General features: G+C 38.1%; 2 protein-coding genes and 1 pseudogene across 2 annotated transcripts; 2 read left to right on the top strand and 1 right to left on the bottom strand.

Annotated features, from left to right (window-relative positions):
- Positions 1-12,303: 12,303 nt before the first annotated feature.
- On the top strand, positions 12,304-45,248 carry pxdc1b (PX domain containing 1b). Its single transcript, XM_051682335.1, has 5 exons — positions 12,304-13,188; positions 38,405-38,496; positions 39,203-39,320; positions 42,008-42,119; positions 44,348-45,248. The coding sequence occupies exons 1-5, from the start codon at positions 12,939-12,941 to the stop codon at positions 44,475-44,477; spliced, it is 702 nt and encodes a 233-aa protein (XP_051538295.1). The 5' UTR covers positions 12,304-12,938; the 3' UTR covers positions 44,478-45,248.
- A 6,992-nt stretch (positions 45,249-52,240) lies between these two features.
- On the top strand, positions 52,241-129,468 carry LOC127431717 (acyl-CoA dehydrogenase family member 11-like; annotated as a pseudogene).
- On the bottom strand, positions 90,611-100,950 carry LOC127431777 (atypical chemokine receptor 4-like). Its single transcript, XM_051682319.1, has 2 exons — positions 100,825-100,950; positions 90,611-94,224 (listed from the first exon to the last, which is right to left on the bottom strand). Exon 2 carries the CDS (start codon positions 94,216-94,218, stop codon positions 93,067-93,069), a length of 1,152 nt encoding a protein of 383 aa, XP_051538279.1. The 5' UTR covers positions 94,219-94,224; positions 100,825-100,950; the 3' UTR covers positions 90,611-93,066.
- Positions 129,469-132,725: the final 3,257 nt, after the last annotated feature.

Genomic DNA, 132,725 nt, shown 5'->3' with positions numbered 1-132,725 from the left:
TGTTTATTACAATGAGTCATGTTTTCATTAAAAAGGAAAGAGATTGTCTAAATATAATTATATCAATACTCTTTAGGTGCATCTGTGGCAATTGTGCCATCATGCCAACAGAACAAGAAAATACATGCTGCTTAGAGATCCCTGTGCATTAAAACTAATACACGAGCATCTAAAATCACTAGGATCAAATCAAATACTCAGTACACATCTAACAGTCTGTAACATATGAAGCAAAACAATTAACATGGATACCCACACTTGTTTGTTGCGACATCACTGTCAGGTCCAATATAGTTGGCAATGCATCAACTTTTAATTTAAGTCTCTCTGCAAAGCCTGCTTCGAACTGTGTCTTATTTATGAAAGAATCATCTGTAAAATGAAGTGAGCAAACAAACACGTTCTTACTGATGCGATCCGGAAACTTCATTAAAAATAAACGTCAGTCACTCTTTCTTAATGTTGGAGAAATCTAGTTTCCCACAACCTGGCACTGCACAACGTCTTGACATCTTCGTGGCCATCATGACACCTCCTGTTGCTCCAAAAATAATCTCACTGCTCTACTCTAACCGCAAGACTGGTGGGTGGGCCTAAGCAGTGTCGACCATAAAGTAGGCGTTGATCTGTTTATGCAGAGGCTGGCCTGTGTTGATGTAATACCTCACTATGACGTATTAGTGAGGAGGAAGTAGAGAACAAGCCATTTTGGCACCTTGGTTTCAATAAAGCCCTTTTTTTTTGGACAAACGAAGAAGTTTTCGTTTCTGAAATTTACAATATGTTTTTATAGTGCTATGAACTCTTATATTTAAAGATATCATGGTAAGTTTGATTTTCCAATTCAGGACCCCTTTAAAACTCTGACAGAAACTGGCTGTGTTTGAAAGCTGGAAATTGCTGCCTTTAGAGGCTGTATACAGCGATAGGAAGGCATCAAAGCATGTCCAAATTCAATATTTGCTTTAAATTCTATCAACTGTGATATTGTCATCTGGTCACTTTTTGAAGGCAGCGATATCTCAAAATCCTGGTTGGTTGGAAGAATAAAATTGGCATCTGATGGAGCAGGGGAAAGCAGTAATTAGTTTATAAATAAATTACATGCTGAGATAAACTTTTACCAGAAAAAGAAAAAAAATTGCATAATTTCGCTGCCTACCTTGTGAAATAGCGTTTGTGTCAGGAACAAGTGTATGATGCTTTAAAATGCTGTCTAGTGCTGTTAAAACACATTTCAGGGAGCAATACAATAATCCACATGCAGTACAATACAGATGCTGAGAACAATTGCATGAAACCGCATGTTATTGGTGCAAAATACAAATGCATTATCTTGTGATGCTATTCAGTTCATGAAATAACTGTTCTTGTGCGACATCATTACTTCTGAGGTGAGATGAGGTGATATGTTGATAATATCATCAGCGGTGCTTCTTAAAGCATGGTGGAATAAGACACACTAAAGTTTCCTCTAAATAGCTCACTTTAGAGAGGAGGTGCAGAATTGTTCATTATAGAGTCCACCACCAACTCCAACACCTTGCTGATGTTCAGCTGCAGGTGGTCTCCCTGCCCCACAAAATGAGAACTACCATTACCATCCAGTGCTTGCTTTGATTATCAATGCAGATGCTGGAGTAATCCTTCATGTGCCAAGAGCTTGTTTTGCATTGGAAGTCCATTGCCTACAGGAATACAGTAGCTCTCACAAAAATGAAAATTCTGTCATCATTTACTCAAGACACACTTATTTATTTTGTAAAACACAAAATGTTTATGTTGCTCTTTTTATTTTAACCTCATATCTGCTTTCTCAGAAGTCCTCGTAAACTAATATTTATCAGTAAAACCACAGTATATGTATATGCACAGACAAATGTGTAAAACAGTATTCATCCAGGTTTCATCGCCTGCATCCAGACTGGGTGGTAGAAACACCTTTAGCGTGACCTCACCAAAAAGGCATGTGACTACCAGTTCATTGTGGTTTCCAAGACTGCTCAAATGCTTTTGAAGGAGCCCAGGCGAGGGATTAGAGAAGCCTATTCAAGTTTCAAGACCTTTCTCTCTTCTTTAATATCCTTCCCAAGCACCTCCTTTTATCAGAAGTTTATTTGTTAATCGTGGCCAAAGTCAAATGCTAATGTGTACTATGTTGACTCCAAGAGCTGTAGATATCAATCACATTTTATTTTTCAAAGGAATGATGCCAATATGAGCAGTTCTCTGCTGTGCTTGCAGAATGTCTTCGACCACATTGTGTGATCCTTCTCCAAACAGAGTGTTCCCATTAAAGAGAGATGAGGGGATTTCCACGATAATGACTTTCTTGGTTAACTCTGCAGTATCAAACATCACACTTGGTGATGTTTTAGTTACTTCTGGTTAGCAGACGCTTGTTCTAATGTTTTTTAAAGAAACAGAACACACTTTCACTGTTTGAAGGTCAGTGACCTTAAGCTAAGCAAATCTTTACCATATGATGATGTGTTAGCATATTAAGACCAGTTTTTAGCCTTTGGAAAGGCCTCTGTGTGTACTGTTTTTAAAATTTTCACATTTTTACTGGAACTATTATCAAGTTAAAAGTTTAGTAGGTTGTATTGTTTTTATAGACTTCCTCCTCATTTCCAAATAACACTACTTTGCATACTGATAGTAAGAATGTATTTTTATCTTAAACTTGTATGTGAAAAAAAGAGCTGCACTTTATCTTAAAAATTAAGTGTCCTGTGCTCAGAAAAACAGCAATGTTGATAGTAAGAAAATTACACACTTCAGCTTCAAGTTTCGTAGATGTTATTTACGTTTAAGTAAGTATTATAAAAAAAAAAATACTTTTCGCAAAAACACAAAAGAGTGAAACGCAAAATAAGTGTGATCCAACAGAAAGTCAAATGCCAATCAATCAAATCCAGGCCTAGATAAAAGTGACAGGAGTACTGTATGTATTTTAATCAGTACTATCAATAAAATTGGTAAATTGAAATATGTGATGGCACTGCTGCTTGGCTGGCATATCTCAAAATGTCACATTTCTCTAAAAGGGATAGTTCACCCAAAAATGAAAATTCTCTCATAATTTACTCACCCTCATGCCATCCCAGATGTGTATGACATTCTTTCTTATGCAGAACACAAACAAAGATTTTTAGAAGAATATCTCAGCTCTGAAGGGCCATACAATCCAAGTGAATGGTGACCAGAACTTTGAAGCTACAAAAAAAAAAAAAAAAAAAAAAAAAATCACATAAAGGTCACATAAATGTAATCCATAAGACTCCAGTGGTTAAATCCATATCTTCAGAACCAAAATTATTGGTGTGGGTGAGAAAAAGTTAAGAATTTAAGTCCTTTTTTTACTATAAATCTCCAGTTTCACTTTCACATTCTATCACATTATGGTAAAAAAAAAAAAAAAAAGAAAAAGAAAAGGACTTAAATATTAAGGGTGTAAATTGGACGTTTCATCATGATACAATCTTGAATCGATTCTCTTGACCAGCGATCCGATATTTGCCAATACTTCAAAGTCTGCCAAGATACGATATGATTCAATTCAATTCAGAGGCCTGCGAGACATATTCCGATTAGTGCCTGACCGATATATCGGTCGATATTAGCCTTTCACCAATATATCGGTATCTGGGTATATTTACCGATATGAAAACTTTTTTTCAGAACATATAATGCAGAAAACAATGCTTTAGAATTGGTGTCATAGCGTAGTTTGTCCAGCAGAGCGCGCTCCGACTCCATTGTTTACAGAGCTGACGGTGTCTCCGTAAGTTAACTAGTTTGTGAAATACATACTGGAAACTTAAACAATGACCCCATCATTTTCCCTTTTCAATATAACTAATATAACGTTAACCTTGTCCCTGACAACCATGTCACTCATGTCTGTTTGCTGTTAGCCAGCTATAGTTTGTCAGTGCAGTCAGTAATGTAGCAGATTGAAAGGTAAACATCAGAGCATCTTTTTGCAGCTCAGCAGACAACGGTGCAGTGGTGGATTGTGTCTGATGTGTGCTGATTTCATGCTATGTTGTTACCTAGTTGGTGAGACACAATGCTGGAAAGTAAATAAACAACAACCGTCTTTTACTCTCCGTGACAACGAGCTTATAGCTAACTAGCTAATCACGTAGCTACTTTCATTGTTGTCAGCTGAGTGGAAGCTAATGTGTAAACATATATTCACCAAACTGTTTTGTTCAGGATTCACAGTTTGGTACCCCTTTCAACCGAACAATTCCAGTCATTGCATTTACAAAATGTAATATTTAAAAGTCTGGTTTTCCACCGTTGAAAGTTTCCTCTGAACTTGTATAGCAGAACACGGTGTAACACGGCTGCTTATCTGTTTATCTTGACTCGGCAGTATTAATATAGTCAGCATCTGACTGATACTAAACAGTACTGATGTTTATTTAGCTGTTTATTTTATTTATTCTTTATTTTAATGGTAAGCATTTGACTGAAACTAAACAGAACTGATGTTTATTTAGCTATTTATTTTAGTTTTATTTATTCTTTATTTTAATGGTCAGCATTTGACTGATACTAAACAGTACTGATGTTTATTTAGCTATTTATTTTAGTTTTATTTAATCTTTATTTTAATGGTCAGCATTTGACTGATACTAAACAGTACTGATGTTTATTTAGCTATTTATTTTAGTTTTATTTAATCTTTATTTTAATGGTCAGCATTTGACTGATACTAAACAGTACTGATGTTTATTTAGCTATTTATTTTAGTTTTATTTAATCTTTATTTTAATGGTAAGCATTTGACTGATACTAAACAGAACTGATGTTTATTTAGCTATTTTATTTTTATTTATTCTTTATTTTAATGGTCAGCATTTGACTGATACTAAACAGTACTGATGTTTATTTAGCTATTTATTTCATTTTAATTTATTCTTTATTTTAATGGTCAGCATTTGACTGATACTAAACAGTACTGATGTTTATTTAGCTATTTATTTTATTTTTATTTATTCTTTATTTTCTCAGTGTTCATTTCTAGATTTTTTTTGACAATGTATAATAATAATGTCAAATATTCTTTGATAAAAATATTTAAGATTGCAGCATTCTGAGTATCTTTTCATAGTCATATCGGTGCAAAATTGGTGAAAAATCCACATAGAAAAGGCCTGTTTTAATTCCAGCTCAAAAATGAAATATATCAGCCACCATATTGGTAATCTAAAATTGGTATCGGTATCTGTCTCAAAAATCCCTTATCGGTTGGGCTCTAATTCCGATATTATGTGCCTATTTTCCCACAATCAATTACATTTTTATTTATTTTTTTGCCCTCAAATGCAACCAAAATATGATTTGATTATTTTATTCAGCTTTCTGTATACACATTGGGATGTTGAAAAAAATTATACAGATAATAATATAAAAAATAACGTCACACACAAGTGATACAGCTAATTTTACAGTCTAATTCAAAGTACTTACATACCCATGACTTGTTTCCAATTATCCGTGCTATCCGTGGTTTTCTTGGCTACAGCTTCCACAGTTGTAATGAAAAATTCTGTTACAGTTAACTGGGATAAATGTTAGTAAGGGTGTTGATGTGTAGATGTGTTAAGTCTTATAACTGATGCTGGAGTTGAGCAGATGTTTCTCTTTCCCTCATTAGTGCTGTTCGGAATGTCAGTGTTGTCAAGATGTTTCACATGTTTGAACTTCTCCATGGTACTTTAAAATAGCAAATTCTCATGTAAAATTCAAATGGGTCACATGCGCAACGATATCGATGGAAGCCCGAATTAATCACGCATGTGTGCCGCTCTGCGTTTGTCACGAGAGTTCACATTTTAAGGAGCTCCCGGTTGACATGCTTGCATGGATTCTGTCAATGGAGCTGGCATTTCGCGGGAAGCCCGGTTGACGCATGCGCACGCCTCACGGATAACAGAGCACAATTTGGCTTCAAAGACCCCGCGCACATCCGTGTCCCACAATGAAGGCATATTTAGAGCTCATAAAGTGAAATGAATGTAATAAGGTTGCTTCATCGGGCCTAAGCAGTGTCGACCATAAAGTAACGGAAATGCGTATGGATGTGGCTGACATGAGAGTATTAAAATAAAGTTACATCTTAAAAAAATGTCTACATAAATATTTACGCGTTGTATAGATAACATTGGATCGTTGGACATTGAATCGTTGCATCGATCCAGATCTATGGATCGTTACACCCCTATTAAATGTAGATCTGTTTCTCACTCACACTTATCATATCGCTTCTGAAGACATGGGGTGCATCTCAGTCGGCTCCTTAGCCACCTATGTCGTGAATCAGTATGTCGTGAACACAAATTCTGGTACTGGCAAGTGTGTTCATCCACTGAACATTGGGACACCTATGGCTCAATTACCTGTGAGCTGTGACAAGCTAACAAGCTTGCACATTCAAGCACAGCTATTATTTATCAGCACCCTCGCTGTATAAATGACACTATCGTTCATTTTCGTTGAAGATATTCAAAGATAAATGACATTAAATAAAGAAATAAAAATATAAAGGAGTGTATTTTAAACCTACTTTTAACAACTCTAATATTTATAAGAATGTTTCCCTTTCATGGTCATTATGGATGAAAGACATTACAAACAACATTACTTTTAAAAAGAAAATAAGCTTTGACAATATATATTTACACTTGTGCTCGTCTTCTAACAGCTTGAGAGACTTCAGAAGACATTTCACGACATTTCCATTAAGGGAACACAGTGAACAACGATGCTCCCTGGATTTTATGGTGCATTGTGGGATTTTTTTTAGGGGCCGAATGCTTCAGTGTACTGGAACGATTTTGCAATTGAGACCCCCTTATAATGGCCGACTCCCTGATCAGTTTCCTGACTATTGAACTCGGGAAGCTGATTGAGACGCACCCGTTGATTTAACCACTGGAGTCATACGGATTGCTTTCATGCTGCCTTTTATGTGCTTTTTTGAGCTTCAAAGTTCTGGTCACCATTTTCTTGTATGGACCTACAGAGCTGAGATATCCTTCTAAAATTCTTTGTTTGTGTTCTGCAGAAGAAAGTCATACTCATCTGGGATGTCATGAGGGTGAGTAAATGATGAGAGAATTTTCATTTTTGCGTGAACTATCCCTATAAACTGAAAATTTAAGACAATTGTGCTCATTAAGATGTGGCTCATTCTCTGTTCTTTAGACTCTAAAGCTCATTTGTACTTGATGGAAGAAAGACATTCATCCTCTTTTCCAGCATCAGTTCCCTGAAATCATCTGCCTCCTATTTTAGAATGAACAGTACATCCAAGTGCAGTGCATGTGTCTTAGATTGCCTCTCTGCTCTCCACACACCCAAAACTGCATGAACACAAATAGGGACGATAAGTATTCTGCTGCTGTGAGCAGTTTGGAAAGTGTGCTCCACCAGGACTTTTTACAGAGTTATTTCATCTCCCATGGCATTACGGATGAGCTTGGGATCTGCCTACCCAGAAAATATTTCTGCTTTGGATTACTCATGTGCAGCATGTTTAGTATTCTTTGAATGCATCCCTGACCATATAATTCATCACACTTGGGCTGGAGTTAAGGATTTATAAGGGGTGTTTATTGCACATTTTTATGCATAATTTATCACGCTTCTTATGAGGGAATCTATCAAACTCAAATTGGGAGAGCATTTTTGCAATAGTCGATTAGTCTTAACTCATGCTGGGAGATGATGGGAATTTCATGGCTGCTGATTATGCACCTATAATATTAAAATGTTTTTAAGGAGACGAAGATGACACGGTTGCTATTAAGAATGAAGATAGCACATTTAAGGCTGCATGGATATTGAAGTTGACAGGCTGCTGAGTAGTGTTTTTTAATTTAATTATTATGAAAAAAAATCATATTTTTTGAATGCCACATCACATAAACACTGAATAGAATAATAGAATGGAAGTATCATATTATTATGTAAATGCACTCCATTAATTAATTAAACATAATGGGCTAATCTACTTAAATTAATACGTAATATATCTGCCTGAACAGCTATTGCTTAGTTATATTATATTGATATTAATCAACAATGTTTTGATCAATTTACAATAAGCTTTTTACAGGTGCTCTTATAGTTTTATAATGTTTTTAACAAAGAAAAAAGTAAACTTTGTTTAAAAAAATATGTCTTTCTTGTTGTTTATTCAAATGTGCATGCTTTTCAACTAGTTTTTATAATAAAGGGTGTAGATGAATTATTTATTTTAAATATGTTATGTGCATAAAAGAATAAAGGAAATTAAACACATGCCATTTGTTTCCTGAAACCTTTTTTTTCTCCCACTTGCAAGTCTCTTGTAACCTCCACACAATACTATGAAATATGGATAATAGTTGAGCAAGGACTAGAGTGTAAAGTCAATATATGGTGTACGTGCCTACGTAGATGTGAATGAGTGTCACCATGTCAGCCTTACATTTCTATGTCTCAGTAGACATTGAGAAACATTAAGTGCACAGGAAGAGACAGGTAGGTCTCTATATCCATGACAACTGTGTAATAGCTATGGGAGTGTTTATTAATACACATAAATGCAAGCATTTCTTTTAAAGCCATAGATTTGTTCACATGGATGTGGCTGGTTTAGAAACAGAATAAACATTTTTAAGTCTTTGCTTTGTAGCATCTTTTTCGTCTTATTGAAATCAACAATAGCATGACACTTATAGCCTATTATATTTTGTATGTTTGTGTTTGTACTGTTTTCAGTACTGTCATTCCCCTTTTAAGGTATATAGTTTCATGTAGGCTATCAAAGTTATGTCGTAGCCTGTGCTACATTCAAATTCCAAAATAAAATGTATCATAATGTATGCCCATACCATCTTATTTAAAGAAATAATTCAACACTAAAATAAAAAAATAAAAATTCTGTTATCATTTACCCACCCTCATGTTGTTCCGAACTCGACTTTCTTCAGTGGAACACAGGGGAACATTTTCAGTGAATAACGGTCTGTTTGACACACAAAGCTTTTGTATGACCAATGGGCATTTATAATACTTTTCGGATGCTTTTTTGGACATTTTGGAGCTCGAGAGCCTCATTCCCCTTTTACTATTTTTATATGGAAAAGATTGGCCAGGATATTCTTCAGAAATACTCCTTTTTTGTTCCATGGAAAAAAGAAAGTCATATGGGTCTGGAACGTGACTCACATGAGGGTGAGTAAATGATGACTGAGGAACTATTTCTTTGAGCTTATAAATAGCTTGTAACACTCAGTGTGGCTGGTCTGTCAGATCTATTCAGAGACTTCATGTCCAGTAGGTGTGACCATTGCTATGAATGGACTCAGAGAATACATCAGTAATAATTTCTCTGGTGAGGTTCTTACTGAATCTGAAACTTGAAAGGAAATTACCAGGGCATTGTTCGCTATCACATTCTGTTCCTCCTACAGAGATTGTCAACTGACAGAGTTCATTTGACCAAAGATTTGTACTGCTTCCAACCAGTTACGAATGAGCTAAAATTATATTTATTTACTGTCAGTGCATGAAGACTTGTGTAATTTAAAATGAAAATGACTTAGACAAGGCTTCATTTGCATCTCTCTGTAATTGAAACTGTCTGACAACATTAGATGTTGAATTTCATCTCTTCAGGAGGACGTGAGCAATATTTCAATTACTGGGAACTTAGTTTGAATTTTACACTCTTCTGTGAGTATGTTCTAGAATAGCTTCACCTTTATAAATCACCATATTCAGTAAACCATTCAATGGGTCTTAAATTTCTGAGACCACTGAAAATGCTTCTATTTTTTGCTTGCAATTTTTTAATTGAATGCAACATTTTTCATTACAAATTCTGCAAAACAATCTGAGTGAAAAGTTTAATTGAAAACTGTGCATGGATTTTAGAATTTCTGAGTATTTGGTATGTCCTGGTTTTGCTTTTATGAAAGCATGCACATGCACAGCTGACATGGAAAGCACAAATTTGTGCAAAACCTGATGATCCATGTTATCCAGCATGATTTGAGATTTTTCCAAAGGGCATCTTGCATGATTAAATGGAAGCAAGGACATTTGACCTTTGGTAACTTTGAGTTAACATAGTCAATATCACAAACTTGCTTATTTGATAAGTAACCTAGAAATAGCATACAATCTTAAATAACCCATCTTTGTTTACAATTTATCAAAATCCTATCAAGCACTGTATATATGGCAAATCTTCTACATGATGTCATATTTCACTTTATTACATAATACATTCCCCTTTCTTAGACTAGGCAATGCATTTCTTCTACATTGACTGTTATGACACCTTTTCACCCTTTCTTACACTCATTCTAATTAAAGGTAATTGCTTTAATAATTCAGAACTTAATGTGTAGCATATGAAGCCATGTGTGTGTGAGTGAAATATGAATAATTTGACAATAATCTGTTCTCGCTTTCAATTACCCCCAGCTTTTAAATAGCAGTAATTAGCAGTGTCTTCCCTCTGCCTTTGATTAAAGATGGCCCTTAATTATGGCTGACTTTACAGGATTTTATATGAGGCCATTATGATTCTCTGAGAGATCTGTCTCAGACTGGGCTGAGGATACAATTATACTGGAAGCACTCATAACACCATCAGAAATACATTACAGCGCTCTCATGCCAAATAGGCCATGAAAGAAGAAAAATAACGCTTCCTCTCTCCGTCTGTCTCTTCACCTTCCCTTAAGGATTGATGGGATCCCTAAAGACCTGAAAGGATTGTTAAGTTTTTGTGTAAATGTATAAACAGTTTGACAGCTGAAGAGTTTATATTTATCTCAGATGTGATTTTTGCACATTAAGCCCTGAAGATTTCTCAATGCGGAAATTGCACTACCAATCAGACATAGTCCTCATTATTTTTTACTCAGTCCTTATCACAGCTGATATGTTGTGATTAGCAGCACTGTTCAGAAAAGAAATCTGTTTAAAAAAAGACTATATAAGCACATTTTTAAGCAAAAGTATTTTACAAGACGTTTGTTATTGCCTACTTTCAAAATGAAGATATAGCCTTTATTTAACAAATATACAATATAAGCCGCAATAAACAGAGTGCAAATACACTGTAAAAAGTGGTAACCTGCAACTGCTACCTTAGAGGGATAGTTCACCCAAAAACGAAATTCTCTCATCATTTACTCATCCTCATGTCATCCCAGATGTGTATGGATTTTCAGTCTTCTGCTGAACACAAATGAAGATTTTTAGAGGAAAATTTCAGCTCTGTAGGTCCATACAATGCAAGTGAATGGATACCAAAATTTTGAAGCTCCAAAAATCACATAAAGGCAGCATAAAAGTAATCCAGACTCCAGTGGTTAAATCCATATCTTCAGAAGCTATATGACAGATCAATATTTAAGTCCTTTTTTACTATAAATTCTCCTCCCTGCCCAGTAGGGGCGGTATGCACAAAGAATGCGAATCACCAAAAACAAAAGAAGAAGAAAGTGAAAGTGGAGATTTATAGTAAAAATGGACTTAAATGTCTATTTTTCACTCACATTTATCACATCTCTTCTAAAGACATTGACTAAACCACTGGAGTCATATAGATTACTTTTATGCTGCATTTATGTGCTTTTTGAACCTTCAAAGTTCTGGTCACCATTCACTTGCATTGTATGGACCTACAGAGCTGAAATATTCTTCTAAAAATCTTCGTTTGTGTTCTGCAGAATAAAGTCATACACATCTGGGATGGCATGAGGGTGAGTAAATGATGAGAGAATGTTCATTTTTGGGTGAGCTATTCCTTTAAGGAGCTATTTCTAGCTGATCTAACACTTAAAATTAGTTTTCTTGGTGTAACAATGTATTCAGGTTGATTTAGTGATATTAAATTAATTTAGATATTTCCACATAAACACATCCCTTTCAGTGTTGGCTACATAGAATAACGGATAGGCCTATTGTTTGTATTTCATTTAGCGTTTAAAAGGTTTTAAAGCAACGTGCAAATTGCCCACACATGTAAAATTATTAGACTTGCCAAATATAGCGGACATGTTCTCAGTGTGTACGTTCCACTGATCAGCCTCTGTGAAAGTCCAGCTCTGCTCTGCTCTGCTCTGCTCTGCTCTCTCTCTCTCTCTCTCTCTCTCTCTCTCTCTCTCTCTCTCTCTCTCTCTCTCTCTCTCTCTCTCTCTCTCTCTCTGCTGAGACGTGCATTCTTCGCATAGCGTTCTGTGTGGAAGAGAATGAGAGGGAAGGAGGGGTGGAGAAGACTCAACTTCTGCCAATAGAAAGAAACGTTGACATTTTTTTTTTTTTTAAATCTGAGTAACAAAACTCTCGGCCTGTTTTCTGCGCCAGTTATTCACTCTGCACAGCTGATGGACTTTATCTGGTGATTAACAGCATCTAATGGGATTAAAGAGACTCGAGGCGTCTAAAAACACGGTCAATAGTTCAAACGTCCGCCAAGTGCATTTTTACAAATGACAAATGAAAACCGCGCCGGCGGATGCAAAAACGTTTTTTGTGTGAACGGTCCCTTAGACATTTGAGAAAACGACACAAGTTTTTTGGCGCATAGTTGAGCTTAATTCTGGATAAAAAAATAAAAATAAAAAAATACTTGTGGAGTTGTTGTTTGGAGATGTGCGATTGCCTCTTCGTCTGCCACGTTTGAAGACGCAAACAAGGCGAAACTGTCAAGTTCCTCTAAACAAAGGCATCATAGATTACAACACATGATTGTTTATGATTAGTATGATGTTTTATGAACCTTTGCACGAATGCATTTTTCTTTAAACTAGACCATGAGTCATCTTGAGTGACTTTCACTGCTTTAATGCTATTGAACTTAAGCAGAAGGATAAAAACACTCCTTACAGAATGCTGGACTAAGGGTACGGAAGATGGCATCTGCGATTTTTGAGGGCACATCCCTGGTCAACATGTTCGTGAAGGATTGCTGGGTTAACGGGATCCGCAGACTCATTATAAGGGGAGAGGAAGAGGAGTTCTTTGAGATAAGGACCGAATGGTCGGACAGAAATATTCTATACCTGCACAGAAGCTATTCGGACTTGGGAAGACTTTTAAAAAGACTTGTAGAGTGTTTCCCGGAAGATAGAAGTGATTTATCCAAGTCTCCTCTGATAGAAGGTGGGTGCCAAATTTCTATTGGACTGTACTATTATAATCTAATCTCCTACATTCTGTTCTGTTCTATTCTATTCAATTCTAATCTATTCAACTCTGCTCTTCTCTGCTTTATTTTACACTGCTCTGTTCTAATCCACTTAACTTTACCATACCATTATCTAATCTCCTCTATTCTATTCTATTCTATTCTATTCTATTCTATTCTATTAAACTCTGCTCTTCTCTGCTTTATTTTAGCCTACTTTACCTGACACGGCATCCACATTACTCAACTCTACTATACCCTACTCTAATGTCCTCTATTCAATTCTATTCTATTCATCTCTGCTCTTCTGTGCTTTATTTTACACTACTCTGTTCTAATCCACTTAACTTTACCATACCTTAATCTAATCTCCTCTATCCTATTCTATTCAATTCCATTCTATTCAACTCTGCTCTACTCTGCTTTATTTTACACTACTCTGTTCTGATCCACTTAACTTTACCATACCTTAATCTAATCTCCTCTATTCTATTCTATTCTATTCTATTCTATTCTATTCAACTCTGCTCTTCTCTGCTTTATTTTACACTACTCTGTTCTAATCCATTTAACTTTACTATACCTTAATCTAATCTAATATCCTCTATTCTGTTCTGTTCTATTCTATTCTATTAAACTCTGCTCTTCTCTGCTTTATTTTAGCCTACTTTACCTGACACGGCATCCACGTTACTCAACTCTAAATCAAATCAAATCAAATCACTTTATTGTCACACAGCCATATACACAAGTGCAATGGTGTGTGAAATTCTTGGGTGCAGTTCCGATCAACATAACAGTCGTGACAGTGATGAGACATATACCAATTTAAAATAACATCAAATAAACACAACACAATTTAAACATCTGATATACACATAATTACACTCAACAATATACAAATAATAACATACACTGTACAGTATACAATACACCGTTTTTCTTTTTTTTTTTTTACTATATAGATACACATTATTCAATAAAAATTAGTGATTAGTCACAAATTTTTAGTGATTAGTCTACTATACCCTACTCTAATGTCCTCTATTCTATTCTGTTCTATTCTATTCTATTCTATTCTATTCTATTTAACCCTACTTTTACCTGACACTGCGTCCTCTTTACTCAACTCTGCTTTTCTCTTCTTTAATGTACTTTATTCTTTTCTATTCTATTATGTATATTCTGTTCTATTCAACTCTGCTTTTTACCCTTCTCTGTTCTAATACACTTACCTCTAATGTACCTTCATCTTATTTCCTCTATTCTATTCTGTTCTGTTCTATTCTATTTAACCCTCCCCTTTTCTGCTTTATTTTACGCTACTTTTACCTGATACGGCATCCACTTTACTCAGTCCTGTATATTCTATTCTAATGTCCTCTATTGTATTCACACTCAAAAATATGTTCAAGATTTAGGCATTTCAATTTCTTAACAAATTTCCATCAAATTGAATTGAGTAATCTTTAACAAAATTAAATGTAAAGATCTTAAATTTTGTTTTAGATTGCACAATTCAAATTAATTTCAATTTGTTATGAAATTAAAAATTTGTAAATCTTAAAAATAGACATCATTTTTTTGGTATTCTATTCTGTTTTATTAATTATATTTATTCAAATATAATTAAATTTGATTCTATCCTATCATACCCTACTCTGCATCACCCTACTCTACTCAAGCCTACTCTGTTTTAGTCCAACTATTTCAGAAGCCAGGTGTTTACCAGTGTTTTTAATGAAATGACCGGAAATGATGAGCCACCCGGAAGCAAACGTGTTTTTCATGTTGTATGGGAACAAGGTTCAAAAAGTCTGCTTAATAATTCACACTGAACTAGATACAGTGACACACAAACCAGACCTATCACGTGGCTCCTGTCTTTTGACATAGATGAGTCAATGACCAGAGCTTTCTGAATATAGATCAGCCACTTTTAGACTTTACAATTTAGAACATGTTTAAATGGTTAAAGCTACACTATGTAACTTTTTTTTTTTGTTACAAAATAACAAAATGTTAATGAGAGAGTGCAACAAAAATCCATCTTCCAAACCATGTATTTACTTTACCCAAATACACTTTGATAAACCTATAATAATGATATTATATTATAAATATTTTAGAGCTATCGGGACGGATTTCTCGGGAAATTGCATACATACGTCATTCGCCCGTGCGTGTTGACATCATATCCATACACAGAGAAAATAAGATCTGGCTACTGTAGCGTGTGTATGGTGTGGGAGTAGCATGAAGCTGAAAGTTTGATGTCACAACAAATGAGAAAAATTGACCATGGATCATTCAAAACGGCAAACCTCCAGGAAATCACTTGTAAAAACAAAGAAACCCCAAACAAAGCAGAGTCTACAAGCAAAAAGGGAAAGTGACAGAGTTCGTAATAATACCCGAATCAACAGCGGCTTGGATTTTCAGAGGTGGCGACAACTCGGAGATCTGAAAGGATTTAAAAGTGACCCAGAGATGGCTTTTTTCTTACTCAACAGGTAAGATATTTTATTGATTTGGTTTATGTATAGTTGTGTAATCACACACACATCTGTGTGTGTGTGTGTGTGTGTGTGTGTGTGTAGTGAAATACAAAAATTATACTGTAATTGGTGCTGAACATTTCACTTGCTAGCACACATGTATATTTCTCTTTATAATGGCAATAATTTATATAAATAAATCCTTTAGACCTAGGCTTGCCAAGGACATGTGAGTCTTGAAATGATGTTGTCCACTGGTTGGTAACAATGGCAAGCTATAAATGAGTTACTACAGTGGTCTGTTTGGCCAGAATAAAATGAGATGCTATCTGATAAGATGTCCTGTATACTTGTGTACACCGGTGCCTCGAACCACATTTATCCACACAGAGGAGCAAAGCTGAACCACAACCAAAACAATGTCCTTCCGCAAGACACATGCAGTTTTATTTTTTTAACCACTAGAGGGCCAAAAGTTACAAAGTGTAGCTTTACAATACACTACAATGGTTTCTTTCCTCAGCAAAAGTGACATCAAACAAGTTAGTGAGACCAGTAAGATAATGTAAAAAAAATTATGCTTTATAACTAAATTGGTAAAAACTGGTTTAAATATGTGTGTGTGTGTGTGTGTGTGTGTGTGTGTGTGTGTGTGTATATGTATATATATATATATATATATATATACACACACACACACACACACACATGCTTCAGCATCTTGATTCCCCGCAGCGCTTCGCCAGGAGTTGTGTATCCTTATAAGCAATTGTATATTGTTATATATTGTGTGTATTTATATATAAATAAAAGAGTCACTTACATGTTCAAGTCTTTTTAAAGATGTCGTCCTGTAAGTGTTCCTTGTGCGAGAGGCACATCCCGCCGTCAGATCAGCATGAGAGCTGCATTCTCTGTCTGGGTCGTGCCCACGCAGAGTGAGCTCTCATGGAGACAGACTACCCTTACTGCGAGAGCATGAGTCTAAAGATGCTTCACTCGCGAATCGCCCTTGTTCTGAGGGACAATTCAGCCTCCCGCGCCCTCCCAACCGCCTCGCCTGTGACACCCGAGGGATCACACGAGGAGGCACGGCGGGGCCACGAGGTCGAGCAGGATGAACTTGAGGTGGACCTCATGCCGGCACATGCCCCGTGAGGCCCTCAATCTCCATGTAACGTGTCTGTTCCGATATATTAGGTCTTGTCTTGTTCTGTGTTATCATCCCTAGCATCAGAACCAATGTAATGTCTCTTGCTGCATCAGGTGAGTGGTCGGTGGATGACGCTACCGCCCCTTCCCCCAGGGAGGAGTGTGTACACGCCACAAGGAGATGCTTCGCGTCCTTTCAGGGGCAGTCGAAGAGCTTGATAACGAGTGGTCTCCAGAGGAACCTACACAATCTCACCTTGATGAATGGTTCCTGCAATCCGGATGCTGTCAAGCGACCGCGTCCAATAGATCTGCCCCATTCTTCCCTGAAGTTCATAATGAACTGTCAAAATCCTTGTGCATCCTATTCAGCTCACCCACACAGTGATTACATCCTCTCTAATGTGGATCATGAGGAACAAAACGGTTATGCCCAACTACTCCCCCTGAAATAGACAGTATTGGCACACCTCTGCCCGGCGAGTAGCGGGGCGTGGAACTCATGCCCCATTCATCTTTCTAAGACATATCGACTAACGTCCTCACTGGCTGAAAGAGCATACTCAGCTGCGGGCCAAACTGGTTCAGCCCTCCACGCGATGGCAGTACTCCAGGTCTTTCAAGCTAAGCTCCTCAAACAAATGGACGAGCAAGGCTATGATCCAGAGATGTTCAAAGAGCTCCACCACTACAGACTTATTGCTGTGAGCCACGAAAGTCACTGCACAGGCCATTGGCAAGTCAATGAGCAACCTGGTGTTTTGGGATCGTCACATCTGGCTGACCCTCACGGAAATGTGTGATGCTGGAAAAGCTGCTCTATTTGATGCTCCGGTATCTCTAGCCGGCCTTTTCAGAGGCTCTGTGAATAGAATTGCTGAGCGCTACATCACGACTCAGCAACAATCACAGGCTGTGAGACATTTTATGCAAAACGGAGCAGTACTTCATCACAACCGGCCCGCTCCTGCTCTGTCACGGGCCAGTGCCCGGCTAAAAACCCCACACCAGCTACCTCCACACCGCCAAATGTCGCCACCAAGGTGCTGGTAAAGCCACGCAAGCCGTGTCCCAAACGAAGGCAGCCGGCTCAACGCAAGCTCCGCACAGATGGGAAAAACCCCCCTGAGCAGCAAAAGCGCTCCTGACACACAATACTATTCCCCTTTTCCCCACTGCTGTTTGTCGTGAAAGGAATATTGTTATTCAAAATGTTGTTCAATATGTTGTTTTCTGTGTCTCACATTAATCAAATGCAATAAAGTTTGCACATTATGCACAACCGCTTCCCAATGGTGAGCGGCACCTTATATCATGTATGAACATACAAAGATTAAAAAAAGAGTACAGCGCTTGCACGAGACACACACTTTTTCAATATGGGCTTTTCACTCCAAAGCAACCGCTTCCCAATGGTGAGCAGTGCATTATATCTTGTAATGAATTACAAAGATTGCAAAAAGATTACAGGGCACGTTGCACATGCACGAGATGCTCACACTTTTTCAATAAAGAGCTTTCCCTCTTCAAAGCCTCACATTATGCGCAACTGCTTCCCAATAGTGAGCGGCGCATTATATTATGTTATGAACATACCAAATTGCCCTCTGTCCCATTACGTGGACGCGTGGCGAGCTCTTACTGGCATGCTGACTGGGTGCTAAAAAAACAATCCAACATGGTTATACGATCCAACTTGCACATCGGCCACCCTGTTTCAACGGTGTTCTGTCTTTCACGGTTCCGTCCGAAGACGCACCAGTGTTATGAGCTGAAATACACAATCTTCTCGCATTCATATGAATTAATAAGCCTGCTGTCCTGCTGCGCAAATGCGTGGCAAGTCCTCACGGGCATGTCAGTGCTGGTGTTTACAACGATCGAGCACAATCTGTGGTCCAACCACACAAAATCCTGGTGTTGCATGCACAGATTGTGACACACACAGCAGCATTTACAGCTGTTATTTCCTCATTCTGGAGATGGACGGCCAGAGCGCCGTCCACGAGATGTCTCTACGCGCTAAAATGGAATGTGTTTACTGATTGGTGTATTTCACATGGCAAAGACCCAAATAAACTGCCCCATACATGAAATTCTCATATTTCACCCCATCAATGCTCAAAGTTTATGTGGCGACTATGTCTGTGTATCACGCACCTGAAGCCGGCGCCACTATAGGCAAATATGATTTAATCATAAAGTTCCTTAGAGGAGCAAGACAATTAAATCCACCTAGCCAGCTATAGTCCCGACTTGGGACCTAACTTTGGTCCTATAAGCACTCGCAAGGCCCCCCTTCGAGCCTTTGGACGTTGATTTGCGCATGCTCTCTATTAAGACTGCACTACTGCGGGCTCTGGCCTCAGTAAATCAGGTCGGTGACTTACATGCACAATCAATTGACAATTCATGTCTGGAGTTTGGCCCCGGTCTTTCAAAAGCCACTGTCAAATCCAGAAAAGGCTATGTGGCTAAGGTTCTAACCATGCCCTTCTGAGCGCAGGTGGTTCACCTTCAAGCCTTCTTCTTCCCTCCTCCATTTAATTCGGATGAGGAACAATCCTTGCATTTGTTATGCCCTGTGTAGGCGCTACATGCATACGTTGAGCGCACCCGCCAGTTCAGACTGTCTGATCAGTTCATTGTGTGCTATGGAGGATGCACGAAAGGAATGTCCATCTCCAAGCAAAGACTTTCTCATTGTATCGTTGATGCGATTACCCTGGCTTACGTGTCACAGGGTAAGATTTGCCCAATTGGTGTTAAAGCACACTCAACTAGAGGCTTGGCCTCCTCATGGACATGGACGAACGGTGTGTCTTTATAAAATATGTTATGCAGCAGGATGGTCTTCTCAAAACACATTTGCAAGGTTTACGGTTAGATGTAACGTCTCTCTCTTCACAAGTCCTCTATTTTTTTTGCCAAAACATACTTATGCCCCTGCCTTTAAGTACGGGCTCCCCATCATTTTACACAACTGCCTGCATTCAGGCCATTGTAATTTACCATAAGTCACAAGCACTTTAATTATAAATAAACTCCCTTCCTGACTGGGTTCGTGAAGGGGTTCATTAATACTATATGACTATAGTTCATATATTAATTCTGAGTGCTTCCCTCCTGGCCCAACATGAGGGTCACTCACTTGTGGCATGCTCATGTCAGTCGCTGTCCTGTGGGACTGCAGCGTCAAGTTTCCTCTCTGGAAGGTTATGTCGTGTAGTGCTGCCTGATAGGATTCTGTCCCTCATATGCATTAGCAAAACGCAATGTCAAGTGTAATCGTCTCGGTTACGTACAAAACCTCAATTCCCTGAAACATTGCAAACGCTGGCCACACTACAAGACTTCTTTTGAGGTGCGAGCGATGTGCTCCTTGTCCCTCAGTCAGAAAATTCTGAGGAATGGCATTTGCATGCCTGCTTTTATAGCAGACTGCTTCACGCCTAAAAAGGTGGGCTCAAACACCATAGCCAATATTAGAATATTGGCGTTATTGTAGAGAGGTTTCAACTAGGTCTTGTGGAAGGACACTCCCCATATGCATGTAACGTTGTTGGCTGCTGACAATGACTGTGACGAAGACGATGATGAGATGAAGAACCCAAGTGCAGTTTATTTACAAAGTGAGAACCAATAACCCTGACTACACGTGAACTAAACATAAACATGAACATGACTTGACTTGATTTAAACGTGGCTTGACTTAAACATCTACGATCACATCCAATACTTGACCACCAGACAATGAAAACATGAGGGCTTAAATACAAGACATGGGAGAACATAAACCAATGAACAAACAGAACTGATAACAAGATAATTAAACAATAAACCAATGAAAACATGACACATGAACATGGAGGGAAAACAAGACATCACATGACTAGGGAACAGGAACTAAACTTTTCAAAATAAAAGACATGAATCAACAAAATACACCTGACATATCCCCCCCACTAAGGGGTGGCTCCTGACACCCCAACACATAAACAAAACACGTAAAACATGACATAAATTCAAAGTTCTGTAGGGAGCTGGGGGGGGGGGTGTCTTGAGGTGTGGGGCGTAACATGGCGAGAAAGGGCGAGGGGCATGGGACCAAGGCAAAGTCCGTGAGGGGTGGAGCCATGAGAGGCTCGAGGGGCGGAGCCATGGAAGGCGGAGCTGTGAGAGGCTCGAGGGGCGGAGCCATGGAAGTTGGTGCCCGGAGAGTAGCCGAAGACTCGAAGGGCCAGGGTGGAGCCGATAGCAGGGAGGACCAAGGCGGTGCTGGAGGCTCGGAGGAGCAAAGCGGAGCTGGGGGATCGGAAGACTGAGGTGGAGACGATGGGACTGAGGACCAAGGTGGAGCCGTAGGGAAGGAGGTCCTCGGTGAAGCTGACAGATCGGAGGGATGAGGCGCAGCCAGAGGATCGGAGAGCCAAAGCGGAGCCAGGTGACCAACAGACCAAGGAGGAGCCGGAGGGACGAGGGACCCCAGCAAAGCCGACAGGCTGAAGGACCGCAGTGGAGCCGAGGGAATGCAGAGCTGAGGCAATGTCGAGGGGCTGACAGGCCAAGGCGAAGTCCAGGGCTCAGAGGGTCCAGGCGGGGTCGGAGGGCCGAAAGTTCCCCTTGCCTGCTCAGGTGAACTAAGGGTGGGTATAAGGGTGGGAACCATCTCCAGGTCCCATTGCTCAGGTGTGGCTGTGACGTGGCATGGAGCAGGCTGAGGCGTTGCTGTGGCGTGGAGCAGGCTGCGGCATTGCTTTGACGTGGCATGGAGCAGGCTGAGGCGTTGCTGTGACGTGACATGGAGCAGGCTGAGGCGTTGCTGTGACGTGACATGGAGCAGGCTGAGGCGTTGCTGTGACGTGACATGGAGCAGGCTGAGGCGTTGCTGTGACGTGACATGGAGCAGGCTGAGGCGTTGCTGTGACGTGACATGGAGCAGGCTGAGGCGTTGCTGTGACGTGACATGGAGCAGGCTGAGGCGTTGCTGTGACGTGACATGGAGCAAAAGATGGCGCTAGCTCAGCGACCATGACTAGAAACTCTGGCTTGGTGGCCATGTCGTGGACCTCTGGCTCGGCGGCGGCCATGTCGTGGACCTCTGGCTCGGCGGCGGCCATGTCGTGGACCTCTGGCTCGGCGGCGGCCATGACGTGGACCTCTGGCTCGGCGGCGGCCATGACGTGGACCTCTGGCTCGGCGGCGGCCATGACGTGGACCTCTGGCTCGGCGGCGGCCATGACGTGGACCTCTGGCTCGGCATCCGCCTCCCCCACAGTGAACGGGGAACCAATGAACCGTAGGGCGAGGTCGATATATTGAGCCAGGCTGAGGGAACTGCGACCGCCAGGCATCAAAAAAGAAATGGACTCATTCATTCCAAATCGGAAACAGTCCTTGAGTGCAACCTCATTAAAGTCCACCTGGAAAGCCAGATCGCAAAAGTCTTCCACATAGTCCTCCAGGGGACGATTCCCCTGACTTAGGCACAGAAGCCGAACTGCTGGGTTCGTGGTTGGGTCAAGTATTCTGTAACGTTGTTGGCTGCTGGCAATGACTATGACGAAGACAATGATGAGATGAAGAACCCAAGTGCAGTTTATTTACAAAGTGAGAACCAATAACCCTGACTACACGTGACCTAAACTAAACATAAACCTGAACATGAACATGACTTGACTCGATTTAAACATGGCTTGACATAAACGTGGCTTGACATAAACATCTACGATCACATCCAATACTTGACCACCAGACAATGAAAACATGAGGGCTTAAATACAAGACATGGGAGAACATAAACCAATGAACAAACAGAACTGATAACAAGATAATTAAACAATAAACCAATGAAAACATGACACATGAACATGGAGGGAAAACAAGACATCACATGACTAGGGAACAGGAACTAAACTTTTCAAAATAAAAGACATGAATCAACAAAATACACCTGACAATGCATTAGCACAACGCAAAGTTTCATTCCCTTCATCACAGGGAACCAAGGCGTTATGTTGTATAAATTGGTCTGTGATAAATATTGAGCTAAATATTACAGTTTGCTTTGTAATCTGCCTGTAACCTGTAAATTAATTATACTGCAGAAGGGTTAATCTGTATTATTTTCATTTGATGACGTTCATTTGGATTAACAGAATGTTTGTACATTGATTTGGATTTATTGATAATAACTTATCAATATTGAAGTAATTTCTTGGGAGAACCAATAACTCTGTTGGCCTTAATTATTTGTGTATATAGAGCTTTTGCTATTATGTAAATGTGCAAGTGAATATGTTTGTATTCTGGATTGAGCAGTGACAGTTAATGGAAAATATGTACATAGTCATACTTTATTTTAATGTAGTGTGTCTGAATGTTGTTTTTCAGACTGTGAATAGACTGTGATTCAATACACTTTGGAAATGAAGCTCCAGTCTCCTCATTATTTGTGTCCTGACTGACACACAGAATTGTTTACTGCTTATATGAGTAGAGTCAGAACCTAACAGTCCATTTGCCTCTCCAACAAGTTGGTCCTTCCAGCCGGATGCAGTATTCATTCCTGACACCATGGAGTCAGATGATGAGATCAGTGGAGCAACCAGACCCCAGCGCAACCACCAGTTCGACTCCATGATTTTGAAGTGCAGTATGTAGCAGGCAGACCTGTAACTGAAAATGTTATACCACCTCCCTGGGAGACATCCATCCATGTGATACCTCTCCAATCCATTATGGTGATACTGCTCATCACACAGGCCTACAGGTAGCACCACCAAGCTTCAGTTATCCAGAGTGCAGTGAGCACCTACCTCAATCATTCTCTTCAGTCCAGCGGAACAGTTATCCTGTGCCTGAATACCATAATGAACTCCAAGCCATCCGTAGAGAGAATGCAAAACTTCTTCAGTCGCAGCAAGCCTTCCGTGCTGAACTGCTGGAGTTCAAAGAACTAGTTAAAGTTGCCCAAGCACTTCGAGCAGACCCCACTGGCATCCAGTTCTCCCTGCCACATAGACCAGTATGAGTTGGCTGCATTAGCTGATGATGGAGAATTTCCTGAGCCTCCACGCTGGCCTGAACCTGAAGCAGACCTGAGGAAGGGTCTAGAGACTCTAAAGTTATCAAAACCTGGTGCTGCTACATACCACGCAGAGGTATCAAAGAGTCTGAGAGACTCTCAAGCTCACCCTTCACTTGAATATCTCTATTGTCAGTATTACTCTTACAACCCAAGCAGGCTGCCACCGCCTCCGACACCCAGAGAGCTCCGAGAGTTATTATCTCCACCTGCACAGCCCTCATATCTGAAATTCTGTCGGGCCCAAATTCCCACTCATCACCCTCGACTTGGGTCCATGCCTGCCCAGACAAGTCATACTGTATCTGTGCCTAAGGTAGAGTCAAACACAGCACCTTTAGCCTGCACATCAGTATCAGAACATGTGTACAGAGGGCCTACACCTACCATACCAAAGTTCAGTCAGCCAGATCAAAGTGAGTTTGCCAGACTCAGAATAGCTTTGGAGAACCTGTTCCCTTCAGATGGCACTGAACTTTTAAAATATCAGATATTGGTGGACCACTTAAAGTTCCATGAGGCTAAGCTGATAGTGGATGCCTATTTGAATTCTCGCACCCCCTTTACTGATACTATGGTGGCCCTCTATGAGAAGTTCGGTCAGCCTCATCAGCTTGCTTTGAGGAAAATCGTACAGATACAGCTTAGGGTTGTGCCAATAGACGATGATTTCGGTGATCGCCAATAGCTGATGCCTTTGATGATATCAAGACGATATTTGGCTCGTATTCCCATTAGTGTATTACATTTTTATTATTATTGTTAGGCTATTATTATTATCGAATTAATATTACAAATAATTTGCCCCGTGACACACAGACACGCGCCTGAAGAAATTCACTTTATTATATTATTAAGAACAGATGACAGAAAAGCCGTCTATGCGCATGTATGACACGCTGTTTGTACGGAGGCGTGCGGTCTCGTGGAACTCACGCATGTAAAAGGTTCTCACTCTTTATTTGTTTCTGTCTTCTGAATTGTTTTTTTTTTGCAAGAACAGTATTGTCAATGAGTGCTGCAAATGACCTCAGACATCTCAGGTCAGGAGGTGCTTTGAGTTCAGTTTGCTTTATTTCCACAGAGCAGTTCATTGTGACCACAACTCTGCAGCCTATACATCTGTGATTAAAACATAAAATATTACAAAAGCACATTCACCTCGAACCATGATTTATATTTCAGTGATTATTATCATCATTATAATTATTATTTTGACATTTATTATTGTTTTTATGTCTTCATTTGTGTAAGTAATTTTCCGCCTGCATGTTTAGACAGATACTTGCCTGACAGTAAATGGAAAGGTGGTTACTTATATATTTATTATTTTTTTGATCACTCCGTTATATTCATTGCTTTTTCGTTTCATTTGGAGTGCAGTTTGAATTTAGAAATTTAATTGATTTAAGTTTTTTGTTTTTTAAATAATGTAATTTTCAACGCAAAATCATTAAAGCAAGAATATTCACCGATCCCTCAGCCCGGGGGTTGCCGATGTAATTGGATATTGCAATATACACTGGCGGCCAAAAGTTTGGAATAATGTACAGATTTTGCCATTTCGGAAGGAGATTGGTACTTTAATTCACCAAAGTGGCTTTCAACTGATCACAAAGTATAGTCAGGACATTACTGATGTAAAAAACAGCACCATCACTATTTGAAAAAAGTCATTTTTGATCAAATCGAGACATTTCTAGCAGCCATCACTCCAACACCTTACCCGTGAGTAATCATGCTAAATTGCTAATTTGGTACTAGAAAATCACTTGCCATTATATCAAACACAGTTTAAAGCTATTTGGTTCGTTAAATGATGCTTAACGTTGTCTTTGTGTTTGTTTTTGAGTTGCCACAGTATGCAATAGACTGGCATGTCTTAAGGTCAATATTTGGTCAAAAATGGCAACAAAAAAAAAGCTTTCTCTAGAAACTCATCAGTAAATCATTGTTTTGAGGAATGAAGGCTATACAATGCTTGAAACTGCCAAAAAACTGAAGATTTCATACAAAGGTGTACACTACAGTCTTCAAAGACAAAGGACAACTGGCTCTAACAAGGACAGTGGAAGGCCTAGATACAACTAAACAAGAGGATAAGTACATCAGAGTCTCTAGTTTGAGAAATAGATGCCTCACATGTCCTCAGCTGACAGCTTCATTGAATTCTACCCACTCAACACCAGTTTCATGTACAACAGTAAAGAGAAGTCTCAGGGGTGCAGGCCTTATGCGAAGAATTGCAAAGAAAAAGCCACTTTTGATACAGAAAATCAAAAAGAAAAGGTTAGAGAGGGCAAAGAAAAACAGATATTGGACAACAGATAATTGGAAAAGAGTGTTATGGATCATAACCCCATTGAGCTTTTGGGGGATCAGTTAGACTGTAAGGTGAGTGAGAAGTGCCTGACAAGACAGCCACATCTATGGCAAGTGCTACAGGAAGCGTGGGGTGAAATGTCACTTAAGTATCTGGATAAAATGACAACTAGAATGCCAAGGATCTGCAAAGCTGTCATTGCTGGATTTTTTGATGAGAACTCTTTGAAGCAGTTTAAGAAGTTCTGAAAAAAAAAAAAATCAAATTGTAATAGTAATTTTTCACATTATTAATGTCCTGACTATACATTGTGATCAGCTGAATGCCACTTTGGTGAATAAAAGTACCAATTTATTTCCATAAGAGCAAAATCTGACCGGTAGAGAATGCACAGATGAAGTAGGTTCTTTGCCAAAGAGATGTTGCCCTTCACAACTGTTGTAAAGCCATCTTTCAATTAGACTTTGCCCTCTCCATGAGGTAAATGTCCGACCCTCACAAAAGGACTCAGCCACTGCTAAAAAGAGTTGCCTTACTAGTTCCTCTTCAGATAGATTCTACCTGGACAAACCTGTTGTTGGGAGCCGAGTCATGCTGAAAATAGTTCCTGTGCATGTTCATTATGAAGACCGTACCTTAGACACCTTTGCCCTAATGGATGACGGCTCTGAATGAACCATCCTGCTCTCAACTGCTGCCAAAGCTCTCGGTGTACAGGGCATGCCTGAAGATCTCCCATTGCTTACAGTGTGAGACACCATTCAAGTTCTTCATGGATTCTCTGTATCCTTTCATGTATCACCAACCCATAAGCCTCAGACCAGTTACAAGATTGAACATGCCTTTACTGCAGACTGCCTCAATTTGTCCCTCCAGTCTTATCCTGTGGATCAATTGCAAAGGAAGTATAAACACTTACGAGGTCTTCCCATCCTGCCTTTGAAAGATGCTCAGCCTCTATGGATACCCTGGTGTACAAGCACTGACCTGTTGCGTATGAGACTCCCATCCTGAGAAATATCTAAAAGGTCGTAGCCACTCAAATACGACCCTCTGGGACTGCTTTTGCCTCACACCACCCACGCAAAGATTATCATCAGGCAGCTATGGGACAAAAAGCAGGGTTGGGATGACCCAAACTTACCATCAGAGCTCCTACAAGCATGGCACATCTGGAGGAACAAACTTCAGTACTTACCGAATATCACTGTCCCTAGGGCATATGTCCCTCCTAAGTTCGAGCAAGATGGTGTTATGCATGAAGTCCACATATTCTCAGATGCTTCAGAGCAAGCCTATGGAGCCGTGGCATACTTGAGAATCATTGACAATAGAGGCCAAGTGTACCTGTCTTTCATTGTAGCTCGATCCCAAATGGCCCTTAAACGATCTCATTCCATTCCTAGATTGGAGCTTTGTGGAGCTCTTGTGGCAGCCCAGTTAGCTGGATTGCTGGAAAGGGAACTGACCTTGCCGATAGAGATTACAGTGTTGTGCACGGACTCTACCACAGTCCTTACCTGGCTGAACTCGGAGTCCTATCACTACAATTCTTTGTTAGAAACAGAGTACCTGAAATCCAGGAGCTAACAGAGAAATGTTCCTGCCGCTATGTGGATTCAGCGAATAATCCCGCCGATGACCTCACTAGAGGTAAACCTTTGATTGCCCTCACCAAGCAGAAAAGATGGTCTGAAGGACCTTACTTCAGGATACAGCTACCTGGCCTGTGATGCCAAGAACAGACCTGACAGATGACCACACTGAATTACGGAAGTCTGCCTTCTGCGGAGCCACCACAGTGTCCCCTCAGTCCAACAACCCTGATGTTTGGAACCATACCAGGCTGGAACTCCTGTATGCCACAGCTCAGGAAATCCAAGTAAACCTTACCTTCAGTTCCTATCCTCATGCAGAAGATTATCGCCAAGCAGAAATACTTATTCTTAAGCAGGTTCAGCAGGAGTCCTTTCCCAATGACTATCAATGCCTAGTATCTGGGAAATCAGTGTCCTCAGGGAGTCACCTTCTTACTCTGGCCCCTGAAATGTATGGATCCAATGGTTTAATCAGAGTTGGAGGTCAATTAAGGAGAGCTGAGGCCATTGAAGAATCAACCATACACCCCATTGTCTTGGATGCTTCTCATCCAGTCACACGGTTGATGATTCAGCATTATGATAGCAAGCTGCATCATTCAGGACTCAAGCAAGTGTTTGCAGAAATGTGCTGCTATTATTGGATCCTCTGTGGCCGTGAAGCCATTCGTCGGTACCAGCATAAATGTCCAGAGTGCCAACGTTGGAGGGCACGGCCAACCATCCCTAAGATGTCAGACTTACCCTTAGCCCATCTCCGCCTCTACAAACCTGCCTTTCACTCATGTGTAGTAGACTGCTTTGGGCCAATGCTGGTTAAAATTGGGAGATGCAAAGAGAAGCGCTGGGGAATAATCTTTAAGTGCTTATCAACCAGAGCGGTGCACTTGGACCTTCTCAGTAGCATGAATGCTGATTTTTTTTTCTGATGGCCCTGAGATGATTTATCACATGACGAGGGACTCCAGCAGATCTGTGGTCAGACCAAGGAACAAACTTCTGAGCAGGCGAAAGAGAACTGCATGAAGCTTTCGCAGAGATGGCTCCTGACTTACAGAAGCAGCTTGCTCATCAAAGGATCCACTTTCACTTCAACCCCCTATCAGCCCCATACTTCAGAGGAGCGTGGGAGAGGGAGATACGATCTGTAAAGTCTGACCTTTATATTGTCTTGGGAGTTCAATCAGTACCAGAAGAGGTCCTTTTGATAGTGCTTTTAGAGGTGGAAGCAATTCTGAACTTGAAATCATTAGGGTACATGTCATCTTATGTTGCAGACAGTGATCCAGTAACACCAAATAGTTTGCTCATGGGGCGGCCAGACAGTTCCTTACCATAAATAATTTACCCAGAGTCTGAATTGTTGAGTCGCAGACGCTGGAGGCATTCACAAGTCTTAGCTGATAACTTCTGGTCCAGGTTTATCTGAAACCACCTTCCCAGCCTCCAGACACAGCAGAAGTGGCAGTCTACTCCTCCTGAATTAGCAAAGAAAATAGTTGTCCTGGTCGTAGATCCACAAATGCCTAGGGCCCTCTGGCCTGTTGGACATGTCAGCAAGACACACCGCAGTTTGGATGGACATGTCAGGTCTGCTGATGTAGACATAAAAGGGCAAATCTACACTTGACCAGTAGCACGACTGGTGATCCTGCCAGATAATGGAAACAGTCCTACAAGCCCAAACTAAATTAAGTCGCCTTTTAACAGGAGCAAAGCTGCTTAGCACCTTTGGGGGCGGTTGTATAAAAGGCTCCCAATAAGATACTTTTTATTGTAGGACTTTTATTTTGATAAGATTTAGTGGAAGTTGCAGTTCCTTATACTTCTTGTAGATGGCAGTATTGTTTTAGTTTGCTGCCTGCTGAGTCATTGTGTAATACGGACAGAACTTCAGTGGCATGGATAAAGTTTTTCCTGCCTGTTATTCGGATGTTTGTTGGTGATTTGGTGTTCAAAGTGTTAGTACATGACCATAAAGTAAGTGTTATTGGTTTTCTTTGTTTTAACCGTATTTGAAGTATATTATTTAACTTTATGCACTTGCCCGCGCATGCATGGACATGCCGCGATTCACGTGTGATCACGTGATAGATAACTATTCATCTGGTAACTAGTTATGTTGTATAAATTGGTCTGTGATAAATATTGAGCTAAATATTATGATTTACTTTGTAATCTGCCTGCAACCTGTAAATTAATGATACTGCAGAAGGGTTAATCTGTATTATTTTCATTTGATGATGTTCATTTGGATTAATAGAATGTTTGTACATTGATTCGGATTTATTGATAATAAACTATCAATACTGAAGTCATTTCTTGAGAGAACCAATAATTCTGTCAACCTCAATTGCACATTCTTTGTGTATATGGAGCTTTTGACTTATGTAAATGTGGAAGTGAATATGTTTGTATTCTGGATTGAGCAGTGACAGTTAATGGAAAATATGTACACATTTATACTTTATTTTAATGTAATGTGTCTGAATGTTGTTTTTCAGATTGTGAATCGACTGTGATTCAATACACTTTGGAAATGAATGACCAGTCTCCTCACTATTCGTGTCCTGACCGAAACACAGGATTGTTTACTGCTTATATGAGTAGAGTCCATTTGCCTCTCCAACAAACTCCATGGTTAATAGGGCTGCAACTAATGATTATTTTGATAATCGATTAATCTAATGATTATTAGAACAATTATTCAACTATTCAGTGATTATTGCAATGATTAATCATTAGCTCTTAACCGATTATTCAGCTTGTGCCCGACTTAAAAGCTTGTATTAAATGTGCCTACTAACAATAAAGAGGACAAAATCATCTTTTAAAAATACCTCTAAATGGCAGTCACTGAATTTAAGGGTAAAAAAAAATACTTTTTTTTTTTTTTAAATAAACAAGTTTAATTCAGTAAAGAAATTCACTGCAAAAAATCCTATTGTTATCAAGAGTTTTTGTCTTGTTTTCCAATTAAAATTGTCTAAAAATCCTTAAGACAAGATACATTTACTTGAGAAGCAACATATAAGGTATTTAGACTTGCTTTAAGCTTCTCAAGTGAATTATTTTTTTTAAAGGATTTTTAGATATTTTAAAATATTTGTATTTTTACTGTTACATTCAGCATTCTCAGACAACAATTTTTCTTCTGCAGTATAGCTGTTAAAAAAATGTACATTGTTTTAAAGGAGTTTTAGATATTTATATTGGAAAACAAGCCCAAACAAAAACAAATCAAAAATTTATTTTGTTTCAGTGTATAATGGGGCGAAGACTATCTCTCTCACCTTTCTGTTCACTTCAATCCATCTTTAACTCTTAAAAAAACAAAACTCTATCTTATTAATAAAGCTGAGTATTGCCAATTTTCTTCACAATAAGAAATGCACAGTGACATATATTATGATTCAATAAGTCACGAGCCATCATGTTATAATCTAGCTGCATTAAGCGTGTGTGCTCGAGGGATGAGCATCCCCATGACAGAGTGTTCATCAGCCAGATGCAGTTTCAGTCTCTCCCCCACAGATCGGGATACTTCGCGCAACTCATAGAAGAGTTACTGACTGCACAGAGAAATGGCAGTTTTGGAGTTTGTAGTTATTTACATGATCTGCTTCCATATTATTTGAACTTTAATAAAGCTATAACGCATTAAATATAACTGCATTTAAGATGTAACGCCGGGGTGTTTCCTTTAAAGACACTTGACACAAGTTTTGCTTCAGCGGAGCGGCAGCTCCAGCTTCACATATTCCACAACGAGACTGCTTCTGTATTTACTTAGTTTGTATTTTTTTATTATAATTCCCTCATACTTTGTGATCTACATCGTCTGAAGCTGTTTGGAAAGTTTAGAGTGCATCTGAACTGTGAGCTGTGTAATTCTTCCTCTCCTTAGTCAGGCGCAAACTGCAGTGCTGCTCTCACCATTAGAGTTTAATGTGATCTCATGTTACGTTAAATGAGATCAAATGACATTCGACAACTAAAATTGTTGTCGACAATTTTTTATTGTCGATGTTGTCGATAACGTCGACTAATCGTTTCAGTCCTAATGGCTAACATGATGACCTGGTTCCAGGTCAGCAACACAGGTCTTTTTAACCAGAGCTATCAGATTGAGTAACATGACATCTAGACACATAGCACCTTGAACTGGGGATTTGCAGTTGGGAAATGATTCAAAGTTGGCACGATGCCTATAGCTTGCAACATTTTTTCAAACTTGGCCACATTGGCGCTTGTTTCTTTGTCTGTAGCCACCGAGGTGGATTGAATCTTTGACACCATGTGCCAAATGGCTTTTCTGTGGAGACTAATGCTCAACCTTTATCCCTCACACAGAAATAAACATTCACAACCCAGTAAACAAGACAAGATGCAAACTGGTCACTTCCAGAACATTAACTGTATTTGTACCTTTCTCTTTGTGGTCAAGATGTGATTGGATCTAGAGCTTAAGTCTGACAGTGTAGTTGGTAGTTTTTGTTTATGTGTCAGCATTGTGCAAAAGTCTGTTGTATACCTTCTTATTGTCCTTTCCATTAAATTCCTCCAGATATTAAGGTTCAATTTGCATTGCGTTACCCTTGTTTCCTCTCCCCTTTGATTTCAGGGGCCCAGTGTTTGTTTTCGAGTTACCAAGCAACAAATGAGACAAATAGCATTTCCCTGTTATCGTGCTGAAATAGAGAGTGTGCTGTAAGGGGTGCGTCCTAAATTTAGCCCCCCTGTGGCCTCAGTGACCTCAAACTGAAGTTACATAGAATAGGGTAATTTTTACTCACATTTATTTTTTGGCATCACTTTTACTAATGCTAGTTTAAACCAGACTGATCTCACTGTAAATTCGCCGACAGTAGGTCGAAAGTTTATCTGCTGAAATCTGTCTTTGCTTACTGAAATTTTAACCATTGGCCAGAGCTTGAATGTTGTTCCAGTTGTGAACGTTAAAACTAGAGGTGTCTTGATACCGATATCGGTATCGAAATCAGGTCTGATAGCGCGCTCATGTACTGGTACTCGTACACATAAAAATGCTCTGATACCATTACATAAACATTCAGCGCACAAATTAAAATCACGTCATATTCTAGTGAGATTATTTAACAACAAAAGCTGCGATTAAATGTGATAAATGTATAGTTTGCACGTGCAGCGTTTTAAATGTGAGTGCTTGTGAATGTGTTGAATCGGTGTTGTGTTGACATAAAGACACAAACTACTCGTACCTTTTAGAGATCGTTGGTTCATACATGGAAAACACTATTATGAGCATCGCATGCTCTGTTTATAGCAGACGACAGCAGGCAGAGTGCTAATTCACTTTTTAGCGCGAGTCATATACAGACTACATATTTATTTAAATAGCAGCCTTTTGTGGTTTAATAATCACTTTGAGTCATGTAGCGACCGGCTTATCAGAAGTGGGAAGCTGCTGTCATAACGGCAGAGCTCCTTGATCATAACACAGAAACACTTAAATAAAAGCTCTAATAATAATAATAATAAATCAATTGTATTTGTATTATATTTAAGCAATATCTCTCATCTGTGATGCTCTGTTATGCAGCACTTTATTTGACAAAAATAACTCCAACGGTGTATTTAGGATTGTGGTGTGGGGTACTGTATAAAATAACTTCATTTGATAAAAATACAATATCATGTTGACAATTAATTGTTATAATTTCATTCGATTAAAGTACTCCTTCGGTACTCGTTCTCAAAAAATTTAAAAGTATCGGGACATCCCTAGTTAAAACTTATGGGAAAGTGTGAGCTCTATTTTCCGGGTGAAATGTCCACAGTGTGGTGCCAAAAGCGAGTTGTATTTTTAGTTGTAAATGATACAATACAGTCAACAATGCATATTTTATTAACCCAAACCCCAACCCTAAACATAACCATCAGTGGAGTAAAAATGTAACCTCCGAATTGCACTCACCATTGTTTATGTAAATGTGATTACTTCCTGGTTTCCATTGGTACCAGAACCCATGTGTCTGTGGTTGCTCGCACAACAACATGCTATTAGTCACGCTAGAGGGTAATGTGATCACAAATGAATTTATGTAAAAAATGTCTAATGGGGGTGGCACTTGTCAGTAATTCCACTTAGTGGGGTTGATTTCAGGATACATGAACTTTTGGAAGCAACATGTTGATTTCCTGTGTGATCATGTTGGATTTGGGGGTGGGCTACTGACATTTGCAGGGGCAAGCAGCACTAACATTTTCTTCAAAAAATGTTAAAGAATAATCTAGTAAAATGTTGTTATTTTTAATAGTTATATATGACTTGCATTTCTTTGTACTTACTATCATTTTAGCCAAATCTTTTATCTTAACATCATTGTTGCATTGCAACCAAAGTCTGCTTTTGTTGTGCAAACATCTAGATCCATGTCAGATAACTGACTGCAAATATGTGCAACAGTCCCAGCAGGTAAGTGTAGATAACGTGACAAACAAGATGACAAACAATTGTGTTCTTACAGTACTTCTGTCTTTTTCAACATGAGACACATCTCTTTTGAAACAGTTTTGTCCTTATCATTTCCTGACTTCAGTACATCTGCTACAGTGAAGTCCTGTTTAGCTGAGTGTTTACTACAACATTATTTACCGAGTAATGTTTATCTGAAAGTGTTATATTGTGTCTGAGGGACAGTTTTGTTAATTGTTCATGCTGGTTAGGGGATAAAATCAATAAACACAATGAAAGACCAGGTGTCAAAGTGGTTTTCCCCATCTGTTTGGTGTTTTGAGCTCAGGAGAAGCTGGTTTTTAACACGCCGTCTCTTTTGTTATCCATATGGAAACAGTTAGAACCAAATGGTGGCAAAATGGAAATGGATCGGATGTGTGGTCTGCCCCAATGGGAGAATGACAACGATAGGGGGCTTAAATGTTTGGTTGCAAACTCACACACAGCAATCTTTACCTTAGTCTGAACAAAGGAAACAGACACTTCCACAGCAAATCCTGACTGGAAGAGCAGAAGAATATCTGTCCCGACAAACAGCACAGCTGGATTTGGTAACATTTTAGCTAGTGTATTGTTTTGAAGAGCTATTTCTTTCATAAGCATCTCGACTGGTTTGCTGCAACGTGAATGTTGTTTTGCATCTGTTTGATGTCTGACTCGTGTTGGTGAAATGTTAATATCTAAAACAAATTATATGAACTGCAGGGACCTCAGTAGAACATAATTTGGGTTCAGATTGCATATTACCGGACAGGCCACAATGACATTTAAAGCTGAAGTATAATTTCTGATCACTAACGTCAATTAAATGATACTGCAATAACAATATATTAAATAGTTTTTTGTTTTTTTTTAGCTCTTTTCCCAAACACTCCCCCAGTTTCACACTGGCCTGCCAAATAGAAAGTTCTGCCCCAAAGTTACACCATTGGTTGAGTTAATGTTGCTATATCAGGCTGGTCAGGATGCTCAGCCAAATAGCAATTTTTATATTGCCACAGATACACAGTTACACTTTGACAGAAATTAAACTACAAATGTCTTACTAATAGTAGTCTCTGCTAATACCAGATAGGTTTTCTGAATATTTTACTGTTTTGTCTCACTGATGTGCATGAAAGTGTGAAACTTGAAAAATGAGTGCAGTAAAAATAATTACATATTGGTTTAATCTGTCAGCGAGTCAAAGCCTCTTATTTGTTATATGTAAAGTATGATATTTTATATGTATGATAATGGTAAACATGGAAGCTTTGAAAGACAGCGTAACACAACTAGGATGGTAGACTCATTATGATCCAAAGATGATTTAATGACCTAAACCTCTGTACTGCCCTTAGGGGTGATGTCATCAGCATGAGAAATTAGTCATGAATAGCAGTCATTACATCAGTGTGGAGATTTGTGGACAATTTCGCAGCCCCTATAAGAAGAGGCTGTTGTATAAACTCTTTGTGTAACCAAAGATTGTGGTCACTGTTGTCATGTCTATTGTCATCGTTATAATTAAAGCTCTGATGTGTTGATGAATAACAGCACAGATACATAGTTGTTTTCAGTCTGACTTTCTTTAAAATAGCTGGGTTTCAATAGGCCCATTCCATAATAAGCCTGTATTCATCCATGATAAATAATACGAAAACTTGTCCAGGTCACATTTCATGCCAATATCAAAAGAAAAAATAATATTTAGCATTAGGAAAATGAAAAAATAACCTTTAAATTTTTTTTTTTTTTTTTTTTTGCATTAACCCTTAAATGCAAGGGTGTTTCACCAAACATCATTACATACCTGGGGTCTTTAGCGACCTGGAATGTATATCTATCACAAAGGGATCTTGAAAAGAACCCAGATAGTGTAACATTTCCAACATATTTTCAAGACAATTAGAAAATAATTGAATAGAATATATTCTGTTATATTTTGGTGTTTTATTGGTTATATATCAATATATGATGCAACAAATGATAGAAATGGATTTATTACTTCCATGCTGAAATGTTATGAGACTCAACTGGCTGTCATACACATATTGCTACAGTCAACTAGGCTTGGGATTGATGCTGATCGATTCACATATCGATAATCGTAAGATTTTCCTGATGATTATCGATATATATCGGGATTTTTTCCGATAAATGTAGGGCTGCTCATTGCACAATAGTCTTTGCACACACCACAGACTCGCCGTCTCTGGAGGCTGCTAAAAAATCTGCAGTGCCACGGAGCTCAACTTAAATTCGACCCAAATCATTATCAAAGGACAAAGATTATTTATTCTAGTCATTACTGGATGATATATTGTGTATAAGTATCTTTCATAGAGCCTACACAATGTATTTTCAGTTACTAGTATGTCTTTTTGTGGTTTGACAGCTTGAATGAAATACCTTTTTAATGCTACATATAGGGAAATTGCATAATAAACATTGCCATTTCTAATAGTTCAGTTTGCACAGTTAAACCAGTTTCATACACTAACCTGCAAACTCATCAACATCACTTTGTTAATTCTTGAAGAAGTACAAAAACTTTCATAACTTTGGACTGCCATCAGCTCGTAATGTGTGTGAGATATCTGTGCCTTTTCAATACTGCAACCAGCTTCAGTAAATGTTATTTCGCCCCCTTGTGGTCTCCCAAAGCTTCATCAGACTACACTGAATGGAATGCAACTGGCAGTGAATTGAAAGCACACAAATTAGGCTTCTAATTTAAATGTTGGCTGATGTTAATATATTGATGCCTCAAAAATGTAACAATAAAATAACATGCCGATCAATAATCAAGATTTTATGACATCCCTATAATCAAAACATAAGCTACACATAAGTTACACATATGTATTTATTCAGGCACTTATTGAATCTAAATAGATACACAGCTTACAGAATTTCAGTAGTACACCCAAATGTCAATAGCCATATCATACAGTTCATGTGTTGTACTTGCTATAGTTTACTTCCATGTTGCTTCTTCGTCAAATAGCAATGTCAAATATAAATCAAATCCATCACTGAAACAACAGTGCCTCCTTGAGTAACAAATAACATGTATAATATGTATGTGTACACTCGTGCAATACTGATAATTCAACACCATTGCACAGAAAATCAACATGATATACTAATATTTTGTATGAATATTTTGTAAGGAATATGGAATATTGTTTTGTAATAATAAAAACAATTTGATATTGTGTCAGAGTAAACTTAAATAGATATTAAATAATCATAAAAAAATTATTTATAGAAGTCACTAAAGACCCCCCATTTTTTTGGTAATTAAACAATTAGGAAAAGAAAATATTTTTATATCAATATTTTGGCCTTTTTCATTGTTAGATGATTCATAAGAGAAAGCTTGAGGAATACTAAAAAAAATACTTGAGCAAAACTCCAAAAAATGGATGAGGTAAATTAGGTGGAATGAGGTTCTGGGTCGCTAAAGACCCGAGATATGCATTTAAGGGCTAAGCAAATTTTCCTTTCCAACTTTCATTACCATAATGGATATGGATGTTTTACTTTTGTGTTTTTTGTAATTCACATTATTTTCAATGGTGATTCTCATTAGATTCTCTTTACTGTAATAAAGTATATTTTTTTTTACAAAATTACAGTAAAGAATTACTGGAACAGATACTGGATTGAGTATTGTTAAAAGATAGTTCAGCTTCATGTTTACATCTAAGGCAACCTTTTACATAACTACAGGGGTATTTTTGGCATATTCAATGCCCTTTGTACTTGTTTTCATGGAGTCAGATTACTTAACATTTAAATGTGTGGCTGGGAGTGTGCTTTTCATTATACTACTATGTTTTAGATTGACCTAATCATCACACTCTTGTCTAGACTGCACAATAATTGGTGTGGTCGTAACAGAAGAGGTAAAGCCACATCTCATTAAGATTGTACATAAAACAGTTAAACCGAGAGGCAGAGTGCTTTACTAAATAAAAAAAAAGCATCTTAAAAAGGCAAGATATGCTGTTGTTTATGCTGTTTGTGCTCTGTTTATGTTCACATAGGACTTGTGAAGGTTAAAGAGGCGAGAGACATTGAGACTAAGCTAAATGAAGTGGAGAGACTATTGAAGAATGCCATCAACATGCCATGGAAGGTGAGAAATCAAATTGCTGACATCAGTATCAACAAAGCTCAGCTTAAGCTAGCCTGAGGTGGTTTGCTGGACTTAGCTGGCCACCAAACTGGTTTCCTCTCATCAGACCAACTTAAACTAACACCAGCAAAGCACCTTAGGCTGGTTTAAGCAGGCAGGGCAACTGTACTCATTAGTGACTTTACTACCCTTTACCAGCACACAATTTAGTTTAGTGACTAGCATCTTACTGAATGACTTAAGGGGCAGTTACACTAGGTTTTGAGCATGCACATTTTTTTCGGACGCAACGGACCAGGATAGGATGTCACGCGGGAGCACTTCTGGTGTAATTAAATAATATATCACAAATAATAATGTATTTAAAATGTTAAAATATATTTTCTACTCACTTTCCTGCAAAAAAAAAAAAAAAAGATTTATATGTATTCTTTGTATTGAGTCAAGAGGTCAGCGTGTGACTTTTCAATCTTCTATTGGTCACGTGTCCTTTCGTCATACAGATTCGCTGTTCAGAGTTCACCACACTTGAACTTTTGATATGCAGTGTAGTATGACATTTCTTTGCATGTTGTTGCATTTCTGGTTTTCCACGTTGGGATGCTTTTGAATGGGAGTGAATGGAGCGTGAAGTGTAGTGTGACTGCCCCTTTATTGGAAGTTTTATTAGATGTTGCATAATAAAACAATGTGCTGTTTTTCTCAGTTTTCTAGGTCAGAGGTTGTCTTAACATTCTTTGAACGTTCACCGCTAGATCAAATCCTGAAGAATGATAATGTCCACAAGATTCTGCCATGCTTTCAGAGTCCAGTTAAGATTTCAGGTAGGCTTTTATATGATAATATATTATCAAGATCAAGTTGTTGGAAAATCCAAGAACTGAACCCAGAAAAACTGGATGCATTAGTGTACTGCCACCCATCATGTCACCACGATTTGGACTACATGGTTGCTTTTGAAAAGTTTTCTCTTTTATGTATATAAATATGTAATTTTATATATACTGTATATAAAATATATGCACATGATTTATATATATATATATATATATATATATATATATATATATATATATATATATATATATATATATATATATATATATATATATATATATATATATATATATATACAGGTGCATCTCAATAAATTAGAATGTCGTGGAAAAGTTCATTTATTTCAGTAATTCAACTCAAATTGTGAAACTCGTGTATTAAATAAATTCAATGTACACAGACTGAAGTAGTTTAAGTCTTTGGTTCTTTTAATTGTGATGATTTTGGCTCACATTTAACAAAAACCCACCAATTCACTATCTCAAAAAATTAGAATATGGTGACATGCCAATCAGCTAATCAACTCAAAACACCTGCAAAGATTTCCTGAGCCTTCAAAATGGTCTCTCAGTTTGGTTCACTAGGCTACACAATGATGGGGAAGACTGCTGATCTGACAGTTGTCCAGAAGACAATCATTGACACCCTTCACAAGGAGGGTAAGCCACAAACATTCATTGCCAAAGAAGCTGGCTGTTCACAGAGTGCTGTATCCAAGCATGTTAACAGAAAGTTGAGTGGAAGGAAAAAGTGTGGAAGAAAAAGATGCACAACCAACCGAGAGAACCACAGCCTTATGAGGATTGTCAAGCAAAATCGATTCAAGAATTTGGGTGAACTTCACAAGGAATGGACTGAGGCTGGGGTCAAGGCATCAAGAGCCACCACACACAGACGTGTCAAGGAATTTGGCTACAGTTGTTGTATTCCTCTTGTTAAGCCACTCCTGAACCACAGACAACGTCAGAGGCGTCTTATCTAGGCTAAGGAGAAGAAGAACTGGACTGTTGCCCAGTGGTCCAAAGTTCTCTTTTCAGATGAGAGCAAGTTTTGTATTTCATTTGGAAACCAAGGTCCTAGAGTCTGGAGGAAGGGTGGAGAAGCTCATAGCCCAAGTTGCTTGAAGTCCAGGGTTAAGTTTCCACAGTCAGTGATGATTGGGGTGCAATGTCATCTGCTGGTGTTGGTCCATTGTATTTTTTGAAAACCAAAGTCACTGCACCCGTTTACCAAGACATTTTGGAGCACTTCATGCTTCCTTCTGCTGACCAGCTTTTTAAAGATGCTGATTTCATTTTCCAGCAGGATTTGGCACCTGCCCACACTGCCAAAAGCACCAAAAGTAGGTTAAATGACCATGGTGTTGGTGTGCTTGACTGGCCAGCAAACTCACCAGACCTGAACCCCATAGAGAATCTATGGGGTATTGTCAAGAGGAAAATGAGAAACAAGAGACCAAAAATTGCAGATGAGATGAAGGCCACTGTCAAAGAAACCTGGGCTTCCATACCACCTCAGCAGTGCCACAAACTGATCACCTCCATGCCACGCCGAATTGAGGCAGTAATTAAAGCAAAAGGAGCCCCTACCAAGTATTGAGTACATACACAGTAAATGAACATACTTTCCAGAAGGCCAACAATTCACTAAAAATGTTTTTTTTATTGGTCTTATGATGTATTCTAATTTTTTGAGATAGTGAATTGGTGGGTTTTTGTTAAATGTGAGCCAAAATCATCACAATTAAAAGAACCAAAGACTTAAACTACTTCAGTCTGTGTGCACTGAATTTATTTAATACACGAGTTTCACAATTTGAGTTGAATTACTGAAATAAATGAACTTTTCCACGACATTCTAATTTATTGAGATGCACCTGTATATATATATATATATATATATATATATATATATATATATATACTGTATATATATAAAAGTGTCAATGACGTGATACTCATTTTTTGTCTGAATTTATTAATTTATTCAAAAATACATTAAAAAAGCAATTCACAAAACACAAAACAGTTACTTGTATAGACCTCTACTGTGAAAGTTTTGCATTTCTCAATTTAAAGTAATTTTGATATATATATATATATATATATATTATTTTATTTTAGTCTCATTAAAAGCTGATTTTTTGGGAAATGATATGAAATAATTTTTTATTATTTCTTTAAATAATAAAAAAGATGAGGAACAATTTTGTTTTATTTTTAAAGTACTGTTATTATATTATATTATATTATATTATTATGAAAGTTTTTTTTAAATCTCAGATATTTTTACATTTTTATGAAAAGGCTCATTTTGTTCTGGTCAAAGAGAGTAACCCTAAGAAAACTTTATATTTGTGACTAAACAATTATTATATTTGTAAATAAAAATATTTGTTTACCTTTAAAAAATTCTTATATATTAAGTTCACCGACGTGTAGCCAGGAAAGTATTTTAACCACTTGGTTACACCACTTGAATACATATATATTAAAATATAAAATATTTTAAATGTAAATTATGAATATAAAATATTTAATTTTTTTAATTATTACTGTAATTATAATTAAAAAAATAAATAAAATAAAATATGATAAAGTCCCAAAGTGACCCCATGTTTTTATAGATCATTTTGATTATTTGATTTCTGACAGTGTACTTGATATTCTTACAGAGATCATGAGGTCTAATGGCTTTTGCCTGGCAAACACAGAGACCATTGTGTTTGATGAGAGCGTTCCACTGGACAAAGAGCGACCTTCCTCCACTGACTCAGCCCAGCACTCGTAAGTGTCTCACATTCCCACTGTCATTCCAGTACAAAACACAGAATACATATAAATAAAGGAAATGTATATTGATTAAGCCTTGTTGTACAAGGGCCTTTATTACATTCATACAATAGATTTTTACATAAGCCACTGACAACATATGTATTAATGTATTCCTTGAGTGCACAGTGGTTCGTCACACAGGAAGTGGTACTTCCTTCCTTGGGTGTGGGAAGGAATCTGTGGAATGAACCTCAATGAATGATTCTCCCTCATAGACATCTAATGATATAACTTCCACATTGATTCCCATTCCTTCTGAAACATTGTTGACAAATACATCATGCAAATGTTCTTGTTCGAGCTGACAAACAAACATATTTTAGACACTTACCACACAATAATAACTATTTGTATTGTTTCTGGCCATGTTATGTCATTGATTTGTTACTGGTCTAGGCATGACTCTTGCTGTTAATAATAGGCTAACTGTATTAATGGTGTCATTATGCCTTAAAATAGAGACTCATATTCAATTACATATTAGATCTGTCCCAAAACCTAGTGAGCTGTTACTCTGCCTATTGCCTGCATAGGGAGCTATAATCTACGGCAACACCTAACTCTCATGGAATCTCATAAGTATCTGAATTGGAATACTTTACATAGGCAGATCTATGTAACTTTCTTAATGGTCACTCACACGCATCATACAAATAGAACTCAGATTGACTCGAGAATTATTGACTAATGCTCACAGTTGATTCCCATGTAAATTTAGTTTGACATTAGCATGTTGCTAAGCTAACAACACAATACTCTAATTAGCAGAAAAATACATAGCATATATAAATCGTGGGTGAAATAGACTTTTTTTTTTTTATTTGAGAACTATTTTTATTGATGCATAGCACTATTGAATGAAATTAAAGTATGTTTTGATCTCTCTCAAATCTATCTGCCATCCTGTATTTTTCCACTGAGCTTGTCACAAAACATTCTGGGATTGCTTTATATGCTGACGAATGCTGAGCTGCCTTAGATTTTGGCCAAAACAAGGTATCTTATACGGTTAGCCTACTGTATAAGGCAGCATTATTGTGTTCTGTGTGAAAGTTGTGAGTGCCTTAAAATGCTGCTTAGGTAGGCAGCTAGGTGTTGGAAAAGAACTTGTTTCTACATCACTGCATGTATTTAAAACCATCCGCGGCCCGTGCATTTTAAGTCTAGGCCTTCAGTGCGATTTATGCCATTAAGAAAAAACTGTTTCACAATGAATAAGACACCGTATCGTACATTACGTGGCAGTCAACTAATAATACCAATTGAAATTTTAAAAACACGTCCACGCACGAAACCAAGGAGGTCTAATACCAAGAAAAAGCTCTAATAATAATTGCGTTTTAAATTTTGCTTGCAATAAATTTTGTTTCGTCAGAGTACACGGTTACTTTTCAAAACTTGATCTGACACTGAATGCTCCAGCAGCCTAATTTACACTTGGAAAACTCCTGATGTTGCTATAACAATGCAAAAAGCACTTACCAATTTGCTTAAAGTGAAATCAGTCCTCCTTTCCTGTTTAATTAATCAATCGTGCAGAACATCTCAGGTTTTTAAATCCATAAGGATCTCTTTCTCAATAGCAATAATAGCAGTGATGACAGCCTACTCATCAGCAAGATCTCACGCTATTTGCTTTCAAATTATGTACATCACTTAAAGCATGATTGCATCACTCAAGGCCAGCTAGAAGGCCTGGACTGGGACATATTCTAAAGATCACACCCACCAAAAACAAATAAATCAATCTGATTGGCTGATGAATCTGACAATCTGACTTTAGATGCCTATTCACTTACACTGTTGAGGGATTCTGTGGAAATTCTGAAGGCCTGATGGGGTGGAGCTCAAACTCACACGCTGCTTCGGCTAAGGAGATTGGCTTCGGGCATGTGATTTGTGAAACAGTTGTCACACTTGCTTGTAATGCTTGTAAGCATCGAGGAATAAATACTGATTGGATACATTATTATAAAAATATATATATTTTTTTTGTTATTCCTTTGTAGATTAATTAGGAGTGGAAAGCATTTAAAAATACATAGGCAAAATGGTCAATAAGAATGAAAGGATGAAAAAATATTTATTTATTAGGCATGTTATGCCAGCAGAGAAGGCTTTGCTGGCCCTGAGAAATTGCCACTGTTTAAAACTCTTCCATATTCTCTCTGAACATGTAGGTATGATGAAGATGGAAGAGAATCCCTGGATCCTGTGGATCAAGATCTGAGTGATGACGACCCAGAGGCTTACGTCACTAACCTTTCCTACTACCACCTGGTTCCCTTTGAAACAGATATCCTGGAGTGATGCGTACAGTTCTGCATGGGCAGAAACTTACTGGGGCGTACTGCACCCCACCTCCCCTACAGCGATGGGAATGCTCTGCAGTTTAGATGATTCTGCTGCTCAGTAGTGTTTCTGATGGCAGTAAGAGAAGGATATTTTTAAAATGCATAGATTACCACTTACTTAATGAAGCAACTCACTGCAGTCTGTGTTGATCAGATTTGCTAGTCTGAGCCCACAATAACACTCACCTATGTGCCTCATTCTTCAACTTAAAATCAAGCTGCAGACAAGACACCATAAAAGGAACAAACATAAGGATTAGGAAGAATTCTGCTATTTCTGGAGTACAGATTTGTGGAGGGCTGGATCACTGGCTTTTTATTTAAAGTCCGGGCTGCATTGACCTTTTTAGGAGTTGTGATTCATTTGACCTGTTTTTCCAAGGCTTGATTGCCAGAAAACCTGCCCGAATTTTATTCTCCAGAAAGAGTCTATGCTGTGAGACGCTTTCTGACAATCCTGTGACTTTGGTTATGTTCTCTTTGTAAATGCAGAAGAAGATCAGCATAAGAATTTATAAATATGGAAGACACAATTGTAATGGAACTCATTGGAACTTACAGACTGGATTAAAATAGCCAAATACTTGGTATTTTCTTGACAAAAAAAAAATCAGCCCTGCTGTTATGGCAGACTGGTTCTATTGAACTGGCTTCCTTAGTGAACTTTCACACACTCCTCCCAAATTTGTCCTTTAGTTACATATTGTATAATAAAAGGTTAATTTCATGGTGGAGAGCAGGAAGATTATTTTTAGAGTAAACTTTTGTTTATGTTCTCCAGGGGAATAACTTGGGTTAATTTCAACATACAGTAGTCTCATGACAACTCGTAATAATTTGTAAAAGATGGCGAAATCGTAAGATATTGTGCATCTTCGCTCGTATGAAAAGGTACGACTTTTATTCCCACAGAGACTAACCAATCAACAAACATGACTTCAGATCCATACAATACAGGCATCACATTTTAGCTAGCCTCATATCACATCACATTGTGGAGGAAGTAAATAACGAGACGTTTTGGCATCTTTTGTTTTGAGTTCTGAAACTTACAGTATGTTTTTATAGTACAATGACCTCTTGTATGCCAAAAAAGCAATATTTTATTCTTCATGTCATGACTCCTTTAAGAAAGGAAATGTCATTGACAAACTTATTTACTCATTCCACAGTCATGCAATACAAATTACTGATGTATGTCAATAATCTGTAATATGCTTCCTTTTGTTCCAAACCCGGATGTTTTCTTTCTTCATGGTACACAGAAGTTATTTTTCTAATCATGTTTAGTGTTTGGGTATGGGGTTAGACTTTTTGGTTAAGTTTAGCTTAAGGGTTTAACTTAGGAAAAATTGTGCTAAAATGTTTCGTTGGATCATTAATTTTTCTCTGTGGAAAAGTCGTACGTTTTTGTACGAGCCAAGTCAAATGATTTCTTACAATTTCACCCTCTCATACTATTATTATGACTTGTGATGAGACCAGGCTTGGAACTTTACTGTTTCTTATTCAGATATGTAAAGGTGCACTTGTATTCTGAATTGGATGAATTCTGAATGAAATCTTCAGATGTTCAAAATATTAAACTTTCACGACAACAAGAGCAACTTTTCATATCAAATGCAAACCAAAAAAATGCAAACCAAAACCATACAATTTCTTCACAAAGTACTGCTTTATGAATCAACAGCCATTTCTGCACAAAAGTTTACATTTCAAGTTGTTTGCAAAATCGGCCTGGGTAGCTCAGCGAGTATTGACGCTGAATACCACCCCTGGAGTCGCAAGTTCGAATCCAGGGTGTGCTGAGTGACTCCAGCCAGGTCTCCTAAGCAACCAAATTGGCCCGGTTGATAGGGAGGGTAGAGTCACATGGGATAACCTCCTCGTGGTCGCAATTAGTGGTTCTCGCTCTCAATGGGGCACGTGGTAAGTTGTGCGTGGATCACGGAAGGTAGCATGAGCCTCCGCATGCTGAGAGTCTCTGCGGTGTCATGCACAACGAGCCACGTGGTAAAATGCGCGGATTGACTGTCTCAGAAGCGGAGGCAACTGAGACTTGTCCTCCGCCACCCGGATTGAGGTGAGTAACTGTGCCACCACGAGGACCTACTAAGTAGTGGGAATTGGGCATTCCAAATTGGGAGAAAGAAATTGCTTTAAGCAAATGTTTTTTAGCCATTTTGTTTTAGTGTAATGCTGGAGAAAGTGTTATTTGGTTAGAATCCAAACTCCACTCCTCATTACGCAACAGCTTGGCTGATGTGCCAGAGGGGCCACAGTCTTGAATGAGACCCTGCTCAACACTCCATAAACAAGAAGCATCTTTCTTCTAAGAAAACAAATGGCCATTTTGTGGAGGCAATCACAACTTGTGTCTGTGTAATCTTTTTATGTGTGTGTTCACTTTTAACAGTAACAGTATTTAGAAAAGTGTTCATAAAGAGAGATGTGATCATGTTTACAACAGACACACAGCTAGTGACACTACATCAGCATAACAATTTAAAATGATAAACAGTCAATGACTAAACAAGTATCCAATCTGTTTCCTTTCATCTTAATATCTAACAAGTGTGGTGTGATAAATACCACTGTAGCAAATCTGAAAAATTCTGTCATAATTTAATCACCCTCATATTGTTCCAAACTCATATGACTTTCTTTCTTCTGTGGAACATGAAAGATGTTTGGCAGAATGTTAGCCTTAGTCACCATTCACTTTCATTGTATGGAAAAAAGATTGAATGAAAGCAAATGGTGACTGAGGTTCACATTGTTCTTAACATATCCTTTTGTGTTCCACATAAGAGAGAAAGTCATACAAGTTTGGAACGACATGAGGGTGAGATTTTTTAGTGAACTATTCCTTTAAATCCCTCTCTGAAATGTTTTATTGAGAATATTATTCAGTGCATACTAAATACTTGCTTATGGTATTTTGTCTACCGAAGAACTGTGGACAGTAGTTGAACTTTCCTCTTTCTTCTGAAATACAAAGGACATGCACACACTTGGCACAAGGCTCTTAGTCCACACAAACACACACATGCACAAACACACCCCTACTTTGTAATGCAGTCATGATCTCCTTGCTACCCGTGAGAAAGTTTTGCTCTTTTTTTTAATACATAGATTTCTGTTTTTCTAACCCTTCCCTCTCTTTCTCTGAAATACAAAGCATAAAAACATCAGTAATATTAAGGATGCATTTTAAACTATGGGAGACTTGGTAATGGTATTTGAGATTGTATTTATAGACTTTTGCAAATGAACCAATTTAATTTGAATTTGTCTCATTATGATCAAAGCTTCAGACATTGACTGGTCAGCCATAAAACATTCCTGTGTGGCTTTGTGACATACAGTACACTCTCCTGCCTCTCATGCAAAATACCAGAGGATGCTCTTAGACTGCACAGTGCACACTACAGTATAAATGAATTTTCTCATAAGTGCTGAACTGTAAACAAACTGGATTATGAGAGCATTGCCTTCATCTTGCACTCATGCGAGTCTCATTTAACATAGGACATTTGGCAAAGGAATGGAGTGTGTATGCCTAATTAAAGCACATTATTTACTGCAAGACATGACCAAATACATAGCACATTGTATGCCAGAAACAAAAGATTTATAGAAGTTATTTTTGGTCGCTGAATTTTTGTTTCATGTAATGATAATTTTTATAAGCATTAAAACGGACAGGTTCTTTTTTTACTGTGTTTCATATTTTATATGAAGCACAAGTTCTTAGTTTAAATATCATGGTTCATTTTTGACTGGGTGGGTTTCAAAGAGGATACATCACATTATGTGTTGCTAAATATTTCATATAGTTGAAATGAAATGCATATTTGTGAATAATTTATAAATTACATGCCATTAAAGTTTTGATGTAAAATAGTGTTGAGTTTGTTATGTTTTGCTCTCTCTTCAATCTCAGACTGGTTTCACTGGGTTATAATAACAAACCTAATCCTTTCAATCAAAGTTATTCAGAGAAAGCTATTCAAATTAGCAGTTTCATATGCATGTAAGGCTCAATTCATAAATACTTCCCAAGCTTACATATTCAGCTTCATCTGGTAAGAAAAATAGATTAAAATAATAATACAATTAAATAATAATAATAGTAATAATAATAATAAATGATAATATTATTAATACTTTATGACTAGGCATATACAAGGCACATTTTATTTATATAAATGTAATAAAGTTAGCGTTTTATTTAGTTTTGACGTGCTTCCGGTCTAAGCCCCGCCCGCATCCAGTTCTATCCGAATACAGATACAGATATAGGCCCTGTCTCAATACCCCCACTTGCGGTTTTGGACTTGCCTACTAGATCTGTTCAGCTTGTAGTCCAAAAACCCAGAAGAGAATTCATCATGGGTTCCCTCTGGATTTTCCTATGGGGTTTTTGAACTTATGAGTAAAATAAGGTCTGTGTTAAACATTACTTAACGATACGTGGACATTTTGTTCTACAACATAAATTACACACAATCATACCTCAAACGTTAATTTTGAAGCCGTATTGAATTATATACTTTTTTAAAAAATGCATGGCGGCTTAAAATTATCATTTGAGGTATGACTGTGTGTAATTTATGTTGTAGAACAAAACATTCACATATCGTCAAGTTCCGGGTTCACCTACAAATTGATGTCACGGCTGAAGAGCTCTCTTACAAGAGATTATTTAGCAGAGATGGGCCACTTTTAAATGACTGGGAGATATTGGAACGCTCAACCAAGGAGCTCTGAGCACCCAACGGTCAACAGATGCAGAAGGAAGTCCCGCCTTACAGTTAAAAGAACCAATCACTTTTTAGATACATACATCACCTGTCAATCAACTCTAAATCGCGCATGTGCATTAGCTATACAAGCTGTGAAAATTGTGTTTTTTAGAGTAACATGAGGTTAAGAATCACATTTTATGATTCCAGTATTGTCCGATTTTATTGCTGATTTGAAATATGTTCTTTTATCGTAATCTTGACCAATTGTTTTTAAGATTTTGTTCTTTCTCCAATCAAGTAGATAGGAGTTGCACTGGCATGACTGAAAATAGCCTCCCGAGAGTGTTCCAAAAATGGCCTGACTTGCTAGAATGACTTTGTCTCTTATCCACTTGTCTTACGTATTTCCGGTGTTTGGCTAGTGTGCAAGTAGACGTGAAGACTGCAAGTGCGTGTATGGCTTTTGATTGCACGTTGGGACACTCCTGGACTTAACATTGTTGGTCCCGGTTGCGACAGCTGTTTTTGTAGTTGCACTCAGAAGACTGATTGTTGTTGGTTGTGGTGACTGTTATAGCCTACTTAAAAATAATAAATAACTGCATAGTTTATCCATTCTTTTATTCATCATTACACTACTGGTTGTTGGAAGTGTATTTTGCTGTTAAAAATATGCAAATACATTTTTTACAGCGTATAATTGTGTGAAATTAATTGTAGGCTAAAAGTTAATTATTTTAACTCATTTAGATTTTTAATACTTTGCACATTAAAATATGCCGTCCATAATCGCTGTAAAATATTAAAGCCATTTCTTTCTACTTTGTTTCTCAGTACACTACATACAACTTAAATAATAAAAAAAACTTTGTTCTATAAACCTGTGTGATCCATTAATAGCTACTATTACAAACCATTTAAATTATATGCGTTGGCTTGTCATTTATATACGACAACCAAAGACTACTTTACACAACTTAGTTTCATACAACAAATAAAAAGCATTGAAATTTATACTTTAAATACATAAAAGCATGTATAGATGAGACTGAAACATTTTTAACATTTAACATTTTAAATTGTATCCTGTATGCCACACTGGCCGATAAATGACCAAAATCACCAGCAGTATTAGGAGAGAACAAAAAAAACAAACAAACAAAAAAGGTGTTTATTAGGCGAGAAGGATAACAAAGAGGCATAAAAATACACATAAAAATTTAGTAATAATAATAATGCTGTTAAGTCATCCCAACCAGTTGTGAACTTTATATTACGCTTTATGTTGAATATATTCATACTTACAGCAATAACATATGCTTCACTTACGTCATAACATCTGATTATAATAAATAACTTGTACTGAAAAGCTTTCCTTGACATCATCATGGCGAAGGTACGGCGACCGCTTGTGCAGACGGGGTGTCGGCTCCTGAATGTGATGAACTCTGGGAAATGCTTAGCCTGAAAGACCACTCAGAAGCGGTATTCGGGCCTGTGTGGATTTAGTGTGGATTAAGTGCACTGAGCTTTGGCATGTTTCAGACATGGGACAGTCTTGAACACTTACTCGGTGCCGCGTGCACGCACACTTAAGTATCAAGACCGCAAGTGTGGGTATTGGGACAGGGCCACAGATAAGGTGCATCCCAAAATGCACACTTCTGCACTATTCTATGCCATTTTGTAGTGTAAGTAGTGCGAGTAGTATTTTTGCGCTGAAAATGCAGCAAAAAGAAGTGTACTTTAAGTACCCGATGATGCACTTTTTGTGGAATGTTCGACACTTCATGCACTCAGCGCTCGCAGCTTGCCATAGATAGCGGAAGGGGCGGAGTTACCTGGCTGCGCTGCTGGTCTGACAAAACAGTTGTAAATAATGAAGAATGTGGAAGCTAGAGAAACTTCAGTGGATACAGAACCTTACAAATGTGAGTTGAATGCTTTACCATCACCCCAAGCTATGTGAATATGTACGTTGTTTAGGATACAAGTGATGAACTGAGGATGGATAACGCGCTAAAGCTAGTGGCAACACATCACGTGTGCTTGAAACATCACTTCCATCAGCTGGTAAACAGCGAATACTTCCGTGTAGTAAAGATCCGTTAAGTGTTCCATTTGGGACGATAATACACTTTGAAAATTCATACACTACATGGCTGAGTGCATAGTATATTTTGTAAGTGCATAGTGTGTCGTTTGGGACACAGCTATAATTTTGCTATAACAACAGATACAGATACACATAATGGCTTTGCTGCACACCACTACTACCCTGTTTTTACAGCATGTATCATATCATCCGGTTGATGGAAAAAGATGGGCCATGATTTATTTACAGCTTAATGACTCCTGCTGTCCATTCATATAATTGTTATTAATTAATTAATTAATAGATGGAATTTATACAGTATTTTTGACAAGCATAACAAATAATTAAAGAAAAGTGAGGAAAACAAATCAAACAAGATATATAGATATAGATAAAGATTAGTTATAGATATAAGGGCAGATGCTCACTGTTGAATCAATTCAAGCTTGTAAAAATGTATCAAATAAAAGTAATAAGGCTGCCAGCAGTTGTTAGTGTGATGTTAGAATACATTTCTTACTAATCACAGTTTTCGGTGAAAAAGCCTTACATAATGTCCAGAACAATTAGGCATAATGACTTTATGTTTAAAACATACTATACCGTCTAACAATAAATCAAACATACAGCCTCAAAATAGGCAATATTTAAAAAATATTTTATTGTATTTTTTTATTAAGATAAATCATTTAAATAGCTAGTGTAAACACTGCTAAAATAAGTCCTCGAACATAGTGTCTACCTCTATTTTTGCAGAAAAAATACAGCAATGTGTTTGGTTGAGGACTTTTATTTTGTATTCAACTTTTATTTTGAAATATTCCTCCATAGTGTGAATCATGAACTTTATTTTATCTTAAATTGCATGAAACGATGGCTCGCCAAACAACTGCTGTCCGTCCAGAACATAGATTTGATACCAATAATCTGAAAAAAAAAATAAAAATTCCTGTCAGGAAAACTTGACAGCTTTCCAGAGAACAATACCTTCCCTGCAGCAGTACAGGTAACAAATCTCCACTTCTAGCATGCAAACAAAACTTGCTTTATTTGTTTCTTATCTTTTGTTTATTGAATAGGACGGGTCAGTCCAACCCAACATTTATCATTGAGACTGTAAATAAGAGTTATGTTCTCAGAAAGAAACCTCCAGGAGAACTGCTGCCTGGAGCTCACAAGGTAGTAAGATTAATGTGAACGTGTGTAATATATATATATATATATATATATATATATATATATATATATATATATATACACACACACACACACACACACACACACACACACACACACACACACACACACACACACACACACAGGTGGCCAAAAGTTTGGAATAATGTACAGATTTTGCTCTTATGGAAAGAAATTGGTACTTTAATTCACCAAAGTGGCATTCAGCTGATCATAATGTATAGTCAGGACATTAATAACATGAAAAATGACTATTACAATTTGAAAAATAAAATAAAATTCAGAACTACTTAAACTACTTCAAAGAGTTCTCATCAAAAAATCCTCCACATGCAGCAAAGACAGCTTTGCACATCCTTGCCATTCTAGCTGTCAGTTTGTCCAGATACTCAAGAGACATTTCACCCCACGCTTCCTGTAGCACTTGCCATAGATGTGGCTGTCTTGTCGGGCACTTCTCACGCACCTTACAGTCTAGCTGATCCCACAAAAGCTCAATGGGGTTAAGATCCATAACACTCTTTTCCAATTATCTGTTGTCCAATGTCTGTGTTTCTTTGCCCACTCTAACCTTTTCTTTTTGATTTTCTGTTTCAAAAGTGGCTTTTTCTTTGCCGTTGTTCCCATAAGGCCTGCACTGCTGAGTCTTCTCTTTACTGTTGTACATGAAACTGGTGTTGAGCGGGTAGAATTCAATGAAGCTGTCAGCTGAGGACATGTGAGGCGTCTATTTCTCAAACTAGAGACTCTGATGTACTTATCCTCTTGTTTAGTTGTACATCTGGCCTTCCACATCTCTTTCTGTCCTTGTTAGAGCCAGTTGTCCTTTGTCTTTGAAGACTGTAGTGTACACCTTTGTATGAAATCTTACATTTTTTGGCAATGTCAAGCATTGTATAGCCTTCATTCTTCAACACAGTGATTGACTGATGAGTTTCTAGAGAAAGCTGTTTCTTTTTTTTTGTTGTCATTTTTGACCTAATATTGACCTTAAGACATGCCAGTCTATTGCATACTGTAGCAACTCAAAAACAAACACAAAGACAATGTTAAGCTTCATTTAACAAACCAAATAGCTTTCAGCTGTGTTTGATATAATGGCAAGTGATTTTCTAGTACCAAATTATCAATTTAGCATGATTACTCAAGGATAAGGTGTTGAAGTGATGGCTGCTGGAAATGGGGCCAGTCTAGATAAGATCAAAAATTACTTTTTTCAAATAGTGATGGTGCTGTTATTTACATCAGTAATGTCCTGACTATACTTTGTGATCAGTTGAATGCCACTTTGGTGAACTGAAGTACCAATTTCTTTCCGAAACAGCAAAAGCTGTACATTATTCCAAACTTTTGGCCGCCAGTGTGTATATATATATATATATATATATATATATATATATACACACACACACACACACACACACACACACACACACACACCCACAAACCGATCAGCCACAACATTAAAATGCCTGACTAATATCATGTAGGTCCCACTCGTGCTGCCAAAACAGCTCTGACCCGTCGAGGCATGGACTCTACAAGACCTCTGAAGGTGTCCTGTGGTATCAAGATTTTAGCAGCAGATTTAAGTTGCGAGGTGGGGCCTCCATGGATCGGACTTGTTGGTCAAGCACATCCCATAGATCAGGGGTCAGCAACCTTTATGACATGGAGTGCCATTTTTTATTTTCCTGGTCAATGGCTGTGCCGACCCCCACCCCCCGATGTTTGAGTCTACTTGTGAAAATGTTTCTATTTAGCATTTTTCTAATTTAATACTTTATTTTTAATTACAAATGATATTATCAGTACAACAGTTTGAGTGAAAAAGCTGTACAAAACCCAATGATTATGAAATAATCATGATCCTGCATGTGAATTTTCACAGAGCATCTTGTGAAAGTGCTTTAATGAAAGAAAACCTGTCCTTTTGTACAAAATGAGTTAACAGTTAATGCCACAAATTTGCTTATTTGATTACTGATCACGAAATTGTGTGGAAGTTTCACACCTGCATTCCAATCTACATCTTGATGTAATCCTTCCTCATGATCGCAGTGTGTTTTCATCAGCTGATGGGAGACTAAACACTATTAAAATGTGACGAGACTCGTGCTGCGCGTGCAAGCCATTCATGCAAGCCATTCGTGCAAGCCATTCGTACATCAAAAGCCGATCAACTATTTAGCTCTTTTTGGTGAATCGCACCTGCAAAATCCTAAAACTTTATTTCCAGGTTTAATTTATATTTTGAATAGACTCAGATTTTTGAACCCCTTGATGTGGGTTTATGTATTCTTTTTTTAATTGTTTCATGTAATTTTGAGTGTGAACTATAGTTTAATGAGGGTGTACCTGTATGATGGGTTGGAAACCTCAAGCATTAATAGTGGTGTTTCTCTTATTACATCACATGTTGTTCTGAAAGCATAAAGAAACAAATGAAACACGGAATGTAGGCTGTCATCCACGCAGCCTGACCGAATGAAAGTGGGCGCATTTACTCGCATGATTAACCGAACGTGAAGTGCTGCCGGTTCGTGATGCGCAAATGGCAAATGGAGTCTGGTGGGTATACAGCAGTCTCGTCACATTTAAATTTTTTGATTAGCCTCCCATTCAGCTTATGAAGACATGCTGTGTGATCATGAGGAAGGATTACATCAAGATGTAGATTGAATGCAGAATGCAATTTATATATATATATATATATATATATATATATATATATATATATATATATATATATATATATATATATATATATATATATGTGCTTGAAGATTACAAGGAGGCATTTTAGAGCAGGGCTGGAAGTAAACTCTGCAGGGCTGCGGCCCTCCAAGAATTGAGTTTGACACCCCTGCTCTAACCATTCCTGAACAATTTCTGCAGTGTGGCAGGGCGCATTATCCTGCTGAAAGAGGCCACTGCCATCAGGGAATACCGTTGCCATGAAGGGGCGTATGCGGTCGGCAACAATCTTTAAGTAAGTGGTACGTGTCAAAGTAACATCCACATGAATGCCAGGACCCAAGGTTTCCCAGCAGAACATTGCCCAGAGCATCACACTGCCTCCACCTGCCTGCCTTCTTCCCATAGTGCATCCTGCTGCCATCTCTTCCCCAGGCAAACGACACACACACACCCGGCCGTCCACATGATCTAAAAGAAAAAAATGTGATTCATCAGACCAGGCCACCTTCTTCCATTGCTCCATGGTCCAGTGATGCTCACGTGCCCGTTGTAGGTGCTTTCGGTGATGGACGGGTCAGCATGGGCACTCTGACCGGTCTGTGGTTACGCAGCCTCATACGCAGTAAGCTGCGATGCACTGTGTGTTCTGACACATTTCTATCATGGCCAGCATTAAGTTTTTAAGCAATTTGTGCTACAGTAGCTCTTCTGTGGGATCTGTGGGACTAGACAGGCTAGCCTTCGCTCCCCACGAGCATCAGTGAGCCTTGGCCGCCCATGACCCATTTGCCAGTTCACCGGTTATCCTTCCTTGGACCACTTTTTGTAGGTACTGCATATGGGGAACACCCCACAAGACCTGCTATTTTGGAGATGCTCTGATGCAGTCGTCTAGCCATCACAATTTGGCCCTTGTCAAAGTTGCTCAGATCCTTACACTTTCCCATTTTTCTGCTTAAAACATATAAATTTCAAGAACTGACTGTTCACTTGCTGCCTAATATATCCCACCCCTTGACAGGTGCCATTGTAATGATATAATACATGTTATTCACTTCACCTGTCAGTGGTTTTAATGTTGTGGCTGATCAGTGTGTGTGTGTGTGTGTATATTATCTGAAAGAGATTTATAGAATAACTGTAATAATTACTAATTTAGGTCAAACCAGTGCTGTTGTGAACATGCAGTAAGGACTTTGACACCAGTTACTGCAGTACTTAACAATGCAACAAATGTATTTATATTAATTCACCACTAGAGGGAGACAGATGCACATAATTCATGGATGTGTGCAAGATAACGTAGATGGATGGCTGGATTGCTGTTTTTAAATCAGCTGTCTGAATATGCCAATATTGGAAGCAGATGTATCAAGGAGTATATTCTTATTGTAATTCTAACAAAACAGTTTTGCATCTTCTCTACTCTTTATTGTAATATTCTGATGCCTAGTTCAGCTTTACATAGAGGGAAAGTAAAAAAAAAAAAAAAAAGGCAAATCAAATATGATATATTCATTATTTGTGTATTGTGTGTTTGTGATTGTAGATGGATAGAGAGTATACAGTACAGAAAGCTCTGTACTCTGTTGGCTTTCCTGTTCCTCATCCTCTGCTATACTGCACAGATACTCTTGTCATTGGCACAGAGTTCTACATTATGGAGCATGTACAGGTACTCAAAGTCAATGGGTGTTACCTTTATTCATAATTAAGTGCATGTAGTTTTAATGTTGCACCATGTCTGAGATTAATATAGCCAGACTGAGTCAAAAGTCAAAATCAAAAGTAACAGTCAGTATCTGGTGTGGCCACCAGCTGCATTAAGTACTGCAGTGCATCTCCTCCTCATGGACTGCACCAGATTTGCCAGTTCTTGATGTGAGATGTTACCCCACTCTTCCACCAAGGCACTTGCAAGTTCCCGGACATTTCTGGGGGGAATGGCCCTAGCCCTCACCCTCCGATCCAACAGGTCCCAGACGTGCTCAATGGCATTGAGATCCTTGGCTCTTCGCTGGCCATGGCAGAACACTGACATTCCTGTCTTGCAGGAAATCAAGCACCACGACTCATCAGTGAAGAGTACTTTTTGCCAGTCTTGTCTGGTCCAGAGAAGGTGGGTTTGTGCCTATAGGTGACATTGTTGCTGCTGATGTCTGGTAAGGTCCTGCCTTACAACAGGCCTACAAGCCCTCAGTCCAGCCTCTCTCAGCTTATTGCGGACAGTCTGAGCACTGATGGAGGGATTGTGCATTCATGGTGTAACTCGGGCAGTTGTTGTTGCCATCCTGTACCTGTCCCACAGGTGTGATATTCGGATGTACCGATCCTGTGCAGGTGTTGTTACACGTGGTCTACCACTGCAAGAACGATCAGCTGTCCTTCCTGTCTCTCTGTAGCGCTGTCTTAGGCATCTCACAGTACGGACATTGCAATTTATTGCCCTGGCCACATCTGCAGTCCTCATGCCTCCATGCAGCATGCATAAGGCACGTTCACACAGATGAGCAGGGACCCTAGGCATCTTTCTTTTGGTGTTTTTCAGAGTCAGTAGAAAGGTCTCTTTATTGTCCTAAGTTTTTATAACTGTGACCTTAATTGCCTACTGTCTGTAAGCTGTTAGTGTCTTAACGACCGTTCCACAGGTGCATGTTCATTAATTGTTTATGGTTCATTGAACAAGCATGGAAAACATTGTTTAAACACTTTACAATAAAGATCTGTAAAGTTATTTGGATTTTTACAAAATTCTCTTTAAATATAGTGTCCTGAAAAAGGGACATTTATTTTTTTGCTGAGTTTATATAAAGTAAATAATAGAATAAATGAGATTGATAGATAGATAGAAAGAAAGAAAAATTGTGTTGCACCCATATATTGCTTATAAGAACTCAAATTAGGTCAGCAATAGTAGTTATTAATGGGATGATGATATTATACTCTGTATGTGTGTGTACACAAAGGGACGTATATTTAGAGACCTAAGGCTCCCAGGGGTCAGTGTGGCAGAACAGGGGTTCTGTATGTGGCAGCAGTGGAGATGTTAGCCAAACTTCACTCTCTGGACATTGGTACACTTGGCCTCTTGGGATAAGGGAATGTGGAAGGTTATTGTAAGAGACAGGTGAGGTAATGACAATGTTTTGATTTGAAATTATTAACTTTAATCTTTCTTACAAGCTTTCTTATTATACTTTAAAGCTAATGTGGCCCATCATTTGACCCATAAAGAAAATAATTTTCAAGCTTTAAGAGTTTATTTCTCATTTTTGGACCAAGCAGTACATAGCCTCTGCCCATAAAGATCTACCTGCCATGGAGAAACTTTCTGATTGGCTGAGCCACAACCTGCCAACCAATGATAATGAAGTGACCCTTGTTCATGGGGATTTCCAAACTGACAACCTGATATTTCACCCTACAGTGGTATTGTCACATAACAATTTACATTTACATTTATTAATTTGGCAGACGCTTTTGTCCAAAGCGACTGACAAAAGAGGAATAATACATCATAAGCGATTCATCTTAAGGAGACAGCAGTACGAAAAGTGCTGCATTACAAAGTTTCACTAGCATCAGAATAGTAGTATCCAAGACAAATTAGAGTGCAACAAGAATATATATATATATATATATATATATATATATATATATATATATATATATATATATATATATACACACATATTTATATATATACATATATATATACACTACTGTTCAAAAGTTTGGGGTCACTTGCCTGAAAAGTTTCTCATGATCTTAAAAACCTTTTGATCTGAAGGCGTATGCTTAAATGTTTGAAATTAGTTTTGTAGACAAAAATATAATTGTGCCAACATTTTAATTTTATTTAATTACGAAACTAAAATTGTATTTAAAAAAAAAAGTTGGACCGAATAATTAAGAAAAGCAGCCACTAAGGGCCCAGCATATAGATGGGAACTCCTTCAATACTGTTTAAAAAGCATCCTAGGGTGATACCTCAAGTTGATTTTGAAAATGCCAAGAGTACATTTCTGCAAAATCTAGGCAATGGGTGACCATTTTGAAGATGCTAAAATATAACATAGTATTCCCATATTTCCATTTCTATTATTCCATAGTTGTGATGACTTAACTATTATTCTAAAGTGTGAAAAAAAAAAAAATAAATAAAGAATGAGTAAGTGACCCTAAGCTTTTGAACGGTAGTGTGTGTGTGTGTGTGTGTGTGTGTATGTGTATATATATATATATATATATATATATATATATATATATGTATGTATGTATGTATGTATGTATGTATGTGCATGGTTAAGTGCTCATGGAAAAGATGTGTTTTTAGCCATTTTTTGAAGACAGAGTGTGAGTCCGCTTCATGGATGGAGTTGGGAGGATCCTTCCACCTACGAGGTACAGTGAAACCAAAATAAAAATGCCTCTTTATGTTGGTACAACAAGGCACCATCCTTAGCTGTCCGCAGGCTTCTGGTGGGAATGTAGCTCTGCAGAAATGATTTTAGGTATGGTGGTGCAGACCCAGTGACTGTTCTGTATGCCGGCAGCCAGTGAAGAGAGACAAGGAGTGGTGTAACATTCGGTTCGTTGAAGACCAGACGTGCTGCAGCATTCTGGATCATTTGCAGGGGTCTAATTGCGCATGCAAGGAGGCCTGCAATGAGAGTGTTACAGTAATCTGTTCTGGTTACGACTAGTGACTGAACAAGAAGTTGTGTGGCATGTTCAGAGAGGAATGGTCTTGTTTTCCTGACATTGTAGAGTGCAAATGTACTTGATCATGCTGTCTTTGAGATATGGTCTGTGAAATAGAGTTGGTTATCAATGGTTACCCCTAGATTTCTGACCATTTTTGGGAGACGTTATTGTAGCTGAACCCAGCTGAACGGTGATGTTGTGTTCAACAGCAGGGATGGCTGGAAAGACGAGAAGCTTAGTCTTCACTGGGTTAAGTTATAATTTAATTATAATTATATTTATTTATCACACATTATACATTTGCACATATACAGTGAAATTCTTTTTTTTTCACATATCCCAGCTAAGGGATCAGAGTGCAGGGTCAGCCATGATACGGTGCCCCTGGAGCAGATAGGGTCAAGGGCCTTGCTCAAGGGCCCAACAGTGGCAACTTGGCAGTGCTGGGGCTTGAACCCCCGACCTTCTGATCAGTAACCCAGAGCCTTAGCCGCTGAGCCACCACTGCCCGTTTTCGCATATCCCAGCCAAGCTGGGGTCAGAGCGCAGGGTCAGCCATGATACGGCGCCCCTGGAGCAGATGGGGTCAAGGGCCTTGCTCAAGGGCCCAACGGTGGCATCGTGGCAGTGTTGGGGCTTGAACCCCTGACCATCTAGTCATTAACCCAGAGCCTTAACCGCCAAGCCACCACTGCCCCAAGTTGCAGGTGGTGTTCCTTCATCCAGGCTTTGATATCTGCCAAACAGGCTGAGATTTGAGCAGTCACCGAGGTGTCGTTTGGCTGGAAAGACGAGTAGAGCTCAATGTTTACATTTTCTCAATGCCATCTCTTGTGTCGTCAGCCTAGCAGTGGTAAGAGAACCCATGTGCTTGAATGATGGTCCCAGTGATGTTGAATATGAAGAGGAGTGGGCCAAGCACTAAGCCCTGAGGTACCCCAGGAAGTAGCTGATGTGACTTGGACACCTCATCTCTACAGGCTACCTTGAAGGACCTACCTGAGAGATAGGACTTAAACCAGCCAAGCACAGTTTCTGTGATGCCCAGAGTAGAGAGGGTGGACAGTAGGATCTGATGGTTGACTGTGTCAAAGGCTGCAGAAAGGTCCAGTAGAATCAAGACGGATGATCTGGATCCAGCTTTCGCCTGTCTCAGCGACTCAGCTGGGCAGTCTCGGTGGAATGTCCACTTTTGAAACCTGACTGATTGTCATCCAGCAGCTTGTTCTTTGAGAGATAGGCAGAGATCTGATTGAAAACTGCCCTTTCAAGTGTTTTTGCCATGAATGGGATGAGAGACTGGTCTGTGATGATCTACTTGTGTGGGGTTAAGTGCAGGTTTTTTAAGCAGCGGGGTTACTTGAGCCTGCATAAATGTAGTGGGAAAAATGCCTGTAACTAGAAATGTGTTAATTATGTGTGTCAGCGCAGGTAGGATGGATGGAGAAATGGCTTTGAGAAGGTGGTAAGGAATGGGGTCAATGGGACAGGTGGTGGGCTGGTTGGAGAGGAGGAGTTTAGAAACCTCAGTGTCAGTCAGAGGAGAGAACATGGAGATAGAAGAGCTGCATACAAGAGGCGGGTGTTTGAGAATGTATTGCTAATGGCTGTAACCTTATTAGTAAACTCTGTGGTGCTGTTGATCTTGCCCTGGTAATAGGAGGTTTTTGCAGATTTAACGTTATCGGAAAAAGAAGCAAGCAGAGACTGATACTAATTCAGATCTGCTGGATCTTTAGATTTCCACCATCTCCTTTCAGCTGCCCTGAGGTCAGTCTGATGTTCGCGAAGAACGCCAGAGAGCCAGGGGCTGGGTGGTGTCATACACTAGAGGAGAGAGGACTGATGTTGTCTAGACAGGTTGTTAAAGTAGAGCTTAGTGTGTCTGTGGCAGTGTTTACAGCCAGAGTGGATAATAGGTTTTGTGTGGGAAGAGAGGAAGAGACAGCAGTGGAAAGGCGGTTGGGTGAAAGAGAACGGAGGTTACGGCGAAAGGAAACCAAAGGTGGGGTCTGTTTTAATATAGATTGGAGAGTCATGTTGAATTGAACAAAGTAGTGATCAGAGACTTGTAAAGGAGTAACAAGAACATTAGTGGTGGTACAGTTATGTATAAAAATTAGGTCCAGCTGGCTGCCCGAACTGTGAGTTTCTGTATTACTTATTCTTTCCAAGTCATACGAGGCCAGAAGAGCTTGAAGTTTTGTGGCCTGGGGCTTGTCTTGGTGTATGTTGAAATCTCCAAGAACAACAAGTGGCCTGCCATCTTCAAGGAAGGAGGATATCAGGACATCCAGCTCCTCAAAAAAGTTTGCCAGGTGACCTGGAGGGCGATAGGACAACAATATGGATTTTTGTGGGTTGCATTGTAGTAATAGCATGGAATTCAAAATAAGTATTGTTACATAGTGAGGAGTGTGGTGAAAATGTCCAGTTGTTTAGAATGAGTAATCCTGTTCCTTCACCCCTACTAGTATGTCAAGGGGTGTGAGAGAAGGAAAAGTTGTTGGAGAGAGCAGCGGGCGTTGCTGTATCCTCTGGATTTATCCATGTACCTGTCAGTACGAGGATGCTGAGGGCGAACTGTGTGGCGAAGGCTGGAATGAAATCAGCTTTATTCACAGCTGACTGGCAGTTACAGAGTCCAGCCAAAGATGAGAGTGGAGCAGGTGCTGATGTGCAAATAGGTCACAGGTTGTGTGGGTTGCGATGCATCTGCATTGTGTAAACTGACTGTAACAGATAACAGGGATGTGCTTGAGGGCACATGTTATGCGTGGAGTAGACATATGGGAATGTTCAATTTGTTCAAATCAATAGCTTTGACTGAAGACTTGCTGGGTTTACTTGCTATAGATTTGCTATTGTTTTTCACCATATGAATGAGATTTTTAAACATTTGTGTGATTTTAAAGGGATAGTTCACCCAAAATGGCAAGTTCTGTCATCATTTACTCACCCTCATGTTGTTCCAATCCTGTAGGACTTTATTCTGTGGAACACACAAAGAGATGTTAGACAATAAGTTCATCTCAGTCAACATTCTTTTTCAATGTATGTAAAAATAAAAAAACTGCAATGAAAGTAAATGGTGACTTGGTTTGAAAGAACTTGGAAAGTGAAATTATTACAGTGAAATTATTATTTATAACAGTGGCCTTCCCTTCCTTGATTTAATCAGAGACTTGTGGCTTTTCCAACTTTCCCCTCTGTCAGTGAATGATTTATTACAGAGAAAATTGTAAAGATCAAGTGAATTAAAACCGACTGGCAGAGAAAGTCTTTAATTAACCACCGATTATAACATGTCTTTTATCAGAACTCTCTTAATAAGCTTATTAAACTCTTTTTCCTCTGTATTATGGAAGCGATAATTAATTGATATTACCAATGTTTCTGTCTCTCAAACCAAAAACCTCAGCACCTCCAATAAAATCATTAAAGGGATAATATACCCAAAAATGTAAATTCTTTCATCATTTACTCACCCTCATGCCAATGATGAAAGAGTTTTCATTTTTGGATGAACTATCCCTATAAAATTATCTGGTGGTACATCTGAATCTCCTGAGGGGCTTTTTTGTCTCTTTGCAGGCTTGTGTGGTGGCTGTGTTGGACTGGGAACTGTCCACTACCAGACAGCCAACAGCAGACTTGGCCTACTTCCTCATGCCACACTACTGGCCTAGTCACTACAAAGTTATCAGCACAATGGGCGGAGTCACAGGAATAGATGGTGGGACAAATCTTTGTTTTCAAATTTAAATGTTATTTATTGAGGTTTTCTTCACATAATATTAGAGAGAGGACAGGAATGTCTGTAGATTTCTCTAGTCAAAAGAATATTCCAGTTTCAATACACGCTTTTATGTGTGAAAGTGTATTTTTTGTGGTAAATAACATCATGCCACAAATACTGTCGATTGAGCTAAACTTGTATTGAATCCAGAACATTCCTTTAAGAGTGTAGTTGGCTTGGGCGCGGATGCCACGGTGGATGGCGTGAAGCCTCCACATGCGCTATGTCTCCGTGGCAACACGCTCAACAAGCCACATGATAAGATGCGGGGTTGATGGTCTCAGACACGGAGGCAACTGGGATTCATCCTCCGCCACCTGGATTGAGGCGAATCACTACGCGACCACGAGGACTTAAAAGCGCACTGGGAATTGGACATTCCAAATTGGGTGAAAAAAAAAAAAGTGTAGTTGGCTTATTCAGCCATTTTGTTCTTAGTTATTTTTTTATTTCTTTATTATCTAATTTATGTTTCTCCATCCATCCACTAAGTCTGTTTGGTCATCTGTACATTTTATTTCAACAGGAATTCCCTCTCCATATGACCTGATCTCCATCTACTGCCACTGTCGAGGGATCCCAAACTCTCTGCCTCAGCAAAATGTTGTCATGGCAATTTTCAAAATGGCTGCAATTGCACAGGTATTAAGCTATAAAGTAATATTTCACCCCAAAATTATAATTCTCTCATCATTTACTCCATTCTGCCATACTTTCTTTTTTCTGCAGAACACCTACGAAGATTCTTTGAAGGATATACTATGTCTGTTTTTCCATACAATGCAAGTCAATGGGGTCCAATACTTTCAAGCTCCAAAAAAGACGTAAAGGCCACATAAAAGTCATCCATACGACTCAAGTGGTTTAATTCATGTCTTCTGAAGGGATACAATCAGTTTTGGGTGAGAAACAGACCAAAATGTAACTCCTTTTTCACAATAAATCGTGCCATTTGCAGTCTCCTTTTCGATCGTGATTTGAAGCTCAATTACATTTGCACTCACAATTGACGCATGCACAGAGCATAGTAAACAGCAGTGTTTGAGAGGGCATAAGGGTGAGGAAATGATGAGAGAATTATAATTTTTAGGTGAACTATTCCTTTAAGAATGCATGATGGCTCTGCCAGGCTGCTCTATTAAACTGTGAATCAGACGTTCACTCAGATGAAATGTGAGAAATTTCTTAAAGAACTCATGAAATGGCTTTGTGAGTGTAGATTTCACTCCTGTTTTGATGTATTTCCTACCATAACTGGAAGTTTGGACAGGACATAATTTTTGGGGTTTGTCCCTTTTTGATAATTGCCAGTAGCCTTTAGTTCATGTCACAATAATTAACCATGATTTGGTACTTGCAATTGCTAGTCAGAGTCAGGCATCCTGGAAAACCTTCAATTTAGCATAATAAAACTGTTTGACTGTCGCTAACAAGGTTTTTGTTACATGTACAAAAACATGGTAGTGAGCGGGACTCGGGATAGGTGTCAAATACACATTTGCATCATTTTGTCACTGTTGCCGTCTGCGCATAGGGAAACAACATCAACAGTTGACTGTCATGAACGATGCTATGTCAGATTCATTCTCTGCTCACCTGGGTAGGGTTACACCAGCTGTGCATAAGGTCTCACTTAAGTTGGGATGTAAAGTTTAAATTAAGGGCTTAGTTAGAGACCTGTTAGTTTGTAATTAAGTCAGTGTTTAATTGTGTTGCACCACCAGTTCCTCATGGGATATGAATTAATATTCAGTAATTCAAAGATCGACAGAATTCAAAGGTTTTCTCATGTAGGGCCCTATGATTTCCGCAATGCAGCAAGCACAGACGGAATTGCTGAAGCTAGTCATAAAAATGCAGAATGTTATGGAACTTGACATATTTGGGATGAAAATAAATGTTTGAATGCACAATTAATCAAATTAAAATTGCAATATATCCTAGTGTCAGAAGGCTGCAATTTTATTAAAAAACTATATTGTCTACATGTGCTGCGCACTTCAAAATGGATGTGTGAAGAAGAGCACTCTGAAGTGCGCAGCACATACAGACTATACCTGTATATATATTTAATACAGCTGTTTTGGGTTTAATATTTACACTGGGCCATGTAGAGAACTGCTTATCCGGAGGTGGGAAACTACTGTCAAACACACACTGAAACAGCAAAATAAAAGCTCAATTTAAATGGACGCGTGAATTGGAAAAATAAATAAAAATTATTACTACTGTTTAGTAATGTAATGTTAACTGTAATTAAATAGTGATCATAACAATGTACTAAAGCAATTTCTCACATTTGTGATGTTCTGTAGTGCAGCATTTCATTTGACAAAAATATCTCCAGTGTTGTTTTGGATTGTGCTGTGAAGATTTTGTATAAAAGCACTTTATTTGATAAAAAAAATAATGCAATGTTATGTTAAAAAATTAAAATAACTCTTTTTTGAAATAATACAAAATAATACATTTGATGAAAGTTTTAATGAATTAATTTGTCTAGACAAAATGTTTAATTTGTCAAAAAAAAAAAAACATAACCACAATAGACATCATGACCTCTCGTGTATTTTTGTACAATTATTACACCCGTTGTGAACAAAAAATGTCCTGGAAATGTCCTTTGTAGCTTGAAAGAGTGGGAACCCTGAACTTTATTGGACTTAGTCATCAGTATTTTTAGTCTGTTTATACCCGCAAGAGAAAGGCTGTAAATCTGCAAAAAAATTATATTGCAAGATGTTTTTGGAGTACAATAGTAGATGGTCTTAAAGCTAAGATACAGTGACTAAAATCCACATAAAATGCAATTTCACTTTTACAAGCTCACTATGTTCTCATAGTTGAAAGTTAATCAGACACTGTTAAAGGGATATTTCACCCAAAAATGAAAATTCTCTCATTTACTCTCATGCCATCCCAGATGTGTACGACTTTCTTTCTTCTGCAGAACACAAAGATTTTTAGAAAAATATTTCTGCTCTGTTGCTCCATATAGTGCAAGTAAATGGTGACCAAAAACCAAAAAGCATATAAGTGCAGCATTAAAGTAATCCATTTGACTCCAGTGGTTAATTCCATGTCTTCAGAAGTGAAATAATAGGTGTGGGTGAGAAACAGACCAATATTGAAGTACTTTTTACTATAAATTCTCCTTCCTTTGGCGAAATGCACAAAGAATGCGAAATGTCAAAAACAAAAGAGTGTGAAAGTGAAAGATTTATAGGAAAAAAGGACTTAAATATTGATATTTTTCTTACATTTATCATATCACTTCTGAATGTGTTGGATTGGATTTAACTACTGGAGTCGTATGGATAACTTTTATGCTGCTTTTATATAATTTTTGGATCTTAAAAGTTTTGGTAACCATTTACTTGCATTGTATGGACCTACAGAGCTTAGATATTCTTCTAGAAATGTGTTCTGCAGAAGAAAGAAAGTCACACACATCTGGGATGGCATGAGGGTGAGTAAATGATGAGAGAATTTTCATTTTTGGGTGAACTATCCCTTTAAGAAATTATCGTAGAAAGTCTGTTGCAGCTGTGCTGTGATATGGTCCCTTTTCACAGATTTTTTTGTCGATAGGTTTGTGTAAGAAACAAATCGATAATTAAAAGGTTTTTACTTTTTCACACGACAGCTCCATGCTGGGTCGACTTGTAGCAGGAAACATTTTTTAAAAGTTAATAAAGTTTTAATTGTCTATTTATTTTTTACACAAACCTATCTATTTGCTTTAGAAGACATAAATTGATCGACTGGAGTTGTGTGGATTACTTTTATGCTGCCTAAATATGACTTTTGGACCATCAAACAGACAGCAGCATCATGACACCCATTCACTTTCATTGTATGGATGTACAGAGCTGAAATTTGCTTGTAAAAATCTTCATTTTGGTTCTGCTGAAGAAGGAAAGACATACACATCTGGGATGGCTTAAAAGTCAGTCAATCATGAGAGAATTATAATTTTTGGGTAAACTAATCCTTTAAGAAAAACACATATATAAACACAAAACACAGAGGATGCAACAGGGTTCTTCATCAAGTAAGCACACTAGAGCTAAATATTATTCAGTAATGATAATTCTCTCTCTGGCTCTCTCTCTCTCTCTCTAGATAAGGGGATCTACGCGAGGCATCTCTTGGGTAATGCCAGTTCTGCTGACGCAGCTGAGTTTGGAGAGAGCGTTGGACCGTTAGCTGAGCTCGGTTTACAGATAGCCCTCAGGTACAACACCACGATCACAATCTACACTCAAAATCAGCATCATGACAAATCCTCGGTTACTGATTATTTCCTTGTTTCCAGCATCCAAAACGATTCTTAAGATTTCTATATTTTCTTGCTAACGACGAGTGTGTACTGGTGGTGTTTTGTGGGTGGTGTTTGATGTTGATCCCTTAGAATCCAATTATGTAATAAAGGTGGTGTTGCCATATAATCATGGTACGTAATTATCGTTTGTATTTTTATTGTCAGGTTATGTAATTGAAGGTTGTGATTCTATATAATTATAAATAAAAATGGTGTTTTCTAAAGGTGAAGTGTTTCTCATCTGCATCCCCACATTAGCAGTGCCGATCTCTGGTCAGCTGTTCTTACAGTCACCCAAAGGCCAGGCTGTCCTTCAACATGTGAGAGAGTTCATGGAAAGCACATACTTCCTGCCCAACAGGTCAGCACTGCCGTCATCTCGATGAAAACCCATGTTAACATGGCCTACATTTGAAAATGTCTTTTGTATTCTGACATTTTCATTATTATTGTAAGAGTTGGTGTGTGTAAACCATGCCAAGTTTTCCACCTAACACTTTTCCCTTTTCTCATTGTCTCTGTTTTAGGAGGTTCATGAATACTACGCTAAGCACAAGGACATACTTGAAAGTTGGCATACACCTCCTGTGGTAGAGGAACTGAAGGTAATGATGTACACACTGATTGTTTGTGTTCACATACAATTATTGCATCCCACAAGAGTGGGAACTGCATTCTAAAACTGAAGTGTTAAACGATAAAGTTTCAGGATCTGCTTCCACCACAGAATGAGCCTTTTAATTGTTATTTAAAGTAAATTCAGAAACAGTTTTTGATTTTTTATTAAAAATGGATCTTAAACATCTTATGCACAGTAGGTTTTTAGTTGTTTGACCTATTTTCAGATTTTAACCTGGATTTGGCCATGAAAATAGCCATAAAAGCATGGCATTAAAATACAAACAAACTGATGCATGACAATCCAGCAGATGGAGATAACTCCAATAAATCAGATGGTTTGTAAAAGGAAAAACAATTTTAATTTGTAAAACGTAATAAATTAAATAAAATCAATTGAAATGAATACTGAATAAATGCTAAATAATAAAGAAATAAATGTTTAAGATTTGTTTTACTCAATATTGTATATTACGGCAGCAACTAACGATTATTTTGACAATCGACTAATCTTACGATTATTCGGGCGATTATTGCAACGATTAATCATTAGCTCTTAACCGATTATTCAACTTGTACCTTGACTTAAAATTTGTAATAAATGTGTTTACTAACAATAAAGAGGACAAAATCATCTTTTAAAAACACCTCTAAACATTCATTGAATTAAAGGGGGGAAAAATACTTTTATTAAGTTTAATTCAGTAAAGAAATTCACTTAAACACCACATTGTGCACCAAGAAGTCCTCAGCCACAAAGTCCAAATAAGTCCATAAAGTAAAGCAAAGCACATACCGAAACTCCTTTGCACTTGACCAGGTTCCCCAGCACACTGTCGAATAAAAGGCCAAGTTGCGAGATTGAGCAGCCAGTTCTAATAAAAATGCAATGGCAATTGCACCAACGAAGCAACAACAAACAAGCCCTTGTTAGGGGGCTTGGGTCCAAAGTTGCAAAAATGTGCGAAAAATGCTGTTTTTCTTCGCACACGGGTTCGAAGAACTGATGCTTGCTGCGAAGCTGCTTTCCCTCACTGCCAGGCCCGCAGACTGGTGCTTGTGTATGATGTAATAGAAACAGCTGGATTAAGATCCAGATCCCGAACAGACAGAAGTTCGTAAACTTAAACTCCAGCCTTCAGGCTCAAACAACGGCACACAATCGTGCACAAGCTCGACAGCTTGAGCCAGGTGTGACTACAGGTGTGACACCATGCTGAGTCACAAGGGAGCACACGCTGGCTAACCGTGGTTTACTATAATAAACACAGTGTCAAAGGCTGAATCATTTGAAAATTGGAGAGCTTTTAAATTTAAAACCAAGTTTGTGGCATCCACAGTCCATTTAAAAACATGAAAAACCAAAAAGTAAAAAAGAAATAATAAAATAATAAGAGACAAAAGACGAAGACAGATGCTGACAAACTAACAAGCTGCCATCTTGGATAGAGTTGTCACATTATGGCAACTCTATTTCCCCTGATGGCAAGCTTGACCTTGACCTTTCTAATGAACTGAACATTTTTTATAATCGTTTTCATGATTTTAGTGTGGAACTGTCAGTTTTCAAAAATGCTGTTCCTGAACAGAATATTGTACATGTTGATAAGTGCAAGGTCCTAAAACTTTTTCGGGGCATAAAAGAAAGGAAAAGTCCTGGTCCTGGTGGTATTGGAGGTTGTATTCTTAAAAATTGTGCCAAACAGTTGGCAGATATATTCTGTTTTATCTTTAAGTTGTCACTCCACCTCCATAGGGTTCCTTGTCTTTGGAAAGATTCCATAATCGTACCTGTGCCAAAAAATAATGTTCAAAAGTCACTCAATGACTACAGGCCTGTAGCGCATACCTCCCTTGTTATGAAATCATTTGAGAAGATTGTGAAGGATGCTCTTCTAAATACAGTGCAGGCAAATTTGGACCCATTACAATTTGCCTACAGGTCAGGCAGGGGTGTTGACGATACGATGGGCACCCTATTAAACATGATTCAATCACACCTTGAGGGTGCAAAGACTTTTGTACAATTAGTTTATATTGACTTCCCCTCAGCTTTTAATTGTATCCAGCCTCATATTTTAGCAGAAAGGCTAGGCAGTATCCACGGAATGGATCCTGGCATGATATGTTGGCTGATGAATTTTTTTAATGGGAGGTCACAATTTGTGAAGGTAAATGGTATCTTATCAGGTGTTATTTTCTCCTCCACAAGATCGCCCCAGGGGTGTGTCCTCTCACCTCTTTTATTGTGCTATACACTAACGAGTACCAAAGCCAATAATTTGAGGCGTCATATCATCAAGTTTGCAGATGATTCGGTGATCGTGTCTCTCCTTAGAAGTGATGACCCTGATCATGGCCCTGTAGTGGAAGAATTCACAGATTGGTGTAAGTCGTCCTTTTTGGATATTAGTGTATCTAAAACTAAAGAGATGACAATAGATTTTAGGAGGAACCCAATGGTCATATCCCCTGTAGTGTTTAATGATCAGGCTGTTGAGTTTGTGCAACAGTACAAATATCTTGGCACTGTCACTGACGACAAGTTGACCTTCGAGGATCAGGTGGATGCTGTGTGTAGAAAAGCCCATCATTTATCGTAAGCTTAGAAGTTTTAATGTTGATAATACTTTTATGAAAATATTTTATTCCTGTTTTATTGAATCTGTCCTTATGTTTTCGTTTGTCAGTTGGTATGGTTCACTTAACATTAAAAATAGAAACAGATTGCAAGGTATCATTAATGTGTGCAGCAAAATTGCAGGCACGACGTTGAATTACTTAACTCATCTGTACAAGGTCAGGGTTTTAAAGAAGGCCCAGTCAGTTTTGGCTGATTCTAGCCACCCCCTGTCCAAAGAGTTTAAGTTGCTTCCGTCTGGCTGCAGATACAGTATAATCTGCCAGCATGTAGGACAAATAGACTTAAGATCTCATTTATTCCAGCTGCCATTGGCTTTTTAAATAATTCAGTGTGTTTTTCTTTTATTTATTTTTATGTTGTATCAATTGTCCATTTATTAATGTTTGTCTGATGGTTGTGTGTTTACTGCTGACTGTACAACAAATTGCTCCTCTGGGACAATAAAAGATATCCTTGAACTCATATCTGATTATAATTTATTACAAACAGAATATCATATAAGTATAAAATAAAGAAAATCATCTATCCACATGCATTACAAACTAAACAGATAAAGACACCACAGAATGACAATGACAGATAGAGCCTTGTTAAAGTAATAGTTCACCCAAAAATGTAAATGCTCTCACCCTCATGCCATCCCAGATTTGTATGACTTTATTTCTTCTGCAGAACACAAACAAAGATTTTTAGAAGAATATTTCAGCTCTGTTGGTCCTTGCAATGCAAGTGAATGGTGGCCAGAACTTTGAAGCTCCAAAAAGCACAAAGGCAACATAAAAGTAACCCATAAGACTCCACTGGTTTAATCCATATCTTCAGAAGTGATATGATAGGTATGGGTGAGGAACAGATCAATATTTAAGTCCCTTTTATTATAAATCTCTACTTTCAAGCAGCCCTCCTTGGTGCTCTTCTTCTTTTGTTTTTGGCAATTCACATTCTTCGTGCATTTCACCACCTACTGGGGAGGGTGGAGAATTTATAGTAAAAAAAGGACTTAAATATTGATCTGTTTCTCACCCACCCTTATCGTATTACTTCTGAAGACATGGATTAAACCACTGGAGTCATATGGATTACTTCTGTGCTGCCTTTATGTGCTTTTTGGACCTTCACAGTTCTGGTCACCATTCACTTGACCTACAGAGATTAAATATTCTTCTAAAAATCTTTGTTTGTTCTGCTGAGGACAGAAAATCATACACATCTGGGATGGCATGAGGGGGAGTGAATGATGAGAAAATATTAATTTAAGGGGTGAACTATCCCTTTAAACTAGATTGTGGTTGTTTAGTGAATTAGATGCAGGTTTTTTTTCTGAAATGCATAAAAGTTTTGCAACTGTTGTGAATTCACTCCTGTGACATTATACATCACAAACTTTGCTGCAAAGTATATATATATTTTTTGATTGAAATACAATTATAAAAGTAAAATCAACCTAACTAGATTACCACTGAGTCTTCATGGACCATGTGTGTGTTAGGCAAAAGCTCACGCTGCAGGCCTGTGGAATCTGTTTCTTCCTGCAGAGAGTGGCCTCTCTCAGCTAGACTACACCCATGTTGCAGAGGGGACCGGATACTGCTTCTACAGCCCTGAAGTCTTCAACTGTCAGGCCCCAGGTGTGTGTACATCATATGTAATCAAATGGAAAACAATATTGTCCTTGTCATTTGTCATTTAATTGTTAATTGTCATTTAAATGAAAAGAGTTCAGTGTATTGTTTAGACCAGTGGGCATTCAAAGGATGCCAGAGGGCACTGAGAGCAAACTGGTAGAGAGGAGGGCGTCAGGTTACAAATGGGGGTGTTTATCAGTCATGTTAATCAAATCTATTGTCTTGTTTGCATAAAAATTTTATCTAGACTCCATTATATGGGTTGATATGCATTTGTACCGCGGTCCATCTGATTCTGAAGTCTAGAGACGCATCTGAAGTATCTGGTTTAGCAGAGTCAAATAGACAGGTAAAGTCAAAACCTCCGCTAATGCACCTGTATTGCTCTGTAGGTGGATACGGCTCAATGGACAGAGCAACGCGAGCACAAAGCAGGTGCATTTTTACTCACAGACCGGTCTCGAGCTCTTAAACGCACAGCTCTGATCATTGCAGCGCTACGAGAACCAGTGAGAAGCACGGTGTGAGACGCCTAAACCATTTGCATTCGGCACAGAATTCTACATCACCACCCTTGAATTTACTGTAGTAACTAACAGTACTTTAGGTAGAAATAGATTCATAATACATAGTATCATATCACTACTTCAGCTCTGTTAAGTTTCATAGGCTACATTAGGGGAGTGAGGGAATATAATACATTTTTGTTACAACTTTTAAATGTTTATATTTTGTATTTGTTGTTTTAACATGTGTTTAGAGTAGGCCTACTGTTTGTAATTACAAAAATGCCATCGTTTGTTTTATAGAAATCATGTTACATCTAACCATGGTAGTGAAGAAGATAGGGGGGTGTTCACCAAAAAAAGGTTGAGAACCACTGGTGGAGACATACTCTTCTTATAAACAACGCAAAGCTCCCTCCCCAGTCCACCCAGACAGTTTATTGAAATTAAGCTGCCAAAATGGAATAAGCAAATGAACATACCGCCAACAAACACAACACTTATGCAGTATTTAGCAACTTTGCCTGTCCTAATTAATGACAGGTTGAACTATGCCATTGTACAGAGGTTGGCCAAGCATAACAAGGTAATTTACATATAGAAATCTTAAAGGTACTGTAACAAAAACATCCTGTTTGATTTTAAATATCAGAGAGAGAGAGAGAGAGAGAGAGAGAGAGACAGAGTAAAATGGTCAAGAAAACCTGTATTACGACTGTTTTTGGTGCAAAAAACATTACTAACATTATAGCTGGAATCAAAATGAAATTAAAATAGTCTTTGATAGGTGAACCAAATAAGTTTGATACAACCAAGATGTCACTCATCTCTACATGTAAGTGTGATTGTAGTGCGACTAACTGATGGTTGTATTGATATGGTGACCTATGTGGTAGACACTGGGAATATGGAGGTTCTGCATCTGTTTGGCACTGATGAACAGAAGAGACTTTGGCTGGAGCCCTTACTGCGAGGAGACATACGGTCTTGTTTCTGTATGACAGGTAACAATCACATTCTATCTCTATGATTCACACAGAAACACACATTCTTATATACTGTAATCTTACAGTCACACTTAAGCACACACACAAGCCTCTATGATGTGACACACTCATTAGTACTCACTTTCTCTTGAAAGCAGTATATATTTAAGTTTATTATAAGATCTTTGTTCAATGAGCGAACAAGGGGAGTAATAACCAGATTGAGGAAAATTTAAAATGATTTTCATTCTCCTGCTAATAGAACAAGCCAAATGGTGACTATAATGTGTGTGTGTGCATGTGTTCATCTGTAATGTTGATGAAAAGGCATCAAGTTTCCTGTTTCTGAACATCTACAGATGGTGTTGTAATGCCCCAGAGCTGTTAGATGTGTTGATGTCTGACATTATTCCCCATTATTTCACTCTGTGTGTGTGTGTGTGTGTGTGTGTGTGTGTGTGTGCCCCTTAGTAATTGTTGCTGTCACAGTTCAGACGATAGATGTAATTCTTGCGTACATTTATAGTTTTGTAACAAATGTCAGAATACATCTGAAATAGCTAAGCTAGATTATTATATCCACCTTGAGGTAGAACTAGTCACTCTGTTTTTATCTATCTTTCTCTTTTTCTTGCATTATTTTAGTCCCAAAGACTTAATTTTACCTTTCCACTCACAAACATAAAGTACCATAATGCACTATGACACCATGCAGTGCACCCCAAGACTCCATAAAGCAATATTATTTTTGATAACATGTAATATATAATACGCTAACAGTGAAACATTTTACAAACTTAAATTAACAAAGATTAATAAATTATGTAAAAAAAAAAAAAAAAAAAAAAAAATATATATATATATATTGTTTGTTCTTTTGTTCATGATACCTAATGTATTTACCAATGTTAACGAATGGAACCTTATTGTAAAGTGTTACCATTTATACTTACTGGGTGAACAGGCTTCTTTTAGTTCCCCTAAAAATTCTGACGAAATTCACTGATGCTGTTGTTCTGCTAAAGTGTTCATTTGATGATATTTCTACTGTTCGCGCTTATACCTGAAATTCTTGACATAGGAGAACTCGGCTATTCGAACATTTGTTAAAACTAATTGTGGGTGTGGTTTGGAAGTGACTTTATTTATTGTCCTCAAAGTATGTATAGTGTAAATGCAGGCTTTGTTCTCCTAGGGTGCTTTAGTTCGTTCAGGAGAAATAAAGTTTGTCTTTTTCTATTATACAAATTAGGCTAAACTCTCTCTCTCTCTCTCTCTCTCTCACTCTCACTCTCTCACTCTCTCACTTTATCATTGTTCCTTTCTCCTTGAGCCTGATGTCGCTTCAAGTGATACCAAAAACATGGAGTGCACCCTTCACAGGGATAATGACCATTACGTCATTAACGGCAAAAAGTGGTGGAGCAGCGGTAAGCATGTGAATGTGACAGAAAGAGATAGAAAGTTGGATGCAAGAGGAGAAAATATTATGTTTTGTCAGTTGTAAACATAATAAAGTTTGATTTTTAGGGTTTCACCCTGATATTAAAAGGAATACTGAACATCGAGAGTTCAGATTTCTAAGCCTTTATATTTTAACCAATCTCTTACCACAGTGACATAAAGAAATATATCAGCAGAATGATTCATCCTATAAAAAAACCTAGTTCGTCCAAATCCTCATGACGACTGCTTTGACATTTAAGAAAACATTTAAGATGTTACACAAATCAGCAATGCAGAATCTGTGAATGATAAACACAGAGTTGGGGAACTCAAAGCGCTCACAATGGGTGGCAAAGCAGAAACAGACCCATTAGTTGACAAAGCTTCTGAGAGCTCGAACTGAGCTGCGAGAATAAGCCCACCATCATCTCTTGTCTTTGACTATTTTAGAGAAAACTCACATATTTTTTTTTAAGGATTTTTCAACTGCAAATGAGAGGGTAATATAATTTGGCAAAAGTTCCAGTTTGTGGCTTGTTTTTTTTTAATTTACCTAATTTTCCACTTGTAAAACGAAATCATCTTGAATAATTTTTGAGTCATCCCCAAATTGAATCAGTTTCAACAGTCTGCCCTCAAAGCTGCAGACGCATATCCTCTTTTGGTTTCATTTTCAATTTTGCCTAATATATTTTTAGGAAAGCAGACCGCAAAATTCTGCAGGCATACATAATTGCATTTTGTTGACGTGTCAAACAGCACTTGTATGACACGAAGATCGTAAAAATGATTTTTATGCACTGAAAGGCTATTTAACTGTGGACTTCAGAGATAGCATCAATTATCAGGCTTTAAATCTGGTTTACAGTACCGAAGGTTGTTTTCCAATTTGTATGGGATGTTTAGAGAGAGTGTAGTATTTGTCTCTCAGACATTGTCCCTGTAGAACATTCCCACAGATATTTCAGATAATATAGAAACTGTTGTATTGATCAAGTGTATCTAGCTCTGATACAGCACAAGCCTTAGTTGCTAGTTCGAAAACATCACTTTAGAACTAGCAACTAGCAACAGAGGATGCGCTGCTGTTCGGCATTGGACTAACAAGGTGCTTGTGTGCGTGCGTGTGAGTGTGTGTGCGAGCGAAAGAGAGGGGATGGGTAGCGCGGTGCTTTCCACTATAGCTATGTGAGGCTGATTAGGGCGAAATACATTGAAACATAAAAAGTTTCACATATTAAAAGTTATTTCAGATAATAGAAACTGTTGTATTGATCAAGTCGTGGGGGTGCTGCTCTATTTGTTTGTCACGACACAAGTCTCAATGTGTGTGCGTGTGCGTGCGTATGTATGTGTGTGTGTAAGTGCGGGGGAGACGAGGGAGCTTTTCAACCGAAATTGAAATAAATGTAGGATAATATAGACATTGTTTGATGTTCTTAGCCGATTTACTTTTAACCAATGTCTTTGTTTATATGGTTATTTTGATGTGGTAGCATGTACAGTGCATCCGGAAAGTATTCACAGCGCTTCACTTTTTCCACATTTTGTTATGTTACAGCCTTATTCCAAAATGGATTAAATTCATTATTTTCCTCAAACTTCTACAAACAATACCCCATGATGACAATGTGAAAGAAGTTTGTTTGAAATCTTTGCAAATTTATTAAAAATAAAAAAACGAAAAAAATCACATGTACATAAGTATTCACAGCCTTTGCCATGACACTCAAAATTGAGCTCAGGTGCATCCTGTTTCCACTGATCATCCTTGAGATGTTTCTACAACTTGATTGGAGTCCACCTGTGGTAAATTCAGTTGATTGGACATGATTTGGAAAGGCACACACCTGTCTATATAAAGTCCCACAGTTAACAGTGCATGTCAGAGCACAAACCAAGCTATGAAGTCCAAGGAATTGTCTGTAGACCTTCGAGACAGGACTGTATCAAGGCACAGATCTGGGGAAGGGTACAGAAAAATTCTGCAGCATTGAAGGTCCCAATGAGCACAGTGGCCTCCATCATCCGTAAATGGAAGAAGTTTGGAACCACCAGGACTCTTCCTAGAGCTGGCCGCCTGGCCAAACTGAGCGATCGGGGGAGAAGGGCCTTAGTCAGGGAGGTGACCAAGAATCCGATGGTCACTCTGACAGAGCTCCAGCATTTCTCTGTGGAGAGAGGAGAACCTTCCAGAAGAACAACCATCTCTGCAGCACTCCACCAATCAGGCCTGTGTGGTAGAGTGGCCAGACGGAAGCCACTCCTCAGTAAAAGGCACATGACAGCCCACCTGGAGTTTGCCAAAAGGCACCTGAATGACTCTCAGACCATGAGAAACAAAGATTGAACTCTTTTGCCTGAAAGTCATGTCTGGAGGAAACCAGGTACTGCTCATCACCTGGCCAATACCATCCCTACAGTGAAGCATGGTGGTGGCAGCATCATGCTGTGGGGATGTTTTTCAGAGGCAGGAACTGGGAGACTAGTCAGGATCAAGGGCAAGATGAATGCAGCAATGTACAGAGACATCCTTGATGAAAACCTGCTCCAGAGCGCTCTGGACCTCAGACTGGGGCGAAGGTTCATCTTCCAACAGGACAACGACCCTAAGCACACAGCCAAGATAACAAAGGAATGGCTGCGGGACAACTCTGTGAATGTCCTTGAGTGGCTCAGCCAGAGCCCAGACTTGAACCCGATTGGACATCTCTGGAAAGATCTGAAAATGGCTGTGCACCGACGCTCCCCATCCAACCTGATGGAGCTTGAGTGGTCCTGCAAAGAAGAATGGGAGAAACTGCCCAAAAATAGGTGTGCCAAGCTTGTAGCATCATACTCAAAAAGACTTGAGGCTGTAATTGGTGCCCAAGGTGCTTCAACTAAGTATTGAGCAAAGGCTGTTAATACTTATGTACATGTGATTTTTTTTTTTTTTTTTTCCCTGTTTTTTATTTTTAATACATTTGCAAAGATTTCAAACAAACTTCTTTCATGTTGTCATTATGGGGTATTGTTTGTAGAATTTTGAGGAAATTAATGACTTTAATCCATTTTGGAATAAGGCTGTAACATAACAAAATGTGGAAAAAGTGAAGCGCTGTGAATACTTTCCGGATGCACTGTATGGTGTGTGTGTGGGGGTGGGTGGGTGAGATGAGAGAGAGAGAAAGAGAGGGAGCCCAAGGACCCTTTTCAATCAAAATTGAAGTAAATTTAGGATATTGTAGACATTGTTTGTCATTCTTATCTAATGTACTTAACCAATATCTTTGTTTTAATTGGTTATTTTATTGTGGTAGCCTGTAGGGCTCTTTCAAATAACTTAAATAATTTGGTGAAGTGATATGGAACTGTTATGCGGTCAAGACCTGGAACTACGCGCACTTACTTGAAAAATAATTGCACACCTTAGAACATCTGTCAGCCAATCAGAATCAAGCATTCAACAGACCCGTGGTATAATACAAAGGTAAGGGAATAATGTAATAACCAGAAATGTTAAACAAATGAAATTCAAATAAATAATCTAATATTTTAGCTTCTTCAAAATAGCCACCATTTGCTAAACTATTTAAACAATATTGAAGGAGTTTCCATGCAAGCTGGGCACTTGTTGGCTGCTTTTCCTTCACCATATGGTCCAACTCATCCATTTCAATTTGCTTTTTAATTTGTAAAGAAATGTATTTAGGCTGGGTAAAAATATAGTTTAGCAGGGCAGAGGGCGGGGCCGGGTTGTGATTCTGCACACCCGGCCCCTAATTAGGCTGATTAAGCCCGAGAGGGATAAGGCCGACTGGAGACGGCAGTGCGACAGAGAGTTACGGACAGCTGTCCGACACCTGTGTTTGTATTTGTCTTTTTGGTTAAGTTTATCATTAAATTATAATTTATATTGTCAAGCCAGTTCTCGCCTCCTCCTTTCCATTGAACTGTGTTACATATAGATTGTCCGATGCATCGCGATCTTCATTTGAACAATCTCGATATCAATTCCCAAGGTAAATCCCAAGATCTATCTTTCACTCTGTGGCAACCCTCTATAATGCAAGTAAATCACTTGCATGTGCGACTAAATCTCACGCTATGTGACTAAAAATGTCTGTGATAAGCTACTGGCTGGTAAATGTTCAGATTTCACTCACCAGTGATTGAGTAATATAGTGGAGAAGTTATTAGCACCGAGGTCCTTTCACTGTGTGTTGAGAGTAAAAGTTTGGTTTAACTTGTTCTGTGTGTCCAAAGATGTGATCCACGTATCTGTATGTCATTGAATAATGTATCTTTTAATATCCTTTCTGTTTTTTACAGTCAGTTGCTTAAAAACAACAATAAAAGAAACCTTTAATTCTAATCACACATGGATGTGCTAAAGAAATTACGCACATTTTCTTTCATTATATGTGCTTACTGTTTGATGCAGTTAGTCTTAAAGAGACAGTACTGATTAAGCACATTTTATCAATGTAAATACTTATTAATAGTACAATTTATGCAAGTAAACAATAAAAATGTAACACAAATACAGTATATATGCTACATAATATATGTAATGTAAATATGTAAAATTACAAGACAATGACCAATTTGCTGAAAAACTAATGATAAAATATAATTTGTAAAATTTATATTTTCGAATTGTTCCTTGAAGGGTTGTCTAGATGTTTCCTTTATAATAAAGACCATTAGCTGAAAGGGAATTTATTTTATGTTTAAGCAAATTGAACATTGCAACAGAAACGTACCCATATGACTCAATATCGAATTGTGATCAGAATCGAATTGAATTAAATTGGGAAATCCCAACCCTAAAATGTATATGTAGGCACAATTGAAATTTGTCTACAAAGCTAATATAAAGAATGTAAGTATAAGCCTTAAAATCTAAATCAACATGATCACACAGGAACCTCGACATGTTGCTACCAGATGTTCTGGTACCATGACATCGACCCCATTCTGCCGAGTTACTGACAAGTGGTATCTCCCATCAGACATCTTTGCATCAGTTCGTGGGTGTTTAACTTTTTCCTGTTGCGCTACTGACAGTGCGTTGCATGAGCAATCTCAGAAACACTGTTCTGGTCCCAAGAAAACCAGGAAGTAATTGCAATTACATAAACATTACGCAATTTGGGGGTTACATATTCACTCTAAAATTACAGTTTTACTCCACTGACTGTCAGGTTTAGGGTTTGGGTAAGGGGATAGGGTTTGTAAAATATGCATTCCTGTTGAATGTATTGCATCTAAAAAAAAATATTAAAAAAATAAATAATTAAAAATAAGTAAAAACTCGCTTTTTGCTCCACTAAGTGGACATTTCACCTGGAAACTCACATCTCACACATGCACATACGTTCAACAACACATCCAGCTTCAGCCACTGGGGGCAGTGGTTCAAAATTCGGTAAGCATAGACTGATTTCAGAAGAAAAACTTTCAACCTACTGTCTCTGAATTTACTGTGAGATCAGTCTTATCAAAACTTGCATCTAGTGTACAGGTCTAAACTTTTAACTGGTAGTGTATATTAATTATTAAATTAGTGAGAGGTTAAAAAAAGCTTAAATATGAATAAAAACCAAAGTTAAAGCCACTGACAAACTTTTTATTTTATTGTGTGTCTTTGCGTCAACACTTTCATTGCATGTAGCAATTTGCCCTCTTAAAGCCCTCTGTATCTTCTTTCACATGAATCCACATAATTTTCTTACCTCATAAATCCTGTTTAACTTGCTCACAGAAATATGATTTGTAAATGCAAATCTCATACCAGATGTTGTGTACGGTGAAGTTTACAGGTGGTTGGTTGATAGTTATAAGAGAAAACTCTTCAGATATGAACAGTCACAAGTTGCAAGATCCAATCTATATTTGGCAAGAACTGTCACTAAAGTGGTTTTTTTGTCTCTCTCAGGAGTTTTTAAAACCTTGCCGCAGCTTACATGTATATTGGAAGTTCAAGCCAACAGTGATCTGTGTTTCCTTGAGCAGTGGGAATTAATAAACTTTTTTCAGTGCTGTTTGTGTCCTGTAAAAATCGGAGATGTCCTTTGTTTCCTCTCGCACAGATGTACAGATATATCAGTATAAAGGGAAAATGATCAGTGTGACAAATCCAAACCATTTTGTTCAAAGATGAGGCTGTCGTGTGTGACGGTTCTATATCTCCCATCTTTGTGAACACATGCAGATGGTGTTTTCCACCACTATCATAAACCACCATCAGTTCTGGGGACTGCTAAACATATCTTTATTGTTGAGACACATGTGGAGTAAATTACAAACAGTTAGTCATAGACAGTTTGGTGTAATGGCAGTCAATGGCCGAACATTTTACATTTCACATCAGTGAACCCTCGGGAAGTAAAGCTATTTTTGTTATATGGTATCCAACCTTTTCAAATCTTGTAGGTGTTTTTCCGCTAAAAGCACAGTAATGTTATATTCATAAGACCTGATATTTTTCATCTGCGAGCTGGCATTCATGTGTCTTTTTTCTGGAAGGGTAAGTGTTGCCTTAAATCATTGAATGCTTTTAGTTCCTTTAGATGCAAGAACCAAAGGCATTTGGCGGCAATGGAGTTGTCACAACATTTTGGTAGTCTGTATTACTTTTTTAGTCCAATTCAGAGTTTATTGTTATCAGTGAACAGCGACCAACATTTTGGTCTGTTCCTTACCCAGAGCTATTGTATGGCTTCAGAAGACTTGGAATAGTGCTGAATATACACTCACTGGTCACTTTATTAGGAACACCTGTACACCTACATTTTCATGAAATACCTAATCAGCCAGTCGTGTGGCAGCATTGCAATGCATGAAATCATTCAGATACGGGTCAGGAGCTTCAGTTAAAGTTCACATCAACCATTGGAATGTGGGAAAAATTTGATTTCGACCATGGCATTATTGTTTGTGCCAGATGGGCTGGTTTGAGTATTTCTGTAATATCCTGGGATTTACACACAACGGCCTCTAGAGTTTACTTAAAATGGTGCCAAAAATAGAAAAACATTCAGTGAGCGACAGTTCTGTGGACAGAAACGCCTTGATGAGAGAGGTCAACGGAGAATGGCCAGACTGGTTTGAGCTGACAAAGGCTTCGGTATCTCAGATAACTGCTCTGTACAACTGTAGTGAGCAGAATAGCATCTGAGAATGCACAACACGTCAAAACTTGAGACAGATGGTCTACAACAGCAGAAGACCACATCGCGTTCCACTTTTGTCAGCCAAGAACAGAAAGCTGAGGCTGCTGTTGGCACAGGCTCTCCAAAACTGGACAGTTAAAGATTGGACAAATGTAGCCTGGTCTGATGAGTCTCGATTTTGCTGAGGCACACAGATGATAAGGTCAGAATTTGGCACCAACATCATGAATCCATGGACCCGACCTGCCTTTTGTCAACAGTCCAGGCTGGTAGTCGTGGTGTAATGGTGTGGGGAATGTTTTCTTATCACACTTTGGGCCTGTTAATACCAATCAATCATCGCTTGAATGCCACAGCCTATTTGAGAATTGTTGCTGACCATGTGCATTCCTTCATGACCACAATTTATCCACATTTCACTGTTCTTCAGTTGCCTTCCCAATCACCGGATCTGAATCCAATAGAACACTTTGGGATGTGGTAGAGCAGGAGATTCGCAGCATGAATGTGCAGTTGACAAATCTTCAGAAATTGCATAATGCAATCATGTCAACGTGAACCAGAATCTCAAAGGAATGTTTCCAACATTCCATGCCACAAAGAATTGAGGCTGTTTTGAGAGCAAAGGGAGGCCCTACCCAGTATTAGTATATTGTTTCTAATAAAGTGCTCAGTGAGTGTAGAGTCATATGAAGTACTGTTATAATGTCTTTATGGTGCTCTATTGTCATTTTGGAGCTTGACGGACTCAGTTCCATGTTATTATATTAAAAAGAATGGCTAGGATATTAAATTTTTGTCTTTCACAGAAGAAAGTCATACTACTACCATCCCTTTAAGACTGAATTTAGTGGGGGGGGGGTTCGTCTGATTTTCATGTTTGTTTAATATACATACACATGAATATTTTTGGCTCTCAACTGAATAACTCTGTGTACTCAAAACTTTGTGTATGGAAATCAATTGTGTTTACCTGTTTAATTCCATGAATACTAATGTGCATTTGTTCACTAGAGTCTTTTGTGACCACTGAGTTGGCACGGAATGGGCAATTTAGGTTTTACTCTTCAATTTTGCTGACATTGCTGTATGAATGAACTTTCTATAAGAATCAGACATTGACTCATCCACACGAGCAGAAAAAGAACCAGATGTCCGTGTGTTCTTCACCCCTGGCCTTCTCCTCTCTGCTCTTTTAACCGTTCTCATATCCTTTTCTTTTGCAACTTCTGTTGCATTCACAAAGCCACAAAAACTGCGAAGGCTAAACTAGCTGTCCTTTCTCATTGTTTTTTTTTCTTCCTATTTTCCTTCTTTTCACTCTCCTCTCAGGGGATAGACAATTTCCTTTGGTGACTCGCTGTGAACTCTAACTTTTCACAGCTCCTTTACCCCTTCATGCTTGTGCACAATGATTTCCAGACCACTGTTACCGTCACACCATTGGAAAGAAGAGGGCCGAGGTCATTAGTGCAGTTTAGTGTGTTACCATATGCATGTGGAGCCTCAGGCGTATGACTTATTGGGTGAGGACAATGTGGATCTTGAGTGTGGTAGTTAGAAATTTGTGGAAAGGAGGAAATAGGGGAAGGAAATGGATTATGTGGACTCTTCCACATTTTAGTATAGTAGCAAAGTCATCAAAATATAAAATTTCACAAATGGAAGTATGAGAATTATGCATACTTCCATTTGTGACCACATCAAACCTATCTTATATATATTTGCTTCCTCAAAGTAGACACTCTTTGTCTAGATCCCATGTTTGCGGGACTCTTGGCTGCTTTTTTTCCTATCCGGTCCAGGTCATCCATTTAAAGTAAATGTATAAATAGATGTGTACGTGTATATATATTATGTGTGTAAAATTAAGAAATATATAAGTAGGCACAATTTACATACACTATATTGCCAAAAGTATTCGCTCATCTGCCTTTAGACGCATATGAACTTAAGTGACATCCCATTCTTAATCCATAGGGTTTAATATGACGTCGGCCCACCCTTTGCAGCTATAACAGCTTCAACTCTTCTGGGAAGGCTTTCCACAAGGTTTAGGAGTGTGTTTATGGGAATTTTTGACCATTCTTTCAGAAGCGCATTTGTGAGGTCAGACACTGATGTTGGACGAGAAGGCCTGGCTCGCAGTCTTCACTCTAATTCATCCCAAAGGTGCTCTATCGGGTTGAGGTCAGGACTCTGTGCAGGCCAGTCAAGTTCTTCCACACCAAACTCGCTCATCCATGTCTTTATGGACCTTGCTTTGTGCACTGGTGCGCAGTCATGTTGGAACAGGAAGGGGCCATCCCCAAACTGTTCCCACAAAGTTGGGAGCATGGAATTGTCCAAAATCTCTTGGTATGCTGAAGCATTCAGAGTTTCTTTCACTGGAACTAAGGGGCCAAGCCCAGCTCCTGAAAAACAACCCCACACCATAATCCCCCCTCCACCAAACTTCACAGTTGGCACAATGCAGTCAGATAAGTACCGTTCTCCTGGCAACCGCCAAACTCAGACTCGTCCATCAGATTGCCAGATGGAGAAGCGCGATTTGTCACTCCAGAGAACACGTCTCCACTGCTCTAGAGTCCAGTGGTGGCGTGCTTTACACCAATGCATCCGACGCTTTGCATTGCACTTGGTGATGTATGGCTTGGATGCAGCTGCTCGGCCATGGAAACCCATTCCATGAAGCTCTCTACACACTGTTCTTGAGCTAATCTGAAGGCCACATGAACTTTGGAGGTCTGTAGCGATTGACTCTGCAGAAAGTTGCCGACCTCTGCGCACTATGCGCCTCAGCATCCGCTGACCCTGCTCTGTCATTTTACGTGGCCTACCACTTCGTGGCTGAGTTGCTGTCATTCCCAATCGCTTCCACTTTATTGTAATACCACTGACAGTTGACTGTGGAATATTTAGTAGCGAGGAAATTTCACGACTGGACTTGTTGCACAGGTGGCATCCTATCACATTACCATGCTGGAATTCACTGAGCTCCTGAGAGCGGCCCATTCTTTCACAAATGTTTGTAGAAGCAGTCTGCATGCCTAGGTGCTTCATTTTATATACCTGTGGCCATGGAAGTGATTGGAACACCTGAATTCAATTATTTGGATGGGTGAGCGAATACTTTTGGCAATATAGTGTATGTCTACAAAACTAATTTCAAGCATTTACGCCTTTTTTAAAGTTTTTAAGGTCATGAGAAACAAACATTCAGTCAAGCATTTTGACTGGTAGTTTATATTTCTTAATTAAATAGTCCATCTTCTGTTCACAATAAATCTAAATATGTTTCAAGTTGATGTCAAGTGCTTTTCATATGCTTTTCATATGAGTAAGCATCCCTACTGTCTTGTAACTTTTAATGAAAGACACATTGGACACCATTGTTTTTTTTTTTAATACAACTGTCAAATAAAAGGTTGGATAGGGTTTCCAAACAAAACAATGGCTCTTTTAACAAGAGCTTTGTGTCATTACGTCCCATACAGGATGTCACATTCAACTGACCATTTATTCTCAAGAACACCCACACACATTAAATGTATTCTTACAAACGGAGAATTCTGGTCATTTGTAGTAAACATTCTGTCATTACAGTGAGTAACCGCTTCACAACACGCTATGAAGGTCTTGACACTGTAAAGCTGCACTGTCTCCACAGACACACACACGACATCTGCTTTTGTGTAATGAACATATTATCCTGCAAACAGACACTGACACATGCAAATGTTTGTCATGGATTCCTACAATATCAAGAGCTTAAATATACTGTTTATGCAGTCTCCCGGACACACCCAGAATTACTTTTTTCCCCTTCTTTTTTTAGGGGGAATTTGAGTCTGATTCACTAGATGTGGCTTGATAGTTTTGACTGAAATGTTCCATTAGTCCTGTCATACGTGACTTCTTTCTTTCTGTTTTTCTTCACTTTTTTTTTTCAGGGAACTGTCCCTTTCCAAATTCTTTTCCTCTGACCATCTGCTCCCAAGATAAGCTGAGATTAACTGTTCTTGAATCCAGCTGTTTTAAGACATCTGCCAGTGTATTTTTCCATTCGAAAGTCAACAAAATTGATGATTAATTGTCTGTTTTAGGCCTTTCACAATTATAATGATTAATTGTAAAACAAATGGTCATATTTCTTAAAGGAGTCATGACATGAGGAATCCAATTTAAAAATTGTCCTAATCTTTTGACATATAAGAGGTCATTGTACTATAAAAACATAATGTAAGTTTCAGAACTCAAAATTTCTCACTGCAAAAACAGCATTTGTTGAAACCCAAGCTGCCACAATTACTCGTTTTCTACTTCCTCCACATCGTGATGTCACTGACCACCCTCACAACAACACATCAACACTTGTTTACCTTTAATCACTTCATTGAGCATTGAGATGGTGAGGAGAGAGCAGAGAGCCAATCATAACAGTGGGCATTTACTGTCAAGTCTTAAAGGAGAAGCAGCACCAAAACTGAGCGTTTCCGACTGTGGGTCAGAATGAGGGTGGAAATCATGTTTTTACAAATATATGACTTTTTGGTGCACAAAACTTTACTAACATTATAAGTGAACCTCAAGGAACATATTAAAATAAAAAAGGCATGCCATTACCCCTTTAAGTTGAATGTGTGCTTCATACATAATCGTGAGAGGCTTATTCGTGATGCATGTTTTTGTTATTTATAATCAAATGTAACAACTTGCTCCACCCCTGTAATGACTTTCCTTTTCGGTTGACCTCAGGAATCCCCCTCATTGCCATTTTCCAACCACCTGACTTCTTTCTGGCATGGAATGCCCATTTTCCAATCGATGACTGATGAAAAGAAAATCCCTTCTCATTTTTTCCTTGTTAAATATTCTGTTTTATTAGGAAATACATCATATGACAGGAGTAAAATGGCAGTACGAGCCCGTATGTACGTATTGGATGCATGTCTACTGGCGCACCGCAATATTTTGTGATACACTTTTGTATAATCAGTGGCAGGCACGTGTATATGCCGCACAAAGTCACGGACTGTCAGCGTATCTAGTAAAGCTGGTCTGGCTTTGAACAGTCCTTGCATACTGTGCTAATGACCAAAGCATAATTTGGGCTTTACGGAGCATTAAGATGTTTTCTGAAGGTGTGGAAAGAGCTGCGTCAGTTTGAATTCAAGCTTGAATACAGCTTATTGGATTTCCATAATTACAACTGGACGCTTGTGTGAAAATCTCATCGGTCAATGCATGTCTTCCTCCGAGTGTGTTTTCTACCTCAAAGTTTTTTCTTTTTTTCTTTTGGCCACATGATGGGGTGTCACTGTTGCAAATGCTTATACAGGTGCATCTCAATAAATTAGAATGTCATGGAAAAGTTCATTTATTTCAGTAATTCAACTCAAATTGTGAAACTCGTGTATTAAATAAATTCAGTGCACACAGACAGAAGTAGTTTAAGTCTTTGGTTCTTTTAATTGTGATGATTTTGGCTCACATTTAACAAAAACCCACCAATTCACTATCTCAAAAAATTAGAATACATCATAAGACCAATAAAAAAAACATTTTTAGTGAATTGTTGGCCTTCTGGAAAGTATGTTCATTTACTTGGTCCTTTATTTATGTCCTCAATACTTGGTAGGGGCTCCTTTTGCTTTAATTACTGCCTCAATTCAGCGTGGCATGGAGGTGATCAGTTTGTGGCACTGTTGAGGTGGTATGGAAGCCCAGGTTTCTTTGACAGTGGCCTTCAGCTTATCTGCATTTTTTGGTCTCTTGTTTCTCATTTTCCTCTTGACAATACCCCATAGATTCTCTATGGGGTTCAGGTCTGGTGAGTTTGCTGGCCAGTCAAGCACACCAACACCATGGTCATTTAACCAACTTTTGGTGCTTTTGGCAGTGTGGGCAGGTGCCAAATCCTGCTGGAAAATGAAATCAGCATCTTTAAAAAGCTGGTCAGCAGAAGGAAGCATGAAGTGCTCCAAAATTTCTTGGTAAACGGGTGCAGTGACTTTGGTATTCAAAAAACACAATGGACCAACACCAGCAGATGACATTGCACCCCAAATCATCACAGACTGTGGAAACTTAACACTGGACTTCAAGCAACTTGGGCTATGAGCTTCTCCACCCTTCCTCCAGACTCTAGGACCTTGGTTTCCAAATGAAATACAAAACTTGCTCTCATCTGAAAAGAGGACTTTGGACCACTGGGCAACAGTCCAGTTCTTCTTCTCCTTAGCCCAGGTAAGACGCCTCTGACGTTGTCTGTGGTTCAGGAGTGGCTTAACAAGAGGAATACGACATCTGTAGCCAAATTCCTTGACATGTCTGTGTGTGGTGGCTCTTGATGCCTTGACCCCATCCTCAGTCCATTCCTTGTGAAGTTCACCCAAATTCTTGAATCGATTTTGCGTGACAGTCCTCATAAGTCTGCGGTTCTCTCGGTTGGTTGTGCATCTTTTTCTTCCACACTTTTTCCTTCCACTCAACTTTCTGTTAACATGCTTGGATACAGCACTCTGTGAACAGCCAGCTTCTTTGGCGATGAAAGTTTGTAGCTTACCCTCCTTGTGAAGGGTGTCAATGATTGTCTTCTGGACAACTGTCAGATCAGCAGTCTTCCCCATGATTGTGTAGCCTAGTGAACCAAACTGAGAGACCATTTTGAAGGCTCAGGAAACCTTTGCAGGTGTTTTGAGTTGATTAGCTGATTGGCATGTCACCATATTCTAATTTTTTGAGATAGTGAATTGGTGGGTTTTTGTTAAATGTGAGCCAAAATCATCACAATTAAAAGAACCAAAGACTTAAACTACTTCAGTCTGTGTGCATTGAATTTATTTAATACACGAGTTTCACAATTTGAGTTGAATTACTGAAATAAATGAACTTTTCCACAACATTCTAATTTATTGAGATGCACCTGTATATTTCCTCTGCTTGTGATGCACCATATACATAGAAATCAATGGATTCACTCTTTCTCTGTAATAAAGCACTAAGCACTCTCTTTCAAATAAACAAGTGTGTGAAATATTGCAATGTAAAATAATCTCTTTTAAGAGGAGAAACATGAGGGCTGGACTCTTTAGTGGACTAACGCCACTTCAGAGCACCAGACATGAATCATTCCATAAAGGTTGAGAACATATGGCTGTTAGTGTAGAAAATACTGCATGCTGCCCAGAAACTCTACCATGTTTCTCCCTGCTTTTACTTTTTTTTTTTAATTTTTTTTATTATTGACTCTTTTTGAGTTTTTATTCCAATTAAGTAAAAATATGGCTGGCCACTTTTATTGTTCATGATCCCATTCTCCTCTCTGTTTTCACATATCATCTGCTCTAACATAATTACCTGCCCCATTAATTTGCAAATTCCCCTGCTTCTAACGCATAAAGCACAATCATGTACGTGTTTTTTTTGTATGTTTTTGTGAACTGTATTAGTTTGCGGACATAGCATGCAAGTACAGTAAATGTGTGATTCTTCATTAGTTTCTAACAGCACAACTCAAATACGAGTACAAGTTTATAAAATAAGCTTTATTCTTCAAATATATATATTTACATTGGAGATATACATTAACTGTACAAATACATAACTGCTGGTTATCAGGGCATCTCTTTTACATAAGGCCTGCAAGCTTGGTAAACACTTTCTATAAGTGGTTTCAGTATAATTCATAAATATGCCCACATGAAATCTGTTCTGCACTGAATTGTGTGGAATGGATTTAAATGTTGACAAATGTATTAAATCAAGCTGAGAAAATGGAGAAAACACTACTTAATAGCTTTATGATTTTAGAAAAAATGTGTTTTTATAATACCGATAAACTCGGAATGCACATTCAATTCTAATGCATTGAAATCATATTTCACCCAAAAATGAAAATTCTCTCATCATTTACTCACCCTTATGCCATCCTAGATGTGTATGATTTTCTTCTGCAAAACACAAATGAAGGTTTGTAAAAGATTATTTCACCTCTGAAGGTCCTCACAATGCAAGTGAATGAGTACCAACATTTTTAATCTCAAAACCACATAAAGGCAGCGTAAAAGTAATCCATATGACTCCATGGTAAAATCCATATCTTCAGAAGCAATAAGATGGGAGAGAAATCAATTTTTTATTTTTTTTTTACTATCAAACTTTACTTTCACTTTCACATTCTTCTTTTGTTTTTGACGATTCACATTCTTCGTGCATATCGCCACCTACTGGGCAGGGAGGAGAAATTATAGTAAAAAAATTTAATTAAATATCGATCTGATTTTCACCCACACCTGTCTTATCCTTTCAGAAGGCATGGATTACTTTTATGCTGCCATTATATGCTTTTTGGAGCTTCAAAGTTCTGGCCACCATTCACTTGCATTGGTTGGAACTACAGAGCTGAAATATTTTTCTAAAAATCTTTGTGTTCAGCAGAAGAAAGAAAGCCATACACATCTGGGATAGCATGAGGGTGAGTAAATGGGTCAACATTTTTGGGTCAACTATAAGTTACTATGTTTTCTTGCCAACTGTAAACAGCTTGCAGTTAGACTAATGAACTACAGTATGTTACTATATTGCAATTGATTATGTTGTTTAGAATGATGATTATTATTAATACATTTAACTTTTCAATTAATATTAGTGCCTTTAATTATATTGCTTTTGCTGCTATTTTATAAAAAAAAATAAGACACTCAAGGCTGTACATTACAGTGAATTTATTACGGTTATGCCATAACATATTTAGGGGTTAAAGAACACCTTTTACGGGAGCCTGGGTAGCTCAGCAAGTATTGACACTGACTACAACAACCTGGAGTCGTGAGTTCAAATCCAGGGTGTGCTGAGTGACTCCAGCCAGGTCTCCTAAGCAACCAAATTGGTCCGGTTGCTAGGGAGGGTAGAGCCACATGGGGTAACCTCCTTTTGGTCGCGATTAGTGGTTCTCGCTCTCAATGGGGTGCATGGAAAGTTGTGCGTTGATCGTGGAGAGTAGCATGAGCCTCCACATGCTGGGAGTCTCTGCGGTGTCATGCACAACGAGCCACGTGATAAGATGCATGGGTTGACTGTCTCAGAAGTGGAGGCAACTGAGACCACCCCCACCCGGATTGAGGTGAGTAACCGCGCCACCACGAGGACTTACTAAATAGTGGGAATTGGGCATTCCAAATTGGGGAGAAAAGGAGATAAAAGAAAAAAAAGAACACCTTTTACCCTTGATAAAATCACTGGAACTCATGGCCTCTTGTGGCTTATTGCTTTAAAAAAACATGCAAGGAGCAGGAAGACCTTGTGAATAACAGGTGTGCAGATTTTGCAGGGCTTTCTGTGGAATTCTGCAGACAAGGATTCTGTGCAGGCCTACTGATAAATGGCATGCTTTGATCTTCAGGCATATATAAAAATAAAATGTCATCAGTGATGTCATAGACAATATAACCAAACATAGTACATGACATCTGCTTATGTAAAATATCAAAGTTACATAGACATCCTTTTCTAAAATAGTGTCTAAGAGCAGTGGTTGTGTGAAATGTCAAAGTTACTTAGACATCCTTGTCTTTTCTGAAATGGTGTCTTAAAGCAGTGGTTCTCAACTGGTTGGCTTGAGGACCCAGATTCACATGTTTTACCAGATTTTAGTACTGTAACCCGTATATAATGTAGTGTGGGTTGTATTATCTTTGACCTTGCATAGTTTTGTTCATGGAGGATGAGGTTATGTCATGCAACCTGTCCATGTTGAAATCTGCCTACAAGTAATTTTCTAGCTTACTAGCAAGTGACAGATGGATTTACACCAAAATACTGTTATGTAAATGTAGTTATTTGCACCAGTACCAAGTTTTATTGGTCACATGGCCTGTGACCCATTTTTGGGTCTCTACCTACCTGTTAATAACCACTGTCTTAGAACACATTCAACAGTCTCCAGCGTTAAATTTTAGATGGTACGTACTGTAAGTGTTTGAGTCATATGGTGAATGTACTTGTGTCTTCATTGTCCGAGGAAGAGCGAGCATGATTTTGTTCGCCTGACTTAAGGGAGATCTCCACGGTTGGCTGCTCGTTGCCATGACGATAACCTCTTCCTGTCTGACCACAGTGCTTGGCGAGCTTCAGCATGTGCACTTTGAAGGACGATCCGATAAAGATGTAAAGCACTGGATTCAGGCAGCAATGCGTAAGGGCCAGGCTCTCTGTGATTTGATTGACTCTGTCCAAATTTTTGCTCACCTCACATTCTGTTACCAACATATAGATCACATCCAGAGCTCGGACCAGTTTGACCACATTGTACGGCAGCTGGGTCAACAGAAACACCCCCACTACTGCTATCAACACCCGAAATGCCCGCCATCTCCTGCCGCCCCGTACCCCTGCTGTAGCGGCATGACTCAGCGCCACTCCCACCCTGCAATAACATAACATCATCACCAGGAAGGGCAGAAGGAAGCTAAGCAACACCTCCAAAATTTCCAGAGTGGCTTTAGCTGCTCGCGCCATGCTGTGTGGGTAAACCGCTCGGCAGGCGTTACGCCCTCCAGAATGCTGTCTTACTGTATAGAACACCATATCAGGCAACCCTAACAAAATGGCCAATGCCCAAACTAGGAGGCACACTATTATCCTCTGCCTGCGGCCATTGTTCCTGCCCAGAACATGGGCAGTAGTGGAACCTCTAGCTAGTGCACGATAACGGTCAATACTAATACAGGCCAGCAGCAACATGCTACAGCTGAAGTTGGTGGTGTAGAGGGCAGAGGTGATCTTGCAGGCGGCTATGCCAATTTCCCAGCCATTCACTGCATCTGCAGCCCAGAAAGGCAATGTGAGAAGGAGGAGGAGATCTGCGAAGGCCAGGTTGAGGATCAAGACATCTGTCAGGGTTCGTAAACGCTTGTGGGAAAGGTACACAAAGACAACCAGTGAATTTCCTGCCAGACCCAGGATCAAGGCTAGGGTGTACACCACAGGCAAAAAGACCCCTGCAAAGGACCGGATCTCTTGTTTGTCGCAGACCGTGTGGTAGTCTGAAAAGTCATCATCGTAGTAACTGTGGTTGGAACTGTTGTCATGGTCGTTGTAATGGTAGTCATGATCGAATTCCGAAGGACCACCCATCTTGATCTAAAAAGAGAAAAATATCAAACATTTTTAATGGTTCAAGATTTGTTTTGGTTCATTATAAAATACAAACTGCCTCTTAAATATAATTTCTTTGCAAAAAAACCCCCCCCCAAAAAAACAGGCATTAGTTTGTATAGGTGTTTAGGACAAATATGCGTCAAGCAATTTTTTAAATTATCATATTTATGAAGTTAGCACACATGAATGGCCACCACGTTGTTATTACAGTACCTTGAGTTGTAGGTGTGTAAATTAAAGAATCATGGAAGCAAATTCTTGTCATCCCAAGACTTGACTACAGCAATGCTCTGATTAGATTAACCAACTGCGGATGGTCTAGAATGCAGTGGTGCATCTGGTCTTCAATCAACCATCTACTATTAGAACTTGGCAGTGCAATACTGCAGATATTGTTGGCTTTTGTATGAGGAATTGCTTATGCTCCACATTTGTAAGTCCCTGCTAAATGTAAAAGTTAATTGGTATTGGTCATAAATTAAGTATAAATTGTGAATATTGGTGACAGGGTTGCGCAACATTTTCTGTGGCAGCATGAGAATGTTTCAAGTTTTATTGGTCACATACAATCTCATGTTAAAACATACATGTTAAATACCTTGTCAAAGTGTCATGTAAAACTGTGCATCCTTTGCTCTTCATTTTGCTGCAATAGGATTTCCTGTTCTTGCCAGTAAGCGGAGAAAGCAATAGAAATCCATGAAATTGCTCAACGTGTCTGTTTGCTTCTGACCAAAATCACTTGAACTCACTTGACATTGTAATTACCCCTCAAATTTGTAATTATGAACTTCCGAGGAGGACTTGATGGCAACATTTGTATGGGAGTTTTGGACGTAACCCTTTGGGGGTAAACCTTTTTTTACTATTAGTTGCATCATGTGACCCTAGAAAAGACCACTCTTACAGTATATCTTCATGCACTGCAGGTTGTTTTTACTTTAAAAAGTATCACGGCTGCTTTTTTCTACATAATAAATATGTTTTCTTGGGAATACTATTAGATTTATAACCATTTTCTGAATTATAGGGTTTGGACATTATCTTCTAAGATACAGCGCCTCAAAAAATCACATCTGTCTATAATAAAGTCTGCATAATGCAGTTAGATTCTGCAGCCTAACAACCAAAATCTGATGACTGTGTTTTCCTTTTAAACTTTAGATGTCCATGCTTGCTTTATTCTTTTCTGTCTTAGTAGTTGTTAGATTTAATGTGCCATCTGTGCTCAGTTGAGATTGTTCAGGTTATCTTGTGGCTTCATAGTATCTGTGAGCATTATTCTGCTTGATTAACATGTGTTCAACAACATACTTTTAATATGCATGTTTTAAATGAGGAAATGTGCAAGACGATTAATTTGTGCAGTAGATACCATAGACATGCTTATTTCTTCCATATTGTCATGCCCGTTATGTTCAACGATTCAGAGTGCCTTGGCTGAGATCATACACAACACCGTGACATTTATATTTGACTGAAAACATGGAAAGTGGAAGCAGAGATCACTCTGCATGTGTGTGTGTGTTGTTTACTTGATTAGCAAACCTCGTCCGAACAACTTGCAATGGTGTTATCTTTTTCTGTTTGTTGCAACTTGCAATGGTGTTATCTTATTCTACACTTGAATGGTAGCTCAAAACGGCATGCAAATACAAATATTAAAGTCTGCCAAGGACAGCTTTGTAATTGAACTTTGATTGTATTTTAAACCATGTAGCTTTAGTGTAGTTTGTATGCATGGGGTGGAAAATATATTTAACCTTGCACTCTATCAGGTATTAAGTGTAAGTTTGCATTGTCAGACTCCTATTTCTGAATTCTAAGACTATTATAGAAACTAATTTCTTCATTGCAAAAATCATATTCTTAATCTCTATTTATTTCTTTAGATATTGTTTTATTGGAAAATAAGATAAAAATACTGATGCAGCTTATCCACTCTATCACTCTCTGATGTTTGTATTTCATAACCTGCAAATCCTTTGCTATTGGCCAGTGCTCATCTGGAGTTGCACATCGTAATGTACCTGCCAATCTGGCAAACACATCAGAATCAGAATGAGCTTTATTGCCAAGTACGCTTACACATACAAGGAATTTGTCTTGGTGACAGACGCTTCCAGTGCACAAGCAATGCAACAACAAGACAGAGATAATAATAATAAAAAAATAGAATAAAAATAAAAGGTGAATTTAAAATATAAATATATATAGAAATACACAATAACATACACACATATATATATATATATATATATATATATATATATATATATATATATATATATATATATATATATATAAACGTATGTACAAACACAAATCTGTTATATACAGATGCAAGAGAATCTATGGCAGAAGAGGTAGGGTATGTTGGATAAATATAAATAAACTAATCTGTGTATTGCACATAATTATTGCTCAATGGGGCAGTTTTAACTGTTCATGAGATTGATAGCCTGTTGGAAAAAAACTGTTCCTGTGCCTGATGGTTCAGGTGCTCTATAGCACCGTCCAGAAGGCAACTGTTCAAAAAGGTAGTGGGCTGGGTGAGTGGGGTCCAGAGTGATTTTTTTTCTCACTCTGGAAGTGTACAGTTCTTAAAGTGAGGGCAGGGGGCAACCAATAATCCTCTCAGCAGTCTGAACTGTCCTTTGTAGTCTTCTGATGTCCAATTTCATAACTGAACCAAACCAGACAGTTACTGAAGTGCAGAGGACAGACTCAATGACTGCTGAGTAGAACTGTATCAGCAGCGCCTGTGGCAGGTTTAACTTCCTCAGCTGGCAAAGGAAGTACATCCTCTTCTGGGCCTTTTTCACAGTGGAGTCAATGTGGGTCTCCCACTTCAGGTCCTGTGAGATGGTAGTACCCCGGAACCTGAATGACTCCACTGCTGCCACAGTGCTGTTTAGAATGAGGTCAGTGTTGGGGTGTTCCTCCTAAAGTCCACTGTCATCTCCACTGTTTTGAGCATGTTCAGCTCCAGGTTGTTTTAACTGCACCAGTGAGCCAGCCATTCAACCTTCCTTTTGTGTACAGACCCATTGTCATCTTGGATGAGGCCGATGACAGAAGTGTTGTCTGCAAAGTTCAAGAGTTTGACCGAGGGGTCCTTGGTGGTGCAGTCATTGGTATACAGGGAGAAGAGAATTGAGGAGTGCACACATCCCTGGGGGGCACCAGTGCTGATCGTACGTGTGCTGGAAGTGAATTTGATGGTGTTGAAAGCCAAACTGAAGTCCACAAAAAGGATCCTTGCATATGTCCCTGGTCTGTCCGGATGTTGCAGGATATGATGCAATCCCATGTTGACTGCATCATCCACAGACCTGTTTGCTCGATAAGCAAATTGAAGGGGATCTAGAAAGGGTCCAGTGATATCCTTCAGGTGGGCCAACACTAGTCTCTCAAATGATTTCATGACCACAGACGTCAGAGTGATGGGTCTGTAGTTATTAATCCTGTGATTTTGGGTTTCTTTGGGACAGGAATGATGATGGAGCATTTGAAGCAGCATGGGAATTCATACTGCTCCAGTGATCTATTGAAGATCAATGTGAAGATGGGGGCCAGCTGGTCAGCACAGGATTTTAGACAAGTGGGTGAAACACTGTCTGGGCCCTGTGCTTTCCTTGTCTTTTGTTTCCTGAAGACACTGCACATCTCCTCTTCACAGATCTTAAGTGCAGGTTGAGTAGCAGGAGGGGGGAGGAGGGAGGTTGCAGGAGGTGTTGATGTTTGTGTGAAGTGAAGGTCAGAGCTGGTGTGGGATGTGACACTGTGCCTTTCAAATCTACAGTAAATAAATTCAAGTCATCAGCCAGTTGTTGGTTCTCTACAGTTTTGGGGGATGTGTCTTGAAGTTAGTCAAGTCTTTTAGGCCTCTCCACACTGATGCCGGGGCGTTAGCTGGAAAAAAAATTCAGCTTATCAGAGTGGCTTCTTTTAGCCACTCTGATTTCCTTATTCAGTGTGTTCCTGGCCTGATTGTACAAGATTTTATCCCCACTTCTGTTAGCACCCTCTTTGGCCTGACGAAGCTGCCGGAGTTTAGCTGTAAACCATGGTTTGTCATTGTTGTATGTTAAATTCGTCCTAGTAGGAATGCACATATTCTCACAGAAACTGATATATGATGTCACAGTATCTGTGAGCTCATCCAGATTGGTGTCTGCAGCCTCAAATACACTCCAATCAGTGCAGTCAAAGCAGGCTTATAGTTCCAGGTCTACTTCATTGGTCCATCCCTTTACGGTCTTTACTACAGGTTTAGCTGATTTTAGTTTCTTGCCTTTAGGTTGGAAGAAGATGTACCAGACAGTGAACAGAGAGTCCCAAAGCTGCTCTAGGGACAGAGCGATATGCATCCATTATTGTTGTTTTGCAGTGGTCCAGTATATTTCTATCCCTGGTGGGGCATGTAATGTGCTGTCTGTATTTTGGCAGTTCATGGGTGAGGTTAGTTTTATTAAAATCTCCCAGAAGCGAGTCTGGGTATTGTTGTTCCGTGTCTGTGATCTGATCAGACAGCTTTTGCAGCGCTGCATTCACACACTTGTGGAGGAATATAAACACTCACCAGAATAAACGAGAATAAACACTGCCATCCACGGCACCATCTTGATATGTGCATGCAGTCCTCTTTAAATGGGGGCTCCGAGCAGAGCGGGTAGACTATTGTGTGTCTGTGTGTAATGAGCAGACCAGCTGTTCAGTATAGAAAGGTGTTAAGATCTTTACTTGATGGTGAGTACCTGCTTGTGGCATGCCGATATGTTCATTTTTACTGTTGTGTATTGTCTGTTTTTGTGTTTTGCTACTAAATGTTTTTTGCCCACTGTAGATGGTACCATTTTTTGGATTGCTTTTGGAACACCACACTATGCTGTCTGAATGTTTAAAATGTTTGTAACAAACAAACATCATTTGAAAACCTTTTCAAAAAACATCCTAGCGATAATTATGATCCACATCATGTCTCTTCCATAAAAGCTGTGTTTTGGTATGTACATTTTCCACTTGCGAAAATGGTTTGGCTAAAGTTCTAGAAATTCCAATGAATAAAAGCATATTTTTTGGCAGTCAAAATTTCCAGACAGTAATCGGTGTTATTTTTCAGGGATTTAGAATGTTATGGCACATTTTTAAACATCATAATTTCCAATAATATACCATTTAAGCCTTTGTATGACAAAATACATCATTTTATTTATGCGGAAAAGGGTTGGCTAATTTTCTTGAAATTGCTAATTAAACTCCAGTGAATAACAACATATTAACTTCAGCAAATGTTTATAATATTTTATACAGACACCTGCAGACAATTCACTTCATAGACCCTCAAAAGTACTTGGATAGTTAAGCTCACATTTCATTAAAAACCTAAAAAAGTCTTAATCTCATTGCATAAATAACTAAATCTGACATCTGACATCTTTTTTTAACAAACATCTTTTTGTGAAATCATTCTTTTAAATAAATGTTTTTAAAAGTTTTAATATTTTGTTATCTAATGCAATGAAATCGATACATTTTCAAGTGTAGCTTAAGTGTCTGAATACTTTTTGGGGCTACTTTATATTAAAATATGAACTATATTGTATATATAGTTTGCACCATTCAAACTGCAAAAGTTGCAGTTTAACCGTTTACATAGAAAGTTTGTCAAGCGAGTGAAAAGGTGAACCATTATTCTAATTCTTTAGTCCATCACAGCATTTGTGTTGTCGTGTTGTTACCTCAGTCTATTATGGAGCTCAGGGTATGTTACACCCTTTTATTCTGTCAATAGAGGTTAACATTGTACAAGTAAACCCTCATTCCTTTCTGCTGTCTCACTGTGATACAAAAATGAGCTTTCCTTTAAAAAATATCTTTTGTATGGCATTGTTTCAAAAAATTCAAAAGACATTTGATTGATTGATAAATGTTTCCTTGTAAACTTAACTGTTTATTTTGAACGTTATCTTCTCATGTCATAAAAATCCTTTTGAGGTTTAGTAAGCAGGACTTTGCCTTGACTAAATAAAAAAACAGCAAGGAAATGAACAGCCAACTAAAGAAATCGACATGCTGAGAGTTCAGAAAGCATAATACCTAAATTACCATTACTGTAGTTTAGCATTAACAGTATGTCTTTTGGGTCTGTTTGTCATACATTTGTTTGGTGTAGTCCAGGATTGCTTTGAATGGTGATTGTGTCTAAAATGCTACTTGATATTAACTTCTTGTTTATGGAACTGTTTTATAAAAGCAATATCACACGAGCAAGATTGCTGTCATACTGAATTCTTAACTGCAAAAAGAAATATTGTAGACGTTTAGACAAAACCGACTAACGAAATACTGATGGTTTAGAAAGTATTAAATGTCCATTACCATAGTTCAGCATTTATCCTGTCTTTTGTGTCTATTTTTCAGGCATTTGTTTGATGTATTCTTAATCCGGCAATTACTTTGAATGGCGATTGTTTAAAGTTACTTGTATGGCTGTCACTGTGACAGTTCAACAAAGTGATTATCTGAAAACTCTGATTTGAATACGACTGTTGCTTGTGAAATGCAGTGGTGACTTACCTCTATTTGTGGCGTCTTAGTCACACGCAGTCCAGGAAGGAGCTGCCCTTCAGTCCAAAGGATTGAAATGCTCTGTTGATAGTCACAGCTGGGGAAAACAGACAGCCACGGGTGTGTGTATGCGTCAGGAAGAGAGTGAGAAAGAGAGGGAGTTAGAGAAAATAAACATATCTGTGGAGGAATGCCCTCCTGCTGCAGGTTGTGGAGACTCCCTCTTTACTGCGCTGCTCTTTTGATAAACTTTAAGCTGTATTCTCAAAATTCTACTGTTTATATCCATTATATTATATACAGTGTATCTATTATATCATATTAGGGCTGCATGATTATGAAAAAGAAATCTAACTGTCAATTATTTTCCTTGTTATTGTCAGTTTTAAATTGAATTACAATACTTATTTTGTCTGTGGGATCTGCATGCTATTTTATTTATATAGGCTACACATCCCAAAACACGCCGAGAACTGTTTCTGAATTACTTTATTTCAGTACATAAAAGCAGTGCCAAAATGGTCAACTTCACATTGGCCCTCTAAGCAAGATGAAAAACAAAACTGTTATTCTTATATGAAGTATGTGACAGGGAATTAACATAATCACAGACTTCAGAGCAACTAATCACTCCACTGTGAACACCACCGCCTCTTTTCCGGACGAGCTAAACACATTTTATGCTCGTTTGAAGGAAAACAACATCTCTTCCACGGAGAGAACTCCCATGCCTGACACAGCAGAGGTTAGTTCATTTACTGTCTCTGTTGCGGATATAACCCATCTCTCAAACGGGTGAATATTCACAAAGCTGCGGGTCTAGATGGCATTCCGGGCCGCGCTCTCAGAGCGTGCGCTGATCAACTAGCGGGTGTTTTAACTGACATTTTCAATCTCTTCCTCTCGCTGTCTGTGGTTCCTACATGCTTTAAGACATCCACCATTGTGCCCATACCAAAACAGTCAAAGATAACTTGCCTAAATGACTGGTGTCCTGTTCCCCTAATTCCCATCATCAGCAAGTCTTTGAAAAGCTTATCAGAGACCACATCTGCTCTGTGCTGCCTGCTTCACTGGACCCACTACAGTTTGCTTACAGAAGCAACTGCTCCACTGATGAAGTCATTGTAGTTACAATACACACTGCTCTTTCCCACTTGGAAAAAAGGAACACATATGTGAGAATGCTGTTTGTGGACTACAGTTCAGCATTCAACCCCATAGTGCCCTCTGATGCGAAACTCCAGGCTCTGGGCTTGAACAGCATTCTGTCCAGCTGGATCCTGGACTTCCTGTCAGGCAGACACCAGGTGGTCAGGATGGGCAGGAACATCATCTCATCACTAACCCTCAACACTGGAGCTCCGCAGGGCTGTGTTCTCAGCCCACTCCTGTATTCCCTGTACACACATGAATGTGTGGCAACACACAGCTCCAATGCCATCATCAAGTTCGCTGATGATACGACGGTGGTAGGTCTGATCACTGACAATGATAAAACAGCCTACAGAGAGGAGGTGCACACTCTGACACGCTGGTGCCAGGAGCACAACCTCTCCCTCAATGTCGGTTAGACAGGAGCTTGTGGTGGACTTTAGGAGAAAAGACAGAGAACACAGCCCCATCACCATCAATGGAGCACCAGTGGAGGGGGTCAGCAGCTTCAAGTTCATCGGTGTCCACATCACTGAGGAACTCACATGGTCCGTCCACACTGTAGTCGTTGTGAAGAAGGCTCACCAGTGCCTCCTCTTCCTGAAATGGCTGGAGTTTGGATTGAACCACCGCATCCTCACACAGTTCTACACCAGCACTGTAGAGAGCATCCTGACTGGCTGCATCACTGCCTGGTACGGCAACAACACCGCCCTTAACCGCAAAGCCCTGCATAGGGTGGTGTGAACAGCCAGAAACATCATCGGAGGTGAGTTTCCCTTCCTCCAGGACATCTATACCAGGCGGTGTGTGAAAAAAGCTTGGAGGATCATCAGAGACTCCAGCCGCCCGAGCCATGGGCTGTTCTCACTGCTACCATCAGGCAGGCGGTATCGCAGTATCAGGATCCGCACCAGCCGACTTCATGACAGCTTCTTCCCCCAAGCAATCAGACTTTTGAACTCTTGATCTCTCACAATCAACATACATCAGCACTGCACTTTATTAATCTCACACTGGACTGTCATAAATTAAATTATATTTTCTTTTATATTCAATATATATATATATATATATATTATTTTTATTGTATACTGTGTATTCTATATTGTGTGTATTGTATACTGTACATTGTATATTATTATTTGTATATTGTTTTGTAATTCTGTGTATATTAGATTGTGTAGATAGAATTGTGTTGTGTAAATTGGTATAGGTCTCATCACATATATATACACACACACACACACACACACACACACACACACACACACACACACAGTATATACACTATATATATATATATATATATATATATATACACACACATACAGTATATACAGTATGTATATATACAGTATGTATAATGACACTGTCATGCCACTGCTATGTTGCTTAGAACTGCACCCAAGACTTTCTCCCTCTGTTGCACTTGTATATATGGTTGAGTGACAAAGTTATTTGATTTGATTTTGATATATTTATACAGTATATACATTATATATATATATATATATATATATATAGATATAGATATAGATATATATATAGATATAGATATAGATATACACACACAGTATATATTATACATATTATAGTACATATACATATATATTTATATTTAATGTATAAATATATATGTGTATATATACTATAATATGTATAATATATACTGTGTGTGTATATATATATATATATATATATATATATATATATATATATATATATATATATATAATTATACATACTGTATATATACATACTGTATATACTGTATGTGTGTGTGTAGTATATATATATATATATATATATATATATATATACTGTAAAAGTTAAAAAACACAGTAGTTCACCACTGAAACAATAGAAGTGAACTATTTGTTTTCTCTAAAGAGTTTAAAAACACGGATTCGTTCACAAATGAAATACCTCTATTGAGAGCAGTGTAATGAGTTGTGCTTGATGCTTTGGCTACTTTTTGAGCTTTTTTTTTTTTGCTGGTGGAGAAGAAATGCATGCAACTGGCCCATTTTTTTGAGTCTGAAACGCAAATTATTTAATATTTATTTACGAGTTTCTTGAACTTTTTTACAAAAGCAATAGGACACTCGCAGTTGTGCTGTTGTTATTCTATATATTAGCACTGCTGTGATTCGGCCATAGGCACGAAGCTGTAGGCCTGATATATGAACCAGCACTCTTTCTGGTGTGATATTGCTCAAATATTATATTGTATTATATTTGCATGCTAATATAAAATAGTGTAACATTAGTAATATAAAATGTATAAACACTTATGCCTTAAAAACATAATGGAAAAAAATTATGATTTTGCCCTAACCAAAAATTACTGTGACAGTACCATGGTTCACTGATGGTATCATATGCTAATACTGTTGTATTTTTATATAGCAAGAGTGCTATTGTTTTGAATTTGAATATCAGCACAGCTGTGATTCGACTGTGGGCACTTGGCTACAGCAAATCAGAGCCCGAATAACACAATTGCGGAGGATATTTCTTTTTTTAAACAACTGTTCTATAAACAAGATGTTAATCTCCGGTTACTTACATTTTAGACACAATATGGCCAATTATTTTGCCTTATTTTCACTCCACATTTTCACTTTTTTATAAGGGTTATACAATTTATGCAACAATGATTTAAACATATCAGTTGAAAAAAACTGTAAACAGTTTGATGGCAATATTTCAAACACAATTTACATCAATATAGCATGCAGGTTTATATTTCATACTTCAGTTTTTCATCCCTACATGGCCATATGTTCTAACTCTGAAGTTATATAGTGAAAATATGGTGCCACACCCAGTCTATGGAGTTATATTTGTAACCTGCACAGATGAAGAACCCATAATACATTCATTAAGGGTGACATCTGAAGTGTACAGGTAAACAGCAGAAGAATATGCTGTTAATGCACATCAAATGCATAACATTTTGGTTTCCTTAAACTGGCAAGGATCAAATCTGGCTCTCCTAATCTGGAAAAAGGCTTTAAGACCAGAGGAACATAAATTAGAGGTAAAGGAAACAAAACATTTCCCCAACTGCCATGTTTCCTGAACTAGTTAGAGGCGTTGGAGAGAAAAGTCTGTGTGCATAATTCACTTTTATAGTCCTGTAAAGGCTCTTTCTTGAGTGCATTCATTCTGTGGGTTGTTTTTCGTAGGAACGTGGCTGTTTATTTTTTTTTAAGAAAAGCATGTTCATTGTGGCTATTAACTCTGAAGGGTGGATTAAGCCACTGTTTGATGTAGGGTCTCGTCTGATTGGTGTAATTCCTCGCAGTGGCTCATCTGTACTAATCCTGTTATTTGGCCTGGCACGGCATTCCGGAGGCCCCGCGTGATTTGTTTGTTTGAATCCGAGGTTGACGGTTATGAAACGCATGGTGGAGTGTTTCGCTTGCGTATTTGCCGTCTGGTATGGGGACAACCTTCAGACATGAAAGGACAAGTCTGTATCACACCCTGAGAAACAACATGTGTTTTCATCATAAGAATTGTTTCAGCAAGAGCCGTTACCAGTACATACTCACACACCCACACACACCCACACTCAAACATGCTTGCCGGCTTGTTACTAAATGTTCCTTAGGAAAAACACTGGTCTTTCCCAGAAATTAAGAGCCTTGAGTGTTTGTTTCAAGGATTTGTGTGTATCTGCTAGGTGTATCTCAGTTGTGTGAGCAATTGTGGATTCAGCGGCCTTTCCAAATGCATTCATAAAGGCACATGAGTCACCGTACGTGGGGGTTTGTGGTTTCATGTTGTGTTTTGATATCCCATGGTTACATAAGAAACTGTCAAACAGTTTCTTTAACATTTTTGCATCCATTTCAAATGAATGCCATCAATCATGGCTTAATATTACTGATGGTAAATGTTTTAGTATACTGTACTGTGGGTTTACTTGGCTATAGTTTAGGGAAATAATTGTCCCTGGAAATTAGCTAAATCTGACAAAAACTTAATTTGGGGACATCCCGCAAAAAATGTGTGTGTGTGTGTTTTAGTTATCCTTATAATTAGCTTGATATAAATCAATGAAAGTCCATGGAATGCCATTTAGATATATTTGCTGGATATTAGATACAGAGAGAGAATATACTGTATTGAGAAAATGACTGATATACCAGATGTGTACAACACTTGTGGGCCCCTGTCTGAGTCTGTTTTATGGAATCTTGCATATTTACAGTTGTGGCCAAAAATATTGGCACCCTTGGTAAATATGAGCAATGAAGGCTGTGAAAAATGTGTCTTTATTGTTTATCCTTTTGTTTGTTTTTTATTCAAAGTATTCACAAAAATCTAACCTCTAATGGATATCAAACAGTTGCAAACACAACACAAGTTTTATCAAAAAACAAATATTTTTGTCAAAGATATGTGTGGCACAATTATTGGCATTTAATACTTTGTGCAACCTCCCTTTGCCAAGATAACAGCTCTGAGTCTTCTCCTATAATGCCTAATGAGGTTGGAGAACACATGGCAAGAAATCTGAGACCATTCCTCCATACAAATCTCTCCAGATCCTTCAAATTCCAAGGTCCACGCTGGTGGACTCTCCTCTTCAGTTCACCCCACAGGTTTTCTATGGGGTTCAGGTCAGGAGACTGGGATGGCCACGGTAGACTCTTGATTTGTGGTCAGTGGACTATTTTTGTGTTGATTTTTATGTGTGTTTTGGATCATTGTCCTACTGGAAGATCCAACCAGGGCCCATTTTAAGCTTTCTAGCAGAGTTAGTCAGGTTAAGATTTTATATCTTTTGGTATTTGATAGAGTCCATGATACCATGTATCCGAACAAGATGTCCAGGGCCTCTGGCATAAAAACAGCCCCACAACGTTAAAGATCCACCACCATATTTAACCGTGGGCATGAGGCACTTTTTCATATGGCTACCTCTCTGTGTGTGCCAAACCCATCTCTGATGTTTGCTGCCAAAAAGCACTGTTTTTGTTTTATCTGACCATAAACCCGGTCCCATTTGATGTTCCAGTAGTGTCTGGCAAACTGAAGACACTTGAGTTTGTTGTTGGATGAGAGCAGAGGCTTTTTTTCTCAAAACCCTCTCAAACAACTCGTGATGTCTGATTGTACTTTTGGAGACTTTCTTACCCTAAGACACAGCTCATTTCTGCAGTTCTCCAGCTGTGATCCGTGGAGAATTTTTGGCAAGTCGAACCATCCTCCTCACTGTGAGTGGAGACAATATAGACACGTCCTCTTTCAGGCCGACTCATAACACCTCCAGTTGATTGGAACTTCTTAATTATTGCCCTGATGGTGGAAATGGGTACTTTCAATGCTTTAGCTATTTTCTTGTAGCCATTTTCCATTTTGTGAAGCTCAACAACCTTTTGCCACATATCATAACTTGATTCTTTGTGTCTTACCCATTGTGATGGATGACTAAGGGAATTTGGCTTGTGTGTTACCTCATATTTATACCCCTGAGAAACAGGAAGTCAAGGCTGAAAATTTAATGTTCCTAGTCACCCAGGTGTACTAAAAAATTATTAAAATATAAATGGGAATATACTTCAGATATATTTTATGCATAAGAATTGCTAGGGTGCCAATAATTGTGGCAAACTTGTTTTGGGGAAAAATATTTATTTAATTATGAGATCCCAAAGAATAAATAATAAAGACACAGCCTTCTTTACTCATGTTTACCGAGGGTGCCAATATTTTTGGCCACAACTGTACCTCTGTGTTGTCTAAAGCCAGCGTCCAACTACTGTAGTGGTCTTGAAACAAGTTTATACTGGTCAGGATGTCACATCTACTGACTGTTGTTGCTGAAATCTTGCCGACCTCTGTTGGAAATTGGTTAGTCTCATCAAATGTCCCTTAAATAGGCCTACACTAAATCAGTGCACTTTTATTTTTTTTTAATTTTCTGGATTGACTGTTGGTATTTTCGACCATTTAAAGGGATAGTTCACTCCAAAAAATGAAAATGTTGTCATTATTTACTCACCTTATTGTTGTTTGAAACCTGTATGAATTTCTGTCTTTTGTGGAACACAAAAGGTGTAATTTAAAAATGGGCTTTGATGTTATTGACACAGGCACCATATTTGATTTCAGCGTTTTATTAATGATTTGATTTAAGTGTGAATAAAGACTTAAACTTTGTTCTGTTCATAGCACGAAGGAAAGCAAAAGAATATGTGCATGAGTCGTATCAGTTAATTTTACTGTGGTTTTATGTAGGCGTGTGTCGGTATAACATTTTTACATCATGATAATTGCTGAAGCTTTTATCGTGGTACACGGTATTATAACGGTATTGAATTGCATTACAAAAATTGGTTGAAAGATTAACAAATTTTTAATTATTTTTAATTTTTTTTATTAACAACAAAGTTTAATTACTTTTTTCAATACCAAACTGGCCTTTTTAATTAACAGATAACAAAGAACTTTGAAAAGAACCCTGAACATTAAAAAAACTAATTGAACAACTAACTGGCTACAAATTTTACAACCGCAAGTTCACTAAAAGTGTATGGCAATGTACGATTGCATTGCGTTCCAACTTAAAATGAATATTGAAATCATCATTATGCCGGATTGCCATTATTAATTACAGGACTTTGTATTAGCTGATTACAACTGTATTTTAGTTGTTACTACAACTAGTGAACTACTCTTTGGCCACTTGAATGCAAGCTACACATTATCTGCAAATGGCAAGAACAATTCAATTTCTTTGTCGTCTTAGTTGTCACTTAGCTAGTTGTCTCATAGTGTGTTGTCTTTCAGTTTTGGGATGATTCTTCTGCAGATGAGCCAACATGTTGGAGGTGTTCCCGTGATTCGCTGCCATTTTTCTGCCACATGTTTTACGCAAAGATCAAAAGGACAATCTTCGACTAACAATCCATCTGCATTTTTATGGAACCCAAAATACTTTCACACTTCCAACTTAACCATTATAGTTCCAATTATTTACAGTATATTGAAGTGCCCACGATAACAATATTGTGCATGTTAATTACCGTGATATACCGTATTACCTGGTTTACAAATAAACCTGGGGAAGACATTTAAAAAATGCACAATGTTTTGTTCCACAGAAGAAATAAATTTCACTTTACAGTAATCAACCTAATTCTTGGGCCATTTGGGAATTTTATGACGTTATTAATGTTTTTCTCATTTTATACATGGAGATATGAAGGTATGCAAAGACATTAAATGGATAGTTCCTCATAGGCTCATATCACACCCAGCTCTTACACATTCACAAAAAAAAAAAAAAATTGCCTATACGCTTTGATCTAGGCATTATCATGCTGATCTGGTGTCTTTATGTCCTTTGACAGAATATTGGACAATAAACAGGAAATAATGATTGTGGGGCACACCCATCTGTCCCTTGGATCACAGATTTTCCCCAGGCTCATACTTCAACCATGCATTTGAGGGCCTGTGTTCACTTCACTTTTCTGTAAATTATTGCAGCTTTGAGTCATTGTGTACATAATAGCGGTCTGTGAATTATTTCGGTTTTAAGGGCTTTGAGCCCTTATGTTGCGTGTGTGTGTGTGTGTGTGTGTGTGTGTGTGTGGAAGAGAGAGTCTCCATGCACATGCTAGAAACTGTAGTGCACGCAACAATGCATGTGCATGTAGAAATGCAGGAATGGTGAGAAAGAGTTCCCTCTAGAGGGTACTGCTCACCACTGCCACAACACCAGCATTAGACCATGAGAGGAGCTTGCTAAGACAAACTTTTACTATGACTCATACTTAGGGTTTTAAAGAGAGGTGTGCTATCATAGAGTTTTCACCAGGTGGACGATAATAAGGTTGAACAATTTATAATATTTAAAATGCCACAAAATATGACATATGGCACTTTATCTGTCAGACAGTTTAGCTAAGTTCTGTATAAAATCCCAAATTCTCTTGTTTACTGTTCTTCTTAAAATCAAGCATGCACACATCAAAATGTGTGTTTGTGGTTCATTTGTATGTGTGTGTGTCATATAACTATATTTGTACGGTATGTCAATGTCAAGCAAGTTCATTTAAAATAATTTATTGCCAGAACTGGCTGATCAGGCGCACACACACACACATGCAAATTTTTGTGGGCTCATGAGGCTGTGTGCATATAAAAGTCTCTCTCTCTCTCTCATGCGCATGAGCATACACTCACACACACATTCTGGCATTGCAATCTTGTGGTCAGTACAAATTTCTGTTTTGAGTTTCTGATTTTCCTACATTCAGTAAGCTGACTTAAAACAAAGTTTGGGTAGGACCAGCTTCACACACCACTTTACAAACTTACATAGACTTTTACTACTTTACTACTCAAATGTAAATATATTAGTTTCAATGCTGCAAAATATGAGAAATGAGTAGATCTAAGAAATACTTAAACACAGAATTGACTCACAGAATGTGGGTTATACATTATTAACACTAATGTTTTATTCAGAACGTGACAGGAGAGAAGAAAATGGAGAAATGCCGTAAGACAGAAAGAAAATGAAATAAATAGTGTTAGAAAAGATCTTAAAGAGAGAGACTTGACAAAACAGGAAATAAAGAATTTGGGCTCTTTTTTAGGACAGCTATGAAAGAAAAATTAAAGAGATAAGAGTAGAGAGGTGGTGTTACCTAGTAGTGGTTAAAGATCCAGACTGTTGCCCAACAGGTTGGAGGTTAGTTGGAGCTGTGGCATAGTGGTAACACAGGTTCAAAGGAATAGTTCACCCAAAAATGGAAATTCTGTCATATTATACTCACCCTCATGCCGTTCCAAACCTGTATGACGTTCTTTCTAATGCAGAAATATAAGAATATTTCTGGTCTGTCTATTCAATACACTGTCAGTTGATAGTGATGCATTTCAAAGCATAAAAAAGCCCCTGAAAGTGTCATAAAAGTAGACCATGTGACTTGTGCTTCATATTCCAAGTCTTCTGAAGGCAAACGGTAGGTTTTGGTAGGAAACAACCCCAAATCTAAGTCTTTTTTTAGTGACAATCTTGATTGCTGTTGCATGTTCAGAGTGGCATGTGCATTTATGTGATAACTTGCGTTGTTTTTCATGCTAAACAATGCAAGTCCTTGCAAGTCCCCCCCGGTACTTTTCTAAGCTTGAAGAATAGAAAATATTGAACAGATAGACCGGGATATTCATTCAAATTTTTCCTTTTGTGTTCCGCATAGGAAAGGAAGTCATATGGGTTTGGAATGACTAAATTATGACAAAAATATTTTTTTGAGTGAACTGTTCCTTTAAGTCTGGCCTTAGATATGATCTTATTCACTCTCTTTCTCCACAATTGCTCTTTCCCTCAAAGTTTTACCACCCTTCTATTTCTTTGTTTTTCTTCCCAAGCTCTCCAACCAAAAATCCTGTTGTGTTTGAGTGTTCTCAGCCCAAAGGTATCTCTCTCTGTGTTCAGACCTCAGTCAGAGAGATGGAAATATTTGAGGTGGGCTATGATTGGTAAATATTTGCTGATCTAAAACTGGACCAGTATGAAATCTCCTCTATACCTAAAAGATTCAGACCACACATGGTAATGTAAAAGAAACAGCACATTCAAATTGCTAATTGCGATACTTTAGTTAAAAAATATATATATTTTAAGGTAATATTTACGCTAAGTATTTAATATATTAATATTAAATGTATTAATACGTTTATTAATTATTACTGTTTTTTAATATTTACATTAATATAGGTGGCATATTTTACACCTTTCTAATATACAGTATGTAATAATTTTACTGTGACCAAATTAATTTAGTTGTAACATGACCATTTTCCACCCTCTCTGACTTCGATTCACATTAGCCACATTTACATGCAACCAAATAATACGTTTATAATCCAACTGGTAGCTCAGCTGGATTGAAAAGCCTTCATGTAAACACAAATGATCCTATTGAGCTGGATCCGAATGAAATTTCTATCCGATTGAAAGGGGTGGTGTAGATCTAAAACAAATCAGTTTAAAAGAAAAATATTAGCCATGTAAACATTTGAATCCGACTACTTTCTCAATCGGATTCTGAAATACCTTGCGCTCATGCACAGAGCAGTGGTGCGCATGTTTATACATCGTACTTGTCGTGGGTCCTAATTTATAAATAGCAATGACAAAACACATTATTAAGGGTATGTGGGCTCGCAGTGAATATTCTGCAGGGCACATATGTTCTTTCATGACATCACATAAAGCAAAAAAAGAACGTTGTGTCATTCTAAATAGGGACTTTAAGCAGCATGTGTGGTTATAAGGCGTTCTGTGTTCCATTGCGTGTACGCGACCTGACGTCGTAACTATAATTTCTAAAGCATTTCTTTTTTGCCATAGTGACAGTCGATCGTACGTGACAGATTTGAAAAGTAAATGTTAGAACATGTTTTACAAGAGATGATGCAAAGTGAACACAGTAAATAGCCTAAACATACTCCTCAAAACTTAAATTACACACGGTTATAGGCTTTGAATAAAAAAAACTAAAAAATATTGATAGCCTGTTAATAATAATAATATCTAGGTTTTAGACGTAGGCTGTTTATATCGTATAAGAGTAAAACTTTTCTTCTGACAATTTAACACTGTGTTAAATACCTTTTCTTTCTTTTTTCTTAAATTATTAAATGCTCCGTTCTGCTGTCATTATTGCTTAGTGATTTTTGTGTAGGGTCCCGTCCGCAGCTGTTGCTTAAAGTGCCTATTATTTTGTTTCCATTCCACATCTGTAAACTCCTTTAAGGACAACTCTCACCCACCTGTCTTTACTAATTCCTCGCATCCAGAGATGCCTGCGATTATATTAGAGGAGGAATGGGCATGAGTCAGACAGGGTAATAGAGGCTGCTTCTAATTCTTCGTTTGCTGAGTAGAGTGAGTAACATACGAAGAGCTTTTCTGGCATATCTTTTTAGATATCTCAACAAAGCAAAAATGTCAATTACGGACCTTGGTGCCATTCTCACTTTCTCAGCCTTTCTCTGCTTCTTCAGAATGCAACGACTGACGCTTTTTGCATGCACAGAAGTTTTGTTCCGGGTTCCATGTAATGCACGTGCAAACAAATATTTGTATCGGGTCGCAAAGTTTAGGGGACATATAAACGGTACATTCGGAATCTGCATTCGGATTGAATTTATTCTGATTGACGAAAATTGCATGTAAACATAGCCAATGTTGTTGTTTTGGATTTCACTGCACTCTTTCATTGTCTCTGTCCTTCTCTTTAAACACCTTTTGCTGTTAAAGACGTCATTCATTTTTCAAAGCTGCACAGATTCACTTTTCACTTCTGTCTTTTTTTCCCCCTCTGTCTTCTGTAATTTCCTGCTTTTCATCTTCTCCACAGGGTTCTCTGATTTGAATTCATCTCTTGCTGTCTTCTGTCCTTATGACAGTGATATCTTCCCTGCAGTGAGATGCGACCTTGCCAGCAGAAAAGAGAGATATACAGAGAGAGGGAGAAGAGAGAAAGAGAGTTTTTCCAATCTAAGTCTTCACATGTATTTCTTTTAAGTCTTTGTTAACTAAAGCTACTGCTGATTCACTCTGATATCCCCTGAATAACTCTAACAACAGACACATTCTCTGGACTTTCTGTTCAGCTATAGAAGGTTGAAAGGAATCATATCATGAGAAATAAAATTCTCCTTGATCTTTTTTTTTTTTTTTTTGTAATAAAAGAGTTTGATGTTTTATGAAAACACACTGCAAGTTTCAAAACTTCTTCCCCAGTCAAAAAAGACCATTTATTGCAAATGAGCTGCAAAAATGCCTCTGTAAAGTGTTTCCATTTGTTCAGTAGTGTGGAGGAGCATTTTTTTCCCCAAGCCAGTAATGGTGTGAATGTGGCTGTGATGTTTTCCAGGCATGGGCTGCACAGCATGATCCTCGTTCCTATGAACACACCTGGAGTGAAGAAGATAAGGCCACTCACAGTTTTCGGACAAGACGGTGAGTACTCAGTAACACAATCTGCTGTGCCACATCACAGCTTATCAGATCCTCACCTCAGGTTCACTCTGTGACTGTCTCGTTTCATCTCTATTTTAAAGTCTCTCACACATCACTATCTTTCCAAACCATTATCTAACCATATGAAAACCTTCATCCTCTCACGATCCTCTTTTAGATTCTCTCTGTTCTTTAACCACAGTCATTCCAATGGTATCTTTTCAGTGTGTGAAAAGATGACACGATTGTGGAGGAATTCACTGAGAATGAATCGCACCCTCTGATAGTGCATGTGCTGCCTATGTTGTTTTAGCAACTGATTTACTAGGAATTCTGCAAATCAGGTAACGGCACTAACACTCCAAAAAATTTGTGCTGAACGGAAATTGCACTCCACAATTCTCCATCTTGCAGGCTGAATGCTAGGTTGTGAAGATTATGATGATCAAGCATACTCAGCATGGCTTCACAACTTTGATCCAGACACTTGAATCTGAACTTTGAAATACTGAAAGTGTGCTTGTCTACACAGCACATCTGGATATATGCCCTGTTTTAACTAGTGGTGCACCGAAATGAAAATTATTCATCAAAACTGAAATCAAAATTCTAGACAAACTGGGCCGAAAATTATGATTTTAAATTAGACTTTGTTTAAACAAATTTACATTTTGGATGATATTTTAAAAATTTTGAACGACTTTATTCTGTAGATGTAAAAACTGACTTTTGGCTAATATATGCAAACTGTTGGCCCACATAGTGGTAATGTAGTGCTTAAGAATACACAACAAAGGGAAAATGCATATTTTTTAATTTCTTAATGAAGTGGCAGGTTTTTAAGTAACAGAAGCTACATTTTCACGTGCAAGGCCGTTTCTCTACTCATGTACAATGTTGGGTTAGTTGCTAAAAGTAGTAATACACAACAAATTACTAATGAATTCTCTAAAATTTTAATCAGATTACTTTAACAGTTACTTTATTGAAAAAGTAATCACATTACTAATTACTTTTTAAGTTACTTTCTAAAACTGTTTTCTGCTCAACTAATTCAAATTAAGGTCTATATTTCTTGTTCATTGTTACACACACATCAAACACAACACCTCACATTTCTCATTCACAATGACTCGTTATGGGGCCATAATTCATGTATTCTACATAATGTATTAGAAATAAGCATAACCCTATAATATACTTAAAAGTGATTCAATTAATTAAAAGTCAGTAACTGTAATCTGATTACAAGTGTTTATAATGTAATGCATTGTACTTTTTTGACTAAAAAGTAATTAGATTACAGTAACTAATTACTTTGTAATTGTACACTGCTCATGTATTACAGGAGATTTTGCAGTAAACTCTGCCTCTTTGCACCTCTGCACAAGCATGGAAAAGTGCTTTTTATTAATGCACTAATAACTAAGAGATTGATTGCTTCAAATTTTCAAAAAGATGTTCTGCATTTTATGGCATTTTTCTAAGAAAATATTCAATGGCCGAAATTTCGGTGCATCCCTAGTTATAGCATCCTTTTCCTGCTGCCATGATCAATAGAAACTGCAGTTACAAACCACCCGGCTTAAGGCAGAGTAACATGAAGGGGAGCCCACACATGTATAAGATTTAAGCAAAAATAAAGGTTCTTATTTTGAAGTTAAAGTAACAAAATCAAAATCTGTTATAAGAAAAGGAAATAAAAAGAAAGACAAAAGAACAATAAATCGGGAAAATCAACAGAAACAAATCAAGTGCTGGTGAGGGGAGGCAAACACTGGGGAGAAGGGCCTTTTTAATTTAAGACTGCTCATTCCAGCTCTCATCTCAGGTAAGTGAGAACACCTGCTCCTAAACTCCACCCTGGAAGAGAGAACACCATCTAGTAGACAAAAAATAGCATCACGCCCAGGGTTGTAACAGTACACAAACATCTCTTTGTAATAAAGTTCTGTTTACCGTGGGCTGTGTACGGGCAGTAATAGTACAGTGTTAATTTGTGCAGGCAAGTTAGCACTCAGTTTTGTAAATAAATCTATAACAAGCCAAATTTACATAGAAAGGAGGCATGTTTGTGCTGATGAGAATGTCAATTACTTTATTTAAATACTCAAGACGCAGCACTATTTCAGCACAAATAGCGCCTGGTTAAACTAGATTGCGGATAGTTAAAGAATAAAGCGCCATTTTTTGCATTGAGATATGCCGCAAATATTTAGTGAATTCACCCCTGTATGTTTCATGGGTAGAGCTTTAAGGGGCCCTTGCTTTTATCATGATTTACCATGATACATGATTTGTCTGTGTAGATGCAATCCATGGGGGCTATTTTGAGATCCACTTTAACAACGTGCAAATTCCTGTCTCCAACTTTCTTCTTGATGAGTTACTAAGCCATTGGAATCTGTGTGCGTCTGCGTGTGTGCGTGTGTGTGTGCGTGTGTGCGTGTGTGCATGCACACGTGAATGAAAGATAGCTTTTCCTGCACACTGCCTAATGAGCTCACAAAAACTTCAATAACTTCAGCACCCCAGGCATTAGCTCGCAGGGATGAAGTCTGCTTTTTCTGGGATACCAGGAATTCATTTATTAAACCATAATAGATATTGATTAAAAAGCCTTTAAGGAGACACTTAACAAGATGATCTTTAAAATGAAATACCTTGTGGGCACTTACTGGTTGGTTGACCTACTAATTTTTTTAAACATCCAAGGCTGGTTGTAAAATGTCCCAGTCAATTTGCCATGAACAGATGTTTACTTGTATATAATGTTACAATACTACATTAAGTAGCAGTCTGAATAATGTCTTTAAAGGTCACTACTTGTGTTACTGGTTTATTCATTAGATTTGCTTCACATGTTTTTAAGCTCTTTGATTGGCTGATTGCAGGTGAGGGGAGGGGTTTTGAGAGAGCTCAGGGACGGCTGGTGCCAGGTAGACTTCACCACTGCATGAGGGCCGTGGGGTTGGCAGAGTGGGCATTGGAGTTATTATGCCAACGAGCAGCCCAGAGACACACCTTTGGAAAGAAGCTGTACCAGCATGTAAGTTGTGGTTATGTGTTGTTTGTTGTTAGGGAAAGATGAGGGAAGACGCCCCTGGGGTAAGATATTTTGTATTATAATAAAAGAGGAGTTTGGGCTCAGCTAGCGTGATGCTAGACTATTATCTGGCCATCAGAATTTACTAATGTTACAAAGGAGACTAAATGTATTCTTTTTAAATATTAGTGTGCGTAGGGTTTGGTTTAAGCCTCAGTAATGCAAGATGTTTGCCAGAGCAATCTTTTGGTATTGATTGAACACTGTCTGACATTATCCCAGAGCAAACAGCTCAATACTGACACCCAGAGGATGAGCGTTGCATTGCAATTTCTACTTGAAGGATGTATTTACTCACCACTCTGTAGAAATGTAAGTAATATAGACAGTTTGGTTGTTTGCTTGTTCAGGTATTATGTTGTGGTTTGTTTCTGACTGTAGGAGGTGGTAGCTCATTGGATAGCTGAGTGTCGAATCGCCATCGCACAGACACGTCTGTTAACGCTACATGCGGCCTACACACTGGACACACAGGGCAACAAGGTTGCAAGGAAACTGGTAACACACACCAATACACACATTTTAATGCAAACAATTAAAAATATTGTTTTATGATCACAAAATGAATCACATGATTGTAGTGCAGTAGCTTTTGAGAAGTTTATTTATTGTCTTATGACATTTATTGTGCACTTTTGCACTTGATATAAACAAATCGACTTCTTTGACGTCTGTTTCCCCCTCACTCTCCCCCTATTCCGGTCTGTCTCTCATGCTGTTTAAAGTCTTAGTCACTCCTACCCAATGCATGATCTGACACTCCATAAGATGACGAAAAAGGTGCAGAAATCATTTCTGACAGGCTGACCTTGCATAACATCACTTACATATATAGACACTCCCACATCAGATTGTTCTGTCACTGTGCATCAACAGATGTGTCTGTAGAAGTGATATGTTCACATGGGATTCGTCCAACCCAGAGAGCAGTAGAGCCACCTGAATTATGACACAAGGATGGATGAGGGTGATCAGAGCATAAGAATGATAAAAAATCCCCTTTCAAGGCCTGAACTATCTCCGTTCACATTCATATTCCTTTTCCGAGTTTTGAAAACATATTTGAACCTCCAAAGTACTTTAAAGTGATAATTCACCAACAAATTCATATTTTGTTATCATTTACTCACCCTCATGTTGTTAAAAACCCATAATGAAATTACAAATACAATTTTTTTGCGGAACACAACTGGATTTTTTATGATTTTCATACAATTGCAGTTGATAGTGGCTCAATTTAACCCTTGTGTTGTGTTCGTTTGTGCAAACAACTTTTGTGTTCCCGGTCAAAAATGATTGTTAAGATTTGTAATAAATCTCTCATATTGCATATATTATCACAAGATATTGCATTAAAAAAAGCAAAAACTTTTTTTTTGAGAAATGTTTTTATTGATAAGGATTCATTGAACTTAGCTTATACTGGGCTAGTGGGGGGCACTCCCTGCAAAAAAATAAAAATAAATTATAATTATAAATAATAAATAATACATTAATTAATAACCACTTGCTTGATCTAAACAAATGCTTCACAATATACAATGCATATAGATGAACCTACCAATTCTCAAATAATGCTTTTTGCTTTGCTGACAAATTACAACTGTTTTGTTCTCATAATTTGCAAATTTCTTATCACAACAATTATATTCAGAGTTGGTAATAGCAGAAAAAAAAAAAAATAACCATGTGTTATATATCGTTGGAAAGGTCTCATTTTAAAATGCAATGAGCAAATTTGTTTCACGCAGAGGCTGGATTGCAGTGAGTATTAGTGTATGAAATTCCCACTGACTCACATAAATATTATAAACAGGAGTGTCTTTTTGTCACGTTTGTCCTTATTTCTTCCTGAAACATACATATAACATAGAAAATGGCATATCGTACAGCAGACTATCCTGATTCAAATGAGCCCAAACACAACATTATATGATAAATAGATCTTTAAATATTCTGCAAAAAGTGGATGTGGAAAGACGATGCACAAAAGGGCGCTCGACACGCATTGTGTGTTTGTGTGTGTGTGTGTGCACATGTCTGAGGCTTTGTGTGTTCAAACACACATCCACATATGTGCTTATCTAAAGGATTGGGATGCACCTGAACATGTAATATTTCTGTATTTTGTAGTAAAATCCATTCATTTCCACTGGCCGGTCACTTTAGACCGGGAACATCACAGGTGTAACAAAGTGAATTAAAACCAATAAAATTTTATGAAAATGATCTAAAAATTGTTTATTCAGATGTCCTGTGTGAACAAAGACGTGGAACTTTATTCCAGCTGAATGAAATAAACTCCAGTTGTCAGAAAAAAAAGTTAATCGGTCAGTTTTGACCGGAAACACAATATAAGGGTTAAAGCTAAAATTGACCCAAAACTGTCATAAAACTAGTCCATGTGATTTGTGTGTCATATTCTAAGTCTTCTTAATGCTCATGCTAGGTGAGGTAAAACTCAAAATGTAAGATATTGTACAGGGAAAATCTTGTCTTCTGCCGTTCCCAAAGAACTTGAGAAAGAGCCTTGCGAAAAGCACACACAGCGCAAGTTCTCACGTGTACACGTGAACAAGCTACTCTTATGGATTCCAAGCAATCATTCCACACATATTATATCCTTTAACAAAATAATTGTATTATAGACAGAGAAAATAAAGTGGCTGGAGTCACGCTGCACAGCGCAACATGAATAGGAAATGGGATGTCCGAATTGCCTTTTCTGTGGTGTAAACGTGTGGAATGGTTCCAAATAATAGAAAAGAGGCACCTGTGTTCCATCACAGCTCTGGCAGGGTACATTTTCCCACAATGCAGGTTCCTTAGGGTCTATGAGAATAGCTATGTATCCTGCTGGCTGTTGTCACGGTTACACAGCATCAGGCTTCCGCAAAAAGGGATGAAACGGATGCTTGCTGCGATTCTTTTAACGTTAGCCAGCCTGCTGTTTCCACATTGCTGAACCAACACCTTATGTTAGATTCATATTGTTGATTCAGAGAAAAGCCACAAACCTCAAGAACTTTTCATGCTGGAGAGGTTTTAAAAGTGTACAGGTACACACTCTGAATCTCTCACATACGTACACACACGTGCACAGAATGCCCAGTCCTCAAGCAGATGCACAAACATAATTTAAAATTTCATATGCATCCTTCCATGTCTGTGTATTTAAAATTAAATATCTTGTTGGATGCATACCAGATCCATATGAATCAATAAGTGTACAAAACATCTGAGTATTACCGTCAGCGAGATGAATCTTATTAGCTTTTACTGCATAGCCTGTGGAGATGCTGCTTTTTCATTAGACCACACTCAAATCAAGGACGTAGCCAAAACAAACACACGCATTCAAAAAGATCTGTTTGCCACCCATGTTTACTGAAGATCTTGACCTTGTTTGAATGTTTTATTTCAACAGATTGCCATGATAAAAGTGTCAGCAGGCAGTATGGTGTGTAAAGTGGTGGACTGTGCCATTCAGGTTTACGGGGGTGTAGGAGTGTCTGATGACTTCCCTCTTGCAGAAATGTGAGGAAAATATTATTCTAATAATTCTATAAACAATAAGAACAGGTACCTGTACACTAAGGCCACGTGGACACTAATCCGTTTTTGTTTGAAACTCAGTTTTCAGTTTCTTAACATCACCGTTTTCCAGAGAATGCGGTTATGTTTTCGACAGTCCCAGTTTTCGATGGAAAAAAATGCCGTTCCATTGTGGACAAGACGTGTAAATGTAGCAAAACCAATGCGTTTTCAAATGAAAACACATTGGTCTGGATGTGGCCTAGACATCTGTGAAAGAGTGCATCATCTGGAAAGCATTGCATTCTATTTTAAGAGCCATATTTGTAAACAAACATCTGATAAACATCTTAAAAAGACCAGATTTATATATACGTGGTAAATCATAAGCAGCAAAAACATCTACTGAATATTGTTCTAACATCCACAAAAGAAAGTTTAATGACATATTGCAGATGCTGCTTATTAAAAATTACATCGTCTAAAGTGTAAACACTCTCATTGAATAGAGATTTTAGTAGAGTACTGTACAAGTAAAAAGTTTGGACACCTACCAATGTCCCTTTCAAGGCAAGTCAGTTTCTTTTCTACATCTGCCATACTGGGCGTTTCAATTTTTCCCATTCATTTTAATACCAGTTCTCCATCTCAGGCTAAGTAGTCTCTGCACCTACTCATTAATACTATTTTCCACATTTTAGGATAATAATAAAGTCCTTAAACTATGGAATAACACAAATGGATGTGTGGATATTATGTACTTACCAGAAAATGTCAAAACTATCTAATATTTTATTTTCTACAAAGTAGTCACCCTTTGCCTAAATTACAGCTCTGCACACTCTGAACGTCATGAGGCTTTTCAAACATAACTGAGAGATTTTCCATGAATACCACATACTTGTTGGTTCTTTTTCCCCTCAATTGTCCAGTCCAACTCCAATTAAAAAATGTTGTTTTATTCATACATACAGTAGGTGATTCTCATGACACCTGTCAAGAAAATGTTGTGGTTCTATTTTATTTTTTAAGAATTTATATTTTTCATATAGAAAATGAAGCCTATTTTTAAGGCAATTAAGATATTTTACATTTTTAAAATAACATTATTTTCTTGAAAGTTACACACAATTTGCCTCCAAATTCTAATTACCGCAATGCTTAAAAGTAACTATGATATTCTCATTACCGCAACATGACAAAAACTATATATTATTTAAATGGTAAAGTATTTATATTCTGACTGTCATTTATATAATACATTTTATATTTAAAATATAAAAAATAAAATGTAATAATTCAGATAATTTATATGCATTGCATTGTTGTGGCAGACGAGTAAAGATTTATAAAACAATGATTCTAATGTGACTTTAGAAGTCAACATATTATTTACTTTCATATTATTGACTAATAATTCTAGAAACATCAGTGAATGGAATCATTCGACGATTATACTTTTTTAAACACTAGGTCAAGTTGGTCTGCAGATACAGGTCAGAGGTGTCATAGATCCAGTGGGCTCTTCTCATTCTAGATACCCTCTAAATTAAGCCACTTTTCCACCATCAGGCCAAACAGTTCTCATCGCAAAACTGTACCATTCTTTGCCGATCAGGGGCAGCTGGCACGGTTACAGTTTCTTTTTCCACTGTGGTGCGGTGAAATCATGAGGAGAATTTATGTAACAGATCCGCCTGTTGGTGACGCGTGAGGGGTAAACATTGGAGCGAGTGCGGCATACTATGGAGGATGATCACATATTCCAGTTTTAAGGACTGCTTTTTTCACCTGGTTTTACTCTGCTAACAATCGGCAAAGACACGGACCATGTCGCAAAAAGGAAAATAAAGAGAAAAAAGTTTACCATCATTTGCTGTCAGCTTGTGTTTGCCACCGCACAAGAACATGCAGAAAGGTAAAAGTCCCCAGACTAGCTAAAAAGGATTTATATTGACAAAATATTATACAGTATAAGTATTATATGAAAATAGTATATGAGAATATATTGATGTATTTTGAGTTAAAACTTCCCTGACGAAAAGCATGTCGAAAAATAAATGTAGGCTACGATACTAGTTAAACCATCATAATAAAATCATGAAGATATACTAAACAAATCGCCACGTACTAAAGCCATTTCACCAGCATGGTTGAGTGTGGTTAGCTAACCGTGCTGAGAATTCCAGGCCGAGAACGGTTTAAACTCATCAAATAGCCATGTGTCTTATGTTGTTGGAAAGCTCTCAAAAAGTAGAATACAACCAGTCAAAATCACAGACAAAAATATAGTGCGTAATAGCTAAGAATATGTCTTTGACATACATGTTGCATGTCAGCAGGTGTTGCTCATATGCCACATTTTCGCTTATAACTTCACGAAAAATAACCATTAAACCATCACTTAGAGGAGGCGATTATCTTTCAATCAAGCTCCCGCACAAGGTTATCTGATGCATAGATCATTAGATAATTGACACAAAGCACAATGTGCACACAACATCTGACTATCTGGCATCTTGCAGTCTGGCTGAAAACACTAAGCTATCCTGGATCAGAAGACATTAGGGCTGCCCCCTGATAGTCGACCAAACGTTAGTCGATGAGAACAGTCTTGGTCGACCAAGTTTTGATTGGTCGGTTGGATGCAGAAAAAAAAAAACTCCACAGGAAACCGACGAACCGATGGTATCACCGCTGGTTGGACACTAGGTGGTACTATGGGGTAATTTTTGTTAAGCAGGGTTAGGGTTAAGCCTACACAATAAAGCAAGACACCTTGATTTCAAACTTTGAATTTTATTTTGTATTTATTTAACAAAAAATTCAAATTAAACTGGAAAAAAAATTAAGTGCAATTAAAATGTGTGTTGTTCAACTTTTTGAAAGATGTCTTTAAAACAGTTGTCAACATCTCACTAGCAAAGAACCTACTTCATCTGTGCATTCTCTTCCGGAAGGGTATTTCGTTGTCTGGGAAAATACGTCTTGTGTGTGAATACATTTGTTTTGTTCCCTCCTTCACAAGAGATATATATATATATATATATATATATATATATATATACACACACACAGTCATGTGAAAAAGAAAGTACACCCTCCTTGAATTCTATGGTTTTATGTATGAGGACATAATAAAAATCATCTGGTCCTTAGCAGGTCTTAAAATTAGGTAAATACAACCTCTGATGAACAACAACACATGACATATTACACTGTGTCATGATTTATTTAACAAAAATAAAGCCAAAATGGAGAAGCCATGCGTGAAAACTAAGTACATCTTATGATTCAATAGTTTGTAGAACCACCTTTAGCAGCAATAACTTCAAGTAATCGTTTTCTGTATGACCTTATCAGTCTCCCACATCGTTGTGGAGGAATTTTGGCCCACTCTTCTTTACAACGTTGCTTCAGTTCATTGAGGTTTGCAGGCATTTGTTTATGCACAGCTCTCTTAAGGTCCCACCACAGCATTTCAGTCGGGTTGAGGTCCGGACTTTGACTGGGCCATTGCAACACCTTGATTCTTTTCTTTTTCTGCCATTCTGTTGTAGATTTGCTGGTGTGCTTGGGATCATTGTCCTGTTGCATGACCCAATTTCGGCCAAGCTTTAGCTGTTGGACAGATGGCCTCACATTTGACTCTAGAATACTTTGATATACAGAGGAGTTCATGGTCGACTCAATGACTGCAAGGTGCCCAGGTTCTGTGGCTGCAAAACAAGTCCAAATCATCACCCCTCCACCACGTGCTTGACAGTTGGTATGAGGTGTTTGTGCTGATATGTTGTGTTTGGTTTTCGCCAAATGTGGCACTGTGCATTATGGCCAAACATCTCCACTTTGGTCTCGTCTATCCAAAGGACATTGTTCCAGAAGTCTTGTGGTTTGTTCAGATGCAACTTTGCAAACCTAAACCGTGCTGGCATTTTCTTTTTAGCGAGAAGAGGCTTTCTCCTGGCAACCCTTCCAAACATACCATACTTGTTCAGTCTTTTTCTAAATGTACTGTCATGAACTTTAACATCAATATCAGAAAAACCCACAGGTAACCTCAGGAGAAATACAGGCTGCTCTGGAAAAAGACGGTGTGGTTGTTTCAAGGAGCACAATACGACGATACTTGAACAAAAATGAGCTGCATGGTCGAGTTGCCAGAAAGAAGCCAATGCCACAAAAAAGCCCGGTTACAATATGCCTGACAACACCTTGACACACCTCACAGCTTCTGGCACACTGTAATTTGGAGTGACGAGACCAAAATAGAGCTTTATGGTCACAACCATAAGCGCTATGTTTGGAGAGGGGTTAACAAGTATTGTGCTCCTTGAAACAACCACACTGTCTTTTTCCAGAGCAGCCTGTATTTCTCCTGAGGTTACCTGTGGGGTTTTTCTTTGTATCCTGAACAATTCTTCTGGCAGTTGTGGCTGAAATCTTTCTTGGTCTACCTGACCTTGGCTTGGTATCAAGAGATCCCCGAATTTTCCACTTCTTAATAAGTGATTGAACAGTACTGACTGGCATTTTCAAGGCTTTGGATATATTTTTATATCCTTTTCCATCTTTATAAAGTTCCATTACCTTGTTACGCAGGTCTTTTGACAGTTCTTTTCTGCTCCCCATGGCTCAGTATCTAGCCTGCTCAGTGCATCAACGTGAGAGCTAACAAACTCATTGACTATTTATACACAGACACTAATTGCAATTTAAAAAGCCACAGGTGTGGGAAATTAACTTTTAATTGCCATTTAAACCTGTGTGTGTGTCACCTTGTGTGTCTGTAACAAGGCCAAACATTCAAGGGTATGTAAACTTTTGATCAGGGCCATTTGGGTGATTTCTGTTATACTATGTGATAATAAATGGCTTTCTATGATCACTATCCTTAAATAAAAGCAGTTTTTTTTTTTTGCATGATCAGTCATATTTTCAAAATCAATGCCAAAATTTCACAATTTCTGCCAGGGTATGCAAACTTTTGAGCACAACTGTGTGTGTGTGTGTGTGTATATATATATATATATATATATAATCTCGCAATATCCAATTACATCGGCAACCCCTGGGCTGAGGGATCGGTGAATATTCTTGCTTTATTTAAAAACCGAAAAACTTAAATCAAATACATTTCTAAATTCAAATTGCACTCCAAACGAAATGAAAAAGCAATTAAAATAATGAAGTGTTTGAAAAAACTATATATAAGTAACCACCTACAGTCAGGCAAGTATCCATCTAAACATTCAGGCGGAAAATTGCTTACACAAATGAGGACATTAACAATTATAAATGTAAAAATAATAATTATGATGATGATAATAATCACTGAAATATAAATCATGGTTCGAGGTGAACGTGTTTTTGTATTATTTTATGTTTTAATCACAGATGTATAACAATGAACTGCTCTGTGGAAATAAAGTGAACTGAACTCAAAGCACCTCCTGAGGTCATTTGCAGCACTCATAGATGATACTGTTCTTGCATAAAAAAATTCAGAAGACAGAAACAAAGAAAGAGTGAGAACCTTTTACATGCGCGAGTTCCACGAGACCGCACGCCTCCGTACAAACAATGTGTCGTACATGTGCATAGACGGCTTTTCTGTCATCTGTTCTTAATAATATAATAAAGTGTGTTTCTTCAAGCGCGTCTGTGTGTCTACGGGCAAATTATTTGTAATAATAATTTGATAATAATAATAGCCTGATAATAATTTAATACAATGGAAAACGAGCCAAATATCGTCTTGACATCGTCAAAGGCATCAGCTATTGGCGATCTCTCTGATCATCATCGATCCCCGAGATCATCGTCTGTCGGCACAACCCTAATGTGCATTTCTCTCTATAAATTAACAAAATGTTCAGACAGTCTTCTTGTTGGATTTTCCGACACATTCAGAATCATTGCCACTTTTGCCGGTGTCGCAGTGGCTCGCTTCATGCGTGCGCTTGTAAAACGTATATTTTAATGGCTCATTATTACGGTTTAGTATTTCTCTGTAATGTAGAACAGTGTTAGCAATGTTACTAATAACATTTCTTTCTCAGCCTGGAACTGATGCCCCCCAAAATATACACTACCGGTCAAAAGTTTTGAAACACTTATTCTTTATTATAATTGTTTTTTTTTTTGTTTTTTTTTCACATTTTAGAATAATAGTAAAGTCATTAAAACTATGGAATAACATAAATGGAACTATGGGAATTATGTTGTGACTAAACAAAACCCAAAATAAATCAAAACTGTGTTATATTTTTGCATCTTCAAAGTAGTCACCCTTTGCCTAGAATTTGCAGACATGTACTCTTGACATTTTCTCAAACAACTTCTTGAGGTATCACCCTGGGATGCTTTTTAAACAGTATTGAAGGAGTTCCCATCTATGTTGGGCACTTATTGGCTGATTTTCTTTATTATTTGGTCCAAGTCATCAATTTCAAAAAACGTTTTTTTTTTTTTTTTTATTAAATTTTAGATTTATAATGAAATAAATTAATATGGTGGCACAATTATATTTTTGTCTACAAAACTAATTTCAAACATTTAAGAATACGCCTTCAGATCAAAAGATTTTTAAGATCATGGGAAACATTTCGGTCAGGTGTTTCAAAACTTTTGACCGGTAGTGTATATATTTAAGTAATTAAATTAATATCATAAACGTGCGACTAGTCGACTAATGGCTTAAACTATTGCTTGCTAGTTGACTAGGAAAATCTTTGGTTGGGGACAGCCCTAGAAGGCATCATCGGAAATGATGTAGCGTGATGGAACGCTAAACCAACTGGATTGGGTCTTATTACTAAAATCAAGTCATTGTCTCAATGCGCTGCCCGCTTTGCTATGCCTATGTGCATGGCTGTTTTGTTTGTAGTGTGTAGTGCTTTCTTAAATCCTGTACATGTAAACGAGATCATTGTATTTACACATGTGGTTTCAGAGTAGTTCTGTGCTCCATACACACAAACTCTATCTATCAGGTGCCCTGAGTGACAGATGTGCTCTGAGTTCAGTTAAGTGTGCTAACGTGCACTGAGCACATTATTTAAAGTGCCCCAGACCTACTTTAATTGCACATTTGTGTAATTTCACATACCTCTATGTTTGGCTGCTACAATTTACTATACACATTTAATATAACCCCATGAGAGTGGGTTTTTGTTGACAGCAAGGCAGATGAGAGCATTTCACTGCATTAAAAGGCTGTTGTCAACTCAACTTCAAACAACATAAACTTCCGTCCCTTTAGTTTTCAAAATAAAAGCTTCTGCCAACATAAAGGCTTGAGGATTTACCGGGACTGCATTGTAAGTTAAGAAATTATTAAAGAAATACATTTCTTTTAAATAATAATAATATATTATTATAGTAATCTTAACATTATTATTATTGCAATAATATAAAATTCAAGTTGACTGGGTTTCAAAAAAATTATTATGAAACGTGATTGTGATTTTGTATCGTATGTTTACAACATATCTGTTGAAATTAGTGAGTAGAATGAGTTTTATTTTGGGGTACAGAAAAAATGTCTGTATGAAGATGAGTGCTGTGTTCTTTTCACACCCTGAACACTTTCCTACAGGTTTTTTTTGTATTCATAATGCTATCTTTGTGTGGCTATCTGTTTATAAAGGTATGCTTATGCACGAACCTTGCGCATTGCTGACGGACCTAATGAGGTTCATTTGTCCTCCATTGCCCTCCTGGAGCTCAGATACCAACTGAGACGAACCCAAGCTAGACTCTGATTCATACACACAACCTCTCAATTATTTCCTGAAAACTTCCCAAGAATCTCTCAGCCGCAGTCTGTCTTAGATTAACAGCTTTTAGCTCTTAAGTAACCTGGTCAAAAAATAAATAGAAATAACTGATGAATCATACTCAAAGAATTACAGCGCTAATCGGTAACAAACTATTTAAATTTAAATAATGTAAATTAGTGTACATAAAATGTTTTGCCTTTACTTGTTTGTTTGTTTGTTTTTTTGCTTCTGTAATGCACAAGTGCCTAACAAGTGAGAATAAAACACATACAGATAGTAGCAATATAATTATTGAATGTAAAGGGATTGCATTCTCTTCCTCTCTCTCTTGCACACATACACACAGGCGCTTCATTATCTGGACTGCAGCAGACAGGTGTGAACAATGTCTGTGTTGATACATTGCAGCTCTCCATGTCTCTGTGTCATGACTAGCACTGAAAATATCCATCCTACCTCATCAGTTCTTATTTAAACACATGTGTTTATGTGTCTGTTGTGTCAGTTGGCCCCGAAAGGAACGGTTGGCTCTCTCTCTGAATGGATTGCTCAGGCCTTTGCCCAATGCATTAGCAATGTTCCTCCTGCATAAATGGAAAGGCTCCTCTATTTACAGGTGGGCTAGTATTTTGGTTACTCGGATACATGCACACACTGCAACAATGGGTCGTCTATAGCTGTAGACTCAAATTAAGTCTGAGTGTTTCCCCTCTTTAGTTGGGCATCAGTGAAGTCCCTGCCAAAATGCTCTGGCAGTCAAAGAGAGTGTGCAAGCAAATATGCTTCTGGCTAGTCTTGCATAGCCAGACTTTTGACTATCAGCATAAAGTCTGGTCCACTTTGCGGATTATTCTGGCAGAACAAATGCCCACTTAGACAGGAAGAAATTGTTTGGCTGGCATGCAAAGCAAACAATCACTGTTAATTTTCAGTTTATGTGCCGCTTAGGGGCACATAGTTATCTGAAATAGTTACTACAATAATGGACTGGTGCTGAACAAATGAATTGGAATAATTGTACAGCAGTGTTGTGCCATCTGTCTTAAGTTTGATCTCTATCTCTGTTTCGCACCAACGGACTTCCCGGATCAAAAAGTAACTACGTGCTAATTTTACTTCCTAAAATATTAATTACAGCTTTTAACACTTAAAAGTGTGAAAAAATAAATTCAAATAAAGTTCAACACATCCAAATTTAAGAATGTTTATTTAATGGGATATATCTGGTTAAGCAGTGTATATAGACTTACTGTATATAACTTAGTACAGTATTCACCAGATCCCCCTCAGATAAAAATGAATATTTTGTAAATGACTATAATGTAGGTTTTTAAAGCTTAGTATGCTGTATATTTTACATATATGCCTATATTTTCCTATTTAAGTCATTTTTTCTATGTTGGAGGAATGCAAACATTGGATCTTCTGTTCATTTTCATTAATTGCCATCACAAGTGTTTAGATCACATTATCATAACTCTGTGATCTCATCTCACTCTCATATGTCACCTCAGGTGTAAATGAGCTAGAAAGTCAGACAGAGAGTCCCAAAAGGAAGAAAGTGTAAAGTGACAGGAGGTAAGTGTAGTGTGAGGCATCTTCCTATTGGAGCCGGAGCTTCTAATAACCTCATGAGCATGTCTTCATCATTGCGTTCTTGTTTCTCTTGGGTGCATTTCACCGGGACCTCTTCTTCACTGACTAAAAACACAGATGAAACTGTACAGTACATCTTCCCTTTGACACTGAATTGTCAAATTTTGAGTGCATGTCTTTGAGAAAAACTCACCTTTAAAGCAGCCATTTTTGGATGGGTGGCACCCTCAAGGTGTTTCTGAACGCTCACTACCTGTCACATAGATCCATAAAATCTCTTCAAATATAACAGCATGGTGCCACATCTTTAGCATCACTTCCCATCCAACTGAAAGAAAATGTTTATTGTACATGACCTTTACAAAAAATTACTTTGCTGGTACCAAAAAGATGTTAATAACATGGTACCACTATATGATTACCTTATTCAAATACCATAGTATTTTTGGCCATAGTCTTTGGTATAACTGTGGTATCATGTCCAAAAAGCAGGTTACTTTTTTGCAAAGGAAATAACCTCCAATGTCTCTCCAAAATGTTGTCATGACATTCCTTATCTCAAATACGTTTTGGATATCACTTTGATCATTTGTGCAACTCCTGCAAGCTTTGGAAGTCATGGGGTCAAATGGGTCAGTGTTGTTATGGATACGCACCTGTAAGGGGTTAGTTGCATGGTTGTGGCTGAGCAGAGAGAAAGAGCCGCTTCGAGATCTGTAGGCCTTCTTCTTGCTGGCGTTCAAATGTCGCCTCGACCTGTCAGCCTAAATTATGCAACAGAGAGTACATGAACTTCATTCTCTCTCTCTCTCTCTCTCTCTCTCTCTCTCTCTCTCTCTCTCTGTACACATGAATGAATTTCTTACTTGTGTCACCTGGATGAGTGTGTTAGGGGATCCTTTGACTGAGTAGGTTCCTGGCCGGTTAGGGAGTTGAGCTGTGTGCTGTGGTTGAGCTTGCCTTCGAACCCTCAACTGAAAACATTATTAGAAAATCTTAAAAGGCATAGGTTTATACATGATCCGTGTCTGCACAGACAGTGGCACCTCCAGAAATGTTTTAATGGTGTGGCCAAATAAAATTCTTATTATACACTAATGTACACTGTATATACCCTATATACAATCACTGAACACTTTATTAGGAACACTATGGTCCTAATAAAGTGCTCGACGTGGTCTTATGCTGTTGTAACCCATCTAGAAAATTTGTTTGGCAGGGACAACACTCAATTATACGGTTTATCAGTCATCATTATACAAAAATTTCACGATTGACCAATCAGATTGACCAATCAAGTATTCCAGCGAGCCATGAAATAATAGGATATGCAACACACTCTCACGGCGAAATCGTCAGGATTCATGCGACTTTTGTAAATTTGGCTTGATATCGTGCAACTTCACTCGTTTGAATTCCTACGACTTTCATTACAGCCAATCGCTGGACATCATTTCCATCTAATATGCGACAGTTATTTGTTTCTGTCACACACAACATCTTCCTATTGTGTTTACACACTCTACTGATTGGTTAAGTTTGGTTAAGGGGGTTGGGTAAGGGCATCATTTTAATAAGCATGTCCTTAACACCTGTGCGTGGAACTTGCGCGTGATGAAGTCGTACCAGTTTATGCATGCGAGACCATACGAAATGGCCAACTCATAATTTATGTACAAATTTTCATGAGATTCCACAAGCCATTTCCAACAGATGGACTCACCAAAGAAGAGAGGGATTCATCTTCAACCTATGGAAGTGAAAAAAAAAAGAATATTTTGGGATATGTATTATTTTAACAGCAGCTTATCAATTCTAACTCAGTCCATTCTAGAACTGCGTTGTTGCAGGCTTCTCTGTTGGTTTCGGAAAACTAGAAGTCTTTGGAGACTATTCATGTTCAGAATTATTTGTTTAGAAAGCAATCCACATTAAGAGAAGCCAGTGACCTCTTTACCCAAACAGTTTGTGTATTTCATTTATTTTCCTCTGGAGTTATTAAATCGCCAAATAAATATTGATCAAAACTCTGATATTTGGCCATTGTCAAACATATCGTCTCTTAGAGCTGTTATATATATATATATATATAAAACATTTTTTTGGTAATTGATGCTTGACACAAGTGCTATTTAGTTTCATTGAATTTTTTGTTGTTCTGAATTTTAAAGCTTCTTTATCAGCGCTTCTACCCCTTCCTCCACTTTATCCTTCCATTTCTGCCCCATTGTCTTAAGATTTACTGAATTATTCTAAAACAAATTAGACATCAAAGAAGCAGCACAGCATTTATGATTTTCCTTGCTTTATTAACAAGCCACATCTGTACTTAGCGAAGATGAGCACACAGTTCCCCAGAAAATTACAGTCTTAGAAAGGCAAGAAAAAGCCAGTGTTGTTTGCCAGGTCCTGCTGAACTAGGGAAGTCTGTCTTAACCGACAAAACCAAAGCTGAAGTGCCCACATGCCATCATAGTGAGAGTATGTGTGATGGTTCATGCACAGGTGTGTGTATTTGGGTCTGTATATTAACTCTGGACATGAGACAAAGGAAGTGGAAAACTTTAACAGTAACTGGAAAGTCAAACAGAGCCCTGGCATGTTGAAATGCCACAGAAAGTTGGAGATGTTTGTTTCTTTCGGGGTATTTTTGGTGTGACAGACCATTTGAGCAACTGTACAGACTCCACAGTAGTATATTAGAGAAAGCGAAGAGTGGAATTACATC

Source organism: Myxocyprinus asiaticus, chromosome 41, assembly GCF_019703515.2.
Source record: "Myxocyprinus asiaticus isolate MX2 ecotype Aquarium Trade chromosome 41, UBuf_Myxa_2, whole genome shotgun sequence".
Lineage (NCBI taxonomy): Eukaryota > Metazoa > Chordata > Actinopteri > Cypriniformes > Catostomidae > Myxocyprinus > Myxocyprinus asiaticus.
The sequence above is the reverse complement of the archived record's forward strand: the minus strand, read 5'-3'. Positions and strand labels throughout refer to the sequence as shown.

Coding starts and splice junctions, on each gene's coding strand:
- pxdc1b (XM_051682335.1), top strand. CDS start 12,939: ATGGCATCTGCGATTTTTGAGGGCACATCCCTGGTCAACATGTTCGTG. Junction 13,189..38,404: donor CAAGTCTCCTCTGATAGAAG/GTGGGTGCCAAA, acceptor ATGTTCACATAG/GACTTGTGAAGGTTAAAGAG. Junction 38,497..39,202: donor CCATCAACATGCCATGGAAG/GTGAGAAATCAA, acceptor TGTTTTTCTCAG/TTTTCTAGGTCAGAGGTTGT.
- LOC127431777 (XM_051682319.1), bottom strand. CDS start 94,218: ATGGGTGGTCCTTCGGAATTCGATCATGACTACCATTACAACGACCAT.